General features: G+C 48.7%; 1 protein-coding gene across 1 annotated transcript in view; it reads left to right on the top strand.

The window, feature by feature from the left end:
- Positions 1-143,167: 143,167 nt before the first annotated feature.
- LBX1 (ladybird homeobox 1) overlaps positions 143,168-144,179 on the top strand; it is a 1,556-nt gene continuing 544 nt past the window's right edge. Inside the window, exon 1 of the mRNA XM_050958211.1 lies at positions 143,168-143,511. Within this exon, the coding sequence (XP_050814168.1) occupies positions 143,187-143,511 (325 nt within the window). The 5' untranslated portion in view covers positions 143,168-143,186. The remainder of the gene's footprint in view (positions 143,512-144,179) is intronic.

Genomic DNA, 144,179 nt, shown 5'->3' with positions numbered 1-144,179 from the left:
TTTCCTTCCTGTCCTCACATATGGCGACCGGTTAGACCCTGAGCATGCAAGCAAGAACCAGCTAACCACAGAGAATGCCTGGTGCCACCTCAGAGCCCTGGCCCACCCCACCCAGTGTCCAATCTCCAGCCCTGATGCTTCAGAGGAAGGAGATAAAAAAAACCTCCCAGAATGCACTGGGGGGGAATCCCTTCCTGACCCCGCCGATGGCTGGCAGAAACCCTGAAGCATGAGCTTTAGGAACATTTAAGACAGAAACTGGAAGAGAGCCCTAGAACTGCTGAGCCCTGTCCCACAGCAGCACAACCAGCCCCGTCAGACAGTCGCACTCATACATTTTCCAGCTCTCTCTGAAAACTAATGAAATTGTTTGCTCCACACAACTCCTATTGGGAGGCTGTTCTAGAACCTCCCTCCTCTGATGGTTAGAAACCTGCTTCTAATTTCCAGCCTGAGCTTGTGCATGGCCAGTTTATAGCTATTTGTTGTTGTGCCACTGTTTTCTTTTAGCTTCAATAGCTTTTCGCCCTCCCCGGTATTTACCCCCAACGCATTTATAGAGAGAAATCACATCCTCTCTCATCCTTCTGTCTGCTAGACTAATCAAGCCAAGCTCTTCTTGTCTCCTCTCGTAAGACAGGCCCCCTGTTCCCCTGCTTATCCTATTAACTCTTCTCTGCACCTCTTCTGGTTTGATCACATCTTTCTTGAACATGGGTGACCAGAACCAAACCCAGGTTTCCCAATGAGGTCTTACCAGTGCCTAGTACAATGGCATTGATACTTCTCTCTCCACTGGCAATGCCTCTCCTGATACATCCTAGGATCACATTTGCCTTTTGCACAGTAGCATCATGTTGGTGACTCATAGTCATCTTGTGATTCACCCACATACCCAGGTCTCTCTCCTCCTCTGTCTCTTCCAACTGATGAACCTTCAGCAGAATTCATATATTAGACCCTAAGCACATGATCTCGCATTTCATATTACTGAATTTCATCCCATTTCTGTTACTCCTGTCATCAAGGTCATCCAGATCTTCCTGTGTAATAATCCAGTTCTCTTCTGTAGGGATGATGCCTCCAGCCTTTGTATCATCAGCAAATTTCATTAGCACACTCCTAGTTTGTGCCAAGGTCCTTAATAAAAATATTGAATAAGATTGGTCCCAAGAATGATCCTTGAAGAACTTCATTAGTAACCTCCCTCCAGCCCAACCCCTTGCATTCTCCTCTTTAGCCAGCTCCTTACCCACCTTACAAAGCTTATAATGAGCAACATCTTCCCTAATTTAAGTAATAATTTCCCATGTGGTACCTACCATGTCAAATGCTTTACTGATGTCCAAGAATATTAGACCTACTGCACATCCCTTATTTAAAAAATCCATTCCTTTCTCAAAGAAGGAGATCAGGTTAATCTGGCATGATTTACCTTTGGCAAATCCATGTTGCATTACATCATTACATTACCTTTAGCATTTACCTCCAGGAACTGAATTAGTCTTTCCCTCATTATACATTCTAACCCCTTGCACACTACTGAGGTCTATAATTGCTCCCTCTGCCCCCCTTTTCTTCACAATAGGTACAACATTGGCTGTTCTCCAGTCTTATGGTACTACTCTGAATATCTAGAGTTATTATAAATCTGTGCTACCGAACGAGCGATGTCATGTGCCAGTTCTTCCAGTATTCTGGGGTGAACATTATGCAGTGCCCTGGATTTGAGAGCATTAAGCTCGTTGGTTTTTAGTTCCACCACCAATGCAGTGTTTTCCATTTCTAGATCCTCATTTCCATCAGCCATTTTCCTTCATGCCCATGTTCCATATTTGCCCCCTTACAGAAAATCGAGGCAAAGTCTGCATTTAGTTTTGGGGCTGTACCTACATTATTTTTAATCTCCTTCCCATGCATAGCAGCCCTACCCCATCCTTCCTTAGTCTCATTTTAGTTCTATCACTGAAAAACCTCTTATTTATTTTCATTTCCTTGGCAAGAGCTAATTCAGCTCAACGTTTAGCAATTCTCGCTTTATTCCGACCATTGGTAATGTAGCTGTCTTTGCTGATCAATCCCTTTTCCCATTCCCTGTAGGCGCTCTGCTTCCTCCTAATAACCTTTCTGCCATGGTGATTCATTCAGCTGGGGCTGGCACCTTTCCCTACAAGTTTTTTTCCCTTTTCTTGGGATGCACATTTCAGAGTCCATGGTGGCAGGGGGTGAGGAAGGTGCCGGTGAGGATGGCGAGCTCAGCTATGGGTGTGCTGTTTAACAGCGTGCAGAGGTGCGTTCTCTTCCCGTTTTCCTGCTGATACCCTGCATTTAGCTCTGGAGAGGAAAGACAGCTGGAAAACTGCTGACTATGTCAGGGACTAGAGAGAGATAAAGCAACCTGCCAGAGTGAGAACCCAGCTGTGCTGATAACTTTGTAGGGGAAGAGAGGCTGGTTTCAAGCTGCGCCTCATCCTACCGTCTCCGATTTGGGCGTTCCTCAGAGAGCCCATCTCTGGATGAGCTCACGTGGCCTGAGCTGCCACCTCTTTGCTGACAATTTAGATCTGCTGCCAGGCTCTGGAGCCATCTCCCCATATCCGCCCTGCCTCCCTAAACTTCATAGTGTGGCCAAAACTGAACTCCCCGCAACAGGGGCTGGATCACTCCATGATTCCTGCTCTGTTCATTCCCTCTGGGGCACCTGGCACTGGGCACTGTCAGAAGACAGGACACTGGGCTAGATGGACCTTTGGTCTGACCCAGTCTGGCTGTTCTTATGTTCTTACGTTGCTCCCAAGCCCTCTCCCTCCCCACATCCTCTGGCACCATTGGACCCATCACTATCCTCCCTGCCCCACAGGCCTCTCAGCTGGAGTCCTTCTTAGCTTGCTGTCACTCTCTTGCCAGCTGCAGATGTCATTAATGCAGCCGCCTGGCCACGCACTATCCCACAATGTGTTGAAACCTCGTCCTCTTCCCCTGCACCCAGGCCGTTCCCCTTCCAGTCTGGACTAGAGGCAGCCGCTAGGGCCTTGCCCGTTGCTTTGGCCACCTCACCCCCCCTTGGACTCCCTCCACCAGCTCCTCCTCCACAGCATCTGCCAGGCTTCTCGTGGCACCTCCGAGGCTCCTCGTGACTCCGCCTCTCCACACGTGCTGCCCTAGTCATTCCTGGTTCCCCTCCATCCCTTCACTCCTCCTTGCTGCCGGCAATGGCTTCCCACCTTGCAACTCCTCTCCTTGCCCCAGAGCAAGTGACGCCCCAGCTCCAGTTTGTGGTGGGATGGAATCTGAGGCCACAAAACTGAGAAGGGGGGGCTAGACTGGGACACACACCGGAACAGGGGTGTCAGGGAAAGAGGCAGCGCAGGGGTGGGGCTTCAGGGGAAGACACGGTGTGGGGGCAGGACTTTGGGGGAAGAGGTGGTGTGGGGGCGGGGGCAGGGCCTTGGGAGAAGGCGCAGTGTGAGGACGCGGTCTCGGGGCGAAGGTGTGAGAGTGGGGCCTCGGGGGAAGGGGCAGTGTGGGGGCCGAACCTTGGGGGAAGAGGTGGTGTGAGGACAGGACCTTGGGGGCAGATGCAGTGTGGGGGCAGGGGCTTGGGAGAAGGGGCGACGTGAGGGTGGGGGCTCGGGGAGAAGGGGCAGCACGGGGGCAGAGCCTCAGGGGGAAGGGGTGGTGCGGGGGGGCGGGGCCATAGTTCAGACTCCTGTGCCCCCCTCCCCCCACACTTTTAGGGAGTTTTTCTGCTCCTAGTTCAAGGAGATTGAAGATTCAGGCAGGTTGGAGTTATGAGTCAGCCAACTGGATCTCCAGGCCCTGCTAATCCCATCCACTCTTCCTTGTCTCCAACCTTGGTTTCCTCTAAAGCAGAATTTGGGCCTCCAGCCACCTTGGTCTCAGGGAGATTCACCCCGACAGCTTTATATAATAGTGTCAATTTTCCAAGCACGGGCACGATCCCGTTCCCAGAAGCTGTTTGGAAACTTGAGATGGCCTCAGGCCATAAACCAGGGGCCCTAGATTTCCAATTCTGAGACTGTTCCCCTTCACGACCCACCTCCCTCTGAAATCGTGAGTTCTAGCACAACTTCTGGAGCAGTACCAAGCCCCCTCCTCTTCTCCATGGCTACGTCTTTCTTCTCCCCCTGTATCCACCCCAGTCCTGAGTCAGTGGCTGAATCTGCTCCCCCTGCAGCCAATGAGAGCTTTGCCACAGGCCTCTTCCACCAGAACATCCCAACGTTGGTCGGGGAAGTTACGAGGGGGCAGGGCCAGCCATGCATATCAGAGAGAGAAGAGCCCCATTAGGTCTCATCAGCTCCTGCCCACAGTCTCCTTCTTAGTGCTTTGTCCAACCTGGGTTTAAATGACTTAAACTCCGGGCTTCCCCCATTTCCCATGGGTCTAAGAAATCGTGCATAGAAATGGGATTACCAGCTGGCTTCACAGGAGTGTCCTGTGCTGGTAAGTGATACAGTGGCACTTCCAGGCATACACTGGTCCTAGAAATCTGAGCCTTTCCGGTTATTGTTTTAGAAAACTGTGGAATTTTCCCCTTCATAGGGTCCTGTTTATCTGGCGCCCCCTGCTGGCCTGTCTGGAGGTCTGCCCATCTGGCGCCACCTGCTGGCCTGACCAGGGATCTGCCCATCCGGCGCCCCCTGCTGGCTTGGCTGGAGGTCTGCCCATCTGGCGCCCCCTGCTGGCCTGACCAGCGATCTGTCCATCCGGTGCCCCCTGCTGGCTTGGCTGGAGTGCTGCCCATCTGGCGCCCCCTGCTGGCCTGACCAGCAATCTGCCCATCTGGCGCCCCCTGCTGGTTTGGCTGGAGTTCTGCCCATCTGGTGCCCCCTGCTGGCCTGACCAGAGCAGCCGCATTCACATCATTAGATTTCCCACAGCACGCAGGTGTCCAGTCTCCTGGACATCTCTGTGGGCGCATGGAGCCTTCCCTCCATCCCCGACATCTAGAGATGAGTAACAAGACCCAACAGGCCCGGTTCTCAAAACAACAGGCCCGTGAGCAGCCCGCGCTCCTCGTTGTCCCCTGCCATCGAGGTCCAGCTAACAAAATGGTCGCCAGCACTCTGCAGACCGGCAGGCCATCCTGGTAAATCATGCCAGCGCTTTCCTCGAATGGCCCCCTGCTCAGGCTACGATCTCCAGAACAGGCCACGGAGCCAGCTGCCCCTGCCCAGCCCTCCACCTACCCGCTCTCGCCAGCGCCCCTTTGTTTGTACCTTGTAGCACAAAGAACCATTACGTCCTAATCGTCCCTTTCTTTCCTCTTCCCCCATCCCCTCCTTCGCCTCTCTCCTGAATCTTCTCACCCGCTCGCACCCATAAATCTTAATTGCATCTGTGGATTTTTTTTTAACAGCATTAATTAATCATATTTAGGCCTGTTCCCAGCTGTTGCCTTGAGGAGAACCCCCCGCCCCCAGCCCGGATGCATGTTACTTTGGGTAAATCCGATCAGTTGGAAGAATTCTTTGATTCCAGAGAAGTGCAGGCCCTGGGAAATTCATCATTGTCCCCTCCACCCCCCCTACCCCGAAGCCGCCTTCAGCTCTGATCTCCGGCTCCCCTTCCCATCCCCCCCTCCGCCTGCTAGGGCTTACCACCCCCATGTAACCGATCCGCTGCGGGGGAGGGGGGATGGCGGGAGTGGGAAGCACTGTCTGTTTGCAGCGTGCTGAGGATGCAGGGAGCTCATAGGAGGGGCTCCATCATCTCTGCCTTACGCGACTGGGAAGGAGACGTGATTAGGGAGTGCCTGTCATGGGGGGCCCAGATTATCCAGGGTAACGCCGGCTCCATCCCACCTCTGACCCTCGGGGTCTGCGTGGTAACCCCGCTGCTCTGACCAGCTCAGTGCCCCCGCCTCCACACTGATCAACAAGCAGCTGCTTTTTCTGCTGGGGGGGCAGGACCGTGAGCCAAGGTAGTGTGAGCTGAGGCTGATGCTATTGGCACATCCCCAGGGCCACGCGATGCCTGTGCCACCTGATGTGACCTTTTAACTGACACCAGGAGGACGCATAGGAAAATCAATGGGCCGCATACACTCGGGAGGCTGCCAGGTGGCACAGGGCTGGGGGTGATGGTCATAGAATCATAGAATCTCAGGGTGGGAAGGGGCCTCAGGAGGTATCTAGTCCAAGCCCCTGCTCAAAGCAGGACCTTGTTTGCTGTAGTGTGACTGGCATCCTCTGCCTGGAGAGGCCCAGGGCTGTGCTAGCCGGGGTTGGCGGTCAGGGCTGAAATGCATTGGCAAACCCAGAGGAATGGGTGAGGGGAGAGGACAAAGGACTGGAATAGTGGAGAGGGCTGCGGGTCGGGATTGAGGGGCATTGACAGGGAGGTTAAGGTGAAAGTCTGTAAAGCAGCAACTTTCCATGTCCTGGCTGGCGCCAGCTTCGTTCACTTCCACCGCCACAGGCTTTTAAAATGGATTTTCTTGTACATGTTATTGCTGCAGTGTGGAGCCTGGTGTCCGCTGGGCTCTATGACTCGCATGGAAAAAGGCCTGTGAAATCACCCTGGCTATTGCTCAGCCCGGGCAGGTTTGTTCTCTGTTGTATATTCTCCAGCACACAGTCCTGTCTACTTTTAAATGTCCCAAGTCACATCCAGCCACATATCTTGGGAGACTGCTACTTCCTAACAGGCCTCATTCTCAGGAAGCTTTCCTGAAATTCAGCCTCTGTTTCCCCTTCCTTCATTGCATCCTGTTGGTCCCTTATGTCACACACAGTCATTCCTCTCCCTGCTTGCTGATAATATCCTTCACATATTTGCCGACTGTCATCATATCCCCTCTGAGTCACCATTAAACTAAGCCAGGCGTATTTCTCTCTTTTAATCTTTCCTTGTAAATCCCAGGTCATTTCCAGATCCCCGGTCATTTCCCTAGTTCTTCTCCAAACTCTTTCCGGTTGTGTCAAAATCTTTCTGGTAAGAGGTCTGGAACTGTATGGGGTATTCCAGATGCAATTGCACCAGAGCCATAGGTAGAGTCTGAGACGGTTACCTCACTAAGCCACTAAACAACACAACTGTGTATACAGCACAAAATTGCATTGGCCTCCTCTGCATCCGTATCTCACTGCGAATTAATTTCTTCTTGGCTGCCAAGGCTGTCCCAGGCTGACTCGCATTTTATTTCCTACCCAGGTTTCTAACCACTCTCTGGGCTCAATCCAACTCCCGCTGCAGTTGGGGGAAAGCCTCCAACAGGCGTGGGAGCTAAATCCTTTGGTTTTATTTCTCTGTCCTGCCAGGTTTTGGTGACGCCTCCCAAATTCACTGTCATCTGCAGATTTCTGTAATGAAGAGCCTCTTCCAGATCAATTAATGAAGATGTTAATTAAGACTGGTCCTAACATCACACCCCATGGCTCCCTATTAGAAGCTTCCCATCCAATCCATACATTTGACTGTAGCCAATTTTCAAGCCACATGACAACTTCACCTCCCATTTTCATTTCCCCTTTGAGCAAAACACTCCATTTAACATTGCTTTGAGCATGATTCTAGGATATCAATTTCATTGTGCCCTGCATAGATTCAGGCCAATACCAAAACATATGATCTCTGTCTTCCCTAGCCACACATTACTTCTCTAGCCAGTTAGGTCATCTTATCATTTCATCGTGTTATCTATTGTCATGGCAAACTCATGGGTACTCAGTCTGTGATGAATAGATTTAAGTGGTAGATGTAGGAATAGGCAGGATAGGCTCATAGGCGTAGTACTGATGAGTGTCCGTTAGGTATGTAAATAAAGTAAGGCTATATTGCAAAGCCGACAAGTTGAGGCCTGTAAGATTTCAGGTTAGCCATACTAGGCCTCAGGCCTATGGATGATTGACATCAGAGGCGACCCAGGAATAACCCTTTGCCAGTAAAGTTACAAGATTACTTTAAAGAATGTGCCAATACGTGATGTCATGGGAAACACGCTGCAATGTACCCATGTAGACTGCCTGACACTTGACTGAAACATCATGGAAAGTTTTGCTGTCACCGCAGGTTACCATGGGAACATTTGTACGTTGCTGCTCATGAGAAGAGAACAACCTCTGAAAAGCAGGGGCACCCCAAGGTTTATGGGATGTGGAAGTACAGATAAGGAAAAGGGGATCGGAACACTCAGGCTTATGCATAAGGTGGTGAACGTGGTCATAAAATGGTTCTTGGTAGAGATAGGGTGGCAAGACCTGTGGGAAGACTCCCATCCAGAAACAACCCTCTCTCTATAACCACCTGTTAAGAGATCCACCCAACTCATTGATCTCTTTGGGTTTGTGAGTATGAATACAGCCTTGGCTGTTGCATGAACTCTCTCAGGTTTTGTATGGATGTATGTGTGAGTGAAACTTATAATACAGACTAAATTACTTACTAGTGACTATGTGTGTGGCCGCTGTGTTCGTTCTTCGTGTGCTCCTCAAATCTCCCAACCTAAGACAATCTCCAAGGGTGGCTTGGTCTTAAAACTGTATCTACACAGGAGACAGACTTTCTCACTGTGGGCACGGAGGCTTAACACAGAACTATCAATTCAATTCCTTGTAGAAACAGTAACCTCTTGAAAACACATTGAAAAAACAGCCTCTGTGCAATGGCTCCCATAGCTCAGCCGTGGCCCTAGAATCTCCACTGTTCATGCTGGGTGCCAAGCTGGTATTAAGCTCCAGGAGGCAGCATCTTGTGCTGATGGAGAAGTCACTGATGGACAGTATGATGGGATATGTGACCTCTCGGGGCCCAAGACGGGTGGGGAACATAACTGAGGGAGGAAGCCTGAGCTGTGGATGTTCTACTCAGTTCACATGTGGGGCCAGTCAGAGGGCTAGGGTAGTTTGCCAGGACAAACATGGTCCACACTGAACTGGTTTGAATGTCAGGGGATGGGGTCTCCTCTGGATGTCCATTTCTATCAGCCTCGCTGTCGTGATGTCTCATCACGGATCGCCCCAGTTCCTGGAAGTGCGGTTCACTCTCCGAGGCACTGGAGCTATTACGTGCAGCCCTGTGGACTGGGGTAGCACCCAGCTCTGCCGCTGTCTGGGGATATGTGGACCTGAGTGTCAGGATAATCTCCTAACGGCCATGAGCCAGATCCCTCACCCCTGACAAAGGGGGCTTAGGGCAGAAGTTGTGGATTCCCCTAGCAATGGAATCTCTTCTGAATCCATCCCACCACTGCCTCTTTCCACCCATTACCTGTATATGGGCCCCGATCTGTCATAACATTTAAGCAGGTGCTTAATTTGAAGCACACGAGTTGTTCCATTAATTCCTGTTGACTTCAAAGGACCTAGCCCATGTGCTTGGAAATGAACAGGTGCCTAAGCGCTTTGCTGACTCAGGGCTTTAGTGATTAGCCAGGCGAGGGGTTCTGGATATGTCTTAGGGATAATTGACTACTTTGCTACTTGTGCACAAGCCAAAACCACAGTCAATAAATCAGGCAAAACAGCTGCGGGTAAACTATGCGGGGACTGTGCCCTGCTAGGGGGATTTCCTGAAAAGATCCACCATGGCCAAGCTTCGGGAATTTGAGAATCAGGGGACTTTGTGCGTCTGGTAAGTTACAAAGCTCCCGTACTGCTCCACGAAGAAAGCCAGGGGAATGATTCAGCGGAGCGCTGTTAGCAACGGTGCGAACGCCGACGGAGGAGCAAATGGTAAGCAGGGCCTGATGGTAATGGCCACCATGCATGAAAGAATGGGCTTCCCGCTGCATGGGCAGTCTGTGTGGTTGCCTGTGCATAGCCTTAGAAGGCAGCGTGGCCTAGTGGACTGGAGTCAGGACACCTAATTCTGATTCTGCCACTGTCCTGCCCTGTGACCTTCGCTTTCCCTCTTTCTAAAAACATCTCATCTAACCCTAAGTTACTTGGCTCAAAGCTGGAGTCACTGGAGGGTTTCTCTGGCTTACAGCAGATCTCATTATTGCCAAGCACACCAGGCCCAGATGGGTAAAGGTTGCTTTGAATTTTTTCGCCTTTGGGAATTCAGGAAAAGGAAAATATACAATAGGCCCAATGACAATAATAATTATTACAATTCCAACAATGTTCTTGATCCTGCACAAGGCTCAGAACTATTTTCCAAGGAGGGGATGGGTTCGATTACAGATCAGGCTTGGAGACAGATGGCAGGAGATCCACGGCTCCATAGAGGACCTGGTTCTCCGTCAGCCTGCACCTTGTACAGTCGTTTGCTCTGGTGCAAACTGGAAGTAAAAGGCTATTACACCAGAACGACCACATGAGGTGCAGGGTAATGGAGAGCCATGTTAAGGCCAGAAGAGACCAGTCTGATAATCTTGTCTGACTGCTACTTAAACAAACTAGAGAACACCACCCAGTGGTCCGGCATCAAGCCCCATTGCCGAGGCATTTAAAACTAGAATGGGGAAAGCCCTGGAAAATGAACAATCCGGCCCAGCTGAGCAGGGGTGGTTTGGACAGGACATTCAAAGGTTCGCCTGTCTAATATCTGTGATTCAGTGGATGGTCATGTCCAACATGGTCACTTTTCACCTGGGATAGTGACAAACTAATCAGTGACCCTGTGCCTCTAGTGTCCCAAATATGCACTCTGTAACCACCCACCTTTATTTCCTCATAGATGAGATATTCATACATCTCTCTCCAACCCCATATGTACTTGATCTTTCTGTCCATCCATTTGTCTGTCCATCCATCCATCCATTCACGTACACATCCATCCAGCCCCATACTCTACATGGCCACCCATCCCCATACACATCTATCTACATGCTCACCCATCCATCCACTCATTCTCATACACATCTATCTAATCCATCCCTCCCTCCCTCCCTCCCATAGGTACTTTCTCGCTCTAGTCCCCAACAGGGTGCTGGGAATCAATCATAACCAAGGGCCTGAGCTGCAGAAACAAAATGGTGGTTACCCGGTCGTCCCCCTTACTAATTCTCAACACCCCCGTTGTGCAGTCGGCATGGAAGGCAGACGCGGCGACGGTGTATGTGGGTGAGGTTTTGTTGGGAAGAGGCAGTTTGGAAAGGAAAATGGGAAGGACAGAAAAGTTGGAAAGATCAAAGGTAAAGATAAACCTCCATCTCTTCACCAACTTTTCCACTTAGTCTCCCGCTGAACCCAGTCACCCTAATGAAAATGACGGCGCAGTAATAGGACAGACTTTTCTCTTTGATTAAAGACTTCCAGACCTTTCTCAGGTGGCAAACCCCATAACTCACTGTAAAGATGGCTGCATTTTATAACTGATGAGTTGGGAGGGGGGGCGGTTTCTCCTCCTTCTTCCCCTCTCCTTCACTCACTCTCCAGTTCAGACCGAACTGGGTTTAACTAGGCCTGAATAATTTAAGAGAGTCATTATGCTCCTGTGTTTTTCCCTTACTGTCAACTGTAAAATCCATACAGTAGCTCCGGGAAATGGGGCTAATTTGAATTGATAATAGGAGGCTCTGGAAAAAGTCATCTATTGCCATGCAATGGTGGAGCAGATGCATGCTAAATCTTGTATAATGAAAGAATATGCCGATGTCAATTATGTAAGAAAACGACTTTACAGTGGTTTGAGGCAATGGGTTAGCATTCCGCCTGATATTATCACATAAAGAAACACCCATCAAAACTTCTCATAAATATGGAACGGCAAGTAAGATTACATTATAAATTTGAATGTTATGAATGTGTATGAGCGAGACAGATAGAGGCAGGAAACCCACCTCTCATAACGGAATCGTAAAATAGGGCCGTATTTCAAAATTTACATAGCGCCATTACTGGGAGAGCAGGCAGATAGCGTAGACTGTCCTCTTCGCAATAAAGTTCTTATTTAAGGAAGCACAACCCATGGCTGTCAATGTCACGCCGTCTTTTCCTGGTAACTGTCAGCTGGCGTGGAGTTGCACCTTGGCCTTGGAGAAGGAGGAGAGGTGAAGTAAGTAGCGCTGCTGCTAACGCTGGATTGAAATTTTAGAGCAGTTTGGGTCTGGCTCCAAACTTCACCGCTGGCTCCAAACTCTTTGTGGAGCTGAGTCATAAACTGAAACTCAAAAACCGAGGCGACTCTGGCCTGGTCCCACCTTTAGTTACCGCCTAGGAAATGATAGTCTGGGGGGCAGGAGCTGTGCATGAAGGATAAACGTTTCCAGATGTTAACAGATGACACTGATGTTGGCAGCCAGTTAGGAGAAGATGGAGAATTGCTGAGCATATGTGCTAGACTGGAGACAGCATTAATGATTCAGGTTAGATAGACTCAGCGGAAAAGGGGCTGTCCCCCAAAAGGGGGATGTGATGTCACCTGTAGGGGCAGAGCTAAGCAGAGTGGGAGGAAAATGATTGTACATGATCCAGCAAATTCTAAAGAGGATTTCGCACTGACCTTCTTCCCAGCCCCGTTTATTCACGAATTCTTGGCCCAGTTTAGTTTAATCACAAAACTAGATTAGTCTCATCATGGAACCGAACCTGCTGTGGAGACGCTGTTTATGGAGACTGATTCACCCAGTCAGGCACAGGGGCGGCTCCAGGCCCCAGTACACCAAGCGCATGCTTGGGGCTGCAAGCCGCGGGGGGAGATCTGCCAGCGCCGAGAGGTCGGCAGGCAGGCTGCCTTCGGCGGCTTGCCTGCGGAGGGTCCGCTGGTCCCGCGGCTTCGGAGGACCGTGCTCGGGGTGGCAAAATCCCTAGAGCCGCCCCTGGTCAGGCAACAGGGAGAATGCCATGCGGGCGAGGGGGCCAATCGCACAGCTTCAATTGTGGATACACGTTACACCAGTGTGGACCTGCATTGGAGTGACTCTGGATTTATATTGCTGTAACTGTGAGCTGAAGGCAGCCCATATGCTAGTCCCTGTGTTATACATGTACATGTCCCTGTCTCAGACAGGCTGACCAGAAACCTGTCCATAAAGGAATGGAACAAGGCCTGAAACGGACACGGCTTTCCTGGCATTTGGGGACCTGCCTGCCCCTCAGTAGTGGAATCAAGGGTAGACTTGGGTAAACTGCAGAGTGTGAGGGCTGAATGAGACCCCCATATAGCACTAGTGGGGTGCAGTGAGGGGATGCAGTTAGCACTTGCAAAGAACCAATAAGATTTTTGTAAGTGGCCCTGGAAGGAATTGTGCTGCCTAATTTCACACCCAGTTCAGGGCTGGATTGTGCCAATAAGTCACAGCCTGGCACTGGGGGAGAGCTCAGGATTGGGACTCTGTCCAGCAGCACAGCAGATGTGCCAGCTACAGTCAGCAGCAGCCAAGCAATGAGTAAGAGAGAATAGTGAATGATCATTCGAGACACTGGACCATCACCACCTCTGTAAAACCTATGTATCGACGCATAGCTGTTAATCTGCAAAACACGGGTCTGATGTCCATAAATTGGAACAATAGGCAGCTCTTAATCCATTCACAAAATCCCTGTTGATGCCATTGGAAGTTGCATATTCGAATTTAATGCAATGTGGCAAATGACCCCTGTTTTTACAACACATAACTTCCTACACACTGCAAGCAGAGATGTCTCTATAAGTGGAATAAGGCCATTGTCATTGCAAGTTAGCTGGGTGCTGTACTGGCGTGTTATATTGTAAGGTGCGGTAACTCTGCGGCAGGACAAACACATCCGGCAGATTAACCATCAGGGATCATGTGCAGAATTTGGTTGTGATACAGCCCAGGTTGCAAATAACGATTTGTTCAGTAGTAAAACGGCAGCCTGCTAAAGGGATCAGACGCCAAGCATTTAAAGGGAGGAAATTCCTATGTAAGGTTGATCAATTAACCTTTAACTCGCCCGGTTTCCTACTGAATGTACTGCAGGAATTGCAGCTCTCTGACCTTTCACTGTACAGTGACAGAACCAAGAGCTGCCCTGCACTCCTGCGTCAGGCATAGGTGATCTCCATACTGGGCGGGCGTGCCTGCTACTGGGGTTTTACAGTCTAGAGGTGCCGAGTGGACAGGAAGAGGCTGATCTCTGGTCCATAGCTAATGCGTGGAGCCTTTGACCAATATTGGGAGACGGACTGGGGTGCAGTGGGGTCTCTATCCAGCTCATATCAACAGTGATTGTGCATGGATGAGATGAGGCATGCATGGATCAATCATTCTAGGTTTAGTGCAAGAATTGTGCCTAGTTATGAACTCCTGTGTGTTCTATCCATGACTCAAACATCAGCAGTGCAGGTGCCTTGCATTCTGGGGTGGTGTGACATGGGAGCAGTGTGTGAGATGGTGAATGAGGACTCTGAACACCCTTGAACTCTGGATTCATCTCAGATCTGGACCCGATGTGGCTGGCTCTGGCCCATCACCCATCTGGAGCGACTACCTCAGAATTCAGAACTCCGAGAATTGTCAATGCTGAGCATAGAAACTCCATTCTCATCTCATCCAGTCTCATCTCTGCCGAGGTCCCTCTGAAGTTCAGAAGTTCTGCAGCATTGTGGCTTTGGGCAAATCTGCCTTAGTTACTTATATGGCCCCCATCCCCGTACTCTCTGAGCAGCTCACAGCCTTTCAGCTCTACAGCACTCCAGTGAGTTATGCCATTTTACAGATGGGAAACTGAGCAGAGAATTGAAGCTGGTTCTCCCCACATTCCAGGGTAGCACCCTTGCTGCTGGGCCCCCCTTTCTGATCCTTAGTCTCTCTGTGTCTCATTTCTCCACCTGTCAAATGGTTCTGACTGACTTCCTGTCGCTCACCCTGTCAGTCATTCTATTTAGGCAGTAAATACTTCAGTGCAGGGCCTGTCTCTTACACCAGGCACCATGGGGCCCTGATCTCACTTGAGGCTTCTTGACCCTACCACAATACAGATAATACAATAATAATAATAATTAATAATAGCTTTAATTGGCAGTAAGTATATAAAACGAGGCCAAATCAACTTAAAAAACTTCAATCTGACGTCAGATGAAACTCTGTAAACTTCTGTCCGAAAGGCACTTTTCTGTGAAAGTTAGAGGAGTGGGGAGCCTCAGATACCGCCAGGATGTAGATAGGTAGGCAGATATGTGGGTACGGGGATAGATGGATAGATAGCTACTGGACTGAGAATAAAAGCTGAAAGTTATCAGGAGTGCTGTGGTTTTCAACCTTTTTTCATTTGCGGACCCCTAAAAAATATTCGGGTGGAGGTGGGGATCCCTTTGGAAATCTTAGACATAGTCTGCGGACCCCCAGGAATGCGGGTAGCACAGGTGAGAACCACTGCAGCAGCGTTATCCCTGTCAGCAGAGAGGCTGCACAATGGGCCAGTGTGCTGAGCTATCACAATTTGGACAAGTGTATTAAGATTGAACAACAATGACAGTGGAAGTTACACTGCCCTAAAATTCAGGCTGGCCATCCTTCGGCAACAGTGATGGAGAGTGGTGTCCTCCCCGACTCCAGCAGGATCTAATCAAGGCCAGTGTCAGATCTCAGTAATATGGGAAAAGGTGATCCAGCCGCCTGGGCTGGAAGGCCAGAGATCCGTTGCCACCTGGGGCCCTGTGACCACACCGAGGGAAGAGCTCCCCCTACTGACTTCTCCACCCCACTGCTTCCTATCTTTTGGAGCGGTTCCCTTCACTGCACACTGGGTATCTGTGGGAGGTCTCCCACCTGCCACCAACCCACGCCTGCCCCCTTAGTTTCTGAGTGCTGAGAAGAACACAGGCAAAGGTGGAGTGATTGCAAAGGGAAAAGCTTTTCTTCCAGCAGTCATGAGAATTATTGCCAGGTGGGAACAATTGTCATGGCTGTGGCTTAGCAAAGAAACTGGTGCAGGTGTCAACACCTAGTGTCCCTAGCCCCTGTTTGCCACAAGCTGGGAATGGGCGACAGGGGATGGATCACTGGATGATTCCCTGTTCTGTTCATTCCCTGTGGGGACCTGACATTGACCACTCTCGGAAGACAGGACACTGGGCTAGATGGACCTTTCCTCTGACACAGCTGAGCCATTCTTACGATAGTGCCACCAGAAATGATGGAGTTGCCTGAAAGATCCAGAGGGCGTGGTGCCTACTCTGGCTTTGGGGTACGCACCTGCGTTTCCCCAATAGTCTCTGCACAAAGCAGCAGATCCCTTGCCTTTCCCTTTCAAATCCGCAGGCTGTTTTCAAGGCCCTGGCAACGTCCTGATTTGCAGGCTGGCACGCCGGAGGGATTTTCATCTTCGCCATGACAAATGCAATAAAGGGAACAATCTGAAGATCAAACACAAGGAAGACACATTTACAAACCTTCCGCGAAAAAGGTTGGAGCAGCCTGTCAGAGAGCTGGTGATTTGTGCCCCTGGTTGGAATGGGGAACATCAGGAAAGAAAAGAGAGAGCCCTGGCTCCCTGCTCTGTCCCGATCCCTCACCCCTCCTTCCCTGCTGATAAAACAAAGATGTTGTCTTTTAAATGTAGCTAACTTAGACGGGGAATGACAGCTTATCTGTCAGGCTAACATACAGCCTTCTGTGCCGGCTGTTGCCAACAGCACAACACTGGATAATTTAATATTCTAATAGAATTCGAACGGCCCTTAAACTAACAGGGATAACAACTCTATTAACTGGTACACAGAAGGGGAAAATGAGGCAGTGGAAACAACCGAGGATGCATCAAACTCCGATTTTGATCAAGGGACACACATCACCAAGGCACTTGCCTGCTTTTCTCTCTGGCGCCTGCAATCTATTTGCTGGGGAAAGGAAAACACGTTACTAGAAAGAGCCAAATCATTTGTGTCAGGAAAGAGGAGGAAAAAAGGTGGCAGGAAGTTACAAACCAGAGGGGCCAAATCCAGCCCTGGCGTAAGCAAGCGCAATTACATTGGCATCAGGGAAGTTGCACCCATCTGCCCTGGGACTGAATTTGACCTCCTGGGTCTGATTGTGCTCTTTGACGCTGGTGTAACTCTGCGGGGTCAGATCTTTAGCTAGTGCAAATCTCCAAGGGAAATCAGTGAAGCTACTGACTGATTCCCCTGGAGATACTCCAGCTCAGAATTGGACTGAGTGCTCTAGGACGCTACGGGCCCCTGGTATGCATAACACTGGTGTGATCCAGTATTTCTTTGAGAGGCTCCTGCCTTTAGCACAGCAGGTTGCTCAACCCCTGAGTAGTGCTGTCCCCCAAAACTCTCTGTCAGAGATCAGTACCTTGCTCCCAAGTTCCTGCTTCTAGTCTTCCACTGCTCAGTCACTTACAGCCAGTCCTCTTCCGAGGCTGTGTATCGATTACGCAATGCCCTTTGTACTCCCACTCATAGGGCACCGACTACCCTTTGTTTTTAACTTGGGCAACTTCCTTTGGGGTCATCGGTCAGGATTACAGGCTGCTTTTCCGTCCCAGGGGCTTTCTATGGGGGCTTGTGCCTTGATTAATTTGGGCTACAGACCTTCCCTTTGGACTCTGTTCATTCTACTTTGTTGAAAGCCGAATACTTAATGCCGGATCTGAATCTTAGGCAAATGGCACCATCCATGCTTCCCCTTTGCTTTGACTACAGCACCGAGTGGTTTTTCCCATAGATTTATAGATTACAAGGCCAGAAGGAACCATTGTGATCATCTTGTCTGACCTGTTGTAGCACCGGCCAGAGACCGGCCCCAAAATAATCCCAAGAGCAGAGCTTTTAGAAAAATATCCAGTCTCAGTTTTAGACGTTCATTCTTGCCACCTTCATCCATCCTCTGATGAGCACGTCCTTCGGTTCTGTTTGGCTCCCTCTGACTTAGCAATTCCATGACTCTCCAACTTTTCTGATCGAATGGAAACCAGCATTTGTACATGCCACTTTGCATTCATCAAGAGGACCATCGTGCATTCCATGTCAGACAGCGTGGTGGCTAGTCCATACTCCTGGTTAATATAGAATAGAACGCACTTCCCTGCGCTAACCAGGGGCTAGGGAGAGAGGACTTTTCTGTCCCTCTGCCCTTTCCTTTTTCTAACTGCTGGTACTGGAAGTGGACCTACGGAAATTCTCCTCTTGGACATTTCTAGCCCAGTTCTGAAACTGTGATGGTTTGGAATAAGGCTGGGATCAAATATTGGGGTGTCCATGCCAGCTGAGACAGTGAGGGCCCATCATCACCTGGTGTAAATGGTATCGCTCTGTTGATGTCAAGTGTGTTGATGCCAGTTGAGGATCTAGTGCCCAGTCTATGTAGGATTGCTTGTCTCTTCTGACCTCCTGCCAAGCCCTGGCCCTATCAGAACGGGTCAGATGCTGATCCAGACCTTAGCTGGACTACTGGTGTCTGCAAAAATGGCCTGAGAATCTCCAGGGACTGGCTTCCTTGTGACATTGTTGCTGTTCTGCTTTAGCTTCTGAACAAACAATGGAGAAAAAAAGTTCTCCAAACTTGTATCAAACTCCCCCAAAGCAGCAGGGAGAGAGGGGTGATTGGGAGGGGGAGAAACCATAGATAATACACACCCACCCCCACACACACACACATGCACTGCCCCCCACACAGCTCAATTCCAGAACCACTGGAATCAATGGGAGTTTTGCGATTGACGTCAATGGGAGCAGGATGAAGTGCAGGTACTGTGCGTATATACATGGGCGGTATATGACATCCTGGCTTGACAAAGCCCTGGCTGGGATGATTTAGTCGGGGTTTGTCCTGCTTTGAGCAGGGGGTTGGACTAGATACCTCCTGAGGTCCCTTCCAACCCTGATCTTCTATGATTCTATGATTCTATGATTTATAGCTGCCAATGCCTGGAATTCAGCATGATCACCATTGTGAGAGTGACAAGTGTCTCATTGTGAAGAACGTTCCATCCCTCCAAGGGGAGTAAAGAACAATTAAAGACTCTGTCCTTCCTCACAGCTGTCACTGCCTCCACAGAGGCACCTTCTCTGCACCACTCTGACGAGGGGATAGAGCAGAGAAGTGGGTTCTATTCCCACCTCTGCCACCTTCTCACTGAGTGACCTGGGGCAAGTCATGGCCCTGCTCCGTGCCAAGATTTCCCCTGTAAACTGGGGCTAGCCATGCTCGCCATCCTTTGCAGAGGCTTTGGAATGCAGGGTATTGCTAGCAATTACAATTCATAAGCAATGTCAGCCCAAGATCAGAGTTTGTCTGCCAGACCCGAAGCCTCGAGCCGGTTTAGGGTGGGGTGCAGGGGAGGAGGGAAAGCTTAAAAGACTGTCTTCCTGGGCCTTCAGGCAGTTTCTATTTACTTCCCTTTGAGTAAATCACGGAGCCCTAGAAATTGCTTTGACTCTTAAACCATACGAATGAAGCCACAGATGGAGGGAGTAATGGCTTAAATTTATTAGTGTGCATAAAATTGCTGATGCTAATTTTCTGCTGTACACCAACCACGCCGGCAATGGGATTAAACTGGGTTCCTTATTTAAACCAACTGTGGAAATGAAATTTACATTTTGTTAGTGTTTCTTCTTCTTCTTCCAAGAATCCATCCCTTAGCTCCCTCTAGAGCCTTAAACTGTGTATTGTATCTACTCATTCCTGCCAGTGGGCTATCTCGGCGGTGTGATACTCTCTTGATGGTAGAAGGTCTTTCCTGAGATCTAGCCTACACTATTCATCCCACTTTAACCCTTCCCTGGCCTTGCTTGGTGGGATGTAGTCCCACCCCTCAGGCGCTTGCTGCTTGGAGGTGCTTCTCCCCTCACCTCATATGGGTTGGCGCCAGGGTTCTTTTTTGTGATGCCTGGTGCCTCCATCCAAGGTGACCCCTCACTGTGCCCATGACACGGGGGTGCTGTCCCTTGGGAAAATGAATAATGCTACCCCTGCGGGCAAGGAGGACCAAACCCAGTACACCAGAACCACTAAAGTTCATCAATGCAAACCCGAGCCAAGGAATGACACACCCCAAAATAACAGGATGACAAAGGTGGACTTTATGGGGAGCAGGAAAATAGGATCTGGGGACGGAAAGGGTCAGAGTTAATTAATAAATACTAAACATGAACAAATCACCCAATCCCCGCCACTCACAACTCCTCCCAGCTCCCTCCCTGGCTCTTCCCAGACAGGTGGGATGCTGAAGATGAGTCTGTAGATGAGCACTCTGGTGCTCTGAATGTTGGCCAGCTTACTTGAAAGGAAAAGGGTCCCCTTAATGTGTTTGCACACCTGGATGGTGCAAGGTCCTCACCTGGCTCCCTGGTCTGGAGGTCTCGGCTGGCTCTCTGTAGCCAGTGCCCAGTCACATCTCTGCCCCTCTGGACACTGGTCTATGCAGGACTGGCATTGCCTGAGCCATGCGGTAGTTCCCACAGTTGTGTCAAGACGCCCTGAGTAGAGAGGGGCAGTTAACCCAGAAGTCCCTGGGCTGCTCCTCATCTCCCACATGTCCCAAACACAGCCCAAAATTAAACCTAGTCTCTTTGTGGGTCGGCCTGTCCCCACCCACTGAAGGGCTGAGCTGCTTGTCATTGGCCCAGCAAACTGCTTGTCCAGCTCACCCCATGCAGCAGCCTTCCTATTGACCTCAGCGGGAGTTTCGAGCACATTCTGTCTCCACCCCGACTCCAAGCGTGCTGGGCCATGGTGGCTGCTAGCTGTTATTGTTGTAGTCCGTAGGGTCGGACGTCTTCGAGGCTCAATGCAGAGCTCCAGGAGCTGGCAGATGCCAAGCGACGGGCGAGCAATCAGCGCCGAGGGAGCTACCTGCAAGTTCCCCATGGACCCCATCATGCTGCTTCCCTATGCAGCCCAGCACTGATACCCTGCCGTCGGTTGGTATAGGCTGTACGAGGGGAAGGGTGGCCCAGGGGTTAAAGGCACTGGCTTAGACTCTGGATTCAATTCTCATCTTGCCCACTGACTCCCTGCAAGTCCCTTCAGTTCTGCACGGCAGTTCCCCCTGCGTAAAGGGAGACGAGACAACCCTTCGGCTGCCTGGTCTGGCTGGGGTAGGAGTGTCTGCACAGCGCTGAGCAGGCTCAGTTGCGGTCTCTAGGTGCCACTGCACGGCTAATAATAAACAGAATAAATTACCGATAATCAAGGCTATTGTGTAAGGAAGGGTCCCACTAGGGGAGATGGGGGGGTTATTCATATTCGAGTGGCACCATGCAGCTCTAACATCCCGGGCCCTGAGTGTTCAGAGAGAGGGAACATCTCTGCCCCAGCAAGACAAGAAGAGGTGGATGCTAGGCCCAGAGCAGGGAACAGCCCGGGTCTCCTGGCTCCAGGTGTAGTGGCTCACTGCAGAACTACGCTGCCTTGCTATGGGGCATTTTCAGTCCCTACCTCTCTGAACGCAGCTTGTGTCATTGAAGGTTTTGGCGCCCCCAGAGGGTGAGACGGGCACGGCAGCAAACAGTGGCTGACCTAGGCTGGCATGCAACAGACAGAAATAAGGGGGATGCCCTTGGTCTCCATCATTCGTGCGCTCACGGGAAGGGAGCGGAGAGCAGGGCCTCTACAGGGAGAACAGCGCGCTCCCTGGAGAAGCCTGCCAGTGGACAGTAGAGCCTGGACATTGCTGCGCTCTTCCATCCCACAGGGGCCGTCTGCAATTACCAGCTGCTGTTCCCTGGGCGTGCGGGGTGGGAGAGCGCGGCTCTGCATGGGGAAGGAGGGAGCAGGCCGAGGCAGGGGGTCATGCCACTGGGTTTGTGGCACACGTCGTGGAGGGCGATCTCTTTCGGCTGGCAGCACCTGGTGGGCACTAACTGGAGAGGCCAGAGAAAGAGTAACAGGGACAAATAATCCTACTAAGGAACTCGCTAGTGTTTGCTGTGATGCCACATGGTGCAGCACGCACCCATCCCATGCCAGGCCTGTCAGGGAGAAGTGTAGACAAAGGGGTTAGTTCTGCAGCCCACGGAGCTTTGCTGGGAGTAGAATTGGGACCTGTGTTATAAACCCTGAGGAAGGGCTGCTCCATCAGCTCTACGCCAGTGCCAGCCCCAGCCTGCAATGTCTGGTGCATGTCAGGGGCAGAAAGGGGTGATGGTGGATGAGCGTGGCCACACTGCACCGGGCTCGGCAATTCTCTGCTCTCCAAGCCACTCATGGGAAACAAAGCATACATTAGAGACGCCCCGAGGGCACGCTGGCCTCAAATTACCAGGGAATACGGAGAGTGAAAAAGTTCTTAAGCTTGTTTTTGCTCGCTCTCTGTGAAATGGGTCAACTAATGCTCACACCCACCCACCCCCCGCAAGGACAAAAAGCACTAGGTAGGTGCTGAGTGTTTGCCAGGAGACGCAGCGAATGCATTGCTTGAAGTTTGGTTTTACAGGCAGTGGCTTGATGCACCTTGGGGATATATTGCATGTCTCTGATTTTGGCCCCGGCCCTGCAAGCATCAGTGGGGCTACTCATGTGAGGGATCATTTGCAGGATGGGGGTTTTAGGTGGTGGGCTAAGTGGGGCAGGTATCAGGGCTGGGGAAAAGGAGGGACACGTTTTTGTCATGAAAACATGCCCCTTCCCCCCCCCCAACTCATTCTTTGTCATTTCAAACCTCCCCTGGGTCTCCTTAGACGGGTTAAGAGGCCTACTACTGCTTGGCATTGTAGGAGCGCTCCTTTAGCTCCCGTAGTAGGGGCCCATGGGCTGACGGAGCAGAGCTCTAGTCTGGGCTTCCCTAGTGGGTGACTGAGCTAGAAGCTGCATCTGCTCTTTATGGATTCTTTCTAGCAGCGCCTCCTCAGAACGCCTCTCTCTTGTGCTTGGAGGTGAAACTCCCTTTTCCCTGCAGAGACCTGGGCTAGGGACCCCACCACGCAGCCCTGCGGCCTCACTGACGCAGAGCCCTCAAAGAGAATGGAGCCCCCTCCCCAGCTCCTGGCTGTCTCTCTTTCCCCGCTCTCTCCCGGCCTGGTTTGACGGAACTGTTGGGGCAGCTTTACTGTCCCCGAGATGTCTCCAGAGCTTAATCCCCGATTCCTGTTCCCCGTGCACAGTGGGCAGCTTGTGTTACCCGAGGAAGCGCTAGAAGCTGAACGCAGTGGGAGGCGGCTGGGAGGGATTAGACCCTGCAGGGATGGGACACAAAAGGACAGGGGATCAAATGGCAGGGCAGAGCTCAGCCCAGGCATAGCATGGATGGGGCTGGCTACTGAGAACTAGTCTGGCCGCTCCCTTCAGCACGTGGTCTCTTCTCGCCAGACCCTTTGCAAGCTCCTCTCTCTGTGCATGCACCCGGGTCCTGAGGCACATGGAGGGGAGGAGTAGAGCATGGGCAATTTCAAGAACAAGGCCAATGCAGATACAGCCTAGGGCTTCCCACTGGGCTTGGAACCACTGCCAAGCACAGCAGCAGCCTAACATGGGTAAAGTGGGGGGACGTTTGCATATAACCTACAGCGATTGCTCTCAGGTCTGTGGAAATCCATACAGGACGTTTGTGGTGGAGCAGAGACTGGACTCTAGGTTGCCTAAACTGGTGCTCTAACATTGGTCCACCCTTCCTTTCTAACCATTAGTCTTTAGTTTGAGGAAACATTGTGCGTACATTCGGGTCTACCTCCTCACGGGTATTACGACACCTCACTTCTATTGATGGGGGCCACTGGATCAGCATTCATGTCGTGTCCCCCCGTCAGTGCCTAGCTCACCCCTGGGAAGCTAATGATCCAACCTAGCAGACTGAGTTCAATGTAGCCCGGTCACTTCCCAGCCATCACCCGCGACGTGGTGCCATCCCATGGCTTTCTAGTCATCAGCCTGGCTTGAAGAGTTCTCCAACTCAACGTCAAGGGTTTGTTGGTATCCACATGGAACTCCAATGGATTTCTTTGCAGATCTGAGCCTCGCTGCTGGTGAAAGGTGTCCCGCTGGCAGCCTTGGTGAATTAAACTGGTTTCCCTCGCTCATTGCCCTGCTAGCATGACTCTACCTGGCTCTGTGGTGGGACATGGGGAGTAGTCGAGTCTCCACAGCCCATGCAGGTCTTGGTCTCTTTGTGGAGTGCCAAGGAATGCAAAGCTGTGTATATCACAGCACTCTGGGGTTCAGGGCTCACCCCCCTGATAGTTCATTCGATGGTCGAGGTTTCTATGAGAGCGATGGCTGGTGGATACATTTTACAGCAAGTCCCTCGAGTGTCATAACACAAAGGAAAACCAGGTGATCTTCATTAACATGAACTGAAAGTGAACTGTTTGGCTAGACAGCATGTACATTTTCAAGAGTTTGGAGCAAAACGGAGACAACTGAGTATCCTAGGACCTGGACACTTCCTTCAAGAACTGGATAAATTGGTGATAGATGGTAACCAGACGCGACGTGTGGGGTGGGCTCCAGGGGCCATGTGCCCCCCGCCCTGCCTCTCCCCACTCCCAAGTTGCTGCTTGGCTTGGACTGAGCATGCTTACACAGATTGAGCATGCTCAGTAACACCTGCTGAAGCTGCTGCCCTTACTCGCCCCTCACTATTGGCAGGAATGGGTTGTCTCTGATGGTAACCCTAAACGCAGGCTCCCTTCAATCTAGCTGGTGGCAAACCACATTATGTGCCCATTAGGGCACTGTGCTTGCTAGCGGAGGCCTGGGAAATAGCTCTGTTTCTGCCAGTGTAATTCTTAAAACAAAGCAAACAACAAATCTTGTCCATAACGCACAGGGAAACTGTGCGACGACCATGCGGCAAAACAGCTCTGGAGGATCAGGTGTGGAAGCTGTTGTGAAACGCAGAAGTAACCTGAACTAAAATCTAGTATCCTGACACCCCACAAACTCTGGGACTCTGCGTGCTGGAAACTGAAGCCAGCTCCAGACCCGAGCTTTGCAAGTGGCCTCCTATCTTTGTAATGGGCCATGCCCTGGGTCCAAGCACTCTCCATTATTCAGCTCCAGCTCAGGACCAGAATTTGGCAGCATAGATCCATCTCTGATTATACAGGTACTAGCATGGATGTGGAGAAGATCTTGCATCCTGAGGACTTACAGGGCCAAAGGGAAGAGGAGGTCACCTGAACATGACTGAAAATTGAATTCCTCCAGAGCTGCACATCCTTAGGAGAGCCGGGTGGGAAATGGGTTTTCTGTCCCAACAAAATTTTTGACAGTTCAGAAGTTTTTCCGATCTCTAATCAGGATGAAAAATTGAATTTTTGAAAATGTTTGTGAACCAAAAATCCCCAAAACATTTTGGTTCAGGTCCATCCCGCTGTTTTGTTTTGATTTTCTCCATATTTTTCTTTTGTTTTCTCAGAATAAGTATTGTACTCTAACTAATGTACATGTCTGAAGGAAAAGCCATTCTGAATGGGAAAACGGAATGTTTTTGTTTAGCAAATCTCAAAATGGGACACTGGGCCAATTTCAAAGTGCTGTTTTCAAACAAATTTTGAGCCAAGAAATTCATCAAACTTGACTCTTTCCAGTGAAAAGCTTGGGGTCTTGACAAAAACTGCATTTTTCTATGCAAAACACCCTTTCAGCTATAAATTCCCAATCCATAGTGACTTCCATTCTCACCCATCCAATAGCCAGATCACCAGTTTAACAAGAGCAACAATAGTCCCTCCGTGCCTGGCGAACATCAAAGACCATGCATCAACCATGGGCAAATGGACTCTTTGGACCTTCTCATTGGGCCCACTCCCCTGGAGTGTCCTGCCAAGGTTGCCAACCAAACCCCACCTATCTGTAATGAAAGCTACCTCCATGAACCCTGCCAGGAGGGGGTTCTGACTGGCTGCCGACTCTGCAGAAAGTTACAAGCTAAGGGGATGCTGCTGGGGCACTGGGATCAAACCAAGCCAAGGTTTGCTGACTATCAGATGAATCCAGCCATTCCCCCTCTTCCAAGAACGCGTGGGGGCCCCATCACTTGGGACACCAAACACTGGCCTGGACAGGACTCTGGGGAAGGTGCAGAGGGGACAATTCTGTCCTAGCTAGGGAGGTAGGTCTCTTTCTCGCCTCTTGGCAATGGCCAGTGCCAGTGCGGCTGCTGAATGGTGACCTCTATCTCCAGACTGGGCTGGAGGGGATGGCCTGCAAGCTCCGGGGGACAGACAGAGGGCTGAGAGGAGAGATGAAAAGTCGCCTTGGAGTCCATCTGCAGAAGCTCACCCCCTCCCTTTGTCAATTGATCAAACCCAGTGTCACCTTACACACCACTTAATCCTCTCCGTCATGCCTCTCCAGGCGGGGGGCGCAAGGTTGAGCCAGCTTCGGCTGCCCCGAAGTCACGTGCTGAGTGTCTGACACGGATTCTAGGCACATCGGTGAGTGATTGACACCACCCCAGCCCCTTGCACCTGGGATTCTCCCAGACCCCCTCCTATTCCCTTCCCAGGCTTTGTTGGACCTTTGATCTCAGCATGCGCTGAAGCTGGGGCCGCTCCCCTGGCCTCCGCTGGCTCCCCCCAGCTTTGGGAGGATCAGTCTGATTTTATCTGGATGTCTTGTGCCCTGGCAGGTGTCACTCTCTGCTCCTGAGACGCCTTTGAGAACTTTCGCTGGGGGGTGGCTTGTAAAAATATAGCCCCATCTTGAAGGCACATGTGCTGGGGTCGGCATGTTCTTCCTGTCTGGAATCCCCCGGTCCCCAGCGCCTCCTCCCTCATGACAGCAGCTGCTCGCCTTTACCTGCAGGAGGAAAAAGCCAGCAAGAAAAATCACGTCTGTTTCTTTACAAGCATTTTTGCAAGCCAGGGCAGTTTGGCACTGCCTCCTCCAGCAGAGGGGACTACCCAGTGCCCCCTGTCCCCACTCCCCCAGCTTGGAACCCAGCTGCGTCCCACCCAGGGCTGACGCCTGGAGAAAGCTCTCCTTCCTGGAGGGAAGGAATTGGGCTGGAGACCAGGCATGCTCTGGAATAGAGGCTAGAGTCGAGGGGAGAGGCAGGGACAGGTGTCGTTCCCTGGCTGTGCTGGTTCAGATCTGGACAGCTGGCACCCCCGCGAGCCTGGCAGCTGCCCATCCCATGCACACGGAGGATCCCAGCAGCATTAAAGAGGGTTACGCCACCCGAGTTTGTGGGGCAGGGATGGGACAGCAGGGTCCAGATTAGGAGGGACCCTCAATGTGTCCCATTGGGGTGCTGGTGCTCTGCTGCACGGCCCAGCTGCTCAGATCTTCTTGGGGCCAGCGGAGATAGAACTCATGTCCCACACGGGGGACCCCAAGCTGGTGGAAGCCTTGCCCAGCTGCAGCTCCACTCTGATCCCTGGTCCCCAGCACTGGGAGCATCCTGGACGCTTGCTGGGTGAGAGGCCGGAGCCTGCCATGACCCCAGGCAGGTGGACTGGCCCCTAGGGCTGCTGCTGGCGAGAGTTAGAACAGCCCTGAGCTGCTGTAACTTGTGCTGGGGTCTGAATTGGCCTGCAGCTGCTCCCAGGATTGGGATGATGACAAGGAGGCAGACAAATGCGGCGTGTAGCTCAGGTGCACCAGAGAATCCACCCCCTGTCCTTCTGCTATTGCTGCCTGTAGTTTATACCGGATGTTGTCCTGTGTTGGTACACAGCCCCAGAAGGCCTTTCGGGGCTGCACTTTGATTGACAGGCACTATATATTACATACAGTTGTGCTGCAAATATACGTCACTGTAAACGCCAGAACGACCAAAGATCCTGTCTTCGGAATGGCACATGGCCCGGTGCGCCAAATGGTCACAGCGGGGCAGGTCAGACAGACAAGTTTCTCCGCTAGCTGGAGGGATTTTCTCTTCCACAACCGGATCTCTTGCTCCCCATCTCCACCCTGGGAAGCTGCCCAGGGAGGTCTTCTCTGACCCGTTGACCAATATCGACAAGTCCTGAAGGCCGAGTGGCTCCCTCAGCCACTTGCAAATCGCTGGTCACACCATGCAGCACAGAGGTTTTCTTTGAAGACCTTCCTGTCCTATTCCTATAGAATCATAGGATGGAAAGGGACCTCGAGAAGTCTTCTAGTTCAGTCTCCTGCACTCATGGTGGGACCAAATATTATCTAGACCATCCCTGACAGGTATTTGTCCAAACTGCTCTTAAAAATCCCCAATAATGGAGATTCCACAACCTGCCTAGGCAATTTAGTCCAGTGCTTAATCACTCAGACAGGAAGTTTTTCCTAATGTCCAACCTAAACCACCCTTGCAGCAATTTAAGCCCATTGCTTCTTGTCCCATCCTCAGAGATTAAGGAGAACAATTTTTCCCCTCCTCCTTGTAACAATCTTTTATGTACTTTTATGTACATACTAGGCAGGCCTGGCACTGCTTAGCTTGGGAGATCCAATAGGATCACAGCTATTCACCCATCCGTTTCTAGCGTGCCCACCTCCATGTGTCGAGGCAGCGGGTGCTATCCATTGGACTGGCCTGTATGGGTGAAATTTTCTCTGCACAAGGTCTCTGCACCTTTTAACCCTGAGGATCAAGTGGCTCACGAGCCTTGTGCAGGGTTCTGTTCCAGTGCATGGGGACGTGATAACAGTCAAGGTCTTTCCCTCCATCCATGCTTAAATCCCAAATGCAAATGCTACCGCCTTGCAGCAGAGGCCAGGGTCCATGAGTGCCTGAAGTCACGATGGATTCACTGGGACGCAGTCAAGTGTTCTCTCCCGCTTGCAGTCCTTCCCAAATTCCTGACCATCGATCTAGGCTGTAAATGGATCCCATGCCCAGCTGACATGCCCTGATGCAGAGACAGGAGGGAAGAAGTGGCCGAACATATGTGAAAGTTACCAAGTGCAGGAGGCCGAGGAGCTTAGAGAAAGGAGACAGAACAAACAAGAGCTAGGAGACAAGTCACTGAAGCAACGTAGGTCAGGTAAGTAGTTTTGCCCTCCTGGAGTCCTGTTTCAAGTCCGGCTTTTTGCTCTTGATCCAACAAAGTTTTGTGGGGGTCCCAGCTCATTGTGTGGGGGATAAATCTCTAAACGGGACCAAATTAAACCTACCCAGACATGTCTGGATGCGCTGTCTGAGCACCTTGCAATCATTTCTGGGGGATTTTCCTCACACACACCTGTGAAGTAGGGAGCATAATTTGCCTGAACTCAATGACCCTCCCATCTAGTCCGATGATCCTCATTATGCAGAGGGGGAAACTGAGGCACAATGTAGATTAAGGGACTCGCACAGGAAATCACTGGCAGAGCAGGGAATTGAACCCAGAACTTTTACAGTCCTAATCAAGCCTCTGTGCTGTTAAACTACCCTTCTAGGCCAAATAACAACCCTGTTCTTCCCCCTCAGCTGGGTCTGCAGCCCAGTGACAGTACAGGTATAGCGTAGGACTGGTAGAAGGAAGAGAAATATGCAGCTTGTAAATGTAGGTGCCTTCCTCCTCTGTGACTCCCAGGTGGCAGAGTGCTCCCTTCCAGCACCCCTCTGGCTGGGGAGTTCCCACCCTTAATTCCTCATCTGAGTCAGGCTTGATTTGCTGACCAAGTGCATGGCTGGCTACCCCATTTACAAGCAATAAACCCAAATGGCCACGGTGGAGTCCGATGAGGAAATTGTGCTGAGTTTCTGCTGAGCCAGGTCCTCCATAAGCGTGTGCCTAGGCACAGCTCCACTGAAGTCGATCTTTGTCTGTGGAGCAGCTTTCCACTGGATGCCACACGGCTGCTTCATTCCGGGAAGAAAGTTGAGTGCCCCCCCACGTAGTTAAGCCAGCTCCTGTATAGGAACCAGAGCATTCCCTGGAGTCCCTGATCTGTGCTAACAAGGAGCTGGACTCTGGTTTTCATCTCTCTTCCATCAGCGTCAAGATCTTCAAGCATTTGCAATGTTCTTAGCCCAGCCACAGCTAAAGGGTACCAAGACTTGGCATCTGCTACTCCCTGGGTGCAGGCAGACTCATGCTGTCTGATGGCTGTACCACACTGCATAAGATCATAAGAACGGCCAGACTGGGTCAGACCAAAGGTCAGGGCCGGCTCTAGCCATTTCGCCGCCCCAAGCACGGCGGCACGCCTGCGGGAGGTCCACCAGAGCCGTGGGACCAGCGGACCCTCCACAGGGACGCTTGTGGGAGGTCCACCGTAGCTGCACGACCACCGGACCCTCTGCAGGCATGCCTGCAGGAGGTCCACCGGAGCATCCTGCCGCCCTCTCGGCAACCAGCAGAGTGCCTCCCACGGCATGCGGCCCCAAGCACCCACTTGGCGCACTGTGGCGTGAAGATGGCCCTGCCAAAGGTCCATCCAGCCCAGTATCCTGTCTACTGACAGTGGCCAATGCCAAGTGTCCCAGAGGGAGTGAACCTAAGAGGTAATGATCAAGTGATCTCTCTCCTGCCATCCATCTCCACCCTTTGACAAACAGAGCCTAGGGACACCATTCCTTACCCATCCTGGCTAATGGCCATTAATGGGCATATTCTCCATGAATTTATCTAGTTCTCTTTTAAACCCTGTTATAGTCCTAGCCTTCACAACTTCCTGGGGCAAGGAGTTCCACAAGTTGACTGTGCACTGCATGAAGAAGATTTTTCTTTTATTTGTTTTAACCCTGCTGCCTATTCATTTCATTTGGTGACCCCTAGTTCTTATATTATGGGAACAAGTAAATAACTTTTCTTTATTCACTTTCTCCACACCACTCTGGCTTCTCACTAGCATGTCGTCCAAGCCCTTGCACTGGGGCCTAGTGAATAGCTCACTAGCTCGGAGCTCAAGAGAACTGCATCCTATTCCCAGCACTTCCCTCAGGGTGCTGGATGACTGTGCACAAATAGTCACTTCACTCTTCTGTGCCTCAGTTTCCCCATCTGTACAATGGGGATAATGATCCTGAGCTCCTTTGTAAAGCCCTTTGAGAGCTACTGATTATAAGAGCTAAGTGGTGGTGTTATTATCTTCCGTCATACAAGCAGTTAACCCCTCCCTACTCATTCAATGAACGCAAATGGTTTTCACATCTCAGCACTGCAGACTTCCTCCTCGGTCTCAAGCTGAGCATAACAAATCAGAGCACCAGCCAATGTCCTGGAGCCCTATACAGCTGGCTTCAAATGACCATTATAACCTTGCAATAATAGCCACCCGTCCAGGGTTGCTGGCATCTGCACTTAGCAGACACAGGTTTACCAGCATCAGAGAAGGTAAACCCAGGAGTCACTTCACTCTGCTGAATGGCCGTTCCTGTGTTGTGCTCTAGTAACAGGTGCTTCATTCTAACGACGCTGTGCTTCTGTGAATGGGTTTATACTATCTAGAAAATCGGATTCTTTGTAATTCTGGATTGGATTCAGAAGGCTGCAATTGTCTAATGGCTTTTACCTTCCCCGGCTCCTGGCACACGGCTTGCTCAGTTATATGGTGTCCTGAGAAATCGAGGGCTGAATACTCTTCTGGCATAAATCTGTACAGCTCCATTGACCTTAATGGAGAGCCATCAATTTCCACCGCTGGAGAATTTGATGCACAGTGTTTTGCTGATGCAAGTGCCGGTCACCATGCAGACTCGATCACTTTCAATATGCTAGAGCCATGTATTGTACGAGGCTATCATCTACATCAGCCGTTCCTCCTTCCAGGTGCCCAGTTACTCCCTTGCTGAAGGTAGAGGGTGGATTTGTAAAGCCAAAAGGAAATATGTGGAAATAAACTACCCAAATAGTACGATGACATGTGCTGTGCAGAGGATGGAAGTCCTGTTTCAGGAAGGATTTAGAGATTTTGAATTTTGGCATCCTTCCAAATCTGATTGAAAACCAAATATTTTGAAATTCTTCATAAAGGAAAATTCAGGGAGGCAGGGGGAAGAACTGTTTTGGGTCGATGAAAAGGTTTTGTTTGGATTTTGACTCTTTTTTTTAAATTGCATTATGGTATAATATGGACTATAATGCAAAATAAAACAATTCAAAATGAAAAGTTGTTTCAAAATGAAAAATCAGACTGTTTCATTCTGAAAATGTCAAAATGTCCCGTTTTGATATTGCCGGAATTCCCCCCACCCGTTTATTTTCCTCCAAAATGAAATTCCAGTGCAATGGATCTGATTTTGCAAAGCCTTTGGATTCTGAAAATAAGAATGGCCCCTGGGTCAGACCAAAGGTCCATCTAGCCCAGTATCCTGTCTTCTGACAGTGGCCAGTGCCAGGTGCCCCAGAGGAAATGAACAGAACAGGGAATCATCAAGTGATCCAGCCCCTGTCACCCATTCCCAGCTTCTTGCAAACAGAGACTAGAGACACCATCCCTGCCTATCCTGACTAATAGCCATTGATGAACCTGGTGGCACCTTAAAGACTAACAGATTTATTTGGGCATAAGATTTCACGGGTAAAAAAACACTTCTTCAGATGCATCTAAAGAAGTGGGTTTTTATCTACGAAAGCTTATGCCCATATAAATCCACAAAAGCTTATGCCCATATACATCTGTTACCCTTTGGGGCCACCGGACTCCTTGTTGTTTTTGTGGATACAGACGAACACAGGTACCCCCTGATACTTGACATTGATGGACCTGTCCTCCGGAAACTTATCTAGTTCTTTTTTTGAACCTCTGACAGAATATGGCTCAGCCAAAGTTTCTCCAATCGGCTTTAGTGATAACATGTATTTTGTGATAGCCCCTAAAGGCCATACCCAGGTGGGGACCATTATGGTAGGTGCTAGACATATAATCTATGTCAGGGGTCGGCAACCTTTCAGAAGTGGTGTGCTGAGTCTTCATTTATTCATTCTAATTTAAGGTTTTGTGTGCCAGTGATACATTTTAACATTTTTATAAGGTCTCTTTTTATGTCTATAATATATAACTAAACTATTGTTGTATGTAAAGTAAATAAGGTTTTTAAAATGTTTAAGAAGCTTCATTTAAAATTAAATTAAAAAGCAGAGGCTCCTGGACCGGTGGCCAGGACCCGGGCAGCGTGAGTGCTGCTGAAAATCAGCTCGCGTGCTGCCTTCGGCACAGGTGCCATAGGTTGCCTACCCCTGATCTATGTCTGTCTCTGCCCCCAATGAACTTACAATCTGAAAGACAAGAGGTAACAGCTAGGCAAGACAAACAGATGAACCAGAGAGAGGTAGGGGAACAGGGCACCATAGCAGCTGCCTGGGTGTAGAAGAATTTGTCACAAACCACCTGTTGCTGCATGTACATTTCACCTCCCCCCGCCCAAAATGTCCTATTGTTGCTACCACCAGTTCAGCTTCACTGGTGGTAGCAATGATGGGTGCTCTCATGTAGACAGGATTCCAAAATCTTCTGGTGTTTTATCCACCATGTTGTCTAACCTTGCTCAGAACAGATCTAGGTGACACAGAGGTAAAAAAGCTGATTATGCTACACTCCCATTGATGGAACTGAAGCACCAGTAGAAGTGATGGGAAATGACTAGGGTTGAGTGTTGCTGTGGCAAGGCCTATCATGGAGAATACGTTGTTTCCTGGCCAGTTTTGGGGACACCTGGCCAGGAATTGCTTTGTTTTGCTGTCTGAAGTCAACACCAGTGCAAATGTATCGAGTTTTTCTAAGTGCTGTAACCATCAGTGCCAGGCACTCAAAGAGCCGTGTAATTTCTCCTATAACCCCATATCTCACCCTGAAGTTTCACCAGACAGTAATAATTTTATTTTCGCCAATGCATGGGTCCATCTTTCTTCCAGCCCCACCATCATCATGGCAGAACAAGTAGTTGGTCTATGGACCACCAGTTGTGTGCACTTCGCACTGGTAATTGGCACCTTGGTATGAAACTAAACTTACCCTTGCATTGCCCTCCTGGCCTGTCGCAGACTAAGGCAGCTGTGTTAAACCAAGAAGGGTAATTCTGATTCTAGGAGCCTGATTCAGAGACCACACGTGGCTCAGCTCCAAGCTGACAGCCGACATCAGCGTCTGCCATGACTGGATTCCCCTCAAGAATCATTTGTGCAGGTAACTGACCCAAGACAGAAGGACCCATGTTCATGTCATGTGCTCTAACTTCTCTTTCTCCTCTCACCTGATCCATGGCAGAAAAATGGCCCATCTTTCTGCATTGGATTCCCCAGGCTTATTGTCCCCTGGCTTATGTCTGGGCGGGTTCTTGGGGGGAAGAGATAGGACAGGGGACAGAGCCTCGGGGGTCCGGTTACCAGCAATTAGAAAGGTGATAACCCTAGACTGGCTTGGTTACATTGTAGGACCCGACCCCCCGTACAGCATGATCTGCCCACGCTTTGTCCAAAACACAGTTTACTCTTATCTTGTCCCTTGTTATCTTGTCCTTTGTAAATGGTTCCTAAGGTGTTCCCCTTTGTCTTAGCTAGTTCAGACATTCGCTTTCCAGCCTGCTGATGTATTTACCTCCCTAATCCTGTCTCCCAAGAAATGAGACCTCCTCATGTCCAATCACTCATGTCAAGCCAGGCCTACACAGAGAAGTTCAGTGACTTGTCCAATGACACAAAGTAAGATAGCAGCAAAGCTGAGGAAAGGATCCAGGAATCCTGGCTCTTCGGCCACACTCAGCTCCTCAAACTGGGGCAAGAACTCAGGAATCCTAGTTTCTAAACCAGAATTTTGCACAATAATTGAAGTGGGGTCCCAACATAAGAATGGGACAATGCCTAACTATTGCTAATGACTGCAGAATGTTTACCACAGTACATGTTGTTTTGAAGTCTAGGTGATAGGTTTTCATTAGGGTTTTTATTTGGGGTCCCACTTAAGTTTTGTTGGGAGTATCAGCGCCTGCAGCAGACTGTGTTTGAGCAGGTGTGATTCCTCCCAGTAGAGGGCGGCAGCGATACACAAAGGCCTGGCAACACATTCCCATTGTGACCCATGGCATGACAGCTGCATTGTTGCACTGCCACCTACTGGAGAGGTGAATAATAAGCCCGTGAGACAAAATTTGGGGAAATCCAGCTGTGATAGGAATTAGTTACTACGCAGTGGTGATCCCACCAGGCTGGGATTGAGGTGCACTGAGGGAGAGTGGTGTGTTTGGCTTGTGTAACCCGCTGATCAGTGTGGTTACCGAACCCCCTCTGTGCCTGATCTGCAGAGGATATGTCTGTTACAGCCCCCCAATCCCCCGCACCGCCAGAGAGGCTTGTCTTTTTAGCTCTAACACTTTATGATCTGAGTCCTGGAGATCCCTGTTTCAGCTCCTAGTATGTTGGACCAGATGACACCTGTGACCACTTGTCCTGCAGCTGCCCACGCCATATCTGTTCAATGCAGAAATACTGTCTCCAGGGCTGTCACCCTTCTGCGGCGAGAGGGAGACTCTTTTGCACACCTGACTCCAGTCCACCAGGTTGCAGCTAGGGTGGTCAGATAGCAAGTGTGAAAAATTGGATTAGGGGATGCCGGGGAGAAGAAGCATCTACGCAGGGTCGGCTCCAGACACCAGCCCAGCAAGCAGCTGCTTGGGGCGGCCAAGGGGAAGGGGCGGCATATCCAGGTCTTCGGCAGTGGGTCCCTCAGTCCCTCTCGGAATGAAAGACCAGCCGCCGAATTGCCACTGAAGACTGAAGCGGCAGCGGTAGAGCTGCAGATCGCAATTGCAGCTTTTTTTTTTTTGCTGCTTGGGGCGGCAAAAACCCTGGAGCTGGCCCTGCACCTATGTAGGGCAAAGCCCCAGATATCGGAACTCTCCCTGTAAAATCGGGACATCGGGTCACCCTAGCTTTCAGCCCCTCTCCCAGATCCTCCTGCTGCGGTTCTGGCTGCACTTTTCCCCTCATCTCATCCTTTATGCACTCCCTGCCCATAGCCCCATAGGGTCATGGGACCTCCTCACCCCCCACCTCCAGGGCTGGCTAAAGTGGACGTCCACCAAGCCAGGAACCGGAAACGCAATGGGGTGGTGCTCTGTGCCTGTAGAGGCCTCTTTAGCTCCACACTAGTCCCATGTCTGTGTCTGGGGTTCCTCCTCAGACTCCTTGTCAGAGCAGTGCCCCCCCCCCCCCCCCGGCTTGGTGTTCCCTCCTTTGGTCCATTTTTGGAGCACAGACTGTCATTTGCTGGGCTCCATGGCCCTTTCCTCTGTTCAGAAGGCTGGGTCTCCCCCTCCCTACATTCAAAGGGAGCCGCATCTCTTCCTGTCGGTGTTTAAGTTAGGTAGTACTCCAGATTTACCTGTGGAGTATGTCACGGCACCATCATCACTGATGGCAAAGGTGTCTGGTAGGGACACACAACCCATCTCTCTCTCTCTTTACATCCTCAGTTTTGCCAGCTCTCACCATTTTTAATGCCTCTCTTGAAGCTCCACTTCCTGGAATCAGGAGAGTGCCTGAAAATCTCAGCTTTCATTTTTTTCCAAGTCAGCTTTCAGCCCTCCTCATTGCTCAGAGAAAATCTTACAAGTGTGAAGCGAGTGCAACCTCAGGGCTCTCAAACAAGCTTTACAAATCTCATGAGTTTTGGGGCCTGACGTATGATTTTTGCAGGCTTGAGGCAGGCAATACTGCGCATCTCCTACCTGATCTTACAGCTTAATGTCTGCATCTGCTGTCTTGAAACTTCGCCAGCCTTGGGCTGCAAAACCACCCTGGGATGTCTCCACCGCAGCTGGACACTTGCCTCCCAGCCCGGGGACAGGGCCGGCTTTAGGCCAATTCCACCAATTCCCCCAAATTGGGCCTCGCGCCTAAGAGGGCCCCGCACCCAGTGAGAATCTTTACTCACCTGGTGGCGCTCTGGGTCTTTGGCGGCACTTTGGCAGTGGATCCTTCGCTTGCTCTGGGTCTTCGGCAGCAGGTCCTTCAGTGCCACCAAACACACCTGGAGTGAGTGAAGGACTCGCTGCTGAAGTGCTGCCAAAGACTCAGAGCACCGCCCGGTGAGTACAAGCCCCATGTGGTTTTTTACATTTTTTTTTCAATAGTCATCCCTGCCAAGGCCCCGTCAAAACTGTTCGAATTGGGCCCCGCACTTCCTAAAGCCGTCCCTGCCTGGGGAGAAAGCCATGCAGTAGCACTGCTCGAGCTAGCGCACTGCAAATAGCAGTGTGGACGTCGTAGCCTGCCTGGTGGCTTGGGCTAGCCAGCAAGTGCAAGCCCACTGGACCAGTCTGTCCATGGGTGGCTAGTCAGAGATGCTGCCTGTACTGCAATGGCCACACTGCTATTTTTAGTGCACTCGCTGAAGCCAAAAACTACTGCGTCTGTTGACCATGATCTGAGCTGCATTGTAGATATACCCTATAGGAGCCCGACCACGCTACGATCATAAACCATCTTAGCTCCAGTGGCATGTGATTGCAGCTGATTTAGCTGTGATCCCTGCACGCACAGCGCCCTTGTGGAAGCGCCAAGCAGAGACATCCAGGAAAGAGCCAGTGAGCACATGAAAAGGTCTTTAATCCTCTGCTGCAAGGTAGAATACGCACGGGTGAGAACCACGGCAAGGTTACAAGGGTTGTGATAGTGGATGGGCAAGACTTCCAAGCCCCCTGCCATCTTTTATTCTATCAGGCGCTGTCTCCACATCATCTCTAGGTGTCAGGTTCAAATCAATACAGCTGCAAACACTTGATGATAGGCCAGGCCCCTCCAGAAGGCGGCACTGGTAACATATACACCCTCAACAGTGTCAGGGACACATCTTCTGGAGGGTCCTCATCCTTCCAGTGTTTGCCAGTCCTGCGGTGTCTGCAAGCCTTCTTCGCCCACTGCTCAGGGTGTGTTATAGGGCCCCACCCCACATGCCCAATCCACAGAGGAGGTGAATCAGTTGCAGCCTCCGACTGGAGACCACAACTTTTTAGTTCCAGCTGTAGAAACTCATGCTCCTTGTTCTGGAGGTCACTCGTGTGTTGGCCAAGACGGTGGCCATCACACCTGCTGGAGCAGATGATCTTGAGCTTTGTTCCCCAAATTCAAAATTAGCCCAGAGCCACTGGGTCTGTATCTCTCTGAATCAGTCTTTGGCCCTCCTCAGCCCTACGGATGTGGGAGATGAATCCCTTGCTCAGGAAAGAGAAAATGGAGATGCAGTGAATGAATTTCATCTGCATTGCAGGGCAGGAGGAAAACCGATCAATTTCTGTGACACCCCCACCCCACCCCCATCCTAGAGCCGGGTAGGATTAGCCGCTGCCAGTGCAAACACACAAAAAGATCAATGGACAGCCCATAATAAACCCTGAATGTATTTCCAGCCATAAAATGCTTTACATTCCTTCAGAGAGGCTGTTGAAATCCCTGATTTACAGCTGGCACTAATTTTCCATCGTAGGTAGTAAAAAGCCCAGCCGGATTGATCAGATATATTTCTGGACTGGGGTTCATTCCCTAGCCCCACCTCTCAAACCGGATCTGGATGCTCACGCTCCATTTCTGCTGCTCTTTCCTTTTAACTGGATATACACATTCGCCTCCTGGGCTGCCAGATAAGTGGGGTGACGATTTCAGGAAGTGTTTGTGGCGTAAATCTTTGGGTGTGGGGGGGTGTCCCTCTGTCAAAGAAGTCATCTGGGGAGAGGAGGTATGTGAGGGACAAAGTCATGCCTGTTAGCGAGGTATTTGTTCTTCCGCCAACCCCTTCAGCCCCACTGCCGAGCAGGGTTGTGGTAGCATCGCTCAAGTGGGGATCGGGTTACGGTAGTAAAGTTTGGCAGGTCAGGTTCCTATATGGGGTCATTGATCAATGCCAGTGCTTGGCGGTAGCTTGCCATCCATCTCTTTCCCCTCCTTCCCTCTCCTGGGTCAGATGAAATGGAGACCAGCAGGAAGGGAAGTGTGGAGGACACATAGTGAGTGGGGGTGGAAGAAGGTTAAAAATACACGGACCAGTGCACGCCATCTTTTAAATGTCTTAAAATAAGGCCTGCAGGTGGATGTGGGTCAAGTGGTGACTAATTAAATATGTGCTAAAACTAGGGGAGAGTGGAATGGGGTTTTCTACTGGGTCACTTATTCTAAGGACGTCCCAAGTCACCTTGTTGAACTGTAAGATCTGTCCAGATTCTTGTCCCTCTAAGGACCTAGGCTAGGTGGGAATTGCCACTTTTTGTTCAGCGAGATCGGTGCTGGTGAAACTCGCCGTTGGAGAAATCACAGAATGTAGAACTGGAGGGCACCTCTACAAGTCATCTATTCCAGCCCTTTGTGCTGAGGCAGGACTACGTATATATACACCTCACGTCCCAAATTTCTCTACAACCCTACCAATAGCATAGCAAGCATCTCCTCACACGCTGGCCCCACCAATGTGCTTCTGACCCAGCCTGGCAGCCTCCAGGGCCCATTTGATCTAGTGCACCTGGGCTGAGTCTACCACCAACACAGCCTGTGAGCACTGATCGTAGGGATGAGTGGTGTCTACCTGTCCACCAGGAAACGAGTGGAGATGCCACAATTCACTTCAGCTAAACCGCTTCTCAACCCTCAGATAAAGACTTTTCATCCCTACCAACTTGGGTCAGCCATGATAATAATCAATGATAATAATCCAATTTTGTTCTTCCATCCAAGGACCTCAAAGCATTACAGAAATACTTATTAAATCTCACAGCACCCATAGCAATTCAGTAAAGAGAATTTAAGCACATTGCCCTCCACCCTCAGAATGCAGCCACCTCTGAAGTGGAACATGGCAGCTGTTTAATAGTATGCAATGGTATTATCACTATCTAGGCCAGGAAATGAAAGCAAATACCATATTAATTATTTTTTTTAATTGTCCCACTTCAAACCCTGCAAAAAGGAAACAACTTCAAAATTGTTCACAATTTTTTCACCCATTTTTCAGCCAGCTCCAGCTGACATTAAAAATAACATCACTGGCATTTGGGTTAGCATGGAAATGAACTGAGCAGTTCACATTTCAGACCTACTCTTTCAGCCTCTCCGCAAACTCAGGCAGACGCTGCTGCATTGGTTGCACTCAGGGCACATTTCCAAGATTTTCTTCTTAAACAGCTAGAGACTTACTATTTCAAATGAAAGCTGAGTACCTGGAGAATAATTATGAAGGGCCTGTCTGAGCCCCTCCCCATCTCCCACAGATTGGGAAACACTTCTGTTGCCCTTTACCAATTCTATGAGCTATCCAGGCCCCATGGCAGGCAGGAGCGGTGCCAGGGTTTCTGGCGACCTAGGCAGAATTCAGGGGGCAGCATTTTGTGCGCTCCGCACTGAGCACGCGGGAGCTTCCAGTTCCGCTCCCATCGCACCGCCAAAGAAAGACCTTCCGCCGAAGTGCTGCAGGCGACAGCGGCAGTCATTGAGCTGCTCAATTGCCTGCCACTGTTTTCCGCGGCACGTCAGCAGAAGGTCCTTCTTCGGCAGTGCAACGGGAATGGAACCAGAAGCTCCCGCGCGCCTCGTGAGGAGCGCACAAAATGCCACCCCCCGAATCCTGGCACCCTAGGTGATCGCCTAGGGTCGCCTAAAGGAAGTGCCAGCTCTGATGGCAGGTCGGGTTTGGTGGTTATGGCAAGAAAGAAAGAGCATCTCATGTTGCTTGAGTGACCCCTTCTGGCTGACTAAGGGATATTATAAATGGGATCCAGAGGTTACCATGCTGGAAGGACTGGCTGAAGATAATGTAGAGAGAGAGAGAAGAGAAAGGAAATATGACACGTTCCTAGAAGATCCCCTTCTTCCAGAAGAAAAAAGACATTACCTCCAGTATGATTCAATATGTAGGCAGCTTAAAAAAATTGCTTGGGATCTCATCTGAAGCTTCCACCATGCAGCAAACTCCCCGTGGGAGCATGCAAAATCTAGCACGCAGTATTATGTATGCTGGGCAGCTGCGCCACTCACCTGTCTCATTTCTAATCTGGAGGGACCATGCTCTCTTCATCTCCTCTCAGTTATGGCCCATGGTCCAATCAGTAGCTGGGTCTACCAACCTGTGTCCTGTGAGTGACAGCTTTTGTAGAATGGACACTTGTTTAACCTGGACTCAGACTAATTCAAGCCAAATGGTCCACCAAACAGCCAGCAGAGGGTGTGGGTTTTTGCTCACTACTGCTGAGTCACAAGTGAAAGGCTCTGTATTGACATTTTGATTAAAACCCAAGAAAGATATATAATTACCACAGCCTGCATTACATGGATTAAAAACTGGCTAACTGAAAGATCTCAAAATGTAACTGCAAATGGGGAATCATCATCAAGTGGGTCGGTTTCTAGTGGGGGCCTGGAGGGATCGGTTCTTGGCCTTACACGAGTTAACATCTTTATCAGTGACCTGGGAGCAAACAAACAATCTTCACTGATAAAGTCTGTAATGCAACAAAAATCGGGGGAGTGGTAAATGTGAAAAGGACAGGTTGCTGATTCAGAGAGACATGGATCGCTGGGTAAACTGGGTGCAAGCAAACAATGTGTTTTAATACAGCTACATGTAAATGTGTCCGTCTGGGAACAAAGAATGTCAGCCTAACTTGGGGGGGGGATGGTATCCTGAGAAGTGGTGACTCACAAGGATTCGGGGGTCATGGTGGAGAATCAGCTGAACATGAGCTTCCAGTGTGGTGCTGTGGCCAAAAGGGCTAATGGGATCCTGGGATGCATAAACAGGGGAATCTCGCGCAGGAGCATAGAGGTTATTTTATCTCTGTGTTTGGCCCTGGCGCAACCGCTGCTGGGATCCTGTGTCCAGTTCTGGTGCCCACAATTCAAGGAGGATGTTGATAAATTGGAGGGGTCAGAGAAGAGCCACGGGAATGACGAAAGGTTTGGAAAACCTGACTGATAGCGCCAGACACAAGGAGCTCGATCTATTCAGCTTAACAAAGACAAGGTGAAGGGTGACTTGATCCCTGTCTGTAAGTTACTTGCCTGGGAAACAGATATTTCATAACGGGCTCTTCAGTCCAGCAGAGGAAAGTCTAACACGATCCAATGGCTGGAAGTTGAAGCTAGACAAATTCAGACTGGAAATAAGAGGTAAATTTTTAACAGTGAGATTAACTAACCACTGGAACAATTTGCGCAGGGTCGTGGTGGATTCTCCATTGCTGGCAATTTTGAACTCAGGATGGGATGTGTTTTTAAAAGCTCTGCTCTAGGAATGATTTGAGGGCAGGTCTCTAGCCTGGGCTAGACAGGAGGTCAGACTAGAGCATCACAATGGTCCCGTCTGGCCTTAGAATCTATGAATCTCATTACAAGCCCCTTAAACCGTCCAAGCCCAGACCTGCAGACCTTAGCAAGGGGGTAGATGAGCCAGGCTCAAGCTGAGCATCATTACACGTTTGCTTGCAGGCATAAGCAGTACGGCATGCAAAGGGCCTTTGGTGTACTGTGGGCTCCAGGGGACCTTAGCCGCAGCGAAAGGAGGGGACAGCCTTGGGTTAGGGGCGGCACGTCCTCGCTCCTGCAGCCCAGTCACACACACCCTGCATGGAGAAGAAGAATGAAGCGCAGCTCAGGCCCTGAGCCAGTTTCTCAGCGAGGAAGAGGCTGCTGCTGTGCATGTCAGGGATGATTTGATCAGCGAGAGAGATCCGAGAGCCTCCAGCGCTGACATTAGGGGACAGGTAGAGGAGAGTGCGAAAAAGCTAATGAGGGACAGTGAAACCTCAGCACCTGGCAGGGAGCTGGGAGCCAGCAAAGGGGAAGCAGCCAAAAGCTCAGAGGTTTGGCTTCAGATCACAGCCCCTTCAACTCCCCGCTGAGATGACTGTAAAAGGCTCCGAACAGGACTTGCCTTGTAATTGACCCAGAAGCGACAGCAAGGACAGAATGCAGCTTCCCATCTGGGATGAGGGTGAGCGAGAGATAGATACGTGTCTCGTGTTCTGCGCTAGTTGAAGGTAAAACCAATCAGATGGATTCCAGGTCTCGGTAGTAATTCTCTGTCTGTCTGTGTCTGTCTGTCTCTCTCTCTCTCTCACACACACACACACACACACTCTTAACACGAAGGCAGCGTTGTCTAGAGGATAAGGCACTGAGCTAAGAGCAGCCCTAGGTTTTATTCCTTGGGGGATTTCCTTCCTCTCTCTGTCTCTTTCCAGCATCAGCTCTCTAGGGCAGAAGGCACCTCATGGTCCGCATGGACAGCACCCTAGAACATAGTGAAGTTGGTTCATTTGGCTTTGCTTTCATGAAAATGGTCCAATCCCATGCAAAAAATACAGCTGAGATTATGTGAGTTGGGGCGGGGGCAGGGTGATAAGTGGGAATCCTGATGTTTTCCAGTTTAAAAGTCAGTATTTTTCCTTCGTGTGTGAAGCTCAATGTTCCAGGTGGGAAAATGGGAAATTTCTCGCAACCTGACATGAAAAGCTTCTCTTTCTAGGGTTCAGTGGAAATACAAGTGAAAGCACATGGGTGGGACAAACAAACTGCCGTCACCCCTCTCAGCCAGGAATCTGGGGCCCATCTCCCTGCTGCTGTGATATGTGTCTTCAATTCCTGCAGAGCTGGGTCTTTACAGCCCCACAGCACAGCTCCACCTGGCACCAGGCCCGGTGCCCACTACAGCGGGGGAAGAATGCCCCTGGTGAATCACCTGCAAGATGCTGGGTTTCCTTGACCGTTCCCCATCCACATTCTAAGCCGGGCCAAGTCTATTTGGCTTGTAAGATGAGCTTTCCTAGTGCTTCTAGCAGGGGTCATAGCTACATAAGTGAAGGCAGAGAGGAAACAGGAGCTGTCCTCAGGGACTACCCAAGAATCACCTGTGAGGTTGGAGCTGCTCACTATGGGAGAGGCATGTCCACAGAAGCACAGAGAAGGGCAGGGGCCAGTATGACCCAGGGAGAAAGGGGAGGAGAGAACCCAGTGGCTGGGCGGCACCTCCAGGGATACTGAAGAGAAGGAAGCCAGTTCACAGGCCATCACAGATCAGTGGAGGTAATGAGATGGGGAACAAAGGCAAGAGCAGCATTCACCTCTTCCTGAGAGGACACAATACTCATCAAACCCCATTAATTACTCTACTGAGGATCCTTTCCCACATGCTGATACCAGTCAGCTCGTGTTCTTGGGGAACCAGGGCGCAGTATCCAGCCTGTCTGACCCATGAAGGACACTCCCCCCCACCCCCAGCCTCTGCTAGAACCAAAGCCGATCAGAGAAAAGACTTACAAAATGCAATGAAAAGGTTGTAGGAGACACACCTAAACCCCTCCGGACAAGGGTGACAGGATTAAGGCAACTCCCCAGCCTCATCTGCATCCCCATTAGTATACAGAATGGAGAACAGAGAACCACACTGAACTCTGAGACCAGAAAAGCAGGGAAGCACTGCATCATGGGGGATCTCTGCTCCAGATGCTAATGAGCCCACGTCTGCATATATCCAGCTCAGTAGTTATCAGACCAATTCTAGTAATGAATCCTTGATTGGTATCCAAAATACTGAAGCTGCCTAATTGCATTGTGAGCTCCTTTGAAGGACCACCATCCATAGCCAGGAATGATCAGCTCTCATTGTCTAGCTTGAACAAAACCCTTGAGTCACCAGTTTACCCATAAACAAATCTAGTGTTCTCCCTTGAACCATGGTTGTTTTCCCTACAAAAACCCCTACCTATGTTCAAGTCAGTGCTCTGATGCCCCATCCAAACTTGGCATCAGTTCCACTGGGATTTCATCTTCTCCTGGCTGATCGTGCTGGGGGCTCTGCCTGTCTCCAGCACTCTGGACCCTGAGCTACCACCATCACCTGGGAACCCAGACCAGTTCAAGCCTCATGGAGTGCTGAGACCCCAGCTCTTTTATGGAGAAATACCTATCTCAGCTGGAAGGGACCTTGAAAGGTCATTGAGTCCAGTCCCCTGCCTTCACAGCAGGACCAAGCACCATCCCTGACAGGCTTTTGCCCCAGATCCCTAAATGGCCCTGTACCTATTGGGTTTCCAGGCTAAATGGCCCTGTAATGGGGTGGTTACCCATTCCGGCCCTGAGGGGTTTAAAAAGCAGCCTAGAAGGGCTTGAAAGCTGCAGCTCTAAAAGTTGGACTGATTGGGGAAGTGGCTGCAGCTGGGCCACACCCTAATCAGGCCACAGCTGGTCTGTCTAAAAAGGCCACAGAAGGCAGGAGCAAGCAGTCTTCCTCTGCCTGTAGAGGGAGATGGGCTTGGCTTCAGGAAGCTGGACACAGGGTACCTGAGTGAAGTAGGGCTGGGGAAAGGCAGAGGAGCTCCAGCCTGGAAAGCTCCAGGCTGTGCTCTAGCAGAAGGCCAAGGGGTACTGGGGGTTGTAGAGGGTAGCCCAGGGGTAGGCCAAGGCAGCAGGTCCAGACTCTCCTTGCCAATGATGAGTGGCTGACGCTGCAGTCTGCCCCAGGGCACGGGGGCTAGACGATGACTGGCAGTAGCCTGATATGGAGGTGAGGTGGGAATAGTGGGTGGGGTTCCCCAGGGAGAGGAGACCCTAAGACTGAGGGATTACTGCCAAGGGGCAGCACCCTGGGTAAAAGGGCACCAGGTCCAGGGAGGGCCAGAGGACAGGCAGATCACAGGCCTGCGGAGGGCGCTCTGGAGCTGAAATGAGCTAATTCCCAGAATACACCAGCAGGAGGTGCCACAGGGGTGAGTCAGCTGGGGTCTACAGGCCCCCTCAAGGATTGAACTCACAACCCTGGGTTTAGCAGGCCAATGCTCAAATCACTGAGCAATCTCTCTCCTATAACTTTTTAACCTGACTTGTTTGATCAGGTGTTGTTTTCTATATCTGACTTTTTGTAAACCTTTAATAATGTAACTGTTATATTGGTTTAGGCCTTAGTGCCTGCCGGAGCATTTAGTGTGCCTGCCTAGTGCCCAGCAGGGGAGAGAAGCCATGGACCCACACCTGACAGGGACAGAGAATTCAGGCTGTGAGCACGGTGTTCTCTGTTCCCAGCAGGCGCGGGGCCTGCCTAGTGCCCAGCAGGGGACACAAGCCGCGGCCTCGTGCCTGACGGGGCCGAGAACTCCGGGGCCACAGGCTGCAGGCGCTGGTGTTCTTGGTTCCTGGCAGGTGCAGGGCCGCGGCTTAAGCCGGAGAGAAGCTGCCGTCCCGTGCCTGCTGGCGACAGAGAACTTCAGGGCTGCAGATGCTGGTGTTCTCCGTCCTTGCAACTTCTCTCTGGATTCATATTATGTCAAATACAAAAAACCTTTAATATAACGTACAAATACAAAATAAGCCTTGAAAAATTGTTGGCGCCCGCCACACTCTTCTGAAAACATGAACATGCTACTGGCCACGAAAAGGTTGGGGATCACTGGTTTAGGCTCTCCTTGTTTGGTTATCACTATTGGTCAATAAATAACGTTTATGGTTAAGCTGGTTGTTTCTCTTTCTGAACTTTATTCTTTTCTGTTTTTTAGCTTCCCCATTTACTCTGCAGCAGCGCTCCTCTTGCCTAAGCTAAAGATCCCTGCAGCACCCAAACATACTGTGGGGTTTGCTCATCAAGTGGGTTACGACCGGAACCATTGTAAGGTGAAAGTGCAGATAGGGACATGCTGAAGCTATGACATACGAGGGTGGCAGCTCGGAAGTGCTGCTCGACCCAGCCTGCTCAGGCTTCCTCTATTCCAGTGTGGTACCTGTGGCATATAAGGGTGGCAGCTTGGAAATCCTGCTTGACCCAGTCCACTGGGTACAGGGAAGTATAAGGGGTCAGCTTGAGTGTTGCTTGAACTGGTCCACTCAGGAGAGCTCAATTGGGAGGGGACTTGCAGAAGTGGGAAGTAGAGCTCCATATGAAAACACATGTGACGCAAGCAGTACATTGATAGACTTACAGGACCTCCCACCCCCCAGAAGAGTAACCCTAATAAATGACCATACCCCAAAGTAATGGGAAACTCTGGTAACAATGCGCTACTGCCAGGATATTGTTCAATGGAGAATAGAAGGGTGACAGCGAATGGGGGAGGATTTAGGGGCCAGGCAATAGAGGGGAGGCAAGGCTGGGGGACAGCTAATGGGAGGGGAGGTGGGGTTGGCGGTGGGTACCAGGAGGAGAGGTGGGGCTGGGTGACAGCCAATGGGTGGGGTTGGTGGTGGGTACCAGGAGGAGGGGTGGGGCTAGGGGATCACCAATGGGAGGGGAGGTGGGGTTGGCAGTAGGTACCAGGAGAAAAGGCGGGGCTGGGTGACAGCCAATGTGTCCATTGTCTCATCCATCTATTAAGAGGTGGTTTGTGGTATTAAACATTTGACACTGCCCCACCTCTTCCTGCACTGAGGAGGTTGTCCCCTCTTCATCTGGAGTGAGATTGGATGATCAGTACGCTGAAGCCTGGAACACCAAACCCATCCCTGTCTGAGCTGCACCCCAGAGAAACCACAGCAGGGTGTTTCATCTCTGTATTTTAAAATAAGGTCATCTACATCTACTTTTGAGGTCCTTACTCATTTCTGACTCACACCCTGCTCCAGAGAAGGCTCCAGGGAGGAGGTGCATCTTTGAAATAACGTCAGAACTCGGTCCCTGACTGTGTGTGCCCACTGTGCCCTCCTTAAGCTGCCATTAAAGGACTAAAAACAAAAGCCAAGGGAGTCTTTGCTGCTTGAGTCTGTGTCCAGGAAACACGTGCCACCACGGGCTGCTTAACCTCAGACACCTTCCAGACAAGCCTGTCTTCCAGCCAGCCAGGCTGCCAAGCCAACAGACTGATCCCTTTTCAACCTTTTCTCTTAAAAATGTCTTTTAAAAGTGGATTTAGTGCTGGCAAAAGGGGCCAGATTGACAGCGCTGGAGAGTGATGGCTTTTATTTATCTGCAGAGCAGAGACAGCATGGGCAGCAGGAAAAGCAAGTTACCTCCCCTCCACGCGCACACACACACGCACACGGTCCCCACCGTAATGCCATATTCTTCATGCACACCTGGAGGAAGGATGGGCTGGTGGCTAAGGTGCTAGATTAGCCCTTAGGAAGCCCCAGCTCTGCGACAGACTCACTGGGTGACCTTGAACAAGCCACCTAACAGCTCTGTGCCTCAGTTTCCCTTCTGTGAATTATAGTAAATAATTATTCCTTTGTCCCATCTTGTCTATTCCAATTGTAAGCTCTTGAGGATTTTCTCTCGCAAGGATTACGTACAGCTCCAAGCACAATGGAGCCCTGATCTGGGTATGTTCGCACTATTACACAAACTGTCTTTTTGCTCTGTGTGTGTACTGCATCTGGCACAACGGGGTCCTGAATCCGAGACTGGGGCTATCACAGTACAAATAGCTACCACTGCGTCTACTACAACTAATTGCAGTAGGGAGTCCATAGAACTAACGTGCCACAGCTCACTGAATAATTGTGCTCTGTCTTGACACTCCCAAGAAGGAGCCAGTTGTGAGTTTGTGTGTGTGTTTGAAACACTCATTAGGAATCAAGCTGAGAACTGCCAGCTCATTGCATGCAGGGTCATCAAACAGATGCCTACAAACTGATTCCCCCACCCCACCCTTGCCTGACCTAGCGTCAAAGCAATTTTGCAGCGAAGATACCAGGGCAGGAGTCAGTTAAAATGCCAGGAGGCTGTGCTTCCCCCATCCGCTACAAACACTGCAAATCCAATCCCTTCCAGCCTCCCTAGACCCTTGGCATTATAGCAGCTCCTAAAGGATCTTGAGTATAATTCGCACACCCCAGGCAGAGAGCAGCCCAGTCTGTTCCCCCTTTAAATCCTGCTTCAGCCCTCCACTCTTGTGAAAGGGTGAACAGGTCTTGTGAAAACATAAGTGATGCATGGAATATGCACAGAACTTTGCACAGAGGTTCCACTTCACCCTTAGCAGACAGCTGGCAATAGGGTGACCAGATAGCAAGTGTGAAAAATCAGGACACTTTTTTTGGTGGGTGGGGCCTTGTTGCATTTTAAGATAAAGCCCCTATTATCGGGACGGTCCCAATAATATCGGGGCCTCTGGTCACCCTAGGTGGCAGGCTCCATGACGCTCTGCCTACGCTACTTCCCTTTCTCAGCCAGCATCCCAGTCATCTTCAGAGCTTTTTACCATCCACTTGCCTTGATTTCCTCCTGGAATGGTTCCTTTTCTGTTCAGATTCCAGGGGCAGGATTGAGTTGTGCGGCTCGGAGCAGGTTAACCTCTTTTAGCCCCTGATTAATAAAAAAACCTGACCAGAAAACCCCCAGAGGACTGCAGAATGGTATTACATACAGACTGCTAGCTCTATTGTGTGTGTGTGTGTGTGTGTATTCCATACAGACTGCTAGCTCTACCGTGTGTGTGTGTGTGTGTGTGTGTGTGTGTGTGTGTGTGTGTTACATACAGACTGCCTAACTCTATCCCGTGTGTGTGTTCCATACAGACTGCTAGCTCTATTGTGTGTGTGTGTGTGTATTCCATACAGACTGCTAGCTCCACCGTGTGTGTGTGTGTTCCATACAGACTGCTAGCTCTACCGTGTGTGTGTGTGTATTCCATACAGACTGCTAGCTCTACCGTGTGTATGTATGTGTGTTCCATACAGCCTGCTAGCTCTACCGTCTGTGTGTGTGTATTCCATACAGACTGCTAGCTCTACCGTGTGTGTGTGTGTGTGTGTGTGTGTGTTACATACAGACTGCCTAACTCTATCCCATGTGTGTGTTCCATACAGACTGCTAGCTCTATTGCGTGTGTGTGTGTGTATTCCATACAGACTGCTAGCTCCACCGTGTGTGTGTGTGTGTTCCATACAGACTGCTAGCTCTACCGTGTGTGTGTGTGTATTCCATACAGACTGCCAGCTCTACCGTGTGTGTGTGTGTGTATTCCATACAGACTGCTAGCTCTACCGTGTGTGTGTGTGTGTATTCCATACAGATTGCCAGCTCTACCGTGTGTGTGTGTGTGTGTTCCATACAGACTGCTAGCTCGACCGTGTGTGTGTGTGTGTATTCCGTACAGACTGTTAGCTCTACCGTGTGTGTGTGTGTGTGTGTTCCATACAGACTGCTAGCTCCACCGTGTGTGTGTGTGTGTGTTCCATACAGACTGCTAGCTCTACCGTGTGTGTGTGTTCCATACAGACTGCTAGCTCTACCATGTGTGTGTGTGTGTGTGTGTGTTCCATACAGACTACTAGCTCTACCATGTGTGTGTGTGTGTGTGTTCCATACAGACTGCTAGCTCTGCCGTGTGTGTGTGTATGTGTATTACATACAGACTGCTAGCTCTGCCGTGTGTGTGTGTATGTGTATTACATACAGACTGCTAGCTCTACCCTGTGTGTGTATGTGTATTACATACAGACTGCCTAGCTCTACCCTGTGTGTGTGTGTATGTGTATTACATATAGACTGCCTAGCTCTACTGTGTGTGTGTGTTACATACAAACTGCTAGCTCTACCGTGTGTGTGTGTGTATGTGTATTACATACAGACTGCCTAGCTCTACAGTGAGTGTGTGTGTGTGTGTGTTACATGCAGACTGCTAGCTCTACCCCATGTGTTTGTGTGTTACAAACAGACTGCTAGCTCTACCGTGTGTGTGTATGTTACATTCAGACTGCCTAGCTCTACTCCGTGTGTGTGTGCATGTGTGTGTTACATACAGACTGATAGCTCTACTCCCTGTGTGTGTGTGTTACATACAGACTGCCTAGCTCTACCCCGTATGTGTGTGTTACACACAGACTGTTAGCTCTAACCCCTGTGTGTGTGTATGTATTACATACAGACCGCCTAGCTCTACCCGTGTGTGTGTGTGTGTGTGTGTGTGTCACAGCCTCCTAGCACCTAGTCTGCGTCTCATTGCCTGTATTTATACTGAAACCCTTCCAGAATAAAACATCCATGTAAAATCCAATTTCCTCTGAATCTCTCTCAGAGACGAGGCCCTGAGATTGAGTAGATAACCTCTGCAGTAATTGTCTGAACCACTCCTGTTTGCTGGGAAGGTGAGATCCATTTTTCAATTATCTATCTGCTGTGACAGCAGCAAGCGACCGAGCTAAGAAGAAGGGGAGCGAGAGCGGCAAGCCAGCCAACAAGAGCCTTCTGTGTCAATCCTGGCAAACGGGAGGTAGGATAGATGCGGTCACAGCTCCTGCCATCAATATCCTCTAATATAAATGTCAGTGGTGCCATTTTACCCACAGTCATTTCCCACACTGCTGATTACATTATCGTATAATAGAGGGGCGCCAGTCGCACGGCTTTCTCTCCTAACCCTCCTTGCGGTAATGTGTCAATAGCCTGCCTCCATGAAACAAGTCAATTTTCTGCAGGCTTGGCAGCGGAATAAATCTGCCGAATATCTGGAGAGCTGGAGATATTTATACACACCGCGTCCTCTCTCCCTCCCTGGGTGCGCAAGCGGAGATGTGTGTCCTCAGCAGAATTGAATGATTTTCAGCCCAGACTCAATAAGAAGAGAATTTAGAGCAGTCCCACAGCTTGGCTCCCAGTAACAGCCGTACACGTTTATATTCTCGAGCTTAACAGGAAAGAGAGAATTATGTTTGGATTTATATGACAAGGGCAGCTCTGCCAAAACACTGGCGAGGGGGAGGTAGTGTATATGTGCAGGAGGGGGGACCACCAACACCATCAAAAGGGTTTGATCTCGACACCCTGGTGCCCCGGGGAGGGGCAGCTGAACAGCCCCCCAGCTGCGCCCTGGGGGTGTCTTCAGGGCGGCCACATTTTAGTGGCTTGTCTGTTAATGTTGCTTCATTTTTTCAAATGTACAAACACGACTCTGGACACAGGGCTGGTCTAGGGCTCCTCAGCGTATGGCAGAGCAATATTCTGCCTGTAAGGGGTGAGTGGCTCAGCCTAATCTCACCAGCATGTTCCCCAGACACACAGGGAAAAGCAAATGGAAAAGGAGCAGAAGAGGAAAGGCTGGCATCTAATGGGCATGGTGCAACTGAAGATCTCGCAAGGGGACAGGATGAGCTGCATGGGAAGTGATGAAATGAAATCTGTATTCTCACTAGGAACCAGTGGATCCTTCCAGTTCATGGACCGAATGGGGCAGAGATCCTCCCAGCTCCATGGATGAGATCCCAAGGGGACTGAGATACTCCTAGTGCATTGAGCCTGATCCCAGTGGAAGCCAAGATCATCCCAGCTCCATGGGCCAGATCCCAGGAGGAGTGAACAACCTCACGGTGCTCCAGGCCAGATCCTAGTGGGAGCTGAGATCCTCCTGGATCCCTGGGCAGGATCCCAGGGGGAGCCAAGATCCTCCTGGATCCCTGGGCGGGATCCCAGGGGGAGCAGAGACCCTCCTGGCTCTCCAGGCAAAGCTTTTGAGAACTTCGTTTCTCGAATAACCCATAGGAAGTGAGGATTCTAAAATATGATCTGCCTTGTGTCAGGGCTGAGAAGCCCTCACAGGAGATCTGGGCCCCATTGTATCCAGTGCCCCGTAGACCCAGTGGGAGACAGTCCCTGCCCTGAACAGCCCACAGTCTGAATAGAGAGGCAGACACCGGGTGGGAGCGGAAACAGAGGCACATGGTGGGAAAGGACTTGTGCAAGGTCATACAGAAGAGCCTAGATCCCCTGACTCCCAGTCCAGTGGCCCATTTCCTAGATCACGCTGCCTCACCCAGAAAGCCTTAGACCTCAGTCGTAAATAGCATCAATAGTGCACGACCCTGGTGGGTCGCTTGCCCTGTGGAGATAACAGAGCATGTGTCCTGGCACCCCATCCCTGTTGGCTCTTATTCTTTCCAATGCAGGTGGCAGACGTGCCTTTGGCTCATATCTGAAGCACCTAGTCTTGGATCCACAAGAAGATCTGGAGCCAAGACCCCAGAATAGGTACCCAAGTCCAGATTGAGCTTTACTGTGATCCACAAACCCCCGCTCCATTGCCACGTAAACCTTCAAGCACCTACATTTATGCAGCACCTAAATTTCCCCTAGTTACCTACGTTTCTGCCTCAGGCAGGTGCTGGGACCCTATCTCAGGCCTAAACTCCTGTGTGATCCTCACACCAGGCGAAGATAGGTGTTCCCGTGCTTGATCTGGTACGCATGCTCTGAGCACGCCTAACTCCGCACAAAAGGAGGTGGGTGGGATCTGGACCCTAGAGCGACCATGGACTGTGGGACACAGGCATGAAGGACTGTGTTTCCAAACAGCTGGAATAAAGTAACCAAACCTAGCTTATGGCAGCAAGGCTGTGGGTTTGTGTGTGGGTGAACGGATTACGTGGCTATGTGTGTATGTGTCATATGTACGGGGGGGAAGGGTGTGCGCGTGGACTGTGTGTACGCCCAGATCGATAGCTGCATGACATGCAAACTGATCTAACCAAGAAAAGAAAGGAGACATTGACCTTCTGTTTTCCAATTATACCCAGGTCAAAAGTCAATGCCCTTTCCCCCCTCGCTCTGCTGTATCTTGACACGCAAAACCCAGAGAAAAAGGGAATGTGATAAAGATGAAAGGAATGTGGCCAAGTCACATGTAAAAACAATCACCCTTCAGTTAAGTGTGATTGATTTCACAAATCAGAGCTGCATTCAGCTTCCACAGATAAATGTTAGGGAAGCCCAGATGCTGGGGAAAGCTGACTTTGTGTTTGTTCTGGAACATTGCAAAAAAAAAACAAAAACAAAAAAAAAAAGGAAGAAGAGAAAAGTACAAGTACTCGTGCATTTTAGCCTAGCAGAAGAAGATTGCCGAGTTAAGCCAACAACATTTCACCCAGTGTGGCACTAAAAAAGAAAAATGCAGTGAGAAGAGTGACATGGTGAAAGGAAGGAAAGACATTTTCCGTGCACTAAAATGATCTATAATAATAGCGTGTGGTGGAGCAGCAACAAGAAAGCACAATCATGACTGGAGCCTTCCCATGCTAACAGATGCACGGGCAGAGATAGTGCCTGTCTTGGAGAGCTTGTGATCTAACCATATGGAACAGAGACGTTGTGGAGAAAGGAGAGATTATTGTCTCTATTTTACATGTGGGAAACTGAGGCACAGAGAGATCAAGTGACTTGCCCAAGGTGACCCAAGGAGTCTGTTCCAGAGACAAGGATTGAACCCAGAGCTCCTGAGTTCTTGTCCAGTGCCTTAATCACAAGATTGTCAACAGTTTTCTTAGGTTTACATAGGGAATGAGCTAGATGGTAGGGCCAGCACAAAGAACGCCCCTAGCTCATCAGAGGTGACAAAAGAACAACCTGCCAGATTGGCAGAGATTTCACAGGGATCAAATTCAAGCTCTCGAGATGTCTGGACTCAGGTTTTGGATTCAGGCATGTCTCTAGCTATTACTGTGTGCTGCAATGAACTAGCAAGTGGATCCCTCTACTGGACTAAAACAGTGTGTGCCAGAGACCCTATACTGATAATGGAGATTCTCCTTTAACTATAGTGCTAGGGGACCTATGTTTTGGGAGCAGGAGCATCAGAATTCCATCCCTGTGGTTGCCAGGAGGGGCCAAGCAGCTGTGCTGTGCAGCGCAATGACCCCATAGGTTGCCATGGATTTGTTTCAGTGTTTTCGGTGCCCCCGAGACAACGCGGCCCCTTAAATGGTTGCTGATGAGCCGGCTCTCTTCATCACTCCCTAGCCAGCCAGTCCCTGAGGCCATGAAGTGAACTCTTCATGGAAGACACACATTACTGGTACTTTCATGCCCCCAGCTGCTGGCTCAGAACAAGAGGTGTGCTTTACTGGCATAGATGGTTGCAGAGTTAAATACTGTTTCTGGCTTATTGGCTTTTTGGTTTTTGTTTCAAAGGGCTGAATAATTTTTTAACCCATTTATTTCTGCAGGCTGAGATAAGGTCGGGCAATCCCCATGCTTCAGTCCATAAGCTGCTCACTGCAGACGTCAGGAAGGCCATGATTTTGCCCTGAATGCAGCATTGTCCCACTGGCCAGGTGCACTGTGGTTCTTTTGGCCCTGAAGCATCAGGTTTCAGTACCTGCACTTCTGGCATGCTGGATCCCCCAAGCATCTGCACTTGCAGGTAACTGCGGCTTTCCAGCACTGGGTCAGCAGTTCTGAGCTATACGCTAAATCTGGTTAGTTTCCCTCCTTAAGTGAGGAGAGCCTGGGCGAAGTGATAGGGGTTTGGGTTTGCACTTACACGATGAGGCATTTCAGTCTCCATTTAGAGTTCTGCAAACATCCGGGTTTCCCTTTGCAGGTCTCTTTACCCATATTGTTAAACACCTCACTCTGATTTCACATTTTAACTTTTTCCCCAACATTTAGCTGTTTCTTTATCATTTCTAGGGGCAGCTCAACTTATCAGCCCCTGCACTAAGGGGTCTGGGCCAGACATTCCATTTCATTACAAGTTGGGGTGCATCAGCTGGAAGTGACAGAGGAGGTGAGAGACCTGGGTGTGTGGGTCGATCGCAGGTTGACTATGAGCTACCAATGGGATGGGGCCAGGAAAAAGGCAAATGCAACCCTAGGATGTATTAGGTGAGATCTTTCCAGTGGAGAGAGACATATTAATGTCCTTGTACTAGGCACTGGTAAGGCCTCATTGGGAATACTGGGTCCAGTTCAGGTTACCTGCATTCAAGAAAGATTATTCAAAGCGGAAGAGGTGCAGAGGAGTTAATAGGATGATCAGGGGAACAGGGGGCCTGTCTTATGAGAGGAGATGGCTTGTTTAGCTTAGCAAAAAGAAAGCTGAGAAGAGATCTGATTGCACTCTATAAATACATTGGGGGGTAAATAGCAGGGAGGAGGATTTAAGCTACAGGACAATGGTGGCACAAGAACAAATGGGAACAAACTGGTCAGGAACAAATTCAGGCTGGAAACTAGAAGGCTTCTCACCAGCAGAGCGGGGAAGGTTCTGGAAGAGGTGTTGTGGGGCAAACAACTAAATATGTTTTGAGAGAGAGCTGGATGAAAGTGTGAGTGCAACTGTCTGACGGGCCTGGTTGTGCTGCTGTGGGGCAGGGCTCAGCAGCCCTGGGGCTTTCTTCCGGTCTATGTCTTCTGGGTTCCTAAAGCTCATGCTTCAGGGTTTCAGCTGGCCATCAGCAGAGGTCAGGAAGGGATTTCTCCCTCAACGTAGTCTGGGATTTTTTTTTAATCTCCTTCCTCTGAAGCATCGGGGATGGCCAGGGTTGGGACACTGGGTGGGGTGGGCCAGGGCTTTGAGGTGGTGCTGAGCATTGTCTGTCTCAGGTGCTTGGCTGGCTGGTTCTTGCTCACATGCTCAGGGTCTGACTGATCACCATATGTGGGGTCATGAAGGAATTTCCCCCCCATCTGGATTCTAAGTGACCTTGTTTTTTTTTCACCTTCCTCTGCAGCACTGGATGCAGATCACTTGTCAGGGGTATCAAGAGTATCTCACTTCACCGCTTCCCTGCACTGTGGGTACCGGGGCACTGGTGCACCTCGGTCCCTTTTTTTCTCTGCCTGTGGCACATCATAGTCCAGTCTCCTAGGGGCTGTAATACTGTGATACTCTGTAGTTGGGCTTAGGGTGCGTGGTGGGGTTGGGGGCTTGTGATATCCAGGAGGTCAGACGAGATGAGTGGTCCCTTCCGGCCTTGAAATCTCTGACTCTGTTGGTTTCCCTCCTCAAATACGGTGGGCCTTCTGGTTATGAGTTAGGGGTCACAGGAGTTAGGGGCCAGGCCCTAGAAGGACCAGGGTTTAGGTCATAAAAACATTTCCAAGATGTCCTCATTTTTAGAACATCATCATTTCCTGTGACATCATAACCAGTGATGTCACTTCCAGTGATGACATCATCATTTCCTTATCTAGTTCATCAATCTCTTTGACATTTACTAAGGGCCGTGTACTACTAGTGGGAACCTGACTCTCTGTGCAAGTTGGGTAAGTGGGCATGTAACACACTGGCAACATGGGTGTCATGCCTCCCCCTAGTGGCTGTCCCATTAGAAGATAGCAGCCTACTGCTGCTACCTGCTAATGGAGTTACTCCTTTAGCTCAAGTGACAGAGATCTGAGTTGCAGCAGTGCCAGTCCTGGAGTTTAAACGTTGCTGATGAGCCATGCGGGTGGTTTATGTATGCACCAGCACCCCTTTCCCCCTTTATAGATTTCATAATCTGTGATTCCCTTTGAGCGGGGGCTGGTCTGAGAATGGGGAGTGATCTGTCTCTGCAACTAATTCACAAACCACACCACTTTCTGCTTCATATGCAGGGTGCATTTCTTTGATGTGCCTTCTCAATTATAAACACAGAGCCACAGGTACATTTATTTAATACAGCCTGCCCCCAAACACCTGCCAAACCACACACTTCTCCTCCTGGGGAGAGGAAGAGAGAACAAACCACGTGCAGCAGATGTGTAGTCATGTTGCTTAGTGCACTGTTGGAGGGCACTCAGATAATCCGGTGATGAGCGCAGTGTAAATACCTACACAGAACAGAATAGTATAAAACACAGTCAAACCACAACAAAACATTTCCTCTCTGCCTCCTAGTTTTCACAGGGATTCTGGGTATCGTTTTCCTCCTGTGCCATGCATAGCACTGGTTACAAACCAGTGACTAAAAAAGCATGTTAGGAACCATTAGGAAAGGACTAGATTGTAAGGCAGTGAGAGTCATAATGCCCTTATAGAAATCTCTGGTACGCCCACACCATGAACACTGCCTGCAGTTCTGGTGGCCCCATCTCAAAAAAGATATATTAGAATTGGAAAAGGTACAGAGAAGGGCAACGAAAATGATCAGGGGGATGGAGCAGCTTCCATAGGAGGAGAGATTAAAAAGACTGGGACTTTTCTGCTTGGAAAAGAGATGACTAACGGGGAATATGGTAGCGGTCTGTAAAATCATGACTGGTGCTGAGAAAACGAACAGGGAAGTGTTATTTACCCCTTCATGTAACACAAGAACCAGGGGTCACCCAATGACACTACTAGGCAGCAGGTTTCAAACAAACACAAGGCAATATTTCTTCACACAGCGCCCAGTCAGCCTGTGGAAGAGGATGTTGTGAAGGCCAAAAGTATAAGTGGGTTCAAAAAAAGGTTAGGTAAGTTCGTGGAGGATAGGGCCATCAGTGGCTCTTAGCCAAGATGGTCAGGGGCACAACCCCGTGCTCGGGTGTCCCTAAGCCTCTGACTGCCAGAAGCTGGGATGGGATGACATCACTGGTTGGCTTACTGGATAAATTGCCCTGTTCTGTTAACTCTGTTATTATGACTAAGGCTGCGAGTCTGTCATGGAGGTCATGGAAGTCATGGATTCTGGGACTTTCTGGGACTTCTGCAGCTGACAGATGCAAATGACCCCAGGGCTGCTTGAGCAGCTCTGGCAGCCCCAGGGCCAGCTGGACCACTCTCCCCCAGCAGCAGCGGCAGTGTCGAGCCACACCCCCACCAAGCAGTGGCGGCAGACGTCCTGGGCCGCCCCCCACCAGCAGCAGTCGTCAGAGGTCCTGGGCCACCCTCCCACCCCAAGCACCAGTGAGCGCCCAGGAGGGCACCCCCCAGCACTCATGGGCATTCCAGAGCACCCCACCAGAGCAGCAGCTGTGCCCCCAGGGTCCCTCAGACCACCCAAGATTTAGTCAGGGGTATATAGTATATAGTCAGGCATATATGGACAGGTCACGGGGCCATGAATTTTTGCTATTGTCCATGACCTGTCTATGACTTTTACTAAAAATACCCATGACTAAATCTTAGCCTTATTTATGACTATTATAAAGCAGCATTTCCTGCACTGACATTGCAAACCCTGGACCAGAGCCTGAGAATCAGGGTAGCTCTAGTCAAGCCAATAGAGCTAAGCTGACTGAGGCCAACTGAGGATCTGCGGGACTCAGGCTTTTACTCTTTGCAGTAAAAATTTTAGGTGATCTTGAAGGTTCTTTGGTTAGTGTGTTGCCAGCGTTTAACTCCAGAGTTCTCAGGTCAAGAGCAGTCAGATGCCCAGGAAATGGTAGTAACTAAGTCCATTGGGGTCCCTCAATGGAACGGCTGGTATGATATATCTCCACATCCCTTAACCTTCTGAAGGTGACCAGGAACCATCAGCACTGCAGGGGTATGACCGTAACCCCTGAGCCTCGAACATATCCAAAATGGCCCAGGGTGAGTGACTCCCAAGAGTCATTAATGAAGTCCTCGCCCACAGACAACCTGCCAACCTGAAGCATATTCTCACCAGTAGCTGCACACAGCACCATAGTAACTCTAGCTCAGGAACCAATCCATGCAACAAACCTCGATGCCAACTCTGCCCACATATCTACACCAGCGACACCATCACAGGACCTAACCAGATCAGCCACACCATCACCAGTTCATTCACCTGCACGTCCACCAATGTAATATACACCATCATATGCCAGCAATGCCCCTCTGCTACATACATCGGCCAAACTGGACAGTCTCTACGGAAAAGGATAAATGGACAGAAATCAGATATTAGGAATGGCAATATACAAAAACCTGTAGGAGAGCACTTCAACCTCCCTGGCCACACTATAGCAGACCTTAAGGTGGCCATCCTGCAGCAAAAAAACTTCAGGACCAGACTTCAAAGAGAAACTGCTGAGCTTCAGTTCATCTGCAAATTTGACACCATCAGCTCAGGATTAAACAAAGACTGTGAATGGCTTGCCAACTACAGAACCAGTTTCTCCTCCCTTGGTTTTCACATCTCAACTGCTAGAACAGGGCCTCATCCTCCCTGATTGAACTAACCTCATTATCTCTAGCTTGCTTGCATATATATACCCGCCCCTGGAAATTTCCACTACATGCATCTGACGAAGTAGGTATTCACCCACGAAAGCTCAAGCTCCAAAACGTCTGTTAGTCTATAAGGTGCCACAGGATCCTTTGCTGCTTTTACAGATCCAGGCTAACATGGCTACCCCCTGATAATTAATTAATGTAAAGCCCATTGAGATCCTCAAGTAGACAGCTCTATGTCAACCCTGTAGTCTAGTCAAATGGTGCTGTGCTGATTCAAAGCAAGTTTGCGTCTGTGGTGCTCTCAGTCCTCTGCCATGCGTGGCCACTCATATAAACAGACCTTAGCGCTACAAGAGCAAAACGTTACTATTATATCGTGGGCAGGGCCCGGAGATGCTTAATGCTGCTGGGTTGGACCAACATCCATTGACCTCTAATGATCCAGTCCTTCTATAGTCAACGCCACACACACAAAATGTGTTTGGACAGAGAGTTTGTTCCGGTACCGCACCCATCACCACGGTATCTGATCTGCTTCCAGCAGCGCGTTAAATGGCTTGACGAACATCTGGCCCCATGTGGTTTTTTAATGGCAGAGAAGAATTCTTTACCCACATGGAATTCATTGCTATATATGCATCCAGGTAACCTGAGGCAACCCCCCAGCCAGACCAGGGCTGCTCATTCAGCTGCCCTGACTCTCCCCTCTGGCAGAGCCTGCAGTGACTCAGCCGTCAGGCTGCTGCAGGAGCCTCTCCATGGGCAGGGCCTGGGGCAGATGACCCCCAGGCACAAGTATTTCGCTGACCCCATCAGAGCTGCAAGTTAGTCTGTGCAACTGCACTACCTGGCCAGGAAGTCTCCTGCTGCCTCGCGGCGTTACAGGCTCCCTCGGCTTCCAGCCTACGCTTGTGTAGTTCCTGTCCCTGCCTTGTTCCTGCTTCCTCCTGGTCCGTGCCATGCCCCAACCTTGCTCGAGCCCTGTTATGGAACCGCTGCAGCTGTGCATCCACCTCCCGACCCTTGAACTGACTCCCACCCAGCTTCGGCTTTCAGCCTGCCTCCAGACTCCGACTCCTATCTTGATTTGGCTCGTCCATGGACTCTGACTTTGGTTCTGACCCACTGCCTGTCCCCAGACCCTGGTTTCAGCGCTGCCCTCAGCCAAGTCACGACTCCATGACCGGCTGCAACCCTTGGCACCTGTTCATGACCATGGCTCCAGCCACCAGGCCTGACTGCCTAGAACGCAGAGCCTGACAGGCAGAGCTGCTCAGGGATTTTTTGGCTATACTCTTTTTTTGGTTAGAAAATGCCGATTCATCAAAACCGACACTTTGCAAGGCAAAGGCTGGGCTTAGATCAGTGATACTCAGACCTCAGTGGTTCAGGAGGCAAATTAGTGAGCAACATTACCCAAAAGAGCCACCGTCGTGTGAATTCATTGTTTCATTTACTACAGTACAATAAATTCATATTTAAACAGTAGAACAGGGGAAATATTTAGTATATTATACTCACAGTAAAATGATTGACCAAATATTATTATTTTATCAGCTACAGTTGCTTAATAACATAGTAAAAACATCCTGATTGGTTAATAATTAAATCACCCAGTGTTTTCATATATGCTGCAAAGAGCAGCAGGAGAGGCATTAAACAGTCACTTGTGGCTCGTGACCCTCAGTCTGGGTATCGCTGGCTTAGATGAATTTTTCAATTCAATTTTTTCTTCAAGTTTCAAAATTGTCAAAAAGTTTCACTTTGACCTTTGCAAAAGGAAAATTTCCAGTTTTCCAGTGCAGACCGAAGGGTTGTTGTTTTGAAATTTAAGCTTTTTATATTAAAAAAAAATGTAATGGTCAAAAACAAACACAGTTTGAAACAAGCAAAACAAAGTATTTCAACTGACTTGAACGGGTTCTTTTCTCTCCAGATTTTTCAGCCTGTGAAATGATTTTGACTTTTTGTCCCATTTTGGGATGGGAAAAATGTGGAAATCTGAAAAGTTTCCTGCCCGGGTCTACATCCAGGTTCTTAGATGGGTGCCCATTATCATACTGTCTGGGCACCACGCCTCCCGCCTTTGTCTTTCAGGGCACGAGCATAAATGAAAGATCTGCTAAGCTGATGGAAGTGTTGGCCAGGAGAATGAATGTGCCTCATACTCTTTGATGCTGGCTTAATGCAGCTCTTGCAAGGAGAAGATTTCCCAGAAGGTCTGTCCTGGCTGTTGCCCCGTTTCAACCTATCGATGATCAGCCTAATTCATTCCCCCTCCCCTTCCAGATCTGAGGAGGAGGGGGTTTAAATAAACAGGCTGTAATGGTCCCCACTTGACCTTCCTTGTCTCTGAGGAGCGAGGGGGAAGCCATGAATAAAGAGAGACTCATGCTTGCAGAAGAGATTTTCCCATTAATGGCAGCATATGTTTGCATTTATTTAAACCTGCGGGGATGTGTGTGTGTGTGCTGGGGAAGGGGGGGTTGAGGGGGCAGGCTGAAGGGAAGGAGGGGCTGGGGGACTAAGCTGCAGCAACAATATTGTGCGCCCGGCACACCAGGTGCTTGCTGTCTGCTGAACAAAAAGAAATGTCAGCACTCTGCACGGGGAGGCTGAGCTGGCAGCTTCCTTTCGCCATTAGCCCTCCGCCTGCTACCTCTTTGGCTCCAAGAGCACCGCCTGCCCTCCTCACATGGGCCCTGCCGGCCGCCTCCAGCTAACTCAGATCCCTGCCTCAACCCCAGGTCTCCCTGGAGAGCCACACACGTTGAGTGTTGCACCCACAGCCTGGGTTAGCCCACAGCCCTGCTCCATCCAGAAGGGATTTTGTGATCCCACTGGAAAACACGTCGGATTGGGTGAAACCTCCTTTCTGCTGAAGGGTCCCCAAGGCCTTTACTCTGTGGCTGGCTATTTCTACACCCTCGCATCCCACTACAGCCCTGGCGAGCATAGCTCAGGTTAGCCTCACCACACCCTTGCAAGATCGGGAACTGGCATTCACCCCCTTGACCAGATGGGGAATGAGGTCTGGTCTACACTACACAGTTAGGCCAATGTAAGCTGCCTTTCATCAACCTAATAATGTACGTGTCTACACTGCCAGGCCCCCTCCACCAACGTAACACACCCATTACGTCGACATAATTACATTACCGCCGCGAGAGGCGTTGCCTTGAATTGGATGTTGTTAGGTCAACGTAGAGGCAGTGTAGATACTGCGTTGCTTACGTCAATCTAACTGGCCTCCAGGAGGTGTCCCACAATGCTCTGTGGTGACTGCTCTGGTGCCAGGTACACAGAAAACAGCCCTGCCCTTGCTAAAGGACTGGGAACTTTTGAATTTCCATTTCCTGTTTGATCAGCGTGGAGACCTTGCCTGCACCGCTGATCACGGTGGCTTCATGCTCCAAACACGCTCCAGCCTGGAGTATGCAGGAGGTGGTGGGTCTTCTTGGTCTGTGGGGAGAAAAGACTGTACAGGCATATCTCCGATCCAGCCATAGAAAATGATTTGCTCAAGGTCACACGGGGACTCTGTGGCAGGGGAAGGACACCATTCCTGCCCATCCTGGCTAATAGCCATTGATAGACCTGTCCTCCAAGAATTTATCTAGTTCTTTTTTTAATCCTGTTAGTGTTTTGCACTTCACAACATCCTCTGGTAAGGAGTTCCACAGATTGACTATGGGTTGTGTGAAGAAATACTTCCTTTTGTTCGTTTTAAACCTGCTGTCAATCAATTTAATTTGGTGACCCCTAGTTCTTGTGTTATGAGAAGGAGTAAATAACACTTCCTGATTTACTTTCTCCACACCAGTCATGATTTTATAGACTCTATCATATCCCGCCTTAGTGGTTTCTTTTCCAAGCTGAAAAGTCTCAGTCTTACTAATCTCTTTTCATACGGAAGCGGTTCCATACCCCAAAGAATTTTTGTTGCCCTTTTCTGTATCTTTTCCAGTTCCAATATATCTTTTTTGACATGGGGCGACTACATCTGCATGCAGTATTCAAGGTGTGGGTGTACTATGGATTTATATAGAGGCAATATGATATTTCCTGTCTCATTATCTATGCCTTTCTTAATGATTCCCAACATTCTGTTCGCTTTTTTGACTGCGGCTGCACTTTGAGTGGATGATTTCAGAGAACTCTCCACAATGGCTCCAAGATCTTTCTTGAGTGGTAACAGCTAATTTAGACTCCATCATTTTAGATGTATAGTTGGAATTATGTTTTCCAATGTGCATCACTTTACATTTATCAACAGAGAATTTCATCTGCCGTTTTTTTGCCCAATCACCAGCTTTGTGAAATCCTGTTGTAACTCTTCACAGTCTGCTTTAAACGTAACTATTTTGAGTCGTTTTGTATCATCTGCAAATTTTGCCACCTCACTGTTTACCCCTTTTTTCAGATCATTTATGAATATGTTGAACAGGACTGGTCCCACTACAGGCCCCTGGAGGACACCACTATTTACCTCTCTCCATTCTGAAAACTGACCATTTATTCCTACCCTTTGTTTCCTATCTTTTAACCAGTTACTGATCCATGAGAGAACCTTCACTCGTATCCCATGATAGCTGACTTTGCTTAAGAGCCTTTGGTGAGGGACCCTGTCAAAGACTATCCACTGGATCCCCTTTGTCCACGTGTTTGTTGACCCTCTCAAAGAATTCTAGTAGATTGGTGAGGCATGATTTCGCTTCACAAAAACCATGTTGACTCTTCCTCAACAAATCATGTTCATCCATGTGATAATTCTGTTCTTTACTGTAGTTTGTCCAGTTGGCGGTTTGTGGTGTGGAATTGTTTCCCTCTCCAGGATAGCGTTCAGTCAGTACCACTGTGACTAACCATTCCAGTGCATTCAGCCAGAACAGTCACACTTTGTAATATGCAATGCGGACACATTTGGATTTTGAGAGTAATACAAAAAGCAGGGCTGGACGCTATGAGTACGTCTATACAGCAAAGAAATATCTTTAGCCCAGAGTCTCAGGACCCAGGTCAATTGACTCAGGCTTTCAGGGTTTGGCATGTGGGGCTAAACATAGCAGTGTAAATGTATGGGCTCTGGCTGCAGCCTGGGCTCTGAGATCATCACCCCTTCACTGGGTTTCAGAGCCCAGACTCCAGCTTGAACATCTACACTGCTATTTTTAACCTTGCAGCCCGAGTCTGAGTAAGTTGACCTAGACTCTGAGTTTCAGTGCTGCGGGTTTTTCTTTGCAGTGCAGCAGATGTACCTCTAAGGCCTCTGAGCTGCCTCAGAGCCACTGAGGGTAGAACACTAATAAACACAAGAGAGGTACCTGTCCCTGCAAACCCAAGTGCCTCCAAATCACAAGAATGGTTTTGAATTGTGGGGTCTTTTTATTTGCTTTCTGGCTTTTCAATCTAGCTGGCTAGGCAACAGAATTTTCATCCCCTGGGAAATTTCAACCTTTAAAAATTAGGTTCCATTCTAAATTGGAATGGAAAGTCAAAACACCAAAAAATGTCACAGGCCAATGGCCCAAACATTCCCAAAAGTTTTGAAATGGGAAAAGAATGCTTCCAACATTTCTAATCAACCCAAAATGATGAGAGATTTGTTACTTTGAAGCAATGTTTGTAAATGAAAAACAGCATTTTTGTTTCAAAAGAGTGATGTGAAAATAATTTTTTCATTTTGATTCTTCCAGTTGGGAAAATGGAAGTGAAACAGACCTTTTTCCTGAGGAAAATTTTAATGAAACCCCATTTTCCAATGGCAACATTTTTTATACCAAAAATGTTTCAGCTAGCTCTGCTTTTGAGCCTATTGAGAGCACTCTGGTGCTATTTTCAGGCTTTTCTCTCCAATCGGAAAGGCTAAACATTTACTTTTCCCTTTGAAATGAAAGCTGAGAGTCTTGCATAATCACATAACCTTGCAAGCTAAGGCTCTAATGAAAACACCAAATCTCGCTAAAGTTGACAACATTGTACACAGTCCAGGCACGGACAGGTAGCTAAGAAAGACTTTACTGCTCATCATCACACAGGGGCTAGTGGTTGCCTTTTGCTGTCTGGCATGTACATGTGACAGACAACACAAAGTATGTAATACAGGCTAAACCCATGTCAACAGTACTTAAAGGAACACCATCATGAATAAACCAGTCCATTTGGTTTTATTCTGTGCCCTACTGTAATAATTCATATTTCCCCACTTCTTTTCGCTTTGTTTTGCAATGAGAATCACAATGACAATACCAAACGGGGGGAAAGGGAGAACCTATAGCTTCCGAGAGTGCTGTGAGTATTTAAGCATTAAGGTCTGCCTACCCATTTGAAGATTTACAGGGCCACATGTTTTACAGAGATGTGGGGAATTTGAAAAAGTTGATTTGCTTTGCATTGCTGGTGCCGTTTGTTTACTCAGTCTCTGCAGTTTGGGCAGCAGAACTGGGCTGAGGGATTTCACTTCCTGAAGCTTGGTACATTTCTTCCTTTGGTCAATTTCACTTCTTGCTTCTTCTTCCCTAGCACAAGAAAGTAAACCTCTAGGAGGCTCTGGACACCGTCACATGGTAGGTAGTGGTCCTAATCATTTATGGGGCTGGCAGACTGGGAAATGTCACTATTTTAAGGGTGAAGGATTTCATTACTACATAGCAAGCGGATAACCTCCAAAGGTACTGTTTGCAGGTAAGCAAAATCTGGAGCTGCTGGTCTCATGCTATGGGGAGATTCCCCCTCCTTTGTGACTTTGAGACTGAGAGTAGAAGCCTGAAAGCAGTTCCTCTTACACTGACCCCAAACTCTTATGCAATCTGGAGTGCACGAAAATTAAAATATCGGGCTAAACCAGAACTTTGGAACCTCTGGACTTCAAGGTATGATCAGAGAGCAAGGCCAAGATTCAAGCCAGCTCCTGCTTTGTCCAACCCATGCTGTGGCGAGTTTCCTTTCAGGGCCTTGCTCGGTGACATGAAGGCAGAACTAGAGCAATGAGAGAACAGGTCCTGACGTCAGAAGCGCCTGGAACCGAGAGACTGCTGGATGGGCAGAACTGTCCTCCTGTTCTGATTTCAGAGTGCTGGCCTGGCAGCCAGGACAGCTGCTCTCGCCCACTCTGTAGCAGGGTGGTCAGGGTTAGAGAGGACTCTGCCCGCCCTCATTAAGGTGATTAGAAACGCCTTTGCGGTGGTTTTACTGTGGAACAGAGATGTCAGTTGGAAGAATGCCTTTCCCTTTTAAGGACTAAACACAGAGCAGCTCCCCTCAGCCAAAATCAAAGCCCAGGCCACGGCTGCTCTTACACAAAGTCTGCAGCATGAGGCTGGCTCCAGCCAAGGCCCAGGAGGGAAGAGGCAGCAAGAATAATAAGAAGACAGAAGAATCCCTGCGTAAGCTGATCTCCGTTCCCTTCCCCTGCCCAGGGATTCTGACTGTCACTGCCAGGTTTCTCCCCTCCCAGAACATCCCTCTTATAGGGGAAGGATTGAGGGGTGGGGCTCAGAGTGGGGAGTTAATTAATCAGTTAATTTATCCCAGCTTTTTACCCTCCAGATAACTGAACTCATGGCAAGCACCTGCAAATCTTCCTCTAGTAAGAGAGGTAGGATTAACCCTTTCCCTTCCAGCCTCTGGATGGGCCCTCCATTCACATTCCCTTTGTGAATGGACCAGGCTCCAGCTGGAAGCTGGTGCCCTGCAGATGGGGCGCTGCATGCCTTGTGCCATTGCATGCCAGCCTCACCTAGGCTGCCTGTGGCAAGGCGAGGTCTCCTCTCCACAGCCTGCCGCAGCCTTCGCAGCGCTCTGAACCTGCCTCACCTTGCCCTGCCGCCGTCACCTCTCCCCAGCTCAGCTAGCATGCTGCCTGCATCACCCAAACTGCCATCCACAGCTGCTTAGTGAAGCCATTATCCAGACTCTCATTTCTGTTCCTATCCTCTGCTGAGAGCGCCCCCCATCAGCCTCCCATCTTGAGACCCACGCGCCTGCCGGCCTCGGATGCCCAGCTCCAGCTGGGAGTGTTTGGGAGAAGAACCTATTGGAGGGTGTTAGGATTTGTCACTCCAGATCCTAAATGGTGCTTTAGCGCTATTACTCTGATGGCGTGCGTCTTCCTTCCCCGAGTTTTTATAGTGTGTCTTTGCGCCGCTTGACTATGGTAATGAGGCCCCACCTAATTGCCATTCAATAAACTCCAGTTAAATTAACAGCTCCTTCCGATGAGCATCAACATCTGCTCTTCGCCAGACAGACTTCTCTCCCCCCTCTCACCCACGGCTCCTTAAATCCTGCAGTTCCCGACATTCAGTCCACCGAGTGCCAGCTGACTGGGCTGAGAAACATGGTCTGGAGCACCATCCAATGGCCAGGAGATTAGATAGATAGATAGAAAGAAAGAAAACATAGTGTGAGTGTGGGTGATTGTGTCTGTGGTGGCTGTATACGAAATGAATGCTGTGTGCAAAAAAGGCCACTGGGTTCCCTGTGGCGCAGAGAGTGGGTATGTTTCTGGGCCAGAAAGGAGCGTGTGTGTGTGTGTGTGTGTGTGTGTGTGTGTGTGTGTGTGTGTGTGTGTGTGTGTGTGTGTGTGTGTGAAAAGGATGTGCGACGGGTACATGTCTGCATACGCAGTTTGGCTCATGACCTAGGGAAAGCTGGAGATGTGTTAATGTGCACACAAATGCAGAATGGGGGCTAACTGGCTGGGCAGCAGCACTGCTGAGAAGGAACTGGGAGTTGTGGTGGGTCACAACCTCGACATGAGTCAGCAATGTGAGACTGTTGCAAAAAAAGCAAATGCAATGTTAGGTTGCATTAAGAGAGGCAGAGCCTGCAAGTCACGGGAGGTGATAGTACCGCTCTACTTGGCGCTGGTTAGGCCTCAGCTGGAGAACTGTGTCCAGTTTTGGTCACCAATGTAGAGAAGCTGGAAAGGATCCAGAGGTGAGTGACAAAGATGATCAGAGGGATGGAACACAAGCCCTGTGAGCAAAGGCTGAAGGAGCTGGGTATGTTTAAGTTTGGAAAAGAAGAGATTAAAGAGGGATATGAGAGCTTTCTTCAAATACTTCAAAGGCTGCCAGAAAGAAGATGGAGAGAAGTTGTTTTCTTTTGCCACAGAGGGCAAGACAAGAGGCAATGGGTTCAAACTACAGCAGAGCAGCTTTAGATTAAATCTCAGGATAAACTTCCCAACTGTAAGAACAGTAGGACAATGGCACAGGCTGCCTCAGGAGGGTGTGGAAGCTCCTTCATTGGAGATTTCAAAAGGAGGCTGGAGCCATCTGTCATGGATGGTTTAGCCACAACAAATCCTGCATCTCGGCAGAGGGTTAGACTAGGTGACCCCTGTGATCCCTTCTAACCCGATGGTTCTATAAATGTTAGTGTGTGAGATCTGGTTGTGTCTTGTGTACATGATCCTGAGGGGATAAGGTGTGTGTGTTAACATGTGTTTCATTTCTAGCCCAACGGGCCTATACATGTCATTTGTTCTCCAGGATCCAGCCACTACTCCAGGTTGCAACATCAGACCATCTTCGCATCCCTACGAGGTCTGGATGAGCAACCAAACTTTCAGATGCTTTTCTGTCCAAAGGGAATCTCCACCTCTCAGGATAATCTTCCCTACGTCAACATGAAGCATCCTTGGCTGGCATTCTCCTTGGCTCCCTCGTTTTCCATCTTTGGCCCTCGTTGGGTTTTGGTAAGCTGGGGTGAGGAGTGGAATGTGCCCATGTGTGTTGGATCGCTTGGCTGTGTGTGTGATTGTTTGGGTCTACGGAAGCGGGTGTGAGTGACTGCACAGGTGGGCAGGGCTTTGTAATGATGAGTGACACCGCATAAGAATGAGTGAGTGACTGTCTGTGGAATCGAGTCTCACAAATATTCATTAATTTAGCATCCACTCTCCTTTGTCACATAGGCCATTAAAATTATCCCCATGTTACAGATAGGAAAACTGAGGCATAGAGTGGTGACGCATGACTTGCCCAAGGTCATTGACGTAGGCAGGAAATGGAACCCAAGTGTTCTGCTTCCCATGCCACTAGGTGAGAGTCTGATGCCCAGGGGGTCTGATTCTGACCTCACACCAGTTCCATGCTGACTTCTGTGGAGTGGCTCCCAAACCACACCAGAAGGTGCAAGATCTGAGGTTTGCAGCTGGTGTTCATCTCAAGCATGGGGGTGTGTGACTGCAAAAAGTAGCTCCACAGTGGTTGTTCTTATGATGGCTCATTGGTCCAACCCGGTATGGTCGGTCTTATGTTCTTTGCAGGGGAGGAAATGTGGCCTGTTTTATTCTGAGGTTAACAGGGGTCGCACTTCGCTCGTGGAAAAAAAACTTGCCTAAAATTAAGCCTCAGCCTTGCAGAAAGACAGGCCAGGCACATCATTAAGAAAAGTCAATGATATTATTAGCTGCTAATCCAATTAGTTACTGTTAATCTGTGAATTCAGCGCCGCCTCGCTGCTAAAGCCACCTGCAGGAAAATTAACATCTCAAAAAATCCGTCCAAGTCCGGGGAAGATCTGACAGCCTCAGAAGCTTGGGAATGGATGGTAGCAATGCCCAGACAACAGGGGTTGCACTAATAAATGGACCTGTCATTTTTCTGTGGGGATGTCTTATTGTACAGCTCAGCAGTGGAACATCCCTGACCGGTAACGTTACACAGCTGGGAAAGACGTCAGCCTAGTCTGAAATTCTCCTTTCCCGTGTATATGGAATATGGAAATATAGGAGTTCCATTCTGGATTGAGATTGTTGTTCATCACCAATTCAGGATGAAAACAAATATCAAAATACTGGAATTTTCCAGAGGAAAGAAATTCCGATTTTCAGCAAATCCTACCCCATATCCTGTCTCTCACAGTATTCAGCATCAGCTGCCTAATGGGAGGTGTGAGAAAAATTTTTTAAGTATATCAGAAGCAGGAAGGCTGCTAAACAACCAGTGGGGCCACTGGATAATCGAGATGCTAAGGGAGCAGTCAAGGACAATAAGGCCATTGTGGAGAAACTAAATGAATTCTTTGCATCGGGCTTCATGGCTGAGGATGTGTGAGAGATTCCCAAATCTGAGCCATTTTTTTAGGTGACAAATCTGAAGAACTGTCACAGATTGAGGTATCATTAGAGTAGGTTTTGGAACAACTTGTTAAACTAAACAGCAATAAGTCACCAGGACCAGATGGAATTCACTCAAGAATTTTGAAGGAACTCAGATGTGAAATTGCAGAACTACTAATTGTCATTTGTAACCTATCATTTAAATCAGCTTCTGTACCAAATGACTGGAGGATAGCTAATGTGAAGCCAATTTTTAAAAAGGGATCTGGAGATGATCCTGATAATTACAGGCTGGTAAGTCTGACTTCAGTACTGGGCAAACTGGTTGAAACTATACTAAAGAAAAAAATTGTCAGACACAGAGATGAACGTAATTTGTTGGGGAAGAGTCAACATGTTTTTTGTAAATCATGCCTCACCAATTTACTAGAATTCTTTGAGGGGGTCAACAAACATGTGGAAAAGAGGGATTCAGTGGATATAGTGTACTTAGATTTTCAGAAAGCCTTTGACAAGGTCCCTCACCAAAGGCTCTTAAGCAAAGTCAGCTGTCATGGGATAAGAGGGAAGGTTCTCTCATGGATGGGTAACTGGTTAAAACAGGGGTAGGCAATCTATGGCACATGTGCTGAAGGCGGTACTCAAGCTGATTTTCAGTGGCACTCACACTGCCCGGGTCCTGGCCACCAGTCCGGGGGGCTCTGCATTTTAATTTAATTTTAAATAAAGCTGCTCAAACATTTTTAAACTCTTATTTATTTTACATACAACAATTGTTTAGTTATATATTATAGACTTTTGAAAGAGACCTTCTAAAAACTTTAAAATGTATTACTGGCACGCGAAACCTTAAATTAGAGTGAATAAATGAAGACTGGGCACAGCACTTCTGAAAGGTTGCCGACCCCTGGGTTAAAAGATAGGAAACAAAGAGTAGGAATAAATGATCAGTTTTCAGAATGGAGAGAGGTAAATAGAGGTGTCCCGCAGGGGTCTGTACTGGGCCCAGTCCTAGTCAACATATTCATAAATGATCTGGAAAAAGGGGTAAACAGTGAGGTGACAAAATTTGCAGATTTTACAAAACTACTCAAGATAGTTAAGTCCAAAGCAGACTGCAAAGAGCTACAAAAGGATCTCACAGAACTGGGTGACTGGGCAACAAAATGGCAGATGAAATTCAATGTTGATAAATGCAAAGTGATGCACATTGGAAAACATAATCCCAACCATACATATAAAATGATGGTGTCTAAATTAGCTGTTACCACCCGAGAAAGAGATTTTGGAGGCATTGTGGATAGTTCTCTGCCACTCAATGTGCAGCCGCTGTCAAAAAAGCGAACAGAGTGTTGGGAATCATTAAGAAAGGGATAGAGAATAAGACAGAAAATATCATATTGCCTCTGTATAAATCCATGGTACGCCCACATCTTGAATACTGCGTGCAGATGTGGTGGCCCCATCTCAAAAAAGAGATATTGGACTTGGAACAGGTTCAGAAAAGGGCAACAAAAATGATTAGGGGAATGGAACGGCTTCTGTGTGAGGAACAATTAATAAGACCTGGGACTTTTCAGCTTGGAAAAGAGGTGATTTAGGGTACATCCACACTATCTATCCATCAATTTATCAGGGACCGATTTATCGCATTTTGTCTAGACACGATAAATCAATCCCCAAACACGCTCCTGTCGACTCCGGAACTCCACCAGGGTGAGAGGTGGAAGTGGAGTCGACAGGGGAGCTGCGGCCGTCGATCCCGCGCTGTGAGAACGGGAGCTTAGTCGAAATATGATACATTGACTTCATATACGCTATTCCCATAGCTGAAGTTGCATATCTTACATCGACCCCCCTGCAGTGTAGACCAGGCCTAAGGGGGGATAGGATAGAGGTCTATAAAATCATGACTGGAGTGGAGAAAGTAAATAAGGAAGGGTTATTTACTCCTTCTCATAACACAAAAACTAAGGATCACCAAATGAAATTAATAGGCAGCAGGTGTAAAACAAAGAAAAGGAAGTATTTTTTTCACACAACATACAGTCAACCTGTGGAACTCCTTGCCAGAGGATGTTGTAAAGGTCAAAACTATAACAGGTTCCAAAAAGAACTAGATAAATTCCTGGAAGACAGGTCCATTAATGGCTATTAGCCAGTATGGGCAGGGATGGTGTCCCTAGCCTCTGTTTGCCAGAAGCTGGGAATGGGTGACAGGGGATGGATCACTTGATGATTCCCTGTTTTGTTCATTCCCTCTAGGGCACATGCCATTGGCAACTTTCAGAAAACAGGATACTGGGCTAGATGGACATTTGGTCTGACCCATTCTGGCTGTTCTTATGCTCTTATCACAGACTATTTCATCTCCTGACCCCTGCTCGCATCACCTCGTTCTCTAGATATTCATTCTACAGGTCAGTTAGAAGGGCTCTGATGACCACCAGTAGAGTTGGAAGCAAAGATCTTCTCACAAACAACTGTCAGCTAGAGAAGAGTTCTGTGAAACCGTGCAGATGAATCAACCAAGCCACCTGCACACAGGGTCTCTTAGGATTCTCACCACTAGAGCCAACACACAAAAAAGCTTTTGGAGCAGAAGGTTCTTCATCTCCCAGCCCAAATGCACAACCATAGACCTGGATGCCTCCTGGAGAGTGCTCCTCACAGCATGGCCCGGCCTGGTAGATGTGATACTGGGGGGGACAGCCAGTAACGGTTAGCAATAATGGTGGGAGTTCCGTGCTTTCATCTGGCTTGGAGAAACCCCAGGTTGGATGTTTTTCTGAAATTTATTTTAAGGTTCTGTCCTGTCTAGGCCTGTTGTACTGAGTGGAGACCTCCTGAGAACCAGCTCACCTTCAGTTTTATTATTGCTGGTTCTTTGATATAATATGCTTGACACGCTACAGAACAAAAAGGAAGGAAGGTGGAGGTACAAATTTACTGTCGGAAATCTACAAGTATTGGCATTTTGGCTTCTCAGCCCAGCCAGAAGAGTGAAGGTGCATGAGAATGGGAAAAAATCAGATGACTGGGGAGTTATATACTGAACCTCTCTCTCTCTCGCTCTGTGTGTGTGTGTATATATATATATATATATATATATATGAAAGTGATCTTTTATTTAAGGCTGGGACTCAGGAGATCTGGATTTAATTCTCACTTCTGTCACAGACTTCCTGGGTGACCTTAGGCACACTTATTAGAGATTAAGATTCCTTACAGGAATTTCTTATCTGTAAAATGGATATAATAATACTTCTTTTCCCCCGCCCTTTGCCTGTCTCGTCTAGATAGATGTAATCTCTTCAGGGCAGGGAAGGTCTCTTGTTATTGGTATGTACAGCTCCTTCCACAGTGGGGGGCCGATTTTGCTAGCCACTACCATACTACAACCATCAATAATATCAATGATCAGGTTACGCTTTAGGGAAGATTTTTCTCTGGCATTTTGTGGCTGTCCCCTACTGAAGCAAGCGTCAGCTGGTTTTGCACAAAGGAAGACTGTTTTAAAGCTCTTTCCCGGTGCTTTGCAATCTCCCGTCTCTGGCTAGACGGAGCCAGACAGCTTTGCGATAAAGAGCTGCGCAGCAACATGGATTTTCTCTGCGCTTGTTTTGGCTGTGGTGACATTTTGCTTGCAGCATCTGCCTGTGGAAAGGGATGCACTCACGAAAGCAAACTGGTCAATCCCCAAGTCAGCCCTGCTTCAGGGAGGATCACTGAGTGAGGGGGATATACATGAACCGAGGCACAAAGAGGATGATGTCGTGGATGGGCTGCAGCAAAGGAAGAGTTAGGTATGGACAACAGTATTATTGATTTAGCTGCTTATTGAAATGCCCTGGGTAGATCCCCTGCATGCTGCTGACCAGGACTTTGGAGCTAGGTAAGTGGAGGCAGCTCCTGAAAAATCCTCTCTGGTTTTTACACCTGACTAGCAGCATGGTGGGGATGGTTACTGCTCAGCAAGTCAATGGACAAGGTTCAGAGCTAGGTGGCAGCAGGTCTGGCTTCTCTTCCTGGCTCTGACATAGATTTGCTCTCGGACCTGGGGAAGTCATTTCACTCACTCTGTGCCTCAGTTTCCCCTGTGATCACAGTGTAACTGGCTGCCTGGCCGTCCCCTGCTTGCAGGCCGCTTCTGGAGTGTCCTCCGGCCTCTCAGTCCCAGGCCGCTCCCGAATGTCAGCCTTTCATTCCTAGCTCCCAGGGCCCGTCTGACCTCCCTTCTCTGCACTGGGAGGATATGAAGCCCCCTATCTGGATGCTGCACTGAGGGTTAATCCAGTGTGCATTCAGGAGCCAGCAAGAGTTATCCACCATCTCACTGTTGCCCGTAAAGCAGATGGAAGGTTGCTCCCGAAGGCAGTGCCAAGTGGAACTTTAGCCCTGAGGGATTTGCTCTGTAAAGCTGCTGCTTCCCTCCTTTACCTTTGTTGTCAGATGCTGCCGGTGTGGTGCTCTGCTCTGTTCAATGTTGATATCAATCGGCTGTGTGTGTGTGTTCCCTCTGTGTGCTGCCCCGGCTCTGCGCAGATAGCTGACCCAGCAGACCCCGAGAGAACCCCCAATGACCGCAGACTCTAGTAAGGTATGAAGGCACGTTGGCCAGGTTTATTGTTGAAGAGAAACACAGTCTCCAGCTCCCCAACAAATGAAGTCCAAGGTACTGCTGAGGTGTGGCTAGCTAGTAATTATGTGCTCTCTGACAATGGACTCAGCTCAGTCAGTGGCGAGACTTTCCACTGCACCTTAGGCCAGACAAAGGCACTGCCTCAGAGGTGAATTCTTATATGCAGATACAAACAAGTTACACGTCACTCCTGATGTGTTGAGGTGCAACCCCGCTACATAGCCAAGTACAACCCTTCTACGCAGTAAGGTGCTGCCTCTCACCTTGTACATGTTGGTTCAAACAAAACAACTCTATCCATCATATTCCCCTTTTGGCCCGGTCATTGGGATGGGTCAGCCTGTTCCCTGTTATCTGTGTGGAGTGTACAGTATGCGAATGTTCTGATATCTGGTATCCAGCACCTTTTAGGTCTGTCTCTTTTTGCAGCATCAGCCCTTTCCTTGCCAGCTTCTGTGATCAGGACCTGCCTCTGGCTCACAGCTTCACTTGGCTTTGTGTTAGCGAAGTCTTGACCATTACTTTAGTTCAGGCCTTAGGCCTCATACTGGGCCTCTGATACCAAGGTTTATATCTCAAGGCCTCCTCTTACTACAACCTTAATGCTGAAGGGCCGACTGCCTGGTTCTGGGGCACCAATGGAGCTACACTGACCTAGACCAGCTCAGGATCTGGCCCTGAGTCGCTGCATTGATTCCAGGGGCCTGGTAGCTCAAGGCTCAGCGCTAGCATGTCCTGCAGAGCCATCAGACTGCCCTCCATCCCGGTTCTTCCCCTTGCCATGACTCCTTGTGGTCCCCCATTGGGTTTGCGCTAGGCAGGGCGGGGTGGGGTGGGCAGGCAGGTTCTGCCCCTGACCCTTGAGCAGGCGGGCGGGCAGCTATGAGGTATTTACACTTGCAAAGCGAGAGTCAGAGGAGGAGATGTTGTTAAATAGACTATTAACACACAGAGCCACTCCATTAGTTTCACAGAATAAATCTGTCCTTTACCCTCCTCCCTCTCTTTCTCCTGCACTCCTGAGCCGGAGGCCTGTGAGCGTGTGATGTGCTGGAAGCCGTAGGCCATGCTGAAGGACCAGTGGAAATAACAGCACCTCGCTCTTAGTCAGCGGATCACAACGGCCAGTATCATGAGCCCCACTGTATCAATGGAGAAACTGAGGCACAAGGAGGCGACATGACTTGCCTGAGAGCACCCAGCAGGTCAGTGGTAAAGAGGAGAAGAGAAGCCAGGTCACTCATGTTCCAGACCAGTGCTCTACCTACTAGGCCATTCTGCATCCTGTTCTGGGTGGTGTGGTTTGGGGGAGAGTGAGTCTATTTAAAGATGACTGTTTGGGGGACCAGATGTGCATTTCCTAGCATAGGGTAATACCCAAGGAACGGCAGAAGGCAGCTGTTAGCTACATCTACAGAAAGGTAGAGCACCTGTCCCAGATAGCAGCCAGACACCCCAACCCAATCACCAGCCTCGCTGTATGAATCCCTGCATTTTCCTAGAGACCAGACTCAAAGACTCCACTCGGTGAGTTCGAAGGGAAGCCCCTCACCCCAAGCTGGGGGAGGTGGTAAGACCTGCGCTGCTCATTTCCTCACTGGAGGTTGCTCCGATGTCCTGTACTGGTGGAACACAGCCCTGCAGCTGGGCATTGCCTCCCCCACAAGGCTCTGCCTGCGCTGGGTGACCCTCACCACAGATCAGCAGCTGCGTCTAGGGTTGCTGACAATGTATGTCAAAGATACAGGATGGACCTCAGATATTCCCAGTCCTGATCTAAACCTCTGGGCGGAGGAGTCCCTTCGCCTCCCCACATCGTTTCTTGGGTTCTCTGTCTCTAGTGCGGAGCATTGCAGAGAGCTCAGGGTACCAGGTGCTGGGCCAGCCGGCCGTTGTGGCTCCTGTCCAGGTTCAGTGCAGGTGCCAGGAGCAGAGTTGGAGCTTCTAGCATGATGGAGGGGCAGCTGGGCCAAATTTCAGTTGCATTGCGAAGTCATGCGCCAGGTCAAAATACAGGATAAAAACCAGTCCATTCTGAGTTAGCACAGAACAGGCATTTTTTACTTAAATAAGGGACACCCCTTGCGACAAAGTGGGGATTTTGTGTAATATTTATAGGAGGCCTGTTTGTGCCTCTGTTTCCCCTATATGCAGCATTGTTACCTAGCGGATGGAAAAGGACTGTGTGAATGGCACTAGCTGTCTGGGCCTCAGTCCCCAGATCACTGGAATATCTGAGAGGACAATGGCCAATTCAGCCACCAGGACTGCCTAGCAAACAATGACCACAGATTGTTCCACCTCTCTGCAGGAAGCTGAGACACAGGTCCCCAGCTGGCAGACAAAGGCCTGGGGAGGGGTGAGGTGAGGGATAAGAGTCAGGTGCTGGAAGGAGTGTGGGTTCTCACCTGGAGCCTGACAATGGAGATCAGACGGAGAGACGGACAGACCTTGAACAATGGGGCTCACTGCAGCTTGGCTGGACTCTGCTACCCTGAAGATTTCCTATGCTGTGCAGATGGCTAAGAGACCTGACTGTTTGGACAACGCTGTCTGAGTGTCACTGAAAATGAATATACAAGTTTCCTTCTGGGGTCTGTCTCTGTGGGACTCGCTGAACGGAGCTCAGGGGGGCTGCAGGCCCAGAGGTCCTGTCCAAGGAGGCAGTGAAGCCGCGTGGCTCACCCTGGAGGAAGTGTAAGACCCCTGGGGTGGTCTGGCCCACTGATGGGGTTCCTCCCAGAGGCTGCTCCAAAGGTGTGGCCATAGTGCGGATCCTGCGGATCTGTGATACCCCTTATAACCGGTGCAGTTGGCAAGCCTAGCAGAGTGTGAACTTGGGCCTTTCAGCGCCAAAGGAGATGTCTCTACCACTTGAGCTGAAGGAGTAACTCCGCTAGCTGGTGGCAGAAATAGGTTGTTGTCCTCTGTGGAGGAGGGCCTATGATATGTCTTTTACAAGTGTGTCACATCGGCAAGAAATATTTGTGAAACTTCTTTTAAATAAATCCCACAAACATGCCTTGCCGTTAAGCACCATCGCTTTTATTCATTGGTGTTGTTATAGTTTGCAGTTATTAATAATCGTTAATATAGTGATGAAAGGCTCCACTCAGGATTGCGGCCCCATTGTGCTGGGCCTTTTACAAAGACTTGATACAATTCAGGTAATAATTGATAGAAATAAACAAAGATGAGGTAAGGGAACATCAAACAAACATGTCTTAGTACAACAACTGTTCCTCACCCAGCTTGTCACCTGCTTAGGTAGCCACAAACCTTCACGGAGGCAACATCTTTGGACAAGACACTTCACCGCTCTGGGTCTCAGTCTCCCCATCTGTAAAATGGGATCGTTGAAACTGCAGGGCTGTTTTGGAGACTATTAACTAACATTCGTAAAAGCACTTTGAAAAATGTATAATGTCAAATAATTGCTGAGTATCATTGCTGTTCCCTCTGTTCCCCAGCATGCGTGCGCGCGCGCGCGCACACACACACACACACACACACTAACTTTCTCTCTCTCTCTCTCTCTTGTAAATCAGCCCTCCCAAGTATATTACTGTCTGTGTTCTCTGACATGAAAACACAGCAGGATTCAGATCATGGCTTGCTGCTGGTGGTGATCCCTGGGCTCTGTGGATCAGACTGTCCTGTCCCTAAGCTTTTGCCCACCTGTCTGGTGCATTTGATGCTTATGTCACTGGATCAGTGGAGATTTTGGCTTCAAGGAAATGATTTCATTGATTTTTTTTTCATTGATGTTTCCATGGCAGGAAAGAATGTCGCCCTTTTGGCAGCCATATGGCTGCAGGTAAAGAATGTTACAGTTTGTGGGAGGCCTAATTAGAGCGGATGATTTGAGTTGCCTGCCTGGGCATTCGCAGCCCTATTAGAACTGACACTGCCCTGGGAAGACGGGACAATTTCGCATCTGCTGTCCTGGGGAACTCACAGTTTCACAGATCTGAGTATTGCAGCAAGCAAACAGCCCCTAACAGAATTCAGTAGATCTTCCTTTCCTTAGTACCCTTTCAGACTCTGCTGTGATGTAAAAAGTTCTCCTAAATCTCATGTATTGTGCCTTAAAGGCAACACAGGATTTTTTTTTTCCTTGATCTCAAATCCTTTCCCCTTCCTGCATGAAAAGGCACCGCCAGGAGGCAGCTAACACTATAACGACTACCAGCTTGGCTCACAATGAGGGAGGAAGGATCTTGGATATGTTTAATCCTAAAAGTTGATTAGACGTGTCCTTTCCAGTCTCCAGGGCTGTAGCCACTTCTGTCCTACCCTGCAGCTTGGGGATGCACGTTGGCATCGTAAGTTCCTTAGGTATGGCAGGACAGTAAGCACGGCGAGAGGGTATACCAGCCCTCACGAAGCCGTCTGGATAGTCTGTGTTGCCAAGTTCTGTCCTGCTCACTTCAAGATAGCAATGGAAGAGATCCAGGGACGGCGTTTTGAACCACATGCTGTCGCCAAATGACTCAATGCTGTTGCATCTTCACATCCCCATGCAAAAGACGCAAATGTAGCAATCTTATGGCCGAGCATCAGGATGATTTCAGCCCATGGGACAAATATAAATAGGTGGTTTTATCTATGGAAGGAGGAAACACAGCTCTGGAAGTTGCTTTGAGGGCACACGGCCTTGTGGGAAAGAAGAGGCAAGAGTGTGGGGGTGGGTGTTATGATGTCAATTATTCAGATCCCTCCTACTGAGAGTCCTCCCTGAAAACAAACAGCAGTGAAATTAACCTATTTCCACTTGATTTTTCAAGAGGGGAAGGGGGAAAATAATCCAACCTTGGATTTTTTATTTTGTTTTTTTGCAAGCGTTTGGGAACCCTGCCCAGGGCTCGGATTTCAGACGTGACTTTCTAGCAGAGAACGTGGCAAATGCCCTGCTTCTCCTTGGTGTCCATGGGAAAAAGGGTCATGTTTACAGCCTTCCTTGCTCCTTACACTTGTTATTGGATCTTACATGAATGCCAGCAGTTCTGCCACATGATCTCTTTAATTATGGCACATTTGCTCGCCTTGCCTCTGTCTGGTGGCATTCCCAGGCTCCCAATGGCTCCTGGCTTTATTAAAAACTCTGAGCTGAAAGTGTTCTTTCTCTCACAGTCACTACTTCATTGCTGTGATTGCCATTTATTGATTGCCATAGCGGCTCTTGCAAGCTTCAAAGACCCTTAGAGAATTACAGGTCCAATCTATCTAAGGTACTTATATGGCCATCATCACCAGGCACTGCGCCGTCTTTAAAGTTTTGATTTTCACAACTCCCCTGGGAGGTAGGGCGGGGTTATTGTCCCTGTATTGCACCAGTGGGGAAGAGAAGCACACAGAGGTTCAATGACTCACCCAAGGTCACAGAAGAAGTCTGTGGCAGAGCAAGGAATTGAACCTAGCTCTGCCCACCCTAAGCTAAAGCCCTAGCCACTGGGCCATGCTTCTTCATCCTTCCAGTCCCCTACTTGGGTGCACACACGCTTCTTACCATTCAAGAATGAGATCTTGGTGTCATTGTAGCTAGTTCTCTGAAAACATCTGGTCAATGGGCAGCGACAGCCAACAAAGCTAAGCAAACATTAGGTACCATTGGGAAAGGGATAGATAATAAGGCAGAAAATATCCTAATGCCACTATGGAAATCCATGGTACCCCCAGATCTTGAATACTGCGTGTGCAGCTCTAGTCGCCCCATCTCAAAAAAAATATATTAGAATTGGAAAAGATGCAGAGAAATGCAAAAAAAAATGATTGGGGGATAGAACAGTGTCTGTATAAGGAGACATTAAAAAAACTGGGACTACTTCAGCCTGGAAAAAGAGACACCTGAGAGGGGATATGACAGAGGTCTCTAAAGTCATGACTGTTGTGGAGAAAGGGAATAAGGAAGTGTTATTTACCCCTTCACACACCACAGGGACCAAGGCTCACCTGATGAAATTAATAGGCAGCAGGTTTAAAACAAACAAAAGGAAGTATTTCTTCACACAAGGCACAGTCAACCTGTGGAACTCCTTGCCAGGGGATGTTGTGAAGGCCATAAATGTAAGTGGGTTCGAAAAAGAATTAGATCAGTTCCTGGAGGATAGGTCCATCAATGGCTATTAACCAAGATGGTCAGAGATGCAACCCCACGTGCAGGGTGTCCCTAAGCCTCTGATTACCAGATGATGGAATGGACGGCAGAGGCTGAATCACTCAACACTTGTCCTGTCCTGTTCAGTCCCTCTGAAGCACCTGGCACTGGCACTGTCAGAAGACAGGATAGTGGGCTAGGTGGATCATTGGTTGGACCCACTATGGCTGTTCTTATGTTCTTCCACCGAAGCCAATATAAGCTGACATCTACATCTCAGGGCAGATTTTAGCCTCACTCCTCCTCCCTATTGGGGGCACTTCTGCAGTCTAGGGAGCTATTCTCTCCAGCCCCCCGACTCCAAGGCAGACCAGCCACTGCAGCGGGTCCAGCTGGTGGCTGTACCAAGCTGGCGTCATCCCCCCGGGCAAGAAGACATGGGGTTGACCCCATGACCCCAGGCTGGGAAGGGGTGTATGCAGGGCGTTGGCTGGGGAATTACAAGGGTCACTTTTTTTTCATTTTGATAATTTGACCACCACTCCTATGCACCAATTTGGCAGGTTTAAGGGGGGATTTTAGCAATGCCCTGGCCTTGGCTCTGGGCCCATGGCCAGGGCTGAATTGCAAAGTATTGCCAACCTCAAGCACTGCAAAGTCATGAGTCAGGCCCCCAAAATTCATGAGATTGTGTTAAAAATCACGAGATCTGAAATACATAAATAAATAGATTTTGTGTTCTTTTGATTGGCTTCTGAGATTTTAGAGTTCACTCAGGTCACATTTTCAGTTTAGACATTTACTTTTCTTTAAAAAAAAATGAAATCTGAGATTCTCATGGATTCACTTGCCTCCAGGATCTGGGGATTTACAAAAACTACGAGAGTTGGTGGTACAGATTTCACCTTAATAGCCTGAGTTGGAGGAGGAGGAAAGGAATTGAAAGGAGCTGGGTAATTAGGGCCAGTTGAAAAACTTCTGGCTAAATATCCAGGAGATACTGACACTGACCTCTTTTGAGATCTACAAATGAAAAGTGCTATACAAGAGCTAGGTATTCTTAATTAATTAATTAATTAGTTATATACTCATAGGCTTAGAGGCTAAAGGGTGCTGTTACCATCATCTTGCATAATTTAGGCCATAGAATTTCCCCCCATGATCCACCCAACTATCCCACCCACTTCCCACCTACCGCCTCCCCCCAAAAAATATGTTGGTGTTTAGACACTCTGCTGGGAAAGAGAGGACTGGCTGGCCCAAAGGGATTGACGATGGGGTGTGAACCAATAGAGATGTCCCTTCCCAGACTGCAAAAGAAACCTTAGGCCTTGTCCCCCCACAAAAAATATGCTATTCAGGAGCAGTTCCAGTTGTTTTCCTGGCCATGGTGAAAAACGTTTTCGGTGCCCCACCCACCCAGGCAGCCGAGCAAAATGGCCGGCCAATCAGAGCAGAGCAGAAGCATCCGGCCAATGAAAATGGAGGAAAAGGAAAGAAGCGCAGTGGTACAGGCCCCCTGGAAATTGGCATCCTGGGCTACCGCCCTGCTCACCTGCCACTAGAACCAGCCCTGGTGCCTCTTTCACTGCACCAGTGTAGTCCAAGGGGTACACGGCACCTAGGGTGAATGCAGTTATATTGGTATACAGGTGCTGCTCCTATGCAGGAAGGGAAATTGCTAGGCTGGTGCAAAGCCCCTCTATCCCAGTATAACATGTCCACACTAGAGCTTTTAACCGAAAGAGTTTTACTCATACAAAACCTGGGTGTAGGCCAGGCCTTCGTGCCCAGCTGAGCCCTGTGTTTGCAACTAACCACCCTGGTCCCAGCTGGTGCAGTTAGGTGACCTGAGTGCCATGAGTTTGCTGGGTCTCAGTTCAGTTCTCACTAGACAGACCTCCCTATCACACGCCCAGCATCATGAGGACTGGCATCCCTTGCTGTCCATCTAATGTGAGAACTAGGCGGGAATTAGATGCATGGTTATTTTAAGGTCAAAAGGGACCATTATGATTCTCTGTTCCAGGGGTGGCCAACCTGACCTGAGAAGGAGCCAGAATTTACCAATGTACATTGGCAAAGAGCCACAGTAATACGTCAGCAGCCCTCCCTCAGCTCCCCCCTCACACTCCCAGCACCTCCCACCCACTAGCAGCCCCACGGATCAGCGCCTCTCCCTCCCTCCCAACACCTCCCAATCAGCTGTTTCGTGGCATGCAGGAGGCTCTTGGGGGGAGGAGCGAGGGCATGGCAGGCCCAGGAGAGGGGGCAGGAAGGAGTGGAGTTGGGGTGAGGCCCATGGCAGAGCTGGGTGTTGAGCAGTGAGCACCTCCCGGCACCTTGGAAAGTTGGCGCCTGTAGCTCCAGCCCCGGAGTCGGGGCCTGTACAAGGAGCTGCATATTAACTTCTGAAGAGGCGCATGTGGCTCTGGAGCCCCAGGTTGGCCACCCCTGCTCTATTCTGACCACAGGGATTTCGGCATTAGCTCAGTTGCTTGTGGTGGAGCATGATCCGATCTTTCAGAAAGATGGCCGGTCTCGTCAGGGCTCCAGCACACGGCCACGGTGGCGTGGGTGAAAGTTGGTGTTTATTTGTACTGGGGTAACACCTAGAGGCCCCCAGTCCTGGACTAGGATCCCTGTTGTGCCAGGTGCTGGACAACCACAGAACAAAGAAACTCCTGCCCCCAGGAGTTTGCAACTCAAGTACCAAAACTTGCAGTCTTGCTGCCCATGTCATGCCCATTGTGTGGGGAGAGGATTTCAGACGCCAGGCTTGTGAGAACTGCCCCTTTCAGCACCCCGCAATTCACTACCAAAAACTGTAGAATGAGTTAAACACCAGACAATGAGCAATGTTTACTAAAACCAGGGTCTGGCTGGTGCACTTCACAGCTGCTAGAAATCAGGGGAGACCCACTAGGCCGGGAAACCACACAGCCTAGCCGTGCTGAGGCCCCTTCCAGCCCTTCCTCGAGTTGATAGGATTTAGGAGGACGACAGCTCCCAGCAGTTTCATATCCCGGGGTGGTCCGGAGGATGTGGCTGCTTGCCCTACATCTTCAATCAAACCTGAGGATACTCGCTTCGGCCTTTGCGATGGAGTGTTGCTCTAAAATTAGGAGACAAAATACAGCTGTCAAAATACAGACTTTCCAGCCGTGATGTATGGGCAGCGAGGTGCCCTCGCTGCTTGTTACCCCTGCCCTGCCGTGGCGCGAGACAAGGGGATGACGTAATGGCATCGCTGGGAGCCGGCAGACAGATCTTGGGGAGACAAACCAAAACAGGGCCTGCAAGGGTCACTTGTCAAGGTGAGGGGGAGCATTAGCTATTAATCCGCCACAGACACCTGCCCAAGAGACGTTACCTATAGATTATATTGAACGTTTTCCAGCCAGGGTATGAAGTGCAATATTGCTGGAGCTCAAGGGGCTTCCAGTCCCAAATGTTTTACATTTTAAAGCAAACAATTCCATCCTTCCTTCCAGGATAGGGAGGGGAGCCAAGCCTGCCCCCTCAGTACTAATCCAAACCCCCTATTCGTTACACCCGCACCTGAGCACCAGTAAGGGAAACTGACTCTGCAGAAAATCCCATGGCTGAGTTTCATCTTCCAAGCTGCGTGTGGGGCACAGAGTAACTGAACAGCAGCCATAGGGGGGCGGGGAGGAGACATAAGTCAAGAGTGTCAGTGGGAGCGTCCCACAGTGTCTCTCTAATTAGGGCATCCTGAGATGGTTTCTCTGCTCGCCAGCCCTGCCGACTCCTCCCCGGAAGCGGAAGGGTAAGTTATGTTTGTCACGGAGTCACCGGGCGATGCTCTGGAACTGCTCCCCACCAAGCCAGTCAGGACTTTGGGGAGCCTCCTCTCCCTTGGAGCAGACTTGTTCAGGGCAAGAAGCTCACACAGCTTCACCTCCTGGGTCTCTCCTTGGAGCATTTAGCATCCTCTGCCCCTCCGTGCGCTTCCCACAGCGAGTCCACCCCAGCGGGGTCCTGGGAAGCCACCGGGTTCTGCACCCCCACTTTGCAGTCAGACGTGACTCTCAGCCAGCCAGTAAAACAGAGGTTTATTCGATGACAGGAACAGGGTCTAAAACAGAGCTTGTAGATACAGCGAACCGGACCCCTCAGCTGGGTCCATTCTGGGGGGCAGTGAGCCAGACCCCCAGGTCTGCCCTCCACCCTTGACCCCAGCCAGCTCCAGACTAACAACCCCTCCCAGCCCCTCCTCTCTGCTCAGCCCCTTTCCCGGGCCAGGAGGTCACCTGATCTCTTTGTCTCCAACACCTTCAGCTGGCACCTTTGCAGAGGAGGGGCCCAGGCCATCAGTTGCTAGGAGACAGAGTGCCAGGCATTTAGGTGCACTGGCCCTTTGCTCTGCCAGATACTTAAGAACTGTCATGGGGACACTGAGGCACCAACACAGTATTCAGAGCAAACATTAAGAACATTCCCCGTTCGTCACATCTCTCCCCCCTTCGAGACCGAACTGAGCGAGGTCACTCCAGCCAGTGACCTGGGGAAGTTCGAACCCACCAAGGTTCCCATGGATGCCCCAGCATCTCTCCCATTCCTTGGTGTGAGTTACACCAGGACAGTCCAGTCTCACACCCTCCCTTAGGTCGGGTGTGCTTGATGGCACTTGCAGGCCGCAGGTGGGAAGGTTTATGCAGCCCACACCCTTTGCCACCCCAATACCCCTGGGGTTCAAGCTGGGATTGGGTCTTTCCCCAGCCCTCCGGTCTGTGATTCGGGCTCCTTTGGTTAAGAGCCCCCATCTTGGCCTTTGCCAGCTCTGGGCTTGGGCAGCCGCTTCCCACTTTGTGGCCCAGACACAACACCTCTGCCGTCCCCCCCTTGCACTTTCCAGCTTTTAATGTCAGTCCCACCTTCTTGAGGCAGCCCAGCCCCCTCTTCACCTGGGACACCTGTTCCTCCCAGGTCTGGCTAAAGGTGCACATGTTATCAGTGTCTGCCAGGGCCAAGTTCTCCATCGCCCTCTGCTTGTCTAGAATCTCCCCAGGCCTAGGCATGGGGTCGGCACCAGACACTGTGATGGCTTTAAGCTTCTGATAGCCCCCATAAAACCAGATCATCCTGTCTCGCTTGGGGATCAGCCCCACGGGTGAGGCCCATGGGCTGTAAAATGGCTGGATCCCATCTAAAGCCAGCATATCCCTGACCTCTCTCTCCAGGTTCAGGGGTCCCCTCACTCTCCTCCCATCCAGCAGCTCGAAAGGGAAGAACCCTGTGGATTCCTGGAGCACCACCAGCTGCCTCCCGATTCCCCCCAGTTCTACTTCCCCTTGGGGAGCCCATTCCCGGTACAGGAATCCCTCCTCCCGCAGGACTCTGTCCGTGCAGCCTTCCCCACGGAGGTTTGCAGCGCTGTGGCCAGCCCTCTCGCTGGCTGGGCCTGGAGTCACAGCCCCCCTGAGCCCTGTCCCTGGTAGCTCCCTCCCTGCGGTGTAATCACTTCCCAGCAGCACGTCTGGACCAGGCAAACCTGTTTGGCAGCTGACCTGCCCTGCCCGGGTGTTCCCACACTCAGCTGGGGTCTCAGCTCCCCCCATGCTCAGCACTGCCCTTGCAGTCTCAGTGGGGGCAGGCAGCGAGCTCTCTGCTCTGGTCACAGCATCAGAGCCAGCGTGAGCCCCCTCTCCAGTGTGCAGGGGGGTGGGGAGCATCTCTCCCTCCCACTCAGCCCCAGGGGGCTGGTTACAGGTAGGCAGGTATCCTGAGCCCAGCAGCCCCTCCCCCCTGCCAGCAAGGTTATTTGCATTTTCACTGACCATTTCCATCCTAGCCAATTGGTTCCCTGGATTTGAATTCAAACCCTCGGCCATTACAGGAGCGGAGCCTGGATCCTGTCCCAAGGGGAGACAGTCACCCCCCAACAGGGCCTCCCAGCCGATATCCTGGAGAACCCCAACCACCAGCCAGCCCGACCCCTCCTGGGTCTGCACAGGGATCTGGGCCATAGGCAGGGCGAGGGGCCTCACCCCAGGGAACTTCACCCAGGTCCCACAGTCCCTCAGCATCTGGGGCTGCACCACCACAGTTCTCTTTGTCCCAGGGTCTCGCCCCTGCAGGCGTGTTTCCCCACTGACCCCTGGGCAGCCCCCTATGTCTCTCTGCTCCACCATCACCAGTTCACGCTGCTGCTGCTTCTCCTGCAGCTTTTCCTCGGGCTCTTGCTCTCTCTCACGGTCCTCTCGCTCTCTCGGGCTCTGCTCCCATCCCATCCATCTCCAATCTCCTGATGGGGAACCCAATCGTGAAGACCCTCGTCTGATTGGGGACCAGACTCCCGGGGATGCCTGGCTGATGCTCCAGCTGCTCTCAGATCCTCTTGTAGCCCCATCTGGGCCAGGAATCTGCTCCTCAGAGCGGTCCTTCTCCTTCAACTGCACGATTAACTGTGCCTTGGTGAATTTCCCCATGCGTAACCCTCTCTTTGTGCACAGGATCACAATGTCCTTCTCAAGGAGATGGTGATAGGCCATCACTTCACCGTTCCCAAGTGGCTCTGGACTCACAGGCCTGTGTGCTCTTGGCTCCCCCATGGTTTCCAGGAAGAACCCCTGGTGTGCCAGCCCTTCTCGTGATCACCACCTCTTTGCCAGGGTCGAGCTGCAGACTCCCCTGCCCCTGGGACTGCTCCTGCAATCCCCAGGGGAACCCTGCTACTGCAAAATCCTTCTCTCTCCCAGGGTCGAGTGGCAAGCTCCTCCGCCCCTGAGACCGCTCGCTGCAGTCCTCAGGGGGACCCCGTTACTCCAACAGTCCTTCTCGCTGGTCACACACTCCCAGAGGTTAACTGCCCCCTGAAACCGTCCCTCTCTGAGCCTTCAGCACGCCTGGTCCTCATTATCCCTCTTTTGTTTTACTGCTCCCCAGTCACTTACTGCAAGCAGCGCCATTCACGGGGTGCAGTATGTCCCGCCGCTGCCACCAGTTGTCACGGAGTCACCGGGCGATGCTCTGGAACTGCTCCCCACCAAGCCAGTCAGGACTTTGGGGAGCCTCCTCTCCCTTGGAGCAGACTTGTTCAGGGCAAGAAGCTCACACAGCTTCACCTCCTGGGTCTCTCCTTGGAGCATTTAGCATCCTCTGCCCCTCCGTGCGCTTCCCACAGCGAGTCCACCCCAGCGGGGTCCTGGGAAGCCACCGGGTTCTGCACCCCCACTTTGCAGTCAGACGTGACTCTCAGCCAGCCAGTAAAACAGAGGTTTATTCGATGACAGGAACAGGGTCTAAAACAGAGCTTGTAGATACAGCGAACCGGACCCCTCAGCTGGGTCCATTCTGGGGGGCAGTGAGCCAGACCCCCAGGTCTGCCCTCCACCCTTGACCCCAGCCAGCTCCAGACTAACAACCCCTCCCAGCCCCTCCTCTCTGCTCAGCCCCTTTCCCGGGCCAGGAGGTCACCTGATCTCTTTGTCTCCAACACCTTCAGCTGGCACCTTTGCAGAGGAGGGGCCCAGGCCATCAGTTGCTAGGAGGCAGAGTGTCAGGCATTTAGGTGCACTGGCCCTTTGCTCTGCCAGATACTTAAGAACTGTCATGGGGACACTGAGGCACCAACACAGTATTCAGAGCAAACATTAAGAACATTCCCCGTTCGTCACAATGTTCTCTACTGACTCTGCAGGCCAAACTCAGCCCTTGGCTGTACCTGTGTGCGTCCTCATTGGCCATCCTCCCAGTGAATCCACCGGGCACCGCTGTAGAGATTAGAGTTGCCGCCTTTCTAGCGGCTCATAACCTGACCCCCGAGGCCCTGGCCCCCCTCCTCCTCTTACCCCAAAGCCCCACCTCCTTCTCTGCCCCTTCCCTTGAGGCCTCGCCCCCTTCTCCATCTCTGTCCTAGGCACCGCCTCCTTCTCCGCCTCTTTCTACCAAGGCCCCACCCATGCTCTGCCTCTTCCCCACTCCCCAGATAAAAAAAAGAAACAGACATCAGGCCGGGCGATGCTCTGGAACTGCTCCCCACCAAGCCAGGCAGGACTTTGGGGAGCCTCCTCTCCCTTGGAGCAACTTGTTCAGGGCAAGAAGCTCACACGGCTTCACCTCCTGGGTCTCTCCTTGGAGCATTCAGCATCCTCTGCCCCTCCGTGCGCTTCCCACAGCGAGCCCGCCCCAGCGGGGTCCTGGGGAAGCCACAGGGTTCTGCACCCCCACTTTGCAGTCAGACGTGACTCTCAGCCAGCCAGTAAAACAGAGGTTTATTCGACGACAGGAACAGGGTCTAAAACAGAGCTTGTAGGTACCGCGAACCAGACCCCTCGGCTGGGTCCATTCTGGGGGGCAGTGAGCCAGACCCCCAGGTCTGCCCTCCACCCTTGACCCCAGCCAGCTCCAGACTAACAACCCCTCCCAGCCCCTCCTCTCTCCTCAGCCCCTTTCCCGGGCCAGCAGGTCACCTGATCCCTTTGTCTCCAACACCTTCAGCTGGCACCTTTGCAGGGGAGGGGCCCAGGCCATCAGTTGCTAGGAGACAGAGTGTCAGGCATTTAGGTGCACTGGCCCTTTGCTCTGCCAGATACTTAAGAACTGCCATGGGGACACTGAGGCACCAACACAGTATTCAGAGAAAACACCAAGAACTTTCCCAGTTCATCACACCCGCCTCCTTCTCCGCCCCTTCCCTCGAGGCCTCGCCCCCGCCTCCAACTCTCCCCCAGGCCCCGCCTCCTTCTCCGCCTCTTTCTACCAAGGCCCCGCCCATGCTCTGCCTCTTCCCCACTCCCCAGATAAAAAAAAAAGAAACAGACATCAGGGCTTGTCAAATGGCACCCAGAAACACAAGCCGAAATCTGGACTGTCTGGGTGAAAACCAGCGTCCCGATCTGGGCTTCTGGGTGCTTCCTGGGCTTGTGAATTCCAAGTGGCCTGGACCTAGGCCTCCAGCCCTGCCCCTCTGACCCTCGCAGCCCTACAGCTCTGCTGGTGTGGAGAGCAGCAGCAACGAGCCCCTGACACATGGATGGGCAGGTCTAAGAGGCTGATCTGCTTCCTTCAGCCGCCCCCTCTGGCCACCTGCCCAGAACAACAGCTTAAAGGCTCACAGGCTGGTAAGCTGGAGTAAATACATCTTGGGCCTGATGATCAGAGGTGCTGATCACCCTTAACGGCAACTGACGTCAAAGGGAGTCACAGGGGCTCAGCGCTTCTGAAAGTCAAGCCTGTTGGGATTAGTGGGGCCTGGAGAGTGGGGCGGGGCAGGGGAGGGCACAGGCAGGTGCACTGTTGTCCCATAAGGCTACATGCACTGCTCTTCCCTTTCTAAAGTTACTGAGTGGTTTCTTCTCCAGCCAGACGACCCCTCCAGACCCAGGTCAGTCCCTGTGTCCTGGTGGATTTCACAAAGCCCTTGTCACACTCCAGACAAGGGGGGATGAAATGAAGCCAGCAGCTGCCGAGATCGGTTGGACGATCGGTCACATCAGCTTGATAGTCAGCACCAGAGCTGGGGAGAAAACGTCTTGGGGGAGGAAGGGGAGCTTGTGTGGCATCAGGCAGAGCCCTGAGCAAGGGGAGGTGTGAGAGGCAGTTTGACTTGGAGATGTCCTGCGAGTCACGGCTTCCTCCTTGCTCCCAGGGGCAGTGATTTACTGATGGCCTAACCAGCAGGAAACCACAGCTTCCCCCCACCGCCCCTGACTGGACTGGCTCAGCTACTCTGGCCAGTGCACGGAGGGTGTGGAGGTGGGACAGGGCAAGGCAGTGCTCGTCTTCTGTCTTCCTTACACACCTGCTCCAAGAAGGAAGTCAAGGGGTAGGGGGTAGCCGTGCTCACTCCCACATGCCCAGATCCAAGGTTCCTTTTATGCTCTCGCACAGGCTCCTGGCCTGAGTCTGAATCTAACCCTTAGGAAGCAGACCAAGCCGAGAGAGAGAGCAAACTCCTCCAAGCCAAATCAGACCATGAAGCAACAGGACTATTAATTTATTCATTGCCTTGTAACAGCTTGTTCCTCTTAGACAGCAAGACATGACCTGAGCTAGAACTCAGATTCTCCTGCGGCAAAGCCCAGGCTACTTAAGCAAATGGAGAATCTTCAGCAGCAGTATGGGGTCTATGACCCATAACCACACAGTTCCGAGTCCATCCAGTAGAGGGCAGCAGACATGCTGGCCAATTTGTTATGGTATCTTCTTATTATTTACTATGTATTTTTTCTCATAATTGCTCTTTGACGGAGATCAGGGCCCCAATGAGCTAGGTGCTGGACAAACACAGACACCATCCCTGCCTTGAAGAATTTACAGCCTAAATAGCTGAGAACAAATGGGTAGAGGGGAAGGAGACGCACCAAGAGGAGAAACAAATGCTATTGTGTCCTTCCTCCCCTAGCTTTGCAGGCTGTCTGGCTTTTCCCTCCCAGACATTCCTGACCCAATGGCTCTGCATGGTTTTAGGGAGCACTGCGTAGCTAGAAGCTCTTTCTTTCTGATCTACTTTAAAGCAGAGACTCTGATCACTAGAGCTATCAACGATCCCACAACTGTTTTCCTCAAGCGTAGGGATGTCAGTCCTGGTATCCTGGCGAAGTTCCAGCTCATGAAATTACCTTCTGCCTTCCTAAGCCCCCCTGCAGTTTCATTCGGATACAGTCATCTTCAGTTTCTCTCCTAACGTACTGTGCAGAGTTGCTGTGCACTGTTAACAGCTGCCACCAGAAGTGGGTGACGTGATTAACCACTGGGGGCTGTTCTCACCACACTCTGCAATCCCTGGGTTCCCCTTAGCTACCTTCTCTCCCAGTCCTGACCAGGTCCGACTCTGTGTGGATGCAGTGTCAGATCTCCTGGCTTTAGGGGTACACATATGTTTTTACCCCATTTGCATGGGGGAACCAACCCGGCTAGAGCACAGGGAGTTGGGTCCTGCTGTAGCCTACGTAGCACCAACACAATTGGTGGCTAAATTCCAACTGTGGCCGATTGCCATCACTTGTGCAATCCCATGGAAGGCAATGGGACTGCCAAGATGTCACTCAGGCCAGAATTTAAAAGACAATGGAGTCTCATGGGAATAAATGAGGGCAGAGTTTGGCCTGCAGAATCTTTCTATCGGGGATGATGCACGATTTGGAAAAGACCCAGCTTGACTCTCAGATCTCAATGCAGATTTTTCATGCAGGCAGGACCTTTTGCAAGGGGGGAATCGCCTCTCTACTTGCAGCGATTTGATGTGGACTCAGCCATAACCAGGGCATCCCGTGACACTTTTTGTCAAGAGTATAACCACACTTCAAGCGCCCACTTGAAAAGACTCCTCGAGGTTTCCAGGACAGCTTTCTTCAACCTCAAGTTAAAAACACACCACCACCAAGCAGCCAGTAGTTGCTACAGTTGGGGGGAGGAGAGGGTTTGCTAGTCCCTTGGACAATTACTCACCAAAACCTGTATAAGCAAATTACTCTGCAGTCAGACATGTAACAGACGTGACAGAGAGAGAGACACACACCCCCTTCCTGGTAGGTGATGTGCACTGTACACTCTGACTAATGCAGCTGTCAACTTGGCATTAAATGAATAATTAAAAAAAAACACGTCCCACTCATTTACTATGTGTGATTTGTGGAGGAGCCGTAACGTACCACGGGAGACAGGCCCCAATGGCTGCCCTTAATGAGGTGTCCTTGGGAAAAGAAAAAAAAAAACACACAGGCAGAACTTGGCTTGCCAAGAGCAGCGAAATGGCTGTGCCTGTACACACAACCAGCCTAAACGCTATCGTCTCTCAATGAATCATAACTAATGGATGAGGATCAGCGCTGATGTCACCCACCGTGCCAGCTCTTCTTCTCCGGCTCCTTCGGGTTGGATTCCCCCCCTCCCCACCAGCTCCTCCTCCCTCTGCTGCGGGATGACACTCATCCATCATCAGCATTTTAAGCGCAGGCATATCCCCGAGCCTGTCACTCTCTTTTGCTCAGCACAAGGCGCTTCACTTGGCAGCTTGGCAGGTCCATTTCCATTTGAAGTTCTGTAATTCCCTATTTGGTTTAGTTCCACTTGGTTTCACTGTGCGCGGATGGAGGGAACCCAATGGGACAGGAGTAAATTATACAAAATAATAAAAAGATGGCTTGCTCTAATAATTCTGATAATGGTGTGCACACACTCGCACAGAAATATTCACACACACACAGAGTCCCTTGAGTCAGATCCTGATCTCAGTTACACTAGATGTAAATCCAGAGTAACCCCATTGTCAGATTCTGATCTTAGTTACTTCAGGTGTAAATCCAGAGTAACCCCAATGTCAGATCCTGCTCTCAGTTATGCCAGGTGTAAATCCAGAGTAACCCCATTCTCAGAACCTGATCTCAGTTACGCCAGGTGTAAATCCAGAGTAACCTCATTGTCAGATCCTGACCTCAGTTACTCTGGGTGTAAATCCAGAGTAACCCCATTGTCAGATCGTGATCTCAGTTACTCCGGGTGTAAATCCAGAGTAACCCCATTGTCAGATCCTGCTTCAGTTATGCCAGGTGTAAATCCAGAGTAACCCCATTCTCAGAACCTGATCTCAGTTATGCCAGGTGTAAATCCAGAGTAATCCTATTCTCAGAACCTGATCTCAGTTACTCCCGGTGTAAATCCAGAGTAACCCCATTGTCAGATTCTGATCTCAGTTATGCCATAGTATTAATGACCTGGTCTCAGGCTCAGTTCATCTCAGTCCATCAGATTCTGATCTCAGTTATGCCAGGTGTAAATCCAGAGTAACCCCAGATGTAAATCCAGAGTAATCCCATTGTCAGAACCTGATCTCAGTTACTCCCGGTGTAAATCCAGAGTAACCCCATTGTCAGAACCTGAACCAGGTGTAAAGTTGTAATACTCCCCTGACACCAGTGGAATTACTCCAGATTTATGGTAGTACTGGAGGAACGCTGGGAAACTGGAGCTCGGAGTCTGGCCCGACTGATTTACAAGGGTGTAACTGAGCTCCAAAAGCTGGCCCAGTTTCTCACCTGGCTGAAAAATATTTATGCCTAAGGAGAAAGGGAGATGGAGACAGGGTTACTTAGGAAAGTCAGTGCCGGGTGCCAGGGAAAAGTCACGTTACTGCTTCAGAATCCGTTTACCAGGCGGCTAACATTCTGCTGAGGTCTAGCTGTCTTTCAGCTCGTCAAGTGACCATCTCCCACAAGGCTTTGCGGCTTAGCGTACCGCAGAGAAGTAACTCAGGGCTTGTCTACATCAGAAAGTTGCAGCGCTGGTGAGGGAGTTACAGCGCTGCAACTTAGGAGGTGTACACATCTGCAGGGCACCAACAGCGCTGCAACTCCCTGTTTGCAGCGCTGGCCGTACTCCCGTTTTGTCTCGGGTGTAGAGGATCCAGCGCTGGTGATCCAGCGCTGGTAATCAAGTATAGTCACTTACCAGCGCTTTTCTTGACCTCCGTGGAATAAGCAGGTATCCCAGCATACCTGAGGAAGCCTCTGGTAATCAAGCTGGTCTCCTTCCCCGGTTTGCTCTCGCGTTCCGCGAACCCCGAGCAAGCAGGTCTCCTTCCCTGAGGTTTGCTGGGTGGTTCCGGGAAGGCGAGAGCAAACCGGGAAAGGAGACCAGCTTCGCCGCGGTTTGCTCTCGCGTTCCGCGAACCACCCTGCAAACCGCAGGGAAGGAGACCTGCTTGTTCGGGGAACGCGAGAGCAAACCGCGGCGAAGCTGGTCTCCTTCCCCGGTTTGCTCTCGCGTTCGCCGAACCCCCGAGCAAGCAGGTCTCCTTCCCTGCGGTTTGCAGGGTGGTTCGCGGAACGCGAGAGCAAACCGCGGCGAAGCTGGTCTCCTTCCCCGGTTTGCTCTCGCCTTCCCCAAAACCCCTTGAAGCCGCCCAACAGCGCTGCAGTGTGGCCACATCTAACACCACTTGCAGCGCTGGTTGCTGTAAGTGTGGCCACTCTGCAGCGCTGGCCCTATACAGCTGTACTAATACAGCTGTAACAACCAGCGCTGCAAAATTTTAGATGTAGACAGTCTCTCCCCTCGCCACCCCACGACCTTCCTGTCTCAGCCCACTCTTCAGCAGGGAATGTCCCCCTTCCCCTCCGGACCGCCGGAGGCCTGTAGAAACACAGGCTCTGGACGCCATTTCAGCAAAAGGAGCCGGAGAGCTGCCGGCGTCACAGATGCCTTCCCAGGCCCTGCTGTGTAATGCACGGCTACTTGGATTTAAATGGGGAGTTAGAGGAGATGCTTATTTTAGAAGCAAGTTGTTTTCTGGGCATGTTTAATCAAAATAAAGGCGAAAGAGGAGGGAGGGAGGGAGCTTACTTAAAGGAAAGCCCCTAATTATGGGTCTGAGCCGTGACGAGGATAAATTTAGAGCCCAGAGAAAAGCTGGAGCCGTGATAGGGGACACAACATCATGGTAATGGATAGGCCACACATTCCAAAGCCAGAGTCTCATTCTCGCATCGCAGGGTCTAGACTTTCATGGTTAAAGCCCAGGTCTGGGAGGTTGGAGCCTTATGTTTTAATCCCACCCTGGCTGTTGACTTTCTGAGCAAGCCACATTGCTGCTCTGTGACTCGGTTTCCCCACCTGCCCCGTGGGGATAAGGCACGCTCCCTCCCACGCAGGGTTAATTTGGTCATGTCTGCCATGCTCCGAGGGGAGGAGGGTGAACTGTTACTACCTCCGGTGTCCTCAGCACAGGGAGGTCTGTGGAGGGTCATTTGATCCTCTGGTTTCCGATTTGTTTTCTAGTTCTGTCTGCGCCACCGCACCAGGCACGGAGCAACGCAATCTGGGTAAAAACTCAGAGCAATCTAGGGCTGCCTGACACGGAGCAGCCCTGGCTCCCAAAGTGGGACAGGAACGTATGGAACTGACCTCTGGGTTTCCAGATGAACTGAGCCTGAGACCAGGTCACTAATGCTATTGTGGCCGTGCCCAGGCCCAGTGCGCTAGCTGCTGTATAAACACATAGTGAGAGACCACCCTGCCCAGAGGAGCTTCCAGGCCCATTATGATTTATACCAGGGGTGGCCAAACCGCAGCTTATGAACTGCATGCGGCAACTTTACAGTTAAATTGCAGCTCACGGCAACCCCAGCCTGTTCTCCACCTACCAGATTGCAGGGGGAGGCTCAGGGCTTCTGCCCTGCAGCAGGGTGGTGGGGCTAGGGCCTTCTCAGAGATGACTGGTGCCTGCTGAGAGTGGGAGGGACACAATTTAAAGCCTCCCCCCAACAGCTTGAGTCACACTCCCCCAGGCACACACACACCTCTACTCTCAGTGGTCCCTCTGTGCAGCTCCGGGGTGTCAGTTCTGTGGGGAGAGGCTGCAGGAAACAGCTGGGAGCTGCAGAGCGGGGTTGCTGCTTTAGCTCCTTGGGGAGAGGTAGCAGCAAAAGCAGTGACTCACCCTTCAGCTCCCAGCTTGCCGACCCCAGCAGCTGCCATGCAGGGAGGGGACCCTGTGGCACCATGTGACAGAGTGGGCCCAGCAAACCCTGGCAAAAATTGGGGCGGGGCACATGACCCCATGTGCCCTCTCCCCACAAGTCACTTCCGGCTTCTGCCCAGCAGGGAGAGGAGTCTCGGGGATTCAGCCCCACAGGACATGCCTGCCATGGCCTGGGGCTTCTACAGGAGCAGGGATGAAGCCCCCCCAGGCGCCTCCCGGGGAGCTGAAGTCCTGAGACTGCTCCCACCTCCCGCAGGACAGAAGCCCCGAGCCCTGCCAGGTGCACCCCGGCTCTCAAACATCTGAAGATTGTCGTATGCTGCTCGGAGGGTCAGTATGTTTGACCACCTCTGATTTATATAATGCCCAAGAGTAGAGTGGGCCCCTTATTAACTGCCCCCTCCCCCCGCATCACTGCTATGCGTCTGCAAGCCAGTGTTAGCCAAGGGAGCGTGGCTGCTTTATACAAGTTGCCTTCCCTGCATCCTGGTGGGTGGCTGATCCATAAGCTAATCCTACCCTGAGCTGATCTATAACTAATTCACTTACAGCACAACTGCAGTATTGATTCCAAAGCAGCTTTGTAGACAGGGCAAATCTGGGGCAGGAAGGGAGGAGGAAGAGGGGCTAGCTTCTGAAAGGCAGCAAGAGGCGGGGGGGAGCCGTCAACGCCCCAAGAGGTTCTGGATGCTCCAGATGGGGAAGGTGACGAGCGTTGCAGAGGCAGCGCTGTGTCTACCCCGGGGGGAGAAGAGTGAGAGCAGGACCTGGCATGTCTCTCCAGTGCCCCCAATGGCTTTCACAGATTGTCCCAAGTTGCTCCTAGCCCTTTTCAACAGAGCACCCCAAAGGGCTCCATCAAGGGAGGGACAGTGTCGGCGGGGAGTAGGGAATATACATGTGATGGTTTTTACCAACCATCCATACATAAAGCAAAGGAAGTGACCTGCATAATTACTATTATAGTAGCTCCTAGAGCTCGAGCATGAGACCCCCAGTGAGCTAGGTGCTGCACAGACATAGAGGGGGAGATAGAGCTCACAGTGCAAACAGTCAAACGTTCACAGGAAGAGCAGATGCAAATATAATTGAAGCAGCTTGTGCGGATCACAGACAGAGATGGGCAATAGACCCCAGGGCTCTCATTCTGGTACCCTGTCCACTGGGCCCACGCTGCCCTTAAGTTAAGTGAGGAGCTGGGTAGATTTGGATCCCAGCTGAACATCTCTCCAATCTCTGATTCATCTCAAATGGGGAATCATCTCAAGTTGAAGACCATCCCACACTTGTGACCATCTTACACTCTGGGCCATTAAGAATAAGAACATAAGAAAGGCCATACTGGGTCAGACCAAAGGTCCATCTAGCCCAGTGTCCTGTCTTCTGACAGTGGCCAATGCCAGGTGTCCCAGAGGGAGTGACCAGAACTGGGCAATTATTGAGTTATCCATCTGCTGCTGTCCACTCCCAGCTTCCGGCAGTCAGAGGATAGGGACACCCAAAGCCTGGGGTTGTATTCCTGATCATCTTGGCTAAAAGCCACTGATGGACCTAGCCACCATGAACTTACCTACTTCTTTTCTGATCCCAGTTATATATTTGGCCTTCACAACAGCCCCTGGCAATGAGTTCCCCAGGTTAACCGTATGTTGTGTGAAGAAGTACTTCCTTATGTTTGTTTTAAACCTGCTGCCTCTTAATTTCATTGGGTGACCCCGTCTCGTGTTATGTGAAAGAGTAAATAATGCTTCCTTATTCGTTTTCTCCACACGATTCATGATTTTATAGACCTCTGTCATTCACTTTTAACCATCATGACCCGGATTCTTAGCGGGGGTAGATCAGTTGAAATCTACTGATGCTAATTTAATCCCCCTAACTTTATAGCTACTAAACTAATTTTCCTCCAATTTATTTTATTTTGTGAATTATGCTAGTCTTGAAACTTGAGCAAAGTCTGAAGACTCTCTGTACTGCACCTTCACTCTGGTATGCAAGGTTGTGGAAGAAATTCCAATATTATATAGTGTATTAACTGAGAATTTATAACGACATGAAGACAGACCCCAGGAGGCAGAATTAAGATTAAGCATTTCCAGCCCCCTGACAGGTTTATGCAGAAGAGCTAGGTTTTTTCTGAATGGATAGCTTTAATGGTAGCAGAGCAACCAATGCTGCAATGCTTGAGAAAGTACCTCCTCGTCAGCAGACACTGAGCGCAGCTCTTCGCTCAGTCTGGAAGCAGCATTTGAAAGGTTGATATATGGGGCACAAATGAGAATGGACATATTTAATGACAGATGGAAATGTTGTATTGATTATGTGCCCAAGAAGTGAAATATCGTCATATGTGTACTGCTGTAGAATATAGAAAGTATTATGCAGATTTATGCAACGGGACAGCCAATCAAAGAGTTCACCGTACCCAGGGCATTTAGAATTCAAAGAGAAATTATTTTCTGTTCTTGATCATTATGTTTTCTGCCCAGATGGTGCTGGGATGGGCTGCAAACTCTTCGAGACAGAGGCAGTCCGTTTGCCGTGTGTATGTGCAGCAACTAGCTCCATAGGCCTCGATCCCTGATGGGGGCTTCTAAATGCTACTCTGAATATTAAAGATAATGGACATCCAGGGGTCTGGCCTTAGGGACAAATGCAGCTCTCTGTCTTTAAAATATCACTCAGGATTGGCCTCCAGTTTGCAGTATGTAAATCTGGAGGTGGGGCCACTGGAACAGTGTTCCCAAACCAGATTCTCAAGCCCGCGATTCTCTTCCCTGGAGGCTCTGCAAACACCCGGGTGATCCCAACCAACAAGCGTGCCCTACTGAGGAAGGCGATATGCAGTGGAAATGGAAACTGGGATAGCCAGCACCCTGGTGGGTCGCAATGGGACCCAGGGTTCAAACATCGAGGCATGCACCACTGTTATTCTGACTAGAGAGGGTTTTCTGAGTCAACCCTCTGAAAGGGAGAACTCCCAACCACCCAAAACTTGTTTTTCAGGGAATGCTGCAGTCACTGTTCTAAAAGACCCAGCACAGTCTAAGATTAGAGTGGCGCCTCCATTCCCCCGAGTGTTTATCAGTCAAACTTATAGGCAGGGTCCGTCCAGCCCATGGTCAAGACAGAGCATCTTCTGGGAGCCAGAGCTTCTCTCATGGTCCATGACCTTCCTGTTAATGGCCTGCTTCTTAAGACAGCTTAGCTGTCAGCTACTCCCTCCATGCAGCCTGTGCACTCTAGTAGGGCCAGGGTGGGAGGTGGGTAAGTACTTTCCCACCCTTCCAAAGCAGTTTATTAACCCCTTGCGGGATGAGGGGTGCTCACACCCTGCCTCAGGGACCAGGAGAATTTGTCTTGGATGTCAAACTGTCCACTGCAATAAATTCATTTGCCTGTTGGTTGTGGCCTTCAAGTCCTGCTCCAGTTGTCCTGCAGTTTGGTGGAAAGGTTCTCAGGAGTGCGGGGGGTCCCTATTGCTGTCTCAGGCAGCCATGTGGAGTGGCACCTGGAAGACGCCCCTGGCTCCTGGTGTCTGTCTGTCTGCCTCTTTCTCACATGCCCATGACTATGGTGTCTGAGGTCCAGCTTGACTGGCAGAAAATTCCACCTAGCCAAAGGACGGCATGGGAGAAAGTGCTCTTATTCTGGCAAAAGCAGAGCATCGGCCTCCTAGAATTTCTCTCAAAACAAGATTTATTGAAGTTCTGTCTGTGGAAATCGCTGTGGTGTGGAACGCCCAACGGAGGGATTCGATCACTGACTCGTGCCCTGCTACATTTTTCATTAGGAGCAATATTGGCGGGGAAGGACTGACCTCATCATCTCTGCATTTTAAACAATAATCAAAGGAAAACTAAATGGAAGGGGGAAGCAAAACAGTTCTCTGCCAGCACCGCCCTGGGGACGAACCAGGTGGGGAGCTGGAGCTGCAGTTGGTGACATTAAACCATTCCCACAAACCTGCGCTCATGGGCTCCTTTGGCCCAAAGCTCCTTCCCCAGAAGATGGTCTGGTGATTAAAGGCGCCAGTGGGAGCTTTAGGAGAGAGCCGCCTTTCTCCCACTCTGTCTACTAAGGCCAAGTCTACGCTGCAAAGTTTGGTCAGTGTAGCGACAGAGGCGAGGGGTGTGATCAAACCCATACTCCCTACCCAACAGAGCAGTGCCAGCAAGCCTCCAGTGTGAAAGCAGCTGTGCCAGCTGAAGAGTGCTTTTGTCAACACAGCTAACGTCGTTTGAAGAGGTGGTGTTACTGTATCCACAGAAAAACGCTGTCTGGGGATATACGCTGCAGCTACATCGTACCCCTACAGCTATACTGGTCCCGCTCTATCAGCAAAGCCTGTGTAGTGCAGACTTAGTCTGGGGCTCTTCAGAGCAAGGACTGTCCATCACCAGGTGTATGGCCAATGCCTAACACAAGGGGGTCCTGATCTCAGCTGGGGTCTTTGAGACACATAAATACATACATTAATAGTCATCTGAGACTTGAGCTGTTACATTGCAATGGGGAGTCCGGTGGCATCTTAAAGACTAACAGATTTATCTGGGCATAAGATTTCATGGGTAAAAAACTCACTTCGGATCAAAAGGTTATGCCCAAATAAATCTGTTAGTCTTTAAGGTGCCACCGGACTCCTTGTTGTTTTTGTGGATACAGACTAACACAGCTACCCCGTGATACTTTACATTATAATGGGATCATTGGGGGGGCTTACTAGGAACCCCCATGGCAATATATAGACAGACTCCCATTTCAGGTTATACTGTAGCCTTTATACATCCAGTGTTGCATGGGATTTAGCCACATAAGAGCCAGTGACTATAAACATTCCCATTACAAACAAAACATGTAGGAGTTAATGGATGTCAAGGGGCTGAAATCCAGGACTGTTCTTTAAGAGGCTAGAGTGGTGGATTTTCTGAACTGGCTGCTCCATTGGAGCACACCTAGGATCATTTTCTAGTTGATGGTGTAAATTAATCTTCAGAGGTGGGAAGATCCAGTGCCTGTAATGTCGGTGCCAAGGTAACACACCTGAGCACACGTTCCCTTCTAACTCACAGCTCCAAAAGCTGGAGACTTCCCCTACCCTGCTTTTTGATCCATTTAGAGACCTTGACCTCAGAAGATGGACAAATTCCGACTGGAAGGGGGGTGTGAATCAATAGTGAGGGGAAGTGGCCAGGGGAACCGTTAACCAAGGGCTGTGGTGGATTCTCACATCCCGGTCAATTTTGAAATCGGGACTGTCTATTCCTTTTTGAAAGATCTGCTCTGGTTCAGACAGGAATTAATGCAGAGAAACCCATGGCTTGTGTCATGCAGATGGTCAGACTGATGAACACCAGGGTCCATTCTGTTTTAGGATCTCTCCATCTCTGAATAAGATTATCAGCCCTGAATTCACCAGCCTTTAACTGCTTTCTTTCTACAATAATGTTTGCACTGTGCCCTAGCTCACATGCTGCCTTCCTACCTGATCTGAATGCAGACTCTGTTAGTTGATAGGTTTTGCAGTCAAAAGGAAAAAATTATCTCATCATGCCCCCCATTCCTGTCATTTCCATAGACCCCCTTGCACACTGTGAAAAGTGTATGTCAGAACACACAAGGAAAGGGTTCTTCTCTATCTCAATTGACACAAGCAGTGAGACTGCGAGAAACCAGGCCCCAAAGCCATTGGCCAAGGTTAGCTGAGTCATTCTCTTCTCTAGCTGAGGAGAAGACAATCTGTAGTGTGGTAGGTGCATCCAGATCCTTCCACAACCCAGGAAACCTTGACCCCAAATTCAGCAGATCTGATTAACTTCAGCACAGAGTGAGGCAAACAGCTGGAGATGGAGCTGAGGACTTTCACTATCAAGGTCCCAATGAGTGTAACTGAACGAAACAGTCTGACTGTGACAAGAGGAAGCTGGATACATAGCAAGCGGCCTGTTCTGCTAGGGGCAGGCTGAATAACAGATAACTTTATACAGAGGGTTGGGTATTTTGATTGATCCTACCAGATCTCTGGGCCCTTTCTTTATGGCCATTCATTTGATACCACTGAGAGAATACTGCCCCCACCCCCGATCTACATCCTAGCTTTGACTTTTCCAAACCCTTCTGGTTTGATTTCCACATTCTGACACAGCCATTAGTTACAAAGAGCGATTATTTTTGTTGTTGTCATTAAGTCATTTTTTAAATGGCTCCAGGCGGTATCAGAGAACAAAGAAACAAAATACCCGTGAAAAGAGTTAATCACAAATTACTAATTATTTCCCCCTCTCTCCCTGCACTCTTCCCTCCTGAAATCATGAAATGTTATCCCCATGAAAAGGTCTTTCCCTCCGTGAGCCCTTCACGGCTCTTATACACCTAATTCATCAAATGACCAACACTTCCTGATTGTCTATGATTATTCTGAGAAGAGAACTGATGACCCGGTGACCGCAGTTGGTGGAGGAAGGCTGGTGGTTCTAGGGAAGGTGTTCTGAGATGGTCCTTGCGATGGCGACTAGCGCTGTCCCATCGGCTCGAGGAGTAAAGTACTCTCACATATGAGTATGTGTGGCAGAATCTAGCCCTTCATGCAGAGGAATGGGGACCATGTGTCTCAGAGTGTTTCTGAATGTTATGGGACTGATGATTTCAAACAAACCCAGAGATTTGACGGAGGCAGTGCATACTATACAGGTGCTCATTTATCTATGGCAAGCTATTTCATGTCTCCGTTGAGGGTATACGTCTGTGACAGAATACAGGGGTTTAGTTCGAAGCAGTACAGCTGGAGGGCAAGAAAGAAAAGCCTGGGGTTCCAACCTTCTGCAAACTTTAATAGAATACCAAACTTGCGTGGTGAGCACTTTGCAATACAAGAAGCAAATGCAAACACTGAGACGGACCCAGAATTTGATGGCATTTCTAGTTAGTTAATTACTCTCTAGTCACTAAAAACAGAGGACCCATGTCCTGGAAATGTGTTGGATTAGTGGGAATAATGCCTATTGCAGATTAGATAATTTGCTAATTGCTTGATCCTTCCACTCTTCTTTATGTTGAGTAGTGTCTTTCTCCACAGGTAGTATCACTGGTGTCAAGGGGTCCTGGTCCTCCTCACCTGTGCTAAGCAGTGGCTGGTATGGCTGCAGACGGGAGCTTTCCAAAGGTCATTTTATAGCACCTTTATACTGCCTAATCCAGGATCATTTAACAACTGTTCTTTCTTTCTTTCTTTCTTTCTTTCTTTCTTTCTTTCTTTCTTTCTTTCTTTCTTTCTTTCTTTCTTTCTTCAGCAATTCATTCCCTCCCCACTCCCCAGTAAATCAAGCATGGGGAGTAGATAAATCCAAACCAAAACCTTGACTCAAAATGGCTCCCTGAATTCTGGAAGTGTTCACAAATTAAATCTGTATCCCTACCTGATTTTTGACAAAGGCTCTGTATCTTTAGAATGGGCCATAGCAAAACCCTGGGGTCCAAATGCCTCCAAACTTCTGGGCATTCAAAATCCAGCTCTGGGATTGCACCCTGAGCAAAAACAAAAGATAAAGGGGGCAGAGAGGAGTCCTGTGTTGTGGAATGGCTCTAGGGAGTCTGTTGGCAAGTTACGACCCAGTGAGTAACTTTGTGAATAGCCGCATCATAGCATTTCTTAAAAAGCCTTTATGGATGTTTAGAAGCAAACAGCAGGTGTGGAATGCACAAGCCACCAAAATCATATCAATAGAATCATATCTGGTAATTTACGTAGCTACAACCCATTGACCTTTGGGGTTTCTTTTTGCATTCAAGTTATTTTCTCATTTTTGTTCGGAGACAAATTCTATTTTGCTTTAAAAAAAAATGCGCTAAAAAAAAAAAAAGCCCAGAGCAGCACGAATTTTGGGCCTCGTTCTGTAGGATTTTGGAGCAGTGTCATTATTGACAGAACAATCCCATTCTGTTTGCCTAAAAACACAGGCCAACGCAAAGAAGGACCATATGGGAGAATGAAAATGAATTTGAATCAATAGATTAAGGATAACAGGATAAAAAATAAATAGAATGAATCAAATAGGATAAAAATTCCAGTGGAGATATTAGACTCAGCACTGAGCCATAGCCTGCCTCAGAAATAGCACACTGGGCCAAATCCATCTCTGGTGTAGCACCACTGACTGTTTTCCCCTTGGCTTTTTAAATCTGGTTGGCAAGAGGGTTATTTTGCCTTTCAAGAACAGATCAATTAAAATAATGCACCCGATTCTTGGGTTTTCCCAGGTTGCTTCTGATGCAGCAGCCCAGGTTAAGCATAAAGGCTGCTCTCATTTACGCCAGCTTCCCATGACCCCAAGGAATTGTTCTGGCAGCCGGGCATAGGAAAAGTGCCTGCATATGGATATCTATGACTAACTGTAGGGATCCATGCCTGAAAACTTGCACTCTTGAGTTTAAGCATCACATGATCTGATGGGGCTTCAATTCATCAAAACAAAGCAGCACCTGACATCAATGAATCTTTTTGTGTACACACCTGAAATGAAGTGCTTTGCTGAACGGGGTCCCAGCTCCTTTTCCTGGACCCCCACCAGTTCCACGGTCTGTCTCTTGAACCATCCAGGGAAAGGTGAGAGGGTTTGGAGGAAGCTATTCTGGCATGCCAAGGCCATTTGTGGGCTGAGGAGATAGGATTCGGCAGCGCCTTAGAAACCAGTACTCAGAAACGGGCATTTCCTCCCAAAGGACCCCTAAGCACTGTTCAAATGGATAAGTGAAGCCTCACTGGGCGATGGGTAAACAGAACTACGCCACAGGGAAGTCGAGATTGAGGAAGTGAGGGGACCAAGGTTAAACAGCAATTCATTGGCGGCGCTGGGAAAAGAACCCAGGAGTCCTGTTCTTGGGGTAAACACTGCCTCCAGGGGTCGTAAGCGGACGCTAATTAACCATGTTGCAATATGACACCGTGGCTAACGCGCCTGTTCTTGTGGAAGGGGCCACGAGCTCTTAACAAAGGGAGAGGAGCTCAGCTGCACACCCCATCTGAAATGTGACCCCCGCCCAACACAGCACCCCTGGGCACCCGGCTGCCAATTCCCAGAGCTTTCCCACCCAAATACTGATCCAAGGCGCAATCCAGTTTAGCTTAGGAGGTTTGATGAACGCCTTGCCTAAGGCAGAATGGCTGCAGGCCATCAGCTCAAATAGCTGCTTGTCAACATCTCCTTTGTCCAGACTGCACGTTGGCACGATGCGGCGTAGCAGCTCCTGCTGGGATACTTTTACACCCGGATTTGAAGGGCTGCTTGACTGCAGTATCTGATCTTTCTACTGCTCCTTCCCCCCTCACCTCTCCCTTTGTTCCCCCTCCTGGGTCATTTCTTTCCCTTCTTTGTTTTTCTTTCCTCCTTTCCCCAGTTCCGATGCTGCAGGCTGACTCCCAACACAGCACTGATGCGAGTTCGGGAGTAAATGTGCATTGTCATCACCCTTTGAAAACTTAACAAACGCTGCTGTTTTCCACAGCCCTTCAAAAGGGCCAGGGTGACCAGACAGCAAATGTGAAAAATCGGGATGGGAGTGCGGGTTAATAGAAGCCTATGTAAGAAAAAGACCCAAAAATCGAGTCTGTCCCTAAAAAATCAGGTCATCTGGTCACCCTAAAAGGGGCAGAGGTGACGACAGAGATTTATAATAACCTGCCAGGATCAGTGCTTATCCCCCCCCTGGATTCTCCAAGGCTAGGCAATCCCATTGAAACTGATTGCATGTTCCCCAGTAGATCAGTGGAAACTCTAAGGAAGCAGCTGGCCAGAGATATCCCGAGGCAATCCAGGACACTGTCACCCTCAGCCACATTATCCGTTCCTGCACGCTTGGAATTTTAATAGTGCAGCCTCTAGCTGGGCAGCGAGCTGGCCGTGAGGTGGTGCGGCTCTGCTGAGGTGAGGCGGCTCAGTTGTGGTGACACTGACAACGTCGCTTGCCCTATTTCTAGAAGGGAGAGACTATGCACTCGTTGGCAGTCCCAGCAGACACACTGCTGACGTGCCGCTAGGCTGGCTCTGGATTTGTCTATAAAGTCATCAGCATCCTCAGCGGAGGGATTCCATGAGCCCTCCTTGTAGCCATGAACATATAACCCGCGCCAGCAGCAAGTGGGTCTCCTCTAGCAGGGTTAGTCTTTTAGCTCAACTGGCAGAGGCTCGTGCTTTTAATTCTGAAGGTCCCAGATTCAAACCCCACTACAAATCCACTCTTGCTACAGAACCCATCACATCCTCCTCTTCCACAGTCCCCACTCTCTAGCCAAGAACACAGTCCAGGGAACATGGAACCTCATTTCTGCACCTGGGAGCTTTCTGTAGGGGCTTGCACTCCCACCCAGCATGCATTGTGGATAGTTCTCTGAAAACATCCGCTCAATGTACAGCAGCTGTCAAAAAAGGGAACAGACTGTTGGGAATCGTTAGGAAGGAGATAGAGAATAAGACAGAAAATATCAGATTGCCTCTATATAAATCCTTGGTACGCCCACACCTTGAATAGTGCATGCAGATGTGGTCGCCCCATCTCAAAAAAGATATACTGGAATTGGAAAAGATACAGAAAAGGGCAACAAAAATAATTAGGGGTATGGAACGGCTGCTGTATGAGAAGAGATTAACAAGACTGGGACTGTTCAACTTGAAAAAGAGATGGCTAAGCGGGGATGTGATAGAGGTCTATAAAATCATGACTGATGTGGAGAAAGTGAATCAGGAAGTCTGGTGGCACCTTAAAGACTAACGGATTTATTTGGGCATAAGTGTTTGTGGGTAAAAAACCCACTTCTTCTGCTCCAACACAGACCCAGGGTCTGAACCACGTCCCCCCAAAAATGTAGACTTAACTGAAAACAGCTTAGAAAGTGCTTCTGTCTTTAGCACCCAGATACCCAGTTCCCAATGGGATCCAAACCCCAAATAAATCCCTTTTACTCTGTATAAAGCTTACACAGGGTAAACTCATAAATTGTCCGCCCTCTATAACGCTGATAGAGAGATATGAACAGCTGTTTGCTCCCCCAGCTATTAATCACTTACTATGGGTTAATTTATAAGCAAAAAATGATTTTATTACATATAAAAAGTAGGATTTAAGTGGTTCCCAGTAATAACAGACAGAACAAAGTAAGTTACCAAGCAAAATAAAATAAAACACACAAGTCTAAGCCTAATACAGGAGGAAAATGAACACAGATAAAATCTCACCCTCAGAAATGTTCCAATAAGCATTTTTCACAGACCAGATGCCTTCCTAGTCTGGGCCCAATCCTGGCCCCAGTACAGTTCTTGTTAGCTCAGTTGGTAGCTGGGGATTTCTCATGACTGCTGCCCCTTTTGTTCCACTCCACCCCGTTATAGCTTTGGCACAAGGCGGGAATCTTTTGTCTCCCTGGGTCCCCACCCCTCCTTCTAAATGGAAAAGCACCAGGTTTAAGGTGGATTCCAGTATCAGATGACATGGTCACAAGTCCTGTGAGACCCCCCAAGCCTTCATTCTTCCTGGCCTGACTCACAAGAAGGCCTGTAAGCAAACAGAGCCATCCACAGTCAATTGTCCTGGTTAATGGGAGCCATCAAGATTCCAAACCGCCATTAATAGCCCACCCTTTGCATAATTACGATACAACCTCAGAGTTATATTTCACTCTCCTAGTTTCAGATACAAGAATGAGACATTCATACAAATAGAATGAACAAACTCAGTGGATTTTACAATTTGTAATGATATCTTACAAAAAACCTTTTGCATGAAGCATATTCCAGTTACATTATATTCACAGTCATTAGCATCTTTTCATAAAATCATATGGAGTGCAATGTCACACTTCCCATAACACAAGAAGTAGGGGCCACCCAATGAAATTAATAGGCAGCAGGTTTAAAACAAACCAAAGGCAGTATTTCTTCACACAACGCACAGTCAATCTGTGGAACTCCTTGCCAGAGGCCAAGACTGTGAAGGCCAAGACTGTAACAGGGTTCAAAAAAGAACTAGAGAAGTTAATGGAGGACAGGTCCATCAATGGCTATTAGCCAGGATGGACAGGGATGGTGTCCCTAGTCTCTGTTTGCCAGAAGCTGGGAATGGGCAACAGGGGCTGGATCACTTGATAATTCCCTGTTCTGTTCATTCCCTCTGGGGCACCTGGCATTGGTCACTGTCAGAAGACAGGATACTGGGCTAGATGGACCATTGATCTGACCCAGTCTGGCCGTTCTTATACCAACAAACTCATAGCAGCCCACTGCGTGGTGCTAGAAAGATCTTGATCAACCCGCTGGGCCCTCTCTCTAGATTTTTCATGCTTTCATTCAGCAGGAATCCCTGTCCTTGGGGGCATGTCCAGCACCAACACACACAAATTCCTCTAGCCCCCATTTTCTTCCATGTGCTTCATTATAGCTGGACCCAGACATAACGTCAGCGAATGTAGCAGCTTTGCCAGCCTAATCCTAGTAGCAAGACCCATTCCAGAGACATAGGGACACCAGGTCCTGGTCTGCAAAATACCCCCTTATGTCTCCTCTAGAGCTTTTGTCTCTTGGTTTTGTTGGACACTGCAGGGGTTAAGGGACCTCGTGGAGAAATGAGATGAGAATCTGGATCTCTACTCTATTACCATTCAGGGTCTAAGTTAAGGACTCCTCAGATGTCTGCTCATCTCCTGCCAGATGCTTTGTTCCTCTAAAGCAAGGGTTCTCAAACTGGGGGTCAGGACCCCTCAGGGGGTCAGGAGGTTATTACATGGGGAGGTCTTGAGCTGTCAGCCTCCTCCCCAAACCCCGCTTTGCCTCCAGCATTTATAATGGTGTTAAATATATAAAAACATGTTTATAATTTATAAGAGGGGGTCACACTCAGAGGCTTGCTGTGTGAAAGGGATCACCAGTACAAACTCTGAGAACCACTGCTCTGAAGCATCTGGGAGATAGACCCCATTGGCCCTGATCATGGCTGAAAATGTCAGTGGGTCCCTCTCCTTCCATTTAGAGATGAATTGTTGCTCTGAAAATATTTCATCCTTAATGCCTGCTGCATAAACCCGAGCATGCATCTCCACGAGGTTATGCTCTTTCCAATCCATCTGCTGTCCCAGTGTCCAGCTCAGATGTCTCGGTTTCTCCCCCCTCCTTCCCTCTCAGATTTCAGAGACACTCCATCTCCCCTTACAGCCTGCCCCTCTCCCTGCTCCCATCAGCATTCATTACTCAAGCGATTGATGAATGAGGCCAGGGACAGGATGACAGTCACCTTGAATTTCCTTGTAATCTAGGAGAAACCTGGAATAAGGCGGAGCTTCCAAATGTGCGTTGGAGCTAAGGGACGTTGCTCATTTTAGCCTCAGCTCTGCCTGTCCCGTGCACATGTGCTGCCCCTCTCAAGGTTCCGGCTGAAAATGATTGACATTGTAAACACAGATGAGTGAGATTGAGGTCACAGGGAGAGTCACTGGTGTGAACGGGATGGATCCTATAGCACTTTAAGGTTTCTGCACAAATCGTTTTTTGTGAGTTGCTTATTTCAGTCTTTGTTGCGTATTGCGGCCCATGTTTGGGTCAAAGCAGGCTGGGAAATATGGAGTCAGGTCATAGGGGAATGGAGGCAGGATCCCTCTTTAGGTTCTCACTTAACAAAGACAGCCACTTGCTCAGATAATCACCACACAGGAGGTTTGGTGAAAAAAAAATCAAATCTGTGTCTTGATAGGGCACAACTCAGGAGACATGACTTCTTTTCTAGCCTCTGCCACTGATGGTCCGCGAGAGCTTGAGTGAGTCACATCCCTTTGCTATATCTCTCTTGCCCTTCCCACCATTTGACTACTCTATTCAGACTGTAAGCTCTTTCAGGCCGGTGTGGGAAACTGTACCTTTCAGCCGACCTGGCGAGAGCCAGTTGTAACCGCTTGTTATGTTACACAGGGGCTCATGTTAGACAACGCTGACCAATTAGAACTTACATGCAAAAGGAAGCAGAACTCTGTCACACTCTGTGGCCCAGAGAGATTGCTGAACGCTACAGCAGGGAATATCTCTCGCTGTGTTTGTACAGCACCCCGCACATTGGGGTGAGTGGCAGGTGGTTGGTGCCTTATTTTCAAAGCCCACTAAAGCCACAGCAGCCCAAGTGCATGCTGGGATGCATACAGAGGAAGGCAAGGGGAGGGGCAACAGCAGAACAGCCCACAAAATGAAATGCAGCCCCTTCTGGGGTGGAACATGGCAGCCATCATTCTGCACCAGGGACATTAGTTGGAAGCTTGTAGGAAAGGAAGTCAGAACTGCAGAGAGAATGTAGCCCGGCAATACAGAACAAAACAAGGCAGAATTTGAAGCTCATAGACTTTAGGGTCAGAAGGGACCAATATGATCATCTAGTCTGACCTCCTGCACAAAGCAGGCCACAGAACCCTACCCATCCACTTCTATAACAAACCCCTAACCTATGTCCAAGTTCTTGAAGTCTTCAAATTGTGGTTTGAAGACCTCAAGCTGCAGAGAATCCACCAGCAAGTGACCCAAGCTGGGGCTCTTCTCTGAAAATCTCCGTTTGATTTGATGGGGTTTTTAATGAGCACACGCCATCAGCACCACAGCTTTACCTGTGGGCCCCAGGGATTTGTCGGGATCACACCGGGATTCCCTTCTGCTCCCTGGCTATAAGGAGAAGGTGATTTTACCAGTGTTCACTGGGCACCCCTCAGTCTTGCCCTGGAACCATCACACTGATTCAAGCAGCCACCACTTAGCACTGTTGCATCAGCAAGGGCCAGGGTGCTGTTCATTCCCTCTCTCAGCCATAGGGCTTTGCATCTAGCAACAATACAGCTCCCCTCATTTCCAGAGCCCTGCAGGTGCTAATCTCCCCAGACCCTCTGCCCTTCAGTTCCATCCTCCTCTGCATTTTCTGCCCCTCAAATATTTGTAAGCCTTGGCAGATCTCATTGCAGCTGAATTTGCCCCAAAGAAACATCCCATAGGAATACTGTGACTCTCTGCGGGTTGTGTGGCTGTAGATGCCACAGTGGCTCTGCCGTGGGGACTTCGTCCTAGAGGGCAGAGTTTTAACGGGGCCCAGCACCAGGTCTGTGCCGCTACCGCTCAGCCGGCCTGATGACAGAGGACAACAATGAAACTAGCGACGGTTGATTTATGGGCCGCCATCTCTGCCTTGCCTCGTTCCAGCAGCGCTAAAGTGCCGCTTTTCCTGTACTGGGCCCATCATGGGGTGAGATTCTGCCAAAGTGCGAGTGAGCCGTGCGGTGGGGAGCGTACCAGGGGTGGTATTGCCTGCACACAAATGCTCAACTTTATGTACTTTTAACTAGAGGTGTAACAGATGGTTCCATTTCAGTCCAAGCAGTAGAGTGCCGTGCCCATTCTGGCTGCAGCCAATCAATCCAGCCACTCTGGGGGAAAACTGCAAGCTGGGTTTGGAAGATAAGCTGCCAGCAATCCAGAGCAAGGCTTTGCCCAGGCAAATGAGGTCTGCTGCCATGTGAAACCAGGGAAAGGGAATTAAAAACACATCCAAGCACACAGCAAAGAACCTCACTATCAGCCTCGGTCAAGAGCAACTGGGGGGAGAGAGAAAGCAGCCACTGTTTGGAAAACCAGCCCTTTAAGGGTATGTCTACACTGTGATAAAAACCCATAGCTCCAAGTGGATCAGCTGCCTGGGTGTCTAGCTGCAGGGCTAAAAAGCCTAGGCTCTGAGACCCTCCTCTGTCCTGGGGTCTCATAGTCTCAGTTCCGGCCTGAGCCCAAATGCAATATTATAGCCCCACAGCCCGAGCCCCATGAGGCCACGTCAGCTGACCAGGGCCAGCTCCAACTCGGCCACAGGTTTTTTGTCTCAGTGTAGACATATTCTCGCACGCTACCCTTCGACTGGCTGACGCAGAGGAAGGGAAAGTACCTACCTGACGAGAAAAGACAAGTCCTGCAAAGAGATCAGGAAAACAAGGTTTTGCATTAAATGCCCCTTTGAGGCCCACAGCTGTTTGTGATATCAGAGTGATAGACAGATAGATAACGCTTCCAGGTATTAATCTTCCTATCACCCCTCCTATCCTCAGACATGCACATCATCCCAAGCTCTTTAAGGGCATACCCGCTGTGACCTTGGAGACTGAGCCGGGGGCTAGGAAGCAGGAAACTTGGCTTCTGTTTCTGACTGTGTGACTTTGGCCATTCATTTCAGCTCCGTTCAGTACAGTCAGCCTATGTACAGACGGAGGTTGAGGCTGTCTCAAGATCTTAGCCACTGGTCTGTCCACACCAATTCAAAACCCTAATGTAGAAAATTTACACCCGTGTAGATTGCACAGTGCTAGTAAATTGCATTTGCTCCAGGGGGTTGCCCTGGTGTAGCTACGCCTGTGGCTAAAATCCCATGTAAACAAGGCCTTTCTCACCTTTGTAGCAGACTTCGAGACCTATTATTATTCTTATGTGTCTACAAAATCCTTCCCGGCTTTACAACAGACCTTTAATATCACTGGAACTAGAACTGGCTGGAAATGTTTTAATTGGAACAAAATTTGGAAATTTCAAAATTTGGAGGGAGGGGAAACTAGGAAAAATTTAGACAAAAATGTCAAGAATTCCCCCTGCTCCCACCCCCATTTTTCAGTTAACTACAGAGCCAGTAAACACATTTGAATTTTTTAAAAAGGGGACATCTTTGCCCTTTTTTTCCAACCACATCTAACTAGAGTATCGATGCACAATGAGACTGATGTTGTGCTCATTGAACACACTAGGAGTTTTGCCATTAGTTTCAAAAGGGGCCCGATGAGCCAGTAGGGGAGCTAATGGGGGTTCGGGGAGCCTCTAGGTGTTCGTGTGGTGTCTCTTCACACCTGACTGGAGAGCGAGCAAGCCCCACACTCACCTGGCAGCCGCAGCTCCAGTCCCACAGTGTTGGGCTAGGCTCCCTGCTCCGGACATTGCAATATGGCGCATGGGGTCAGGTGCAATCCCTTGTGCCATGTCTCAAGGCCACTCACTCACACCGCGGTTGGCCGCCCCTCTGTCATGATGGAAGGGCAGCTGAGCCAGACTTGAATGGTGCTACAACCCCATGCACCAGGTCACGACGCTCGGACTGGGACCAGCTGGGCAGGTATGGGGTAGGCTTGGTCACCAGTCCACCACCAATGACCCATTGCCCCCACAGTTGCAAATCCTGGGTCTGCCACTGAGTAAGCCCTAAGAGAGAGGAGACGATAGCTTTCTGGAGGTTTTGCTAACGATATCCACAAGATGGCACAGGTTAAATACTTCAAAATGGTTCTCTCTCACTCACTCTTTTTTAATATATACATATGAAGTTTCTTGTTCAGAACTTCCTGCCAGTGAACCTGACAAATCCAACCATTCAGGAGCGGATGTGGACAGAGCTAGACGTCAGGTGAGTTGGAACGGCTTTGGGACAAGTTCAGAAAACACTGCGGGTTCATAAAGTGCCTGTCAGGACGGAGTCTCAGGTGTTGCACAATTCAACAAAATCGCCAGTCAGGTCATTAACTACTGAAGGGTGCAGCGAATAAATGGATTGATTTAAATGGTGTCTGGAATTTGCCGCTCTGGGGGATGGTGGACAATTGCTCGAAGTGTATTCTATCTGATATCTAATCCGTCCCTCGCCTTCTCAGTACCGCCAACCCCAGCAGTCAAAAATCATGAGTCAATCCCCCCAGAATGATGAGATTTAAAACAAACAAACAAATATAGAGTTTAGTTTCTTTTCTATTTCTCTTCTGATTCTTTAGTCTCCTGGGTGCATGCAGGTCACATTTTCAAGCTCTCCTCCAAAAGCATGGGGTTTGGAGACTGACTTTTATTTAAAAAATGAAAGCTGACAGTCTCACCTGAGATCACATGACTCCAGCAGCTGGGGCTTTACACAAAACACCCAAATACCATGAGACCTGCTATAAAGTCACAACAACACTGATCCGCAACACTCTTGCTTTGTTCCTCACCACAGATGGCATTAAACGCTCAGTCATCTCTTTAGGGAGGCCAAGGATTGCAGAATGAGTGCATCTCTCGCAACCCCAGAGGAGGAAGACAATAGCGCACTGAAGCACTATGGGGCCGTTCATTGCCCATGCTGTTCCTGTTCTTCCTGGCACGGAGGAAATCCGTTTCAAGGCCAATCCATCTAGCCCTTTTCACCAGTGTGAACTTCACATGGAAACTGTAAGAAGGGGAAAAGGATATTGGCAAGAATGTGAGGTTAAGGTGTAAGTCCTGTCAAAGTTTAAGTAAGACATTTAAAATGAATACAGAGCTTTGTCCTTTACCTCCTGTCTAGCACAGGCCAGAGCCCTGCCCCCAAATCGTTCCTAGAGCAGAGCTTGCAGAAAAACATCCCATCTTGAGTTCAAAATTGTCAGCAATGGAGGCTCCACTACAACCCTTGCTAAATTGTTCCTAGGATTAATTACTCTCACCATTAAAAATTTACACCTTATTCCCAGTCTGAATTTGTCTGGCTTCAACTTCCAGCCATTGGATCGGGTTGTACCTTTCTCTGCTAGATCAAAGAGCCCATTATTAGCTATTTATTCCCCACGTAGGTACTTATAAACAGCAATCAGGTCACCCCTTAACATTCTCTTTGATGAGCTAGATAGATTGGGCTCTTTGTGTCTGGCGTGATCAGGCAGGTTTTCTAACCTTTAATCATTCTCGCAGATCTTCTCTGAACCCTCTCCAATATATTGCCATCCACTGTCTTTGAACTGCTCTATTTCTGTTTCACTTCTGCGCCTGCGGCTGTTTTATATGGATGCTAGGGAGCCAAGTGGACATGATTTTAGTAGCCACTCCTTTGAGTTGGCAGCTTCTTTATTGTGTTTGTGAACAGCCCATCCCTTTCCCTGCATCACCTGAGCTGCAACCTGGGCAGTTTCCCGCTTTGACTGCATGTTTTTCCAAGAGGTTTATTAAAATTCCTACATATTTACCCAACTGGGCTTCTCCTGTCCTAATACTCCTGCCATGTCCTTGAGATCACTCTGTCTGACGTCTTCTTTTGCCTTTTTATTTTCTGTCACCTTTTTCTGCATGTTCAACTCGAGGGTGCATAGTCCAGTGTGCTGTGTTTGTTCGTTGTGCTGCTTCCCCTAAGAGCATTGCTGTTTCTAGGATCAGGGCCACGTCCCTGAATAGCCTGTGACACACCTTCCTATATTTCAGCCCCAAATCATAGGGTGTTTAACCGGAGTCATAATATTCCAAATCCACAAAACTGGCTTCTTCCTTTTAAGTCTGTGGCAAAATCCTCTTATTGCCTGGTTCTAATGCATGAGGGGGCTCCCCATAAGCATCCACAAAATCACCTTACTCTCAGCCTGCAGATCCCTCCTTAAAACTCTGCTGTGAGGTCTACTAAACATGTGACAGTCATTGGGCCACAGGTGAGCTGAGACCATTGCCTGTCCTGGTAGCAGCTCTTTGTTTCACTCAGCTTCCCCATTGGTCTGTATCTTGTCTTATACTCTGATGCCAAGTCTACACTACCACTTCCTTCTACGTAACCTACAGCACTCAGGGGTGTGAATAAGCCACCATCCCGAGCGACGTAAGTTACACCGACCTAAGCGCCGGTGTGGACAGCGCTATTTTGGTGGGAGAGCTTCTCCTGCCGACATAGCTACTGCCTCTCGCTAGGGTAGATTTATTGTGCCCACAGGAGCACACTCTTCCGCTGGCATAGAGCATCTTCACCAGACGTGCAGTTGCATCGCTGTAGCGCTTCTAGCATAGACTAACCCTGAGTGTCAGTTCTGTGGGAGGGGGACCCTTATTTTCTGTGTGTGTCTGTACAGAGCCTAGTGGGGTCCTGCTCCATCCCTGGGAGCCCTTGATTTTTTTGCAAATACTCATAACTTTATTATTGATTATTGATTATTATTATTGTTAGGTGCTGTACAAGCACAAAGTAAGTTCCTCTCTGCATCTCCTTGACCTGCTTGAAACCAGATGCAACAATGGAGTTGGAGGGAAGCTGAACAAATAGCTGGGAGAACAATCATGATATCACATGGCTGCGTAGCCTCTGACGGAACCTGCAACTTCCAGCCCTGCCTCGTGGAACCATCTCAGAGCCTGGCACTGAACCTGTTCCCCGTTTTATAACAGTCTCCCCTAGATGTTTGGTCCAGTCCCCTCTCTACTCTGGACCCCACCTGCAGACAATTATAGCAGGAAAAGGGTAGCACTCGGTACCTTAAAGCAGTGCCCTGGAACCCCCACATTCTCCCCGTCATAGAATTATGATACATTCCATACAAAGCGTGCCATGTAAGATACCTTACGAAAATTCATGATCTGCTGAAAGCCCTTGTACTGTCCAAATGTGTATATCATTCGTGTGTATGGAGTTATGAGCTTTTGCTGCATGGTTGTTACTGAAATATGTTGTAAGTTTGAGAGTCTCCAGTGACAACAAAGGAGGTGACCCACTCCCAGGAGGGTGTTAAATGACCATTAATCAGTAGGGGAGCTGTAATCAAGAGATTTACCCAAGCATCACACGATGGGGGATTGCTCAACTCTGTGACTCAGCAAAGCCCACCAGGACAAGTCTGGGATCGTGTTTTCCAGGCACCTGGACTCAGGATATAAAATAGGGGCCAGCGGCACCGTGCTTGTGCCTTTCTCCTCCCTCACCTACACTGGAAGCAACAAGAATGCTGGGAAGATAAAGACTTGAACTGAGGAGACCGGTCCCAGCCTGTGTAGTAGGAATTATAACCTACCTACAACATCCAGTGGGGTGAGAAGAACTGCTTGATCCAAACACTGCCTAGTCTAATAAGGTTTAAGGTTTAGACTGCATACTTACCTTTTATTTTATTTGCTAATTATCTCTGACCTTTTGTGCCTACCGCTTCTAATCACTTAAAATCTACCTTTCTGCAGTTAATACATCTGTTTTATATTTTACCTAAAACAGTGTGTTTCACTTGAAGTGCTTGGGAAATCTCTGCTCAGGTTACAAAGGCTAGTGTGTGTCCTCCCCGCATAGAGGGAAGGGCAGATTGGGTAATGAACTTACACTGATCAGGCTTCTGACCAGGGCAAGACAGTATAGTTCTGGGGTGCAGAAGCTTGGGAGATTTGCTGGTGCCTTTCTCTGTGTGATTTGTGAGTGGCTCAGGGAGCAGCCATGCAATCTAGCTGCATGTGGGGTTCCACATGCAGTTGTACTGAGTGAGAACAGGGCCTGGAGAGGTTTGCTGCTTGTCACTGGCAAAGCATTGTGAGAGACAGCCCAGGCTGGAGAGTTAAGGGGCCACAGCGGTCTCACAGTTCCAGGTCATACTCCAGGGATCCCCTTGCAGAAACATTATGGCCTTTGCATTACATACTGCCTGGAAACTAACCCAATTACCTGGTCTCCAGCATGCTGAGTGCAACATCCCAGCCTTAGAAGGGCTAAAGGCTTCCAACATAGCCTGGGCCCAGAACTCCAGCACTGGGGTACTAAAATAGAGCCACAATGGCCTTGTTGGTAGCCATCTTGGGACCCTCTCTCTCTCCACCTCCTCAGTCACACTTTCCCCTGGCGCATATTCTTCACGTCCACCCAAAAATTCTCCCTCACAAAAGAGCCCCCAATGCTTGACGAGTAACTTTGGAGAATAATCGATTTGGAGTTGGACTTGAGTAAAACGCCCACCTCCAAACACTCCAAGTCTGAGAGGGGTTGGAATCCAGATTTCAAACCCTCCCCGCCAGAAGAACAAAAAGATTGAAGTGTTCAGCTCCATCTCTTTTTATTTTAAAAAACTAACATACCACTGTGTCATTGAGCTTGTGAGTGTGTCTTAGGAATGGCGTGTGTGTTTCTTGGGAAGGCCCTTCCATCCCCACCTGAGTTTTTGTGAAAGAAAACAGCACCATTGTTCCTCTTGTTTGTTTCTTCCAACTCCCCCTGATGTGTTATGTTGATCCTAGTTATGAATGATTACTCAGTTATTTTGTGTTATCTCCCCGTCTGTCGGCAGCCATCAACATCTGCTGTGACGTCGCGACTGACTGCTGTGGAGACAACTGTGCGAGCAGTGAAAGAGGCTGGTGATGTATGGAGTGTCATCTCCTGGTTAAAGCAGAGATCGGTAATCATGACTTGTGAATTCTCTTCCTCTCTCTGCCACTGCTCATACTGTGACCTTGAGCAACAGCACCTGGGATGGTGCCACCTTACCTCGTGGGGATGTCTTGAGCGTAAGCCCCTGGGTGCTGCAAAGTACATTGTAAAATTCAGATAAAGGGGAAAGAGGGTTTTTTTAACAAGAAGCAAATATCCTGCTTTGGTCCCCCTATAACTAATAAAAAACACAGGGAAGATTAATGCAGAAAATATGCTAAATAAGTAGAAATCTGCTGAAACAGAGGTTCTCCGTGAGGCATCGAGAAACCTCTAAATTGCCACAAGTGCCTTATTTAGTAGCAAGTGCTTTTTGGTCCATGCTAGCACTAGTCACTGCAGCCATCAAGCATTTTTTAATAGGAGCATTAAGTTAAGAATAGCTAACAGTAATATTCCTGGCTGTGTGGAAACAGCATTTTATTAAATGCTTCACACAGATTTTGTATAATAAAGATGAATATATTATATCCTCTTCCTCCCCCAGAGTGAAACAATAATAGGAAAGGAAAAAAACAATAAAGTCAGGCATAAATAGAACATAATGGAACTAGTAGCGAACAGAGCTGACTATATAACATCTGCTATTGTTTGCCTTATGAACGCAAACAAGGGTATGCACAAAGAAGGATTTTTAACAGCCTAACCTCTTCCCCTACTACTGCATACAATCAGCCTGGTTACCCAGAGCAAGCCTGCTTCAGAGCTGATTGAATGGTACGAAAAACAACTTGCAAATTTTGCCTTAAATGAATGTGTCAAGTTCCCTTTGCTGTCATGTGTAGAGTCATTTTCACAAGCCTTTTTATGCCTGCCAGTTTCCTTGCAAAAACATTCATGAATCATGGGAGTTTCAAGACTTTTAAGGACAAATGTTCATCCGGCCAGAAATTCTTACTTTGTTGCTTGTTTTTCGCCATTTGTTATTCCCCAGATTCAAAAGTTTTGACCAGCCAGTCAGTGAGCAGAAACAATAGCATGTGACTTAGGTAACAAATCACCCCACTTGCACAGTGATTGGGAATCAGAAAAAAGGAAGAGCTTTGTCCGATAACTCATTTGCAGAGAACAATGTGACTAACACATTTCCAAGATGTGTCAAGTTCAAATAGCCACATTTTCAAGATTTTGGCCTCAAACTTGCAATCAGATTCGTGTGACTTCTACACAGATGCTGAGATCCACTTGCCTGGATCCAGCTGCAGGATCAGGGCCTTAGCTTGTTACAGTCGTGACTTTAACAACGTTTTTAGGTGCATATTCAAAACCTGCCATTACGGTATCTATGGGCTCCTATACAAGTCTGGAAAATGCCTCGGAGGTCTTCATTTGCTGAATTTTTGTTTGCAACCAGCATATCATCAGAAAGATTTTGACAGGCTGAATGGATTTTAAGGTAACCAAAATGACTGGAGGCTGGAGGGATGATAAAAATGCTAAATGCCTAAAATAAAAATAATATATGGAGATCTACCTATCTCATAGAACTGGAAGGGACCCTGAAAGGTCATTGAGTCCAGCCCCCTGCCTTCACTAGCAGGACCAAGTACTGATTTTGCCCCAGATCCCTAAATGGCCCTCTCAAGGATTGAACTCACAACCCTGGGTTTAGCAGGCTAGTGCAATCCCTCCCCCGCATTACATAGCTGAGTGATGGCCATTATTTTTTTATTGAATTTGTCATTTTCCTTTATAATTATCATGCCACGTTCCTAGCAAATGAGCTCGGCCCAGTATCTGGACAAGTAAGAGGTTTGCATAAAAAAGTGATGTGACCCCGAGGTCCTAACTTGCATTGCAGCCAGGAAGTGACCCTTCTGGGCTGCATCGGTAGTAGAAGCTGCCCCGATTGTTTAACCTTAGGAAATGTAAGTCACTTTATTACCATGCATATGGCCCCCGCATAGTCCCAGGGAACATGAGTTCATAAGCCCTCCCTTCCTGTAGCTATCGTAAGGGACATGTGGGTGTCAAGTATGCATCTGCAACCTGGGGTGCGAAAGGGAGATTTTAATGTCATTGACTTTGCTGAGACAAAAAACCAGCGCCTGCCGCTCAGACGCTTCCTGCAAACAGACAAGCAGTTCCTGAGTGGCCGTCACAATACCAGGGTTAAAACACAGGAGTACGGCTCTGCCACCAGACTTGGTGTGGGACATGAGGCAAGTCGCTTCCCCTTTCTGTGCCTGCTTTCTAGGCTATAAAACAGGGATAACAATCTTACCACACAAGAGTGTTGTGATGCTTAATTCATTGGTATGTGTAAAGCTCTGAGATCCTTGGAGAGAGGGTCCTCCAAGGCTATATATATATATAGCTTACATATATGAATGTGATACACTGTGCACGTGGTCATGTCTCCCCCTAGTGACTGGCTTTAGGGGCTATACAACCTACTGCTGTTGCACAGCTGAGGAAGTGCTTCCTTGATTCAAGTGGTAAAGAAAGGTCTGTGCTTTGCTGTTAAAGGATCTGATTCGATCCCTGCAAATAACTATGATGCCTGTATGTGTCTGTGCCACAGACTGGGATTCTCAGAGAAGCCATTCCGTTTCATAGCCAGGATGACATCTACGAGAACTTGGCATCTAATTCCCTTGGATGCTACTAGAGAAGATTCCGGCCTATAGTTTTCTGCTACTGGGTGCTCATGTTCAGGTGATTATCCACCACAACCCCAACAACTTTTCCAGGGCCACTACTTCCCGCGATGGAGGCCCCCTCATGTAAGTATGGCCTGCATACCCTTGTTCCCAGATGTATATGTTTACGTTTAGCGAGATAGGCTATTTTTCTAAAAGCTCTGCTATAGGAATTATTTTGGGGGATGTCCTGTGCGATACAGGAGGTCAGACTGGATGAGCAAAATGGTCCCTTCTGGTCTTTGAATTTATGAAAACACCCTTGGACTTTCTATAAATTACAGATGAGAACTTGCTAATACAAAAAGGTTTGCACTCAATTCGTACATTAAACTCTTACTGACAATTAATGATAAATTCATCACTGAACTAATAATTAGCAATTTCCCAGTTGCAAATGAACTTCTCCTGATTACATTTATTGCAAACATCTATAAATATACATACATTTTTTTTTTATTCTTTGCATTGGAAAGAGTCAATTTCCCAAAGGTGAAAACTAGGTGGTGCAAATTAGATGGAGAGGGAAAATTTGAACAGGAAAAGGTAATCAATAATTGAGAAGTTGTTTTGTATCTATTTTACTAGATGTCTCCTCCCAAAACCCCAGAGTTCCACAATCATGAGAGATGGATTATTTAATTGAAAAAATACCATGGTTAAGATGGGAGGTTAAAACAAAAAGTATCAAAAAGGAATGGGACATTCAGATACATAACAGTATTTTATCTCCAACAGTGACCAGCATAGGTGTTTCTGAGAAAGGTGCAAAATCTCTCTGTCTGTATATTAGGGCTCTCAATTAATCTCAGCTAACTCACGCGATTAACTCCAAACAATTAATCACTATTATAAAAATTAATAGCGATGAATCGCACTTATAACAATCGAACACCAATTGAAATTTATTAAATATTTTGGATGTTTTCAATATTGATTTCAATTACAACATAGAATACAAAGTGCACAGTGCACAGTGCTCACTTTATATTATTTTTATTACAAATATATGCACTGTAAAAATGATAAACAAAAGTAGTATTTTTCAATTCATCTCATACAAGTACTGTAGTGCAATCTCTTTATCGTGAAAGTGTAATTTACAAATGTAGATTTTTTTTTGTTACATAACTGCACTCAAAAACAAAACAATGTAAAACTTTAGAACTTACAAGTCCACTCAGTCCTACTTCTTGTTCAGCCAATCTCTAAGACAAACAAGTTTGTTTGCATTTACAGGAGATAATGCTGCCCACTTCTTATTTACGTCACCTGAAAGTGAGAACAGGCATTCACATGTCACTTTTGTAGCCGGCACTGCAAGATATTTATATGCTAGATATGCTAAATATTCATATGCCCCTTCATGCTTCGGCCACCATTCCAGAAGGTATACTTCCAAGCTGATGATGCTTGTTAAAAAAATAATGAGTCAATTAAATTTGTGACTGTACTTCTTGGGGAGAGAATTGTATGTCTTCTGCTCTATTTTACCCGCCTTCTGCATATATTTCATGTTATAGCAGTCTCGGAAGATGACCCAGCACATGTTCGTTTTAAGAACACTTTCACTGCAGATTTGACAAAACGCAAAGAAGGTACCAATGTGAGATTTCTAAAAATAGCCACAGCACTCCACCCAAGGTTTAAGAATCTGAAGTGCCTTCCAAAATCTGAGAGGGATGAGGTGTGGAGCATGCTTTCAGAAGTCTTAAAAGAGCAACACTCTCATGTGGAAACTAGAGAACCCAAACCACCAAAAAAGAAAATGAACCTTCTGCTGGTGGCATCTGACTCAGATGACGAAAATGAACATGCGTCTGTCCATGCTGCTCTGGATTGTTAAAGAGCGCAACCCGTCATCAGTATGGATGCATGTCCTCTGGAATGGTGGTTGAAGTATGAAGAGACACATGAATCTCTAGTGCATATAAATATCTTGCAATGCCAGTTAAAACAGTACCATGTGAATGCCTGTTCTCACTTTCAGGTGACATCGTAAACAAGAATTGGGCAGGCAGCATTACCTCCTGCAAATTGTAACCAACCTTGTTTGTCTGAGTGATTGGCTGACCAAGAAGTAGGACTGAGTGGACTTGTAGCTCTCTAAAATTTTACATTGGTTAATTTTTAAATGCAGGTTTTTGTACATAGTTGTACATTTGTAAGTTCAACTTTCATGATAAAGAGATTGCACTACAGTACTTGTATGAGATAACTTGATAAATACAATTTGTTTTGGTTTTTTACAGTGCAAATATTTGTAATAAAAAATAAATATAAAGTGAGCACTGTACACTTTGTATTCTGTGTTGTAATTTAAATTAATATATTTTAAAAGGTAGTAAACATCCAAAAATATTTAAAATAAATGGTATTCTATTGTTGTTTTACAGCGCAATTAATCGCGCAATTAATCACAATTAATTTTTAATTGCTTGACAGACATATTATATAGATATATAAAAATCTAATAGCAATCACTATAAATTAGAAATTTGGAAATGCAGAAAATTGAGAAGGGAAGCTAAGTGTATCAAGGAAAAATCTATGCCAGTAGGATTAAGGGCAATCAGAAGGAATTTGTTTAATATATCTGGAACAAGAATAACAACCACAAGTCCTGGCAATGGAATTGATATTCATCCATTGCTAGGTTAATTTCAATATGCTGAATTTGTCAATGTTGCAGAAAAGGCAGAAGAGTTCAATTAACATTGCTGTTCTGTATGTAGAAAGAAGCTGGATGATACCCATGCCTCTACAGTGGTAATGAAATGCTTGGTATTCCAACAGTAACTAGGGAGGATGTTAAACAGCAACTACTAAAGTTAAATATTTTTACATCCATGAGTCTGAATAACTTGCACACAAGAGTTTTAAAAGAATTGGCCAAGGACCTCTCTGAACCACTGGTTTTGATTTTTAATAAATCTTGAGGAAGATCAGAGGACTGATCTAGAACATCTAGCATTGTGCCAATATTTTAAAAAGGTAAACAGGATGATCCAGGTAACCACGGAGCAGTTAGTCTGACATATATCCTGGGTAAAATCAAAGAAACAATTTATACTATCATTTACTGATTGCATCCAGTATCATAATTAATGCCAGTTAACAATATTTTATGGAAAATAGGTCTTTTTCAAAGACATTTCATCTAATTTTTTATGACATTACAAATTTGGTTGATAAAAATAACTTGGACAAATGTAAAATAAGGCATTTGACTTAGTACTACGCAACACTCCTGTTTAAAAATTAACACTATATGAAATCAATATAAACATATGAAATTGATAAAAAAACTGGTTAACTGATAGATCTCACAGTGTAGTAATTATTGTGAAATCATCATCAAATGGAGGCGTTTTCAGTGGAGTCCCACAAGAATCTGTCCCAGCCCAAAACTATTCAATATTTTAATCAAATGATCGGCAAGAAATTTTGAAATCATTGCTAGTAAAGTTTGTAGATGACACAAACATTGGTGAAGTGGTAAATAATGAAAAGGACAGGTTGGCTCTGCATGATCTGAATTACCTGATAAATTGGTACAAACAAACAGTGTGCCTTTGAAGAAAACCAAATGCAAGGTCATACATCTAGGACCAAGGTTCACTTATAGAATGGGGAGCTGTATTTTGGAAATCAGTGACTCAGAAAAGGACATCGGGTCATTGTGAATAACTAACTGAACATGAGCTCCCAGAGTGATGCTATGGCCAACAGGGCTAACGTGATCCTTGGATATATAAATGGGAATAACGAGGAGGAGTAGGGAGATGATATTACTAGCATATATGTCATTAGTGAGACCATTACAGGGATACTGTGTTCTGTTCTGGTATCTACGCTTTGAAAGTGATATTGACAAATTGGAAAGGGTTCAGAAAAACAAAACTGCTTTACAGGGCTAGATTAACGAAATTCAGTCCCGCTGTTATCCTGTGACAGAAGAGGTGGTAACTAACCTCTTCCCCTTGAAAGGTCTCTTACAATATATGAGAACTACTTATGCCAAACAAGCTGTTCCACTGTGTATTTAACTGTGATGCCAAGTACCTTTCCTGCACATGTAGTAAGGTCTGTGTAAGGTCACGTCTACACTATCAAGCTTACAGCCACTCAGCTCTCCCGATACTGCTGCTCCCGTAGGCTCACTCGTGTAGCCGCTCTGTGCTGACAGGAGAGAGCTCTCCTGTTGACATAATAAAACCACCCCCAACGAGCGGCGGTAGCTATGTTGGTGGGCGATGCTCTCCTGCAGACATAGCACTGTTCACACCAGTTCTTTGGTCAGTGTAACTTATGTCACTCGAGGGGGGTGTTTTTTCACACCCCTGAGCCACATAAATTACACTGACGAAAGTGGTAGTGCAGACAAGCCCTCAGCTTCAAAGCTTGTATCTTTCGCCAACAGAAGTTGGCCCAGTAAAAGAAATCCCCTCACCCACCTTGAAGCTCAAGCAGCTTGGGCCTGGTCTACACTAAAAAGTTAGGTGGTCCCAGTGACATCCCTCAGGAGTGTGAAAAATCCACACCCTGGAGTGATGTAGTTAAGCCAGCCTAGCCCCTGGTGTAGACAGCGCTAGGTCAACAGAAGAACTCTTGCATCAACCTAACGACTGTCTCTCAGGGAGGTGGATTATCTACGCAGATGGGAGAACTCCTCCCATCGGCATAGGTAGCGTCTACACTGAAGTGGTACTACAGCAGCACAGCTGCAGCCATGGGTATGTCTACACTACTCGCTGGATCGGTGGGTAGTGATCAATCCACTCCGCCCCCCTGCAGTATAGACCAGGCCCACGTTTCAAGTGTGGACAAGCCCTTCGTTTATCCAAAAGAAAGTTAAGAGGTGACATCATCACTGTCTATAAGTACCTACCCTAGCGGGGGGTGGGGGATTTCTGGTAGCATAACACCTTTCAGTCTAAAAGACAAAGGCATAACAAATCCAGTGGCTGGAAGCTGCAGCCAGACAAATTCAGACTAGAAATAACATGGAGTGAGGCCTATGCTAGCAAATTAGGTCAGCATATAACTATGTCACTCAGGGGTCCAAAATCCACACCGCTGAGACATGCACGTAAACCTACCTACCTGCTGGTGTAGCTAGCGCTTGGTCAATGGGAGAATTCTTCTGTGGCCCTAGCTACTGCCCCTCGGGGAGGTGGATTACCTGCACTGATGGGAGAGCCCCTCCTGTCGGCGTAGCTAGTGTCTTCACTGAATCACTACACCAGCCACGGCAGCGGTTTATGTGTAGACAAGCCCTGAGAACAATTAACTATTGGAGCAACTTCCCTATCACTTGAATCCTTTACATCAGTGGCTCCCGACCAGGAGCACGTGTACCCGTGGGGGAACTCAGAGGGCTTCCAGGGGGTACATCAATTTATCCAGGTATTTGCCTTGTTTTACAACAGACTGCATAAATATACTACATACAACAAATAAACTAACATTTCATCCAGACAAGGATTTGTTTATCCTGCTCTATATACTAAATGTAAGTACAATATTTATATTCCAATTGATTTATTTGATAATTATATGGTAAAAAGGAGACAGTCAGCCATTTGTCAGTAACCCTGGGCTGGGACACTTTTGTATTTCTGTGTCTGATTTTGTAAGCTCGTAATTTTTAAGTGAGCTGAAACGTGGGGGTACACAAGACAAACCAGACTCCTGAAAGGGGGACAGTTGTCTGGAAAGGTTGAGAGCCGCTGCTTTACATCACACTTGAATGTCACTTTCTTAAAGCCATTCTCTGGCTCGCCCAGAAGATATTGGGCAGGAGGGAGGAATAATTGGGTGAAGTTCTCTGGCCCTTTGTTTTGCAGCAGGTCCAACTAGAAGATGATCAAGGTCCCTTCTATCCTCAGAATCCATAGAAAAAACATGGTTGGATTATCTGGGAGTCCCAGGAGACCAATGGGAGTTTTGCCATTGATTCCTCACCGGGTTTCTCAAAATCCGGATCGGTTTGTTCCTTATTAAAGAACTTAAGTGGGGGGCTGGGGGAGTTTGAGGAAGTTTCAGACAGACGGCAACCCTGCAGCGACCCCAGAACTTTTCTCCAGTGCCCCATAGGCAGAGCCCCAGCGCCTGGACCTTCCAGGTGTCAGGGTGTCTCCAGCTGCCTGGGCAGAGCCATGTCTGTGCATTCTTGGACTGGTTGCCCTTCCTAACTCCAAATCCCGGCCAGTCTGATCGGTGTCTAAAGTAAATAACACGGGGGGCTGCTGCTGCCAAGAGCGAGTAAGAACAGCTGGATTTTTCTTTTAGGCGGCAAAATTTATTAACGAGGGGAAAGGGAGTGAATTTTGCCATAAAGAAATATGGGAAACGGTCTGGACCAAATCTCGCTCTCCGTCCAGCCTGCGCCTCTGTCCCTCTCAGATATAAAACCGAGTCTGGCGGTGGTTGCTTCCTCCAGGTTGAAGAAGGGGAGGGATGGTTACAGTCGTAAATTCCTAAATTGCGTGTGTGGGGTTCCTCATTAAGGTATGTATGCCTGAAAGCCTCGCTGTGCTTTCCCCCCCTCGCATAAGTGACACACTTTTTTTCCCAGATATTATCAGCAGGAGGAAAATGAAATCAAGGGGAAATAGTTTCCTCGTTGTATTTATATTTATTTGATTCAATGTTCATGTTATTTATTACAAGGATGTTCTGTGTCTTTTAGAACCTCCAAAACTAAGAGCAAATTAATTTCCGAAACATATTTCTTCCCCTAAGATTTGTTTGTTTCTTTTAAGGGAAAATGCACCAAAACTTCATTAAATTACCTAATTTTAGCAAGTACTTTTTCTATTTCTACGTGGCAAGATCTGTGCAGAGAAAACTCAACAGATCGCTGCATTTTAATGCCTCAAAACGTGGTGTGCTTAATGCTCGTGTTATCTCGTTTGTTTTAGAAGTCATGGGCCAGATCCTCAGTATGTAAACGACCATAGCTCCATGGACTCACACAGCAGACGTTTAAATACAGCAGTTGCGCTTTCTCCACATACACACTCATATGCAGGAAATTTTTAAAAAAATCAAAATCGCCCCCATCTGCTTGTAAAGGATCCTGCTCTCAGGCAAGTTGGAGTAGCTGCTACCAAACAAAGCGGGGGAACGTTGAACGCTGAGAAAAGTTGGTGTTGTTCATTGTAAATTCACACCATACCTGTCGCCCTGCAAAACCTGTAGGTTGAGAAATGTCTAATGTCAATCCACAGCAATTTACATTTGACCAATGTGAAAAATTCTCTAACCAGAGAGCTAGAAAGCGGTTGTTTCTCTGCGATCAGTTTGGGATGAAGGTGTGTTTCCCCTGAAAGCAGAAATGAAAGTAGATAAGGTTCAGGGTTATTTAACGAGGCCTCTTTTCAGTATAACCAAAAGGTGAAAAGAATTATGTGTGTTTACAAAAAAACATGCAAGGAAGTCAGAGCCTGGGCTACGAAGCGGTGCTGAGGTCTTTCTTCATCTGTTTTTTCTAAGAAAAACTCTGCACAATTTTAGAGCTATTAAGAAGTAACTGAATCAGTTGGAGTTTGATCTGTGGTATTTGTTGGGGTTTTCTAGTTACTATCCTGTTAAAAGCTTTGTAATATCTGGTGAACACTTATTGGTTTATAATGCCAGCAAAAATAAATTGGGGGAAAGAGAGGAAAGATGAGAAAATAGGAACAATAAAAGTGAAGAAACGCATGAGAAAAAGCAAAAAATTAACCATATACAACGATCCTTTCCCTGTGTTCTCCTGCTTTGGAAAAAACCCCAAGTTGTTATTAAATTCAGGACAAACATTGACAGTTAATTCTGTTTCCGCTGTGTTGGCTTTACTTTTATTGAGAACAAATATTACTTTTTAATTAATTTTATCGCTGGAGTTGTTAGAACTGCAAAAATGAGAATAATAATCATTTGAAAGAAAAACACCTTGAAATAAGAAATACGAATAACTACTTTAAGGGGGAACTTTTGCTGCTGTAATTTATTGGAAGGGGGGGGAATATTATTAAATTGTCTGTCCAGATTCTCTCTGAAATGCATCAATTCTGATATTGCAGTATAATCCAATGACTGTTTATTTTGTGTTCCTGAATTATTAACGCCAGGTTTTCATTATCAGAAGGGTTGACTGGGTTATTTCTGTGATTTTCTCCCCACTACGTTTATTAAGTTTCAATTGATTTCAGACACGTCCTTCTGCTCCCCAAAAATGAGCATTTCACACTCGAAACTCCTTAATTTCTTCGGGAAAGGTTAGTTGCATTTGGCATCCTGGATAAATTATTAACGTGCGTGCTGAGAGTTACAAAGGAAGCGTATATTAAAGGTCTCGGGAGTGGGACAGTCGTTTTGTATTTGAATCTATTTGTAAGAACTTAAGACGCTGTTTCACCCCCCTCAAACAGCATCCTCGAAAGTTACTTCAGCCCGGAGTCCACACCAAGAGAAAGCAGTTTATAGAACGAGTAAAGTTATAGAGATGGACTGACCTGCCCCCGCGCCCCTCCAGCCAGCGCGGACCCCCTTTCTGGTCTCGCTTCGTTCGGTCTGCTTGTACATTTCATTCAATAGTAGATTTCAGAGGAAATTTACCCTTGCATCATTTTTCTATTGGAGGGAGCGAGCTGCTGGCTCTAAAACTATGGGCTAGAGGCTCTAATCTGCGAACTGGGAGCTGAGTTAAAACTTCGCAGAGAGGAGAAAGTCTGCAGTAGATCCATCAGTCCCTAATCCGTGTCCCCGCACCCTGACTCTCTCTGCTGGCTGGGTGGCGGGCGCTTGTTATTAAAGGTATTGGATGCGAGTCAACAAGCAGCTTCTAATCTGAGGAGATCAAGAAAGTTATCCAACTTGGAAAGGACATTAAACCCAAGTAAGAAATGAGTATGTGTGTCTCTCTCGCGGAGGCGAAAGCGGCCGGTCTGCTGGGAAAACTGGCTTCTGAAGTCTTGCAATTACCCAAACCCTTGAAAGCTAAAAGGAGCCAGTTAAAATCCAAGTCTGGAGCTCTGCGTTGTATTTTCAGATTCTGCCCGGGCTGTAATAACCAACAAACTAACTAATCCAAAACTGTGTGCTTTGACTTCCCTGGAGATTAATCAAACTAGCAATGGGGTGTTTTTTAAGGTTTTAATTGTTTTAAAGGCCAACGAACAATGTTTAAAGCAGATTTTTAAAACAAACAAACACATTTTTGATTTTTCAGATTCGTTGTTGCCCCCACAACATGAATGAAAACATTATAAGAAGTCTCCCTTTAATGCAACCTCGCTGTTCGGCTTCATGGGGCTACACGCCTGGGGAATACAACAAAGACAAGTATTTGCAAATATTCTTGCAAATCACACGCAGCCCCTCTCTGCCCGAGTTCTCCTGATCCCTATTTGTGACTAGCCCGACGACCTAGGTATTGTTTCCCAGAATTTCTCTTGCTTCGCACTGAGATGGCAGGAGCAGCTCGTAGCCAAAGCCAGGCGCGGTAGACACAGATCCCCCCTGCTCTGGAGGCTATAAGGAAAGCAGAGAGGTGTGAACCCCAGGGCAGGTTAACAGTTCTGCCAGCACTGGCACTGGAAGGGCTTTTCACCATCATCTTCCAAACGCCCCTTTTAGCACTGGCATCATTAACCTTAACCAGGACGGAGCTGCCACTCCGCTCTATAACAATAGATTCACCCCCACGTGTGCCAATGTCCGTGGCTGGCTCCCTAGCAGAAAGAGGGTCCTTCCTGTTTGATCCCTGTTAGGGGATGGAAACAATAGCATATGACCTCAGGTGATCAGTCACGTGACCTGAGGAGTGACCTATTGTTAGGGGGCCTTTTAATGAACAATGCATTGGTGAAAACTGGTTTGGGGTGAAATATGAATGGGACATTTGTGCAGAAAGCACAAATCTGTGACAGGCTGGCAGATAATCCCTGAGCCCAAGAGAAGGGGTGTTCACCCTGCCATCAGGGAGCCCCAAAGACAGGCCTAGAAGGAGCATCTGAAATGTTCCCTTCTGTGTGTGTAAGAGAAACCAAGAGGACTTTGCAACTATTGTGCTGACTCTAAAGCGACTGGCCACAGACTGAACCGTAGACCTCGTAGCAGTAAAGACCCCAGGGCCCCACAGACACCCACTGACTGCCATGCGGATGACCAATCAGAAATATCTGCAACAAATCTGCACAGAACTGGACAGCTGCCCATTTTTTAAAAATACGCACCACACTGCCCACGCAACAACAACAACAAGAAGAATTCTTCAATAAAGAGCCCGTCCTCGAGAACCCAGGGAGCACGTCCCAATAACCCACACGCTGAACTGAGAGAATGTTTCTAAGTCCAGGACATTTGCCAGCGATGTGACTGTCTCAGTGCCCTAAAGTTGGCTCGTTTTTAATCCACTTTCGGTTTATGTTGCTCCTTCACCTCATCCAGAGTCCAGCTCTTCCTAGAAGTTTGCAGGTGCGCCGGAGCTGATTGGAGCGGCTGCAGAGAAGCCTGTTTGGTGTTTTAGTTATCGATGGATTTGATGACAGAAAATATTGGCAGCAGGCGAATATGGAAGACCTGGCAACGTAGTTAGTGGGCCAGGGACCATGTCAATCAACCCAGTAGGCGGTGTCAGGCTGGTTAGCTGCCCTCTGCCAGGCCGGGAGGTTTAAACCTGTGGATGGTTGTGGGCTTTACAATGAGTACAGAAAAGGTGCCCTGAATTTATGGCGCTAAGGGCAGTAAAACATCATCACGGGCCCCCTGGGGCTGCAGTGGGCCTGATCCTTCCGCTGCCTGATGGTGTTTAATTCATTAAGAACCTGGATATTTCTGCCCCTTGACGCTGCCAAGGCGCAAGGAGATGAATGAACTTTGTGGCTGTCCCATCTACAGCTGCCCCAAGCCCTGGGTGGCCAGCAGGAGCCATCTCATTAAATGCACTTAATCCTCCTGGACCCGCGCTCTTCTCTTGTCCGGATGGTCCTTGGTGGGCTTTGTCTCCCATAACCTGGCGGGGCCAGGGGCACAGGGCCCGATCTGCAGGGATATTACGCGCCTCTTTCATACGTTGAATCAGCACCAGATTAGACGACGTTAAACAAAATACACTGGAGGCTGCCGACCTGGTGTGTTTCACTTCTCCAGTGAAATGGGGGAGGGGGCGAAGGGAGCTGAGTTCTGGGCTCAGAGTTGGAAATTGCCGGTTGGGGGGCAGAATTTCCCCCCATTCCCGGTGAAACCTCTCCCATTAACGGAATCTCAGTAAACTTCCTAGCACAAGACTCTTTTAAAGCAAAGGCGACTCTGTTTTTAGCACAGGGGAACAATCATCTTCCAACCTCATTGAGGCAGACAGTAAAAGATCCGATTCCCCCCCGCACCTTTTTTAATTTTTATTCTGCCTCTCTATTTAAAAAAAAATCTTATAATAAAATGAGTCCCCTTCGGTCGGTCTCTTTGCAGCTCGCCCGCATGTTAAAAGAAATTTTTTCTGCACATGAGCTGAGCTTGCTCTGAGTGCAAGTGCGTGAGCATCAGAGTTTTGTCTTTACTTGCAGGGCGGTGTGGGGAATAATCTACAGGAGAAATGCAGCTTCTAAGGACAACAGGGAGCAGAGGAAAGAAATGAGCTAGCTCCAGGGAACATACATGGACCTAGGCTCGCACAAAACAGCAATTACTTATAGCTGGTTAAATATCTGCATAGCCAAAGAAACTGACCTGAAAAGAACCTGAAACTTGCATGAGATTCTGAGGGAAAATGCAAACCGTTCGAGACTTAAATAGCCAAGCTTTGCAGTAATCATCGCAAAAGCAGGAAACATTCCAGGCTAATTCCGTTCTCCAGGAAATCTTGCAAAAAAAAAAAAAAGTCGTGTTATATACTACTTTATTTACAAAGAAAACTAGTTTTCTTACCAGAGGGGATGGGAAGACACCGAATTAGGCCTGGACACATTCCAGGGTATTTTCCTTCTGGTTGTTTGGGGTATATATATATCTGTAGCGGAATTTAGATCCAGAGTTAACTGCAAAATAAGCAAACCCCAAGGAAGCGATTTTATATCGAGGCTGAACCTTTCCTTTCCAAATAACTCCCCATTTCCCATTCAGTTAGCTACCTGGGGCGGTGGGTATGTGTCTGTAGTGCATTTCTCTGCCAGAATCCCAGGAGCTGCTTTCAAATTAAAAATATTTATGCTGAACCTTCAAAAAAATAAAAAAGAAGAAAAGACGGGAAAGGTGGAATCTAAATCCCCGCCCTTTGGTATCTTGTTGCTTTGTCCAGATCACTTTATAAACACTTAGTGACACCGTGCCAGGCCTGCCAGGCCCCCCCCACCCCAGACCGATTACCGAATCAAAATTCATTAAAAATATCTGAATATAAGGGAAATCATCGCAGAGCTGTGACCAATGAAAATCAGACTGCGCCTTTGAAAATATGCCTGGAAATAAGTTTTGGATTCTCTCCCCCCCAACCCTCTTTTATTTCTTTGTTGGAAATAAGCCCCTCGCTATAGTATTCGTCCGTCCTACTCTCTGCAATTGCTCTTTTCTCCAGGTCTTGTTGCAATCTACAAGTAACTAGGGGGCTTGGGATCTGTCTCACGAGTAAGCAGAACTCACCGCAGCAGAGTTTGTGAAACTACATTGGAAGAGTTTGACTCCATTTGTATTTGTTAAAGGCCCATATCATGTGGTTGACATATTGTATTTTTCTATTAAAAATACTCTTCTGCAAAGTATCTGTGGCAAGGCATCCCCTTAAAAATGGGACCGTTCAGACAATATATTTTAAAAAGTAGCAACGCGAAATTAATTCGAGTTTGAAAATACTTTTTTGAAAATTTGTTCTTTGACCTAACCTGGTCATTAAACAAATTCTAATTCCTATTTCTTGTGGTAGTACCCTTGAGTCTTTAAAATACATTTTGCTGGACAATAAACTGATTTCGTTTCAACCAGCAACTATGATTTTAATGATTATTCCTAGTTCTAATCTTTGAGTATTGATTAGCTAATGGACAGCATATACTTTGGATGGTTTAACGGAAAGATAACAAATTGGATAATGTACAATAAATATTTTGGTTTCTTTAACAGTAAAATACCAAATCTCGTGTACAAAATATGGGAGATGGATATTATGTGAATTTTACTTTGTTTAGTAAAACAATAGACGTGGACAAGAACCTTAAAGAAACAACGGTTTTGCCACAAGTGCGACACCTTCCTCACTTGAAAAAAATGTAGGTGTAATATTGTATTTCTGATTTTTTATGTTAAGTGCTTCGAGTGGTTAGGAGGTCTGGTGTCATTATTAACAGTTTGAAAAGCAGATATGTTCGGGTTTTAAAATCAGGTTATTTTCAAACGAAAAGTCAAACATAAGAAGAGGAAATTCTGAATTGTGAAAACATTCAAAAACAGATGCAGCTTTTATTATTAATTATTAATTATTATTAATTATTATTATTATTATTAAAAAACCCTCCTTGTCTAAATACGATTTTTCCTGCTGCGGTGTTGATTTTCTGTGTGCATGTGAGTGTGTGTTTCTTTGACATTCAGGATTTTTTCTCCTATCCGAAGCTCTTACAAACTTTTACAGAGATTAACTTCTTAGAACCCGCATTTCAGCTAGCTGCCCCATTCACTTCTCTGTGCATTGAGTAATGAGTTGAGAGAGTTATTGACACTTTAAAGCGCACCACTAATCTCGGTGTGATTGTATCTTAAACACCAGACCTGAAGAGGAGCTCTGGGTAAACTAGGAAGCTCGGCTTTCTCTCGCCAACAGAAGTTGGTCCAATAAAAGATATTACCTCACCCACCTGGTCTCTCTGTAACTTAAACAGTAACTCAAGCGGCTTTTAATACACATTCTGCACAAGGGCCTTTTACACACAAAAAAAAAAACCAAAAAAACCCAAACATTTGTTGTTCCAATGAATCTGTTAAACAAAAATCCACGTATTTCTGTTTCATTCCCCCCATTTTGAGATCTCCTTTCCTTATTTCTTTTATTTCCCCCATTGGCGCTGTTTTTTGCTGGTTTCGCATATGCAGTTCTCTCTGTTTCTCCTACGCGCACCTCCACGCCCCACGTCTGTGTCTCTCCCGATTGCAGAGGGCTACATTTGTATATTTCATCTCAGAGATCTACATCCAGCGTTGGATAATTTTGCATTCTTTATTGTATGTCCCAAGCTAGTTACCGCTCTAATTTCCCCAAGAATCTGGATGCAGTGGAGAGAAGGGTCTGTTAAAATGGAAATCAGTAAGAGATCACCTCTAAAAAGGTAATAGCAGCACAGAAGAGCTTTGTCTGATAGAAGGGACAGGTCAGCGTGTGTCCAGTTTGTGAAGGGAGCTAACAAAAATCGTGAGCATTTAGAGGGCGCATGAACAGATGCGCACATGTGGCTGTGTCTGGTTACATTCATAATGAGAGTTTGAAAACAAGTGACTGTAAAATGACCTTAGACTTCCATCTTGGTCTCCCTCGATGGGTTCCATGTCACATTTGCTAGTTCGCCAGTTAAACTCTGATGTTTGTAACCCGCTGGAGCTGCAAACTCCTGGGATCTGAAAATCCAACCAGGGTCTTTCCTTACCCCGCTCGAGGGTCAGAGATTTTGCCATCAGAACTTGGAGCTGTTGGTTGTTTTGCTGATACAGACTGAGGGCAGAGCTTGTTTTGGCTCTGGCACTCACAGGAATCAAAACATATTTGGGTCAGTAAACTAGGCAGACATAACTGGAAGACAGGCAGGGATCAGCTATGCTGAGAAAGAAGGTGTCATTTGTACGCAGTCACTTTGGTGATCAACACTTGAATGATTTACACCTTATTCTTTAATTATATTCTTATGACAGGTGACATTTGGCTGGACTAAAGTTAGCAGAGGTCAGCCAAGACTAAATGTCCCTTGATTAATCCTCGAACACAGCAGAACTATCTGTAATGCCTCTGGCATCTACTGAGGATAGCAGAAGTAGCTGTCTTTTGTGAAGCCCCAAATGAATGGATAATGGATCTAAAGGGGGAGGAGGTCAGAAGAACGTCTTGCACCCCTTCAGAAATAGACCCGTGTGTATTCTTCCGGGCAGCTGCAGGAGGAGAGGCAGAAAAATACAAATACACCCCCACTCTGTAAAAAGAAAAGACCTGGTGACTATTTCATTAGCTCTTTGGAAGCAGAATGTAATTTCGCCTGCCCCTATTATCTGGGAAAGGGCTGGGGGGAGGAGGACGCAACACACACACGCGCAAAAACATATCGCAAAAAGCAACACAAAACCCCACGTCCTTCAACCTCTGTACTGGAGAGAAGCAGCCCCACTCCTGCCCCTTGTCCTTGGGGCTGCTTAGATCCGGCAGCCTGGAGACTGCCGGAAATTAATTCTTGCATAGCAAACCCCCTTGGACACCTTTCATTCTAATCCCAGCGAAAGGTTTCCCCCCTGGGAGGCAGCGATAGAGGCTGTGACCCTGTCTCCTCGGTTCTGCCTGCGCGCTGGGAAATAGTCCCCGCAAGCAAAGAGACTCTGCTGTTCCAATCAGGGGGGAAGCCAACACCGCTCCTTCCTGCTTCAAACATAAGGCAAGGGCTGTGTCAAAATCCCACTGCTCCCACCACCAGTCTCGAACAGGATTTTTTTTAACTCTTCCCCCATCTTGAAATGTGCAAACTTAACATGACCAATAAGGAAGAGGGGATTTAATATGACAGGAGTTTTTTCCCCCTAAGCCAATTTGCATCACAAGTTCGCTGGGAGGAGGTAAATCCACAGGGAACGAATGTTGGTTGAACGTTTTTCCAGTTCTAAGCAGTTGCAGGGATAAGGGGAAAGCGACTCAGTCTGAAGCGGTGCTCTTTCTAAATTATGAATTATTTCTTATTACTGCTACTGCATTGCTGGCTTGATTTCTTTGTCCCCAGTGAGGAAAAGAATTGTTGACATCCCAACACACTTATGAAATCACAACCCACGCGTGCCTCTGCCTGGTCACTAGCTGTGAAATTACCTGTCTGAGGGGGCAGGCAGGGGAACACAGGGGAGGGGAGCTATTATTTTCTTTTCTGCATGTTGCTTCAGATAGCAATATTGCTATTTCAAAATTACCCAGGTTCAGGCCTACAAAGCCAGCTTTGGTCTAATGAGATAGATCCCCGGGTAAGAAGTTACATAACATAAGAGAGGTCCCTCTTGCCCAGTATCCTGATAATGTCAGATGCTTCAGGGAGAATGAAAAGAACAGGACAATAATCAAGTGATCCATCCCCTGCAGTCCAGGCCCAGCATCTGGCAGCCAGAGACTTGGCCACCTTAGCAGGACTTAGCCTGCATGAATGTATCTCATTCTTTTTTTTAACCCATTTATACTTTTGGCCTTCACAACATCCCCTGGCAAGGAGTTCCACAGGTTGACTGTGTGTTGTGTGAAGAAGGATTTTTTTTTAACCTGCTGCCTATTAATTTCATTGTGTGACCCTCTAGGTCTTGTGTTATGAGGTGTAAATAACACTTCCCTATTCACTTTCTCCACACCAGTCACGATGTTATAGACCTCTATCATATCCCCTCTTAGTCATCTCTTTCCAAGCTGAAAAGTCCCAGTCTTTTTAATTTCTCCACATACAGAAGCTGTTCCATCCCCCTAATCATTTTTGGTGCCCTTCTCTGTACCTTTTCCAATTCCAATCTATCTGTTCTGAGATGGAGTGATCAGATCTGCACACACTATTCACGGGGTGGTACCAGGGATTTACACAGCGGCATTGTGATATTTTCTCTCTGTTCTTTTCCTAATGGTTCCTAACATTCTGGTCGCTTTTTTCACTGACGCTGCAGGTTGAGTGGATGATTTCAGAGAACTACCCACAATGACTCCAAGATCTCTCTCCTGAGTGGTAACAGCTAATTTAGACCCCATCATTTTATCTGTATCGTTGGGATTATGTTTTCCAACGTGCATCACTTTGCATTTATCAACATTGAATTTCATCTGCCAGTTTGTTGCCCAGTCACCCAGTTCTGTGAGATCCCTTTATAGCGCGTCACAGTCTGCTTTGGACTTAACCATTTGGGGTAGTTTCCTATCATCTGCAAACTGGTCACCTCACTCTTTACGCCTTTTCCTAGGTTGCTGAGTTCTGTTCCGGGCTCTACCGCTGGATGACTTTGGTTAGTCAACTCTGTGTCCTTAATTCTCCCTAAACATTGCTTATGTGGCTTCCTAAAGTGCTTTGAGAGCTACAGAGGAAAAGGCTTCGCAGGGATGCAAATCTGCATCTACTAGGATCCTTCGCTCATTGGCAGCCTCTCAGCTTCACGATTCCTTTGCTTTAACATACTTTTTCTTTCCAAACATCTTCGCAGTGATCAGCCCCAGGAGCGTTGCCTTGCTCCTAACCCCACCAGGAGACCCAAGGAATGAGGCCCACACTCTGCCCCCTTACAAGGAACGATCGTTTTAACCCTGAGGTCACTGTGAGCAAGATGAAGCCCTCCAAGTTCTGGGTACGCGCCCGGGGTCATGAGATATGGCCGGAAAAGTCGGGTTCCTGGGCCAGGGCTGGGGAAGGAATAATCTCTAAGCACTAAATTAAAAAAAGGAAGAGCCCTTGTTTTCTTTGCAGATCTAAAGAGGGGGATTTGGGGGCTGTTTGTGGGGGATGCATCAAACGGGTTTTTTTTAGGTGAACTCCGCGGAGAGGAAGGAAATAACAGAAGATGTAAAAGGCCCGTGGCTCTGATCCTGGCATCTTTACCCGAGGAAAATCCCACTGGAGAAAATCCTAGTTGGGGTTTGTGAGTCAGGCAGCGCCAGGATCGGTAGTGGGCGCTTCAGACCACGCTACTCACCCACCCCCCGTGCACACACCCGCGCGTGCCGTGGGGTATTAGACACCATGCCAGCTGGAGCCACGCCGGGCTGCCTATGGGAAAGCCGGATCACGCTCAACTTCAGCATCATTGTCACCGGGTTGGACCAGCCAGTCACAAGACCAGGAAAAGAGCTCCCGCCGCCAAAAGCCACTCGCTCTGCCCCGGCCGCCCAGCCTTTGTCTAGCCAGCCTAGGTCAGCAGCGAGATGTTTTCACCTGCCTGAGATCTTACTCAACGCGGCGCGCAGGTAGATTACACCTGAGAGGCAAGCCCAGGGCGTTCAGCCCTTTCGCTCGGGTTGTCTCCTAGACAAGCGCAGGCAGATCCCCAGGATTCGGCAGACTCCAGAGGATTCAGTCAGTCAGAATGATTGTTGTTATTATTCGGATCGCTCGATCGAAAGGGGAAATATGGATCGCTCAATATTTTAGCTTTATTCAAAAAAAATTGTCCTAGAATGTAAAACTGTATCTGAGGGGTTGTGTTTCTATGTGTACATGAGAGAAAGGGTGTGTGTGTGTGTAAAAGGGCATGAATGTCCCATACTAGAAACCCGCTCCACCTATTTCAAGGATGGTTTCCCGTGTACGGGTCTGTGGCGAGAGAAGGCACAACCGAAAGTGGTTCAGGGAGCCAGGGCTCCTTTAAAGTTCCCTCTTTGTCTCTTTTCTGGAATTACGCCTCTGGCACCCCCGGCTGCGCTCGCTATAAAATCGGATCCTGCCACTTTGGAATATAACGCAGAGGGCAGGAGAGGGGGAAAGTCTCCGATAGGTTCGAATATGTTGAAATCACGAAGTAAAGCAAAACAACTCAACCTCCCAGCAACGCCAAGAAGCCCAGAGGTTTCGAATCCATGTAATTCCCCCCCAACCCCCACCGCCTCGCAGTATTTGCTATGATGAATAACCCAATATAGGCCTTTAAAAATAGGTCACTGCATAAAGAGACTCCCAGAGAGCAATAAAAAAATGGGAGGGGGCCGCTTTAAGAAGAGAAGCCATTTGCCTCTTCTGTATTTGTTTGCCGGGTGCGTCAAGGTGAAGAGACCAAGACAGGGCAGGATCCTGTGCCTCGCCTGCCGCTGCAGGACCGTCCTTCCTTCTGATTTACACCAGACGTGACTCACGTCCCCGGTACAGATGTGGAGGGGGGGTAAACAAGCCAGTGACTCAAGCCAATGCCACTTCCCTGGCTTTTCTTGGGACCGGAACATGTTTAAATGGAGCCGATCAATATTTGCTGTTGTGATCAAACTCCATTTTCACAAAAGCAGCATAAATTCCAGGCTGTTTATATTTTGGGAGGGGGGGCACTGCTGAGATTATTGAATTTTAGCTTCATGGGCATGACGTTTTAGGAACAGATCACAATGCATTTATTTTAAAGGGGGGCATTAGCCATTGGAATGATATATTCCCTCTAGCCGGGCTCTTCGGGCTTCAGCTCGAAAAATAAAATGTTTTTTTTAAATCACTTGAAACCGTTTGCGAATGGCTTTCACAGCATCTACCTATATTACAAATTTCAGGCGGACAATGCAAAACTAAATAGCAAATTGCCTGTAAATATAATGGATTAATCCTGCAAAGGGAGCCCCTCTTCTGTACCAATTAGCTGCCGACACCGAGAAACCCTCCTATTTCTGTAGGACCGCTGCTCCTGTGTTTACAAACAAAGGGCCTGGAAAAGGTTTAATTAACATTCACCAACACCTCCTCCCACTTTTCTCTTCCTAACCTGTGGTTAGTCAGATCGATTATTTGTTTTCAAATTTAAAAGGCTGAGTTGTTTTTGTTTTTTGGCATTTCTGTGTTACAGGAGGATTGATTTGGTCTTGTGCAGAAAGACAAATGAATTATTAATTATTATTAATAAAATTAGCAACGGCATTTGTAACGCGTTGATTTGCTTTATCACGCGAAGAACTAATAACAACAACCTAGGCAATAAAAAGTGATTTTTCTTCCTCCGCTGATTTATAAGCCAGGGAAAAAAGCAGATTGAAACCTGCCCTATCCAGTTGGCTTCCTGCGGACCTTTTTGGCAACTCACTAGTCCCCTTGACTCAGGGAGCCCTTAAGAAGAGACAAATTTACATAAATATGTGCCCACGTTCGGTCTTGGGACCCAGCACTAAGAAACAACAATAATTCAGTTAAGGCTTTTGAGTAAAGCAAAAGGAAAAAGAAGTGGGGGGGGGACACCGTGTCGGGAGCATCTGGAGGTTTTAAGGGAGATGAAATATGTCCCTGGCGCTGTTTCGTGGCCCTTTGCTCTTGAATTATAGCAGAAAAGGCTTTAGCTAGCGCTAAGGGGGAGCGGTGCACTCCTGTCTCTAGCTCCTCTGTCCTCTAGGTAGTACAAGAAATGATATACACTCCTGAAGCTTCTCCATCACAGCCGGGCACCCACCCCTCAGCGGGCAGCCCCCTCGAGAAGCCCAGCAGAAAACTGACCCAGTTAAGCCATGAAAACCTCGGAGGTGAGCGGTCGGTAGAGGAACCTCTGGGATAAGATTTTGTGCATATAAACTACCCGGGAGAGCAGGCGCTCGCCATATTGTCATTAGGAGGGACAACACACACACACACAGAGAAATACGTAAAGAACCAGTCAATATTTCAAATCAGATCTGATCTTTTCTTTACCTCCGGCCCCCACCCCATCTCCACGAGCTTGTGTGAAAGCAGCCGCCCAGCAAAAGGCTTCTTCCCCGGCTCTGCAGCATAAATAAAAACATGCTCCCAACTGCACACACAACATGGGTTATGAAATATGAGGGACAAAATACGCAGAAAGGTTATAGATGAATTTTCTACCTTACCTGGCAACAGGATCTCCCCTTCTTTCCCTGATTACAAACAACATGGATCTGGGTTTGTTTTTAAAACTAATAATCATCAAAAGTAAAGGGAAAAAAAGAAAAGAGAAGGAATCTGGGGCGGGTAGGGGGACACCGGTGAGTTTGGGGGTGAGGGTAGGATTCTTTTTTCACCATACTGTATTCTCCTGATGCAATCAAGCCGGGGTGTAATGTAATTTACAAATATATATGTGCAAACAACTAGCGGGCCAGAATATGACAAGTGCATTCAGCATTATAATTCAGCTGGGCTCCACCTCCAAACCGCCTCCTAATTAATGGGGCTCCCAACCTGGCCGAGCCTGCATTGGACAGAGAGAGAGAGAGCGCGCGAGCGAGCAGGAGGGAGCGGGCGCGAAGTGTCATTGGAGATAATTGATTACCTCCCAATCAACAATAACTTGTTAGCAATAGTCAATTACCCCGGCTCGCTCCCCCTCGGCCTCGGATTAGGGGCCGCTTGCTCGCTCCCCCCTCTCCGACGGCTCTTTGCTTGGGGGGGAGGGAAGGGAAAGTGGAGCGATTTGGGGTGTATCTTAAAATAGCAGCTGGGAAGAGGGAATCTGGGACAGGCGTGCAGCAGTGTCACCTCTCTCCGTGGCAGGACTGCAGGGATCCCTTCCCAGACACGCCGATTCCTGTCCCTCCTCCTCACCTTGCGGGCTGAGGCTGCTCCGGGAAGAAGACCTGTTTCTCCTCCGCTGGAGTTGGTGGTGGTGGTTTGAACTTTCTTGCCTTCGCCCTCCCCCGCCCCCCGTCCTTTCCCTTCCACTTCTGCTGCCGCTGCTCGCCTGTGATTTTTGATTCCTTCGCTGGTGGGTGCAAATACAGATCGCTGCAGCGGCTCCTCGCCAGACCCCAAAACAAAAGGCGAGGGGCGGGTGGGGTGGGGGGGGAGAGAGAGAAACAATTTCCAGCCCAAGTCAAGCATGACTTCCAAAGAAGAAGCCAAGGCTTCCTCGGTGGAGGAGAGAAGAAGGAGCCCCCTGGATCAGCTGCCCCCTCCTGCCAACTCCAACAAGCCTCTGACCCCTTTCAGCATAGAGGACATTCTGAACAAGCCGGCCGTCAGGCGAAGTTACACCATCTGCGGGACAGCACACCTCCTCTCCAGCACCGACAAGCACCCGCCAGCCGGCCTGCCCCTCTCCAGCCGGGCCCTCCTCTCCCAAACCTCCCCGCTCTGTGCCCTGGAGGAACTGGCCAGCAAAACCTTCAAAGGGCTGGAAGTCAGCGTCCTGCAGGCAGCTGAAGGTAAGATCCGTGGTTGCTGTTGTGGTTGTTTTTTAACACACTCTTCCCCCTCCTCCCCCTTCCTTTACCGGTGTGGTTGCGTTTGCGGAGAGCATCAGCGGAGAACTTCACCTGAGATGGAAACCAACCTGGAGGTTCTCTGCTTAGCGGGACACCAGAGCGATCTGTGAAAAATCGCAGGCGAAACCAGCTGGCTGGCCCTTAAGACCTCACCTTTTGAGTTTATTTGTATATAGAGTGTTTCTCTCCCTCCCCGGCCATCTCCTTCCAGAAATGGGTCTAAAGTTGCCTTCCAGGGAAAATCTGGGCAAAGCAAATCAGTTGCCAGTCCTTTGTTGTGTTATCTCCTCCCCCCAAATGATACACTATTTATTGTTGTTACAAATGCGGGGACAGGGGGATATAGGGCCTAATTCCTTCTCTCTTATTTGAGGGGGAATATTGTTAGCTCTGCTGCGTTGAGTTAGCACTGGGAGAGCTCAGAGTTTGGGGTACGTTTCCAGCACGCCTAAGGAAAGGTGGTCAGAGGTGAAAATCCAAACGACTTGGCCGTTGCTTCCAAAAATACCCCCCCTCCAACTTTAATTGGCTTTGGAGTCACCTTTGATTTCCTTAACGCTGCGGATCTATTTATTGTTATCCGCTTCCAACTTATTGGAAGGAGAGGG

Source organism: Gopherus flavomarginatus, chromosome 6 (assembly GCF_025201925.1).
Source record: "Gopherus flavomarginatus isolate rGopFla2 chromosome 6, rGopFla2.mat.asm, whole genome shotgun sequence".
NCBI classification, from domain to species: Eukaryota; Metazoa; Chordata; order Testudines; family Testudinidae; genus Gopherus; species Gopherus flavomarginatus.
The sequence above is the reverse complement of the archived record's forward strand: the minus strand, read 5'-3'. Positions and strand labels throughout refer to the sequence as shown.